Raw genomic sequence first — 144,179 nt, forward strand, 5'->3', positions numbered from 1 at the left:
ACTGAACAAGCAGTTTGGCATGAAGAAATATACATTTTGTGTGGGTACAATGATAAATTTGAGTATTCCTTTAAAAACTCACATTTCAGCATCATTCAGTACTGAGAGGAAATCTTTGTTGGGATATGAAACATGCAGTTCTTGCATGATCTTCTCAGTAAAGAATTTCCATACAGATGACTTAGCACATTGAGCTGTATGAGCGGAGAGATGTGTGGCGACCGGAGTCATCACAACGTGAGAAAAAAAGCCATTTGCCGGGTATGAGCAACAGGTGGACAAGTTCTGCAAGTCAGCACATGTAAAGGCAGTCAAAAGTATGTGATAACTGGAAATGCCACTTTCCTCTTATTGGCTCTCATTTGAAGTTAGCAAAGACTAATTGCTTCAGGAAGTTGTGGATGGCCGGTAAATCACATGCAGACAGAGAAAGTGCTTTTACTGAGTTATTACATATGGAGGGAACATAATTACATTCCTGATGCGCAGCCCTGTTGATTTATGGATGAGCCCATCGCACTGAGGGTCTTGGAAAGGTGATCCGCTGCAGAGGCAGCCACAGGTAATTTATTCTTATTCCCAAGTTTGCCATTTACTTTTCCCTGCCCGTCAAGCACTTGTGCTGACAAGATTTATTCAAACAGTTGTGGCACGGTGCTGTGCGCTTAACAGTGAGTTGTGATCTAGGCTCGATTCGGGGTCATGGACATAAAGTTACTGATCAGTATCTTTAATGGTTACGAAGCTCATTTTCATAAAGGATTTCATTAATTAAACTCAGAACCTGCTCCTTACTTCCGACAGACGTATTTTGCTGAAACTACTACTCGGGCTGCATTAAAGAGGCTCAATAATGTGAATTCAGCTGCGGAGGAGAGCCAGCTGGGCCATCATCATCATCATCATCATCATCATCATCTGCTGAAATAGGCAGCAAATTCTCAGACGTTTTATCCCCTCGCAATAATCCATCTTAGAATTAGAGAATAACGCTGGTTCTATTTCAATTTTCAGAGCTGTAGCATATCTCTAACAGCAAATCAGTTAACGGTGCACGAGGTGTGTAATTAGATTTTTTTTTTTTCTTATCTGCTTGTTTATCTTGAACGGTGTCAAATTTAGATTAACAGCTGTCCTTGCTAACAAGGATGCTCCTAATGGGGAGGCCTGGGTCTGACAGCAAAGTGTACAAGGTGACAGGATTTTGAAGGGTAGTTTATTTGGAAAGCGTTATATCCTCCTGTGCAGACGGATGATGGACAGTAAACGGTGTAATGCAGTGTGTGCATTGAGGCGCAGAGACCGGCTAACAGAATCTAATTGCTCTCGGATGTCCAACAGCATATAATGTAATGACGCGACTGAGATAAGATCCATTATAGGAGAGGGGATTTAATTAAATAGACTAAGTCAAGAGCAGGTATAATACTCCCGGTCTGTATAATGTGGTAGAACAGTAACATATTACTCATCAGCCACATACGGTTCCAGTAAAAACTCCGCAAACACTAATCATAATGATGAATTCATTATAGTCTCTGGCTTTTTAAAGATTTGTTTGAACTGTTTTTTTTTTCTTGGTGGAACATGCAAGATGAATGTTTTTTTTTTTTTTAAGTTTTTTTTAAAGTTTTTTTCTTAAGCGAGAGCTTGATGCACAAATCTGAATTTCTTGGAGGTTGTCTTCAATCCACAAGAGGTTTTAATCTCTTTAATGAAAAAAATAAAATAAAATAGACCCTGTAAAAGCCCATGTTTTTCTAAAATAATTGGACATATGGGTATTTGATGTAGAATAAGGATCTGGAATATTTAACAATGTTATTTCTGGTGAAAGATAAGTTAGGACACTCCCACATTTACTCCCTCTTCAAATGGGAGTAAACGCACACATGTATAACATCAGGTGTACATACTATGCACGTTGTTACTTAGCATTTTAAAGGATGTTTGCCCTGTTTACGCCTCAGACATTTTGACATCAGGAACACTGTGATAAGATGGAAAGAGCTGCCTGGGGCCTACCGAAAAATAAGATTGTAGCAGCTCATGATTCTGGTAAGAGATTTAATAATTATTTCTGCTGTCCTCACCAATCAACGGTGGTGAAGGTATGGTTCTCTGGTTTAGATGAGCCTAAAATTAAACATTACACCAAAATGGAGGACATGTTTGGCTTAAACCAAATACATAAGTTCAGAAAGAGAAATTCATAGCAACAGTGAAGCAGGGAGGGGGAAGAGTCATGGTCTGGCTACGATTTGCTGCAGCAGGGCCTGACCAGGTCAGAGGGGGCTTTCAAAAATGTGAGATGATCTTTATAAGAAATTAAGCTGAAGCAGAACTGGACCCGGTAACATTACAACGAACCAAACATTAGTTGGTGGTACCATGGACCAGTTAGTGGTAATTACCATTAGTGGTGGGAGTTCAAACAGGCTGTACCTTGCAAGAAACCCCTTAAACACCTCACAGCTACAGCAAACCCTCCTTAGGCTGTGTTTAGAGACTTGGTGGCTGCAATAAGAGCCTCACTGATGTCATTTCAGGTAAAGGGGGCTATTAAAGGTAGGTTGACCGTACATTTTCCTCAGCTAGAAATCATATTTTTGTTGACATATTTGCTTAATGAGTAAAACAAGCCACATTATTTGTTTGTAATCAAATTACTTTCTAAAAGTCTAAAAAAAAAAAAATTAACATGTATGTAGTTGTTATTAAATGGGATTCCTATATTTGTTTTTTTTTTTTTTACCACACATACATTTCACTTCAACTCTTGTATTTTATGGATATCTTTTGTAATTTTGTATACAATACCAGCAACCTGGTTCACACTAGCTAAGGAATAAACACTAATTGAGATATAAATTGCAGTTTTTCATCTTGCATTCCTAAACATCCCAAGCAAAGCATGGAAATTCACCTCAATGCCCAATGCATATTTTAGCTACTTGCAAACTGCTCAGAGCAGTCCGAGGGTCGCCTGTGCAAGATGACTTATGTTGCTAAGCAGACAAAATACATGTCAAAGCAGTTTCAGGACTTACAAAAACCAAAGCTAAATCAGGAGAGGATACTTTTAGTTCTCATACCCGCTTTGTTTGTTCCTTTAATCTCATCAAAAAGCTGTTCATGTAACGGAGCGAGCAGGATCAGTTTGATGCCTCTGGTATCTGTGCAATCTAACAGTCTCTTCCCTTGGAATCTCTTCTATAGAAACATATTGATTGTTCAGGCTGTTGGAGTATTAAATATTTCTTAGACATGGACCTGTTCATTGTGTTTGTCTGTTTTCAGTCCAGCTCGCTGTTATTTAAGATATGAAAATATAATGATGAGGTTATGCTGCATTACTAGTAATTTCATATTTTACATTTTGCACTTTCAGAACAGTCTGGGCTTGAATTCTGTTTTTAATATTGTTTTGGCATGATTATTTTAATACTAACCTCATCAGAATTATTTCTGCAATCCGTGACAACTTCAGTAAACGACAAAAAAAAACCCACATGGGGTCAGGCAATAAATTGGATAGTAGACAAATCCCAGGACAGCTGGACTTTTGAAAAAAGAAAAAACACAACACTCCTTTTGCCAGGAGAAGATGTTTGCACAGAGCAGTGCAATTATTTCTACCGGACAGTCGGTGCTACACCCGGCCCAGTTATTCAGCCAGGATTTTACAGCAAAGCACCAGGCGAACTTTGATCTTTATTGTGCTTACCTCCACGGCATGCTTCTAAAGCGATCCGGTGCTGACAGGAGGCCAAAGTGAGGCATATAATGGTAGAAAACATATTGCAGTGCATCTCGGAATATATTTAGCCAACTGTAACTTGTTGAAATGGCAGAGTCATGGGACATGTGATTAAACAGCTTTGTTTTTTCTTCTTCTTAATTTTCAGCACATTGTGCCTCTAGTAATTCATATCCCAGAGGTTTACATACACTCATTCAGAAATGCCCTAATTTTGGGCTTGGTATAGAACTCAAAACTGAAAAACTAGAGCTTGGTGCATACTTTTGGATTTATTTGTGGATTTTGTTGTTAAAAATAACACATAGAGGCCCAAATGTGTACAAACGTCAAAAAAAAAAAAACTAAACTAAAAGAAAGTAAAGTTTTCTTGAAATAAGTGTATTTGTCCTTGATTTGTGCAGCAAGTTTAATGATCTGCCAATGGTATAAGAGTTTTGCACTTAAAATAGGAACAAGTCATCTCTATCATCCCATCAAGTGCCGTATAACTAATAATCTTATTGTAGGGGTCAAAATACTCGTTCTATTGGCAGATCATCTTATGTACCTGCTCAAATCAAGGCAAAATACACAAATTTCTAGAAAATTGTACTTACTTTTTGTTGCTTTTTTGCAGTGCACACACACACATCCGTTAATATCTGGATTAATAGTTCTCAGCAGTCATCAAAAAATCACACCCATTTTGTTACTGTCAGCAACACTTATACAGAATTGTGGCTGGACATTCTTATTTTAAGAGAGAAACGTTGATCAAATGCTGATTAAGCATATTGGGGCTTGGAATGCACCCATGAGCCACTTGATGCTGCCACCAAACTGTGATTTTATGATTTTGTGTTCTAATCATGTTCTGTTTACATTCTTGCAATATGGATCATCTTATGATCTTGTGTAATTACTGCTGCCTTAAATTAAACAAGCAGCCAGTGTCAGCTTAAATCAAGAGTATTTTAAATGCAAAGATTTGCCATTCAAAACCCTGATTTAACTGCAAAAGATTTGCTATTGATGCTTTTACATTTTATGAGGTGCATCATAAGCATTGAAAAAGATACAGGCCCACAACAGCACCCAATTTAGAAAAAAATACCCATGAATTGGCCAGTTTTTCTTGCTGCAGAGTAGAGTGCAGGATGCATCTGTCAGGCTGTCAGATGAAAGCCCTGGGTTTTTCTTCTACCTGATGTTTAGGAGGATGAGACAACCGGCAGCTGAAAAGGGTGTGGGTTTAAAATATCTTCAGAGTTGGGGAGAGTTTAGGCTCACTCAGGAGTTGCAGCAACACGACGACAGCTTCCAAGTTTACTTCACACTGAAGTCGGAAGGAATTTAACAACCCGATGGCGTTTTGAAGGAAGCTGCAGTGAGACTCATGAAAAAATAAAAGCTAACTTCAGGCTGCAGAAGCTCATAGCGCTTGGAGGAGCGTGATTATATACGCACACACCTACTGAACACCTCAGAATGTTTCGATGCAACAAGATCTGATGACAAATCCCCGCCTGAATGCTGTATAAGCGCATCTACTGTGACTTGCAAAAGTTTTCACAACTCTTGAACTTTTTTTTTTTGCATTTTATGTGACAGACCGAAACAAAGTAATGCAGTTCTGTGCAGTGTAACCAATCGCCTACTGAAGCGTCCTAAAAACATTAATAAATATAGTCGGCAATAGTGTGATTCAATCTCAATGTAAACATGACTTTTCTGTGACAGAAACTAACGGGCAGTGGGGATGCTCATATTCAGTTGATAGGATCTAGAATAGCTCATTTTAAAGGTCATAGCTACAATTTCTTCAATAAAACAAGACATTTTTCAAAAATAACCACACAATGTCTAGAGTGGTGCAGAATATAAATATTAATGTTCCTTAAAAAGATGGAATAAGTCAAATATTTGTTAAAGCTAACCAAACGACTTCGCAACCGGCTGCCAAACAGAAGGTTGGAACGGGAGCCAGCAAGCATGAGAGCGCCACCTACTGCCTGGGAGGAGTTAAGCTTGTAGCTCCTTTAAGCTAATTTGAAAAACAAAAGCATGCCACAAAAGACTTTGGAGTGGGGTGGGGGCGTTCACCTTCCAGCGCGATAAACACAATAAACATAAAGCCAGATCTAAAAAAAAAAAAAAAAAATGGTTTAAATCAAAACATATATGTTGGCATAGCCCAGAAAAAAATCTATATCTAATCCAACTGAGAATTTGTGGCAAGATTTCGAGGTTGTATTTCCGGATACTTGGCATTCAGTTTGAATGTACTTGGGCTATTAGCCAAAGTAGAATAAGGACAATTTTCGATCTTTTAAATTAATCTAATTTAGTAGACATGAAGAAAATTACCATTTAAAGCATTTTAAATGATCCTTATATAATTATCAGGGGATTGGCGCTCATTCTCAAATGCATGTGTCTCTTCTGACAGGTACTGTTGAAAGGTTTGTTTCTTGTTTCTGATGGCTGTGGTTTCCTTGGTGTGACTGACCTCTCTGCCTCCTTTTAGGATGTTATTACACGTCTCTGTGAAAATCTGGAGCCAACTCATTTCTCGGGGGGTACAAAAAAAAAGTTTTACATTTGATACTGAGACAGAACAGAGAAGATTACCGTTAACAGAATAACAAAGCAACTGGGAAGGTGATAATGAGAACTGGGACAGAAGAGGGGACAGAGCGATGAAACGTTCATGCATTTCTATCTAATTTTAAACATGGATTTGTTGCCTGCGTCCTGCAAATAATAAGCCTCAGGCAGAGAGAAATAAACCTGCAGGACTTACCAGGAAAATGCTGATATGTCTAAATATTTATGCACAAAGGGGCCGCGTTTATACAATGCAGATGAGTGATAGATTATGGGTTGTATTTCTGTTAGTGAGGCTTGTTTCTTGGTAGAAAAAAACATCAATTATAATCAGACACTCGCATGTAGAGACAGAGACAATCCTCTTATTATTAATATTATTTTATTCATATTTTAATAAAACATTATTGGCCTCCAACAAGTAAAGAATGTACATACTATAATAATAATAATAATTAATAATAATAATAATAATAATTAGTTTCTTTTTCGACATTGTTAACGTTTTTTTTGTCTCTTCTTCCTCTGAGTTCTGCTCTGCCAGCCTTCAAGGCCTGAAACACTTTTTTGAAGGAATGTACAGTACAGAAAGCAAAACAAACAAACAAAAAAAGTCATCTTTAACGCTATCACTTTGTTCTCTTTTTGACATCAACATATCTCATTTCCTTTGCAGGCGATGACGCCCATGAACGTTTTCCTTAGCTCCCGAAAAAAAACATAAAGTTACATTGCATTTCCAGCAGATTTGCAGGCCTGCACGCACTCTAACAAGCCCCGAAACACTCGCTCCATTAAATGGATTTGGTGGTATGTTGCTGCGCGCTGCTGCTTTGATCAGACCAGTGATTGTAAAGCACCAGAGTGGCAGCCTTTACAAAGCTCTGTTTTTTTTTTTCCTGCAGAAGAAAACACAGAAAAGCCACCGACCTTGTTCCAGCACGCTGCAGAGAGGGCATCATAACTGCATTTTTATGTCACTTTCTGCTCCTACTCTCCATCTCTGCTTCATACTGAGTGCTTTGTCCTTTGCTGCTTGGATCTGAAGGAAATGCCACAGACGCACTGTCAAAAAAAGTGACATGAAAGAAAAAAAAAAAAACACAAGCTACTCACTGAAAGAGAACCGACCGTCCGTTTTACAGAACAAAATGCCACAGGGCTGCACAGCTTGGTGATGTCTTCTTAGTAAAGTTAGAACTTTTTAAAATATGTTAGACAATTAAAAACACAACAGCACGGTTTAAAAATGTTTCGATTTAGTCTGCACGCTGCACTCAGAGTCAAGTGTAGGTATACAGAATTTTCTGACAGGCAGCTGATGCTAAAAAAATCTCTTTTCTTGATTCACCGCAGCTGAGAAGAGCTTGACGAGGGGCAGGATTCCTCCCTGTCATGAAGCTGATGTCTCTATCTCCCTTCTCTCCCTTTCTGCTGAAGCTTTCAGTTTGTTCCTAAAGGGGGCCGAATCCAACGCTGCCGGTCATGTGTCTATGACGTCCTGCGCCGGCGAAGGTTCGTGCGGCAGACTCGTGGCGTTAGGCAGCGTCTGCGTGTGGGCGACGGAGTTCTGCTGCAGCTCCAGCGCCATGGCGTTCTGCGGGTGGGGGAACTCCTTCACCTGTTTGCGGTACTCCAAGAAGGTGGAGGCCTTGGTGGCGATGGCCACCACGTTCTTGCCGACGAAGATGGTGGAGACGCGGCTGTCCTGGAACAGCACCATGTTGACGCCCCGTATGAGGATGGTGACCACGTTGATGGTGACCAGGCTGAGGACCGGGTAGAGCATCATCTTCTGGGGCGACATGTGCTCGCCCTGCATGCTGATCTCGCTGAGCGACACGCAGGGCAGGATGAGCAGCAGGATGTAGCAGTAGAAGAACATCAGGCCTTCAGCCCAGATGGGCAGACCTGTCCGCTGGGGCTCCCATAGGTTGGCTTGGATGTCCAGCAGGTCCAGCAGGTCCAGAGCCACCCAGAACAGCCGGCTCCTCATGTCCTCCTTCTTCCGGAAAGTTCTCACATATTCCATGCTGTCCAGAGCCACGAGAACCAAATACAAACCTGGCACACACACAGATAGCAGCAACGTCAAAGCTTTCCGTGCCACTGTTTCCAGACTCTTCCTGTCGGCCTTGCAATTCTGGAAGACAAAGTAGAGTTTTATCTCGAGGACAAATATATAGAGAAACCACAGGATCATGGCGTAGCCTCGCCGGGCCGTGCGCACCTCGGCGCCGACCCACACCGCTACGTAGCGTAGCACGATGAGGAAGCAAACGTCCCCCACCAGCACTATAATGCACACACCGATCTTCCGGGGACCCTGGTTTTGCTCCACCAGGTAGGCATCCATGAAGGCCATGCTCGTCATGATGACAATGGTGGTCAGGCACACGTGGCGTTTATCTGGGGGCGGCAAGACCATGGTGAGGGCACTGATTGGCTCTCACTCTCAAGCTACAGCTTTTAAAAGTAAACAGGAAACGAGTGAGAAGTTGATACGCACTGTGGAGACTCTACGCCTTAAAGGCAGGAGGGGGGGAACAAAAGCATATAAGGGGCTCTGACTGAAGCAAATGTCCAAATAAAGCAGGGCTAAAGATAGACAACCACTTTCATTGAGTGCCACAGTAGTCCACAGAGGATGTATTTTTTTTTTTTTTTGCAGTTTGGAAGTAGAGCTTTTTGTGGAGAGATGCTGGCTGCTGAATCCTCCCAGGCCAAGTGAAAAGAGGAGCCTCCTCTCGTCAGTCAGCGCACTTCCATTGATCCAGCCCAGCCTCCCAGCAGCAGCCACACCACGGGGCTCTACGCCCGACTCACCATGACTGATTGTAATCCGCACACAGTCAAATGAGGGGAGCTCCCAGAGCAGGCTCACTCTAATTGACTTGCGACGGGGATGGCGGGACGCGGCGCTGCGGCGTCGGAATGTTTATGGAGGTGTTTATTTTTGGATGAGGCGGCGCGAGAGGAGGCGGACGCGCGGGTGCGGCAGCCCTGCGAGAAACCCCTCTTCGGATGCTCCTGCAGACGGTGGCGCAGTGTGTGTGGCTCCTCGTGGTCCCGCAGTGTGCGAGGAGGGCAACGGAGGAGAGAAGGGAGAGGAGTCTGCAGTGGCCAGGAGCCCCCAGCCGCCATAAATCAAGGAGACAGCAGGTCAACGGCCCATGAGGCCTTGCGTCTGGTGCTGGCTTCCCCGTGGGGAGGCTCTTGCTCTCGGGTGAAGATCCATCCTTCCTCCTTCCTCGTGCCACGTGCCTGCCTCTCCACAGCCTACAGGAGGGAGAAATAAGGAAGGGAGATAGGGGGGGGGAGGGAGAAAGAAACCTGTCAGCACTACTGGGCCATATAACACAGTTTCATTGCCAACGGCCCATATATGAGAAGCAAAGTAATGTGTCAGCCTGGCTCAAACGTGGCCTGCTTCACTATTGATGGGACAGAACATATTGCTCACGTAACACTGCTCCAGGATGTCATTACCACTCTATTGTCTGTGATGTGTCATGTGACATCTGGATGCATGGCTTAATAGGCTCGCATGGCAAGGGCAATATATTCGCTGGAACCGCACCGCCGTTTTATTCCGGCTCTTAAATTAATAGAGGACTTATTACAAGAACTTGTAGGAACCCAATTTTCAAGTCTCATACAGCAGCTAACTACTCAGAACTCGTATTTGCCTTTTTTTTTTCAATATTACTTGGCAGCGAGACGAGATAAATGTTGGCCATGTGCTCATTTCCTGGTAATATTTTTAGTTGGTCTTGGGCAGTTTCCAATCTGAATCTTGGAAACCATAATTGCAGTACTGTGGCAGCCGCATTTATATGCAGTCATGGCATAATAAAGGCAAGTTTTATTGCTGTAGCATAATTGCAGATGAAAAAGATTGAGATAAATCTGACATTTGTTTTTTCACACATATTTTCCTGGTGAAAAATATCATATTTACAAAAAAAAAAAAAAAATCAAAGGTAGCCCATTGGCACCACTTATAAATTAAATGTTGCTGAAGCATTTTAGTTTAATTTATACTTCATGTTTTTCAGAGTGTCTAGGAACTTTTAATTAGTAATCCATGACTTGCTGATTCTTTGGAATAAAAATATGACACGAAGAGATCAATTTCTGTCAGCCAAACACAAGTTGGCTGGATGTGAATACAAGTATATGTTGTCACCACGCAGTTTTAAGGATAGTACTGGAGATGACATGCTAAATGTTAGAGAGTATCACAGAGGAGAGACGTCTTGGAGTTACAGAGACTCCATAACCACTATTTGACGGTATCTGCATGCAAACCAGTTGTTGTAAAGTAAAAAGTACTTCTAAAGAAAATTCTGACATGCCATCATAAATATAACCATGAGGAGTTTGTTAAACTCTGCAGACACTTTGACTGAATCTGTGACAGTTGATTTTCTAGTAACAAACTTTGAAACTTTGAAACAAAACATGAATATGATATCAATGGCAAAGTATGGTGCACCATCTGTGATGTGGGTCTGTTTATTTTCCTAAGGAACCTCGTCAGAGTCCATGACATCATGAACTCTTTGAAATGTGGAGATTTAAAGTAGAAATATGCCGTCTTTTGCCAGAAAATTTAAAATCAACATTGGGATAATGATCCAAAATGCCAAATCAACACAGGAATGGCTCACCGGACCCAAAATCCACTTTTTTTCAGGACTACCAGAGTCTTCAATCCTAAATCCTACAAACAAGGTTCCTATAAATTTTCCCATTCAAATAAAATTTCAGATTTAAGCTTCTAATTTATTTCTATCAATATATAAAAAAACGTAATAAATTTGAGTACAAAACGTGTCCATGTTTGAGTTTTATTATCCGCATATTTCATAATTCATAGAATAAAATAATATTTAATTTGAATTCAAGTTCTGTAGTGTGCAAAGAGCTATTTCAATCACATTTTTCTCCTTATTTGACATGTTTGGCCAACTCAGATCAGCTCTATTTTCAAAATGTGTAGCACTTAGATTATTATTTTTTGAATCTGGAAAGTATTATCCTACAGTAAGTAAAGATTCTTTACAGCACAGCTTGTGACCTTCAAAGCCTTTATTCTGTTGGCAACAAAAAATAAGTAAGAAAATTGACATTTCAGCGCTAAACAACAAAAGGTTTCAATACCTAATCTACAAGGAGCTAGGCACCTCATAAGCATTGAGCTTTTTATTTTTAAATGAGCATTCAATCATAAGTGCAGTCTCTGCCACTAAATATTTACTTGGGAGGTTTTCGGCGATAAATGTATTACAACAAAAGGTTTGATTTTTCTTAATCATTTTAGTCTGAGCTAGAGTATGCAGCTGCTGCAACGTGCAATGAATTTATACGAAAATGTTTAAGCATCTCCATACCAGGTGTGTCATTAAATAGGGTTGTACATTTTTCATTGAGGAAATAACAAGCGGTTTGTGAGTTTGTGCGTCATTGGCACAGAAAACACATCCCGGCGACACGGTGTTTAAGCTCGTCAGCTGGATTTAGATGTAAATAAGATTTATTTTACCTCTCGTAAAAAACTTTGTTTTAGCGCCACAGTTTTATTCTGTATTTACTCAATGATGTTTCACTGCTTTTTGACCTGCTTTGTATCTTAGCTACTTAGTTTATTGGAGAATGTGACAGGATGGATTAGAGAAGGCTCAAAAGGCATCTTTTAAATAAAAAAAATAAAAAAGCCGACACATGCCAGGTGCTGAACGCCCAGCAGGGGCGTACCTTGGGCATTGGCCTCATCCATAAATAAAACGGCACGTGTAAACATTAGCATGAACACAGGATGGGGTCGGGTAACAGCGTTGTTAACGGAGCAGAAACATCTCCCTCTGTTCAAATTTGCTCAACTTTAGCAGAAACCAGAGTTTGTCATTCTGCTCTGTTCTGCCGACTCCTGCTGTCACTGGATCCTTCGGGCTAAACATTCATGAATCGCATTAGTGTTTATGTCGGCCAAGATACCGTTTAAAATCACAGAATGAATTTATCGCTGTGAAAAGCTCTGACAGTAATCCTACAAACTCTGGTTAAATAAAGTCACTTTGAAAAACTTCTGCAGTGCAGACATCCAAAAATATTCTCCCCACTCCGGAAAAAAGAGCAATTAGGATAATTTAGTTAATGTACTGACCCAGATAGAAACATCATTTAATATGTAATATTCTCTTTAGCAGTGCTTGGCAAACCAATTGGTTTCCTTCAGCCTGTTCTGGTGTTTCTCATTGTACTGTAAGAATAATGAAGTTCTGAAAAGTTAATAAGCCTGCACCAGTGCCAAAAACTTTGTGAAGCTGGACTAGAACAGATTGACTTCCTGTAGCGAATAGCTACAGTAATAGTCATGGTAACAGTCATCACTCATAGTCATTGTGATTATGAGAAAAAAAACAAAACAATCACAAACGCTCAGTATGTTTTATGTTTCAGCACATCTGTTGACAGAGATGGCTGCTGGGATGCAAACATAACCAAACCTGGGTACAAATTCAGACGGTGATGGGAGCAATTTCACCTCAAGACAATGGGATTGCATGGATCTGAGTAGATCACAGAGTTTCTATTTGTCTTTTAAGTTAGCAAATTTTATTCTAAAAGTGGGAAAGCTAGACGATTTGTCAGAAGAACCAAAAAAAAAAAAAAAAAAAAATAGGTCAAATCTTCTCTACAAACTTTGAAGGATAATTTGTTGCTAAAAGCACCTAGATGACATTGTAATATCATAGTTAAGAAGCCATCATGCAAAGATGGACATTTCCATCTGGGAATGACCAGAAATGCTTTTTGAAGTTGGGAATGTGACTCTTCCCCTACAGCGCCAGTGTGTCAGATGTGGCATGAGTCCCTGGGTAAAAAAGTTATTTATCAGTTGTGCTTATAGCTTATTTATGTCCAGTCATTTGGGAATATTAATATTGGTACCTTCTGCCAGAGTCCAGCTATTCAGAGCCAAACGAAAGGGTTATTTTGCTATTTTCAAAGGACTCTGCACTGCATTTCTCTATTTATCATCTCCAGTTTTAAATAGTTACTAAGTAATAAGTAGTTTTATGCACGTATGTTCACATAAATATGTATGCGTGTGTGTGAATGAAGGTTTTTCTTTCAGCGCGGTATGGGTTTGCATTGAATGAATACAGCATTATTTCAAACACATGCAGAATATTAATGCGTGCAACAAAGTCTGCAGAAACGCTGTGGCTGCAGTAGAGAAGTTTACCAACCCCCTCTGCTTCAGCCACAGCCACTTAAATAAAAACCCAGTGACAGCAGACTATCCTGGCCTCCCCTCTGACACTTTCAGCCTAAATCCGAAGCTACAGCTGTCAGTATAACATCAGCTCATGATGCTGTTGTGGCAGCAGCTGACTGTACTGATGATCTTCCTCCAGGCTTTGATTGCAAAATCCGGAAAACTTTTTGTTCCTCGATGGACATATATGTTTTTTTCTTATTATTTATTGTGAGGTTAATCTCATTATTCCTGAAAATAGCTTAGTTAACTCATCCTCTCTGCATGTTTAATACGATGGCGTCTGTGAATATGCAAATGAGTCCTTTGTCTCCTCTCTGCGGCTTGCTGACAAACGCATAAAAAACAGGCCATGGCAGCACGGCGAGGCATCCACTGAGATTCCACAGAAAGAAAAGAAAAAAAACACAAAGATAACACAGAAGGTTCACTTGACTACATTACCACACAACCAACAGCGTAAACAAAAAAATTCTAAAATCTGACTGACCCTGCCTCTGCAGGCTGGCTCTGAAAATCTAGCTGTTTTTTTTTGTTAGCCTGTTATAATGTTTGGAAGAGTAATTTTATCAGAGAAATGATCTGGTACATCATGTAAGTCTGCCTTATCAAGCCAGCGCACGTGCTGCTGCAGCCAATAATGATTGCTGAGGCTGCCGGTGCCCGTTATTTGAACTGAACAATCAATGCGGATGACACACAAAGTAATATCTGAAAAGGCAGACAGAGAAACAGAAAAGGCAGAAAAAAATACATTAGAGATATCTGAATTTGAAGTCTTTTCAGATCAGAATGTACTTCATTTAAAAACGGTAAATATAGCTCCATAATTATTCATTTGGGCAAGGTGTCAAAAATCACCAAATATATTGATGGGGGTGATATAATAACAGAATACATACAAATGCAATATTAGGCATCAATATTATTTCAATAATGATATCAGTTGTGATTAACTGACAATAGTCCCACTCCCCCCCCCCCCCCCCCCCCCCCCCCCACCCCATCATCATTATGTTCTAAAGTCCCATGGTTTTCCTCACTAACCATTCAGGGAAGTCCCCAGTAGTGAATTGCAACCCAGCTGGGGTTCATTCAGCTAACAAAATGAAACACATTATGAATTACACAGAAACTCATATTTTCTAGTATTTTCTTCTGTTACTTAGAATTGTCAGCTTACAGCTAGAAATTATGCAAAATAAGCATAAATTAATAAAAAAAATGATCTCTTTCCTATTTTACATTTGAATTAAATAAAAGGCATGCTGGAAAATATCCACACTCTTTTTAATATTTAGTGGACCTGACCTTTCTTAGAATAGAATAGAAATAACTTTTGTGGCCCCTTAGCAGGGAAATGCACATGTCCCTGCAGCAAAGCGAAACATCACTGGAAGCATACAGATAACCAAAAGGTAAAACAATAAAAATATAAACGGAGAATAGGGGACTGTGCAGTTAAAGGCAAATTTGCAACATGAAAAAATACTGTAGAGTTATTAGTTGCAACTGAGTGGGGTGATTTTAAGAAATATGTAAAATGTGAATGGATATTTATGCATGAAACACACCAACAGAACAATTATGAATATAAAAAAGAGTGAAAAAGCAGCAGTGATGTAAAGAACTTCTAGAGTTTGTTGGGAGCAGTGATGATAATAAAGTCTATTAGGTGCTGGGAGGAAGGATCTGTGATGACGCTACTTTGTGCGTCATGTTGGTAAAATTAAAACATCACTTATCTGCCACATATGTGCTTTTTAAAGCTGTCTTAATATATTCAATCTAAAAATGAAGTTTTTTTTTATTTATTTTGAAAAATTTAAATTTCACAAACGGCGTTTATTTAGCTGAAGGAAATGCAGGGAGACGTCCGGCTGACGTCTGCCATTTGTCACCTGCTGTGGAAATCCCTTCTCTCGGTACACGTGGTTGTCGCACCGTTCCAAGCGAAGCATCAGCCAGGGCATATCCCAGATGCCTGCCAGTTTAGACGGACACCCACTTCAAGCATGCGATTCACATGAACATAACAGAGTTGTTGCGTGCCAAGATAAAAAAAGGTGTCTTTGATAATAAATACATTTGTGATCCTGGCTGCAGAATATTACCAGGCTCTGGGTTAGCCAGGAAGCGATCTCTCTCCCATTAGTTTCCCTAGTTGGCTCCTGCTCCCTCACAGCTGCAAATCAGTAACCACACACCTGCTTTCCATCCAATAATCAATTCAATTCAATTGAATTTTATTTATACAGCGCCAAATCATGAAACATGTCATCTCAAGGCACTTTACAAAATCAAGTTCAATCATATTATACAGATTGGGTCAGATTATACACATTGGTCAAAAATGTCCTATATAAGGGAAACCAGTTGATCGCATCAAAGTCCCGACAAGCAGCATTCACTCCTGGGGAACCGTAGAGCCACAGGGAGAGTCGTCTGCATTGTACATGGCTTTGCTGCAATCCCTCATACTAAGCAAGCATGAAGCGACAGTGGGAAGAAAAATCAGCCTCCCCATTACATATACTTCCTGTTTACCTGCAGCTCACCCCTCTTGGGCTCCACAGCTGGCTGTATTGACATTTCCTGATTCTTTTTCCCCCCCTTGAAATAAAGGTCTCATTCAAACTTGCCCAACTACATTTGGATCCCTCTAGTCTACATATTGCACAGGAGATGATCCAACACCCTTATAAAGAACACCGCTTTAGAATAGTTTCTGGACAAAGACAACAATGAAATCAAATTACCACAAACCTGAATCTTGAAGTTAAACGTATTTAACACCTGATGGTGAAAGATCAATTCTCTACCCTCATGAGGTTCTGAACATTTTAGAGCAATTGCGAACCTTTTAGCAGCGTTGATTGACTTCACCGTGGCTTGGGTTGAAGCCAAAGGCAGTGGATGCAAACGTGTATTGTAAACTGTTCCACCGCTATGCTTAGGTCTGTTATTTGGACACTTCTATTTCTTTCCCATCATGGCTAACTGAGCTCACCGTGTGAGAGTTTTAAGTATGCGATGAATAAACATGAGTTTGTTTTCAGACCTGCAGCGAGAAATCACTGAAGGAAAATTGGCCTATTTGAATATGATTTTTGAGAGGTTATCTATCATCAGGCAACCCCGTCCTTTAAAAAGCCCACAGTGTACACTAATAGATCCAGAGAAGATGCATCTTTTATAGTGCCTTGTGACAGTTTTGATTGGTGCCCTTGACTGCAGAGCAGCAAAAAATAACCGGGTATCTGAAAAGCATCTTGATTCACGGCCAGACAGAGGAAGCCCAGCGTTTGAGTACAACACCAGAATTAGCCTAAATTGTAAAAGTGTGGATTTGATTGTTCAAAACCCATTATGTAGAACGGCGCCTAAGTATGAGATTAAACTCACAAGATAGTGATTAATTGACTGATTAGCAGAAGGCTGTGGATCATTATGATGCAATAAAGAGGACAACACCCACATATAAGAAGCGTCGTATTGCCACCAAAATGCCATTCATTAGCAGAAAAGACTTAAGGATTCCTGCCCGAATGAACAGATTAGAGCCTGAGTTTAATATGAGAGTGGTTCATTGAGTGTCTTGAAAGTCTGGGGAATCATAATTGGAGCAGCAAAACATCGATCCCACTATGCCAGTGGCATAATTCGGTTTTAGCAACGAAACAGGAAGCAGGGGATTAGATCAGAGATTAGATGATTATTAATATGTTCAGTCTTTGTCTTCATGAAATGACAGCAGACAGCAGGCATTAACAGCATCTTTTAGCGCCCTCTGTGCTGCATTTATAATACATAGCTCAAGGCCGAAGATCAGTCATGGATGTTAACAGAATTAGAAAGAAATTTGGGGAAAAATGTCCACAGATATGAGATTGGACAGATGTGACAACCCTCATTTCACATCCTTGCTTGAATTCTTTTTCCTTGTAGGAGCAAAGGGCCGCTGAGGGTAGCTCTCTGTGTAAGGCACTCCTCACAGAGTTCAATTACAGCTTATTAATTATGGTGAACTATAAATAGAGAAGATGGAGGGCTTTGAACTGGTGGGACAACATTCCCTCACAAGGGGATGCTATTATACTGTCTGTGGTCCAGGTTATTATCTCTAAACAGCCAGAGTCTCTTTGTCAGAGAGTTATCTGGCATTAGGTGTCCATAATAGGCCACAGGTCTTTGGATCATAGTGAGAATCAAGGTTTAGCAGCAAACGAAATGACTGAAACTTTGGTTTCAGTTTGTAATTCATAGTGCTTGTAAAAATATTTACACTTCCTCTGAGATTGTGTTTGGGTAAGACCACAACTTTCATTGTGTTTTGTTAGGATTTCATGTAATAGAGCATCACAATGTACTGTTTAATTGTGAGGTCGAAAGAACAAAAACTTTGAAAAGTCACCAATGCTTTGTGGAAACACCTTTCATTTCAATTACAGCTTGAGCTGTGGCTCTACTTTCTTGAAGACTTGACTTTTTCCCCCTTTCTTCTTTGAAAATAGTCCAAACTCATTTTGAGTGGGTAGCATTTTCCAGGATTGTCTGGGATTTCTAATGTAGCTCCAGCCTGCAGATTTAAGGTTGTCCAGCTCAAAGATTGACCTTCACTCCAGCCTTAAATCATTTACAGCTTCACACAGGTTTTCTTCTATTATTGCCCCTTTATATCAACCCATCCATCCATCCATCCATCCATCCATCCATCCATGTTTGAGGTTGAGGATGGTGAGGCCAGGGGGATGTGCAATGTTTGTTTTCCACTACACACTGAATTTTGCATTTAGATCAAAAAAGTGTGTTTTGTTTCATCTGACCAGAGCATATTTCTCCTACATGGCTTGCCCCAGTCTAAAAGCAGGACTTCTTGTAGTTTTCTTTCAATAATGGCTTCCCTTTCTGATGCTCTGCAGCAGAGCCCAGACGTGCGGAGAGAACAACTAATAGTTGTCCTGCTGACAGATTTCTTCCACCTAAGCTGTGGATCATTACAGTTCCTGCAGAGATACTGAGGGAATCTTGGCTCTCCTCTCATTAATGCTTTACTTGCCCAGACAATCAGTTTAGTTGGACGGCCAAGTCTTGGTAGGTTTTCAGTTGTGACTTGACTTTCATTTTACTTATTTATTTATTCTTTTGTTTTTTTAGATAATGGTTTAAACAGAGCTCAGCTGGAAGTTTGGGATACTTTTTTTTTCTAGAATCTATCCCTCATTTAAATGTGTGCCTTCCTTTTTTCTTGGCCTGCCTGGTGGATTTTATGGTCTTAATGATGCGGGTTCTTCACTTATGTTCACTAATAAATCTGAAAGGTTGTCACAGAATAGTTGGATTTACACCATTGATCGAACTAAAACACAGAAGTCAGCAGTCGCCTACTTAGTTAACTATGCGACTGTTACAGAACACATGTTTTGTAATGTGACAAAATGTGAAAAAGACCAAGGGGTATGAAGACATTTGTCCCCATAAACAGCTCTGGGAAACAAGTTGTTGCAAATGTTAGTTTTAATCAGAGAACGAGACAAGAACAATTTGTTGACAGCAAATCAAATCAAGTGTTAAATGTTATCTACATAGGGCTTTTTCCGTGTACGTGTTTTGAACAAAAATGAACATAAAAGGAACAGATTTCCTTTATGCGTCGGGTTTACTTAATTAGCTGTGTGCCGCTAGATCGATGTTTGTATTTTTTTTGACACAAAGAGTCTACAGATCGGTAAGTCTTTCATCCCAGCTGGGCTTTGCTTCAACTCAAATATGTTCTGACACTTTGTACACCTTGTGAGGCTGGTGAGAATGTGCTTGTTTACAGCAGTAGAAATCATTTTATTCCACAGCTGTGGACTATGTGCTCTTTTTACCTGCGGGCTTCAAAAGAGACGGAGATGCTTACGCTTTCAGGTGGCTGTGCTGTTGGCAATAAATGAGCTGCATTATCGCCACAAATCTGTTGTTTTGCCCCCCCCCCAACCCAGCATCCTTCCAAAATCGCAAGGCTGATCTAATGCTTACGTCAGTGCCAGATACACTGCAACAGGACGGCACATGTCCCCCGAGTAGGCCGTTTTGTACAATATTTATGTCAGGTTGTCTTCATTAGGCCCAGAATGGGGACCATATGTTGTCTTGGCCGACGGCCATCTTCGTCATCCCGGCAGGTGTTCTTCACCGTCCTTTGTGTTACTGTACAGTCAGTGCTTGGCTGATTTTGGCAGAGGAGGCAGAAGGCTCTAAGCTTCCCCAGTACACAGACTACAGCTCAGCTAAACAAGTGCTCTGAACTTAGAAACTTAACCCACGTGCCCTTGAATCTTATGATTGTGTGCACCAGACGCTGGAAAGTTAAAATTTTAGAGAGGAATGCAGTCGGCAAATAATGTTCTATTTTCCACAGACTGGTAATGTTCTGCTGCCAGATGGTAATAAACTCAGCACTGGTTTACAAAAACCTTGAAATAAATATAAAAAAATCCCGCAATACATGTTGAAATCTCCAGAGACTAATAACCAACCTGGCTGCTTATTGCTTAATTTTGTATGTTTAAATCCCATTTTTTCATATATGATCTCCCAGGTGCTGACTGAATGTCGACAACATATTACAACCGCTGGACCTGTCTGGAATACTGTATTTATGGATCACCCCAAACAACAGTTAGCACAATAGGTAAATTTGTGAAAAGAAGAATCTTAAATTCATCTTATATTAATGCACAAAATTTCACTTAAACTGAAAAGTTACTCCAGTTGTTTAGTAGCGAGCTTTGGGCATTTCTTCTACTGCTTTTGCTCTTAATGCATTGCATTTCAACGGTGCATATGATACTATAGAAGTGGCAGCTTGGTAATAGGGTGCTTACCCTATCAAAATTACAGGAAAACCATCCAAACACAGCAAACTAAATCACAGAGTAAAAAATTGTTATCATTCGGTCTGACTTTTGATTTTTCAGCCTTCATGTTCCATTTTGGCCTAAATACGTTTGAACAGCAAGGGGCACCGGGCAAATGAGTGTGAACATATATTCCTAAACTTTTGGCTTCCATGTGACATCACACTGGTCTCTAATTGGTTACTTCAATAGTCTCCTCTGAGCACAACTCACTGCGCCCATGGCCAATCAGTGCTTATTGTGTAATTCTTTATCCAGCCTGATTAATTCATGATACCTTTCAATCAAAGCCACACAACTGCCAGCTTAGATGCACAGGCACAAATGTTGTTTAATCATAGGAATACACGAGAGTCAGACAACTACTGCACCTCTAAATATATATTTTTTTGTCATCCAACGCCGTAATGTAGCATATGCAATTTGATCTCTTGCAAAGCCCGGCTGCCACAGCATAGTAAGTTATAGATAATGTTGTTACGATGGCCAACTCGCAACCAACGACTAAATGCACTACCAAGGGCTAAATACGCTGCAGACACCACAGTGATGCATATTCCAAAAAACACAAGCAGAAAACACATCCATTCATCCAGATGGATGCATGGTCTGCTGGTATGGACAAATGTAGGTGAGCAGCTATTTTCTTGTAGCTATTTCCTGACTCATTGCAATCAATGCATAACATGATATTCTTGAATCCCATGTTTTCTTTTATCCCCACATTTTAAAGAGCTACTAAGAGAAACTGACCTATTTGTCACGTCACATTTAAATTGAAAGTAAACATGAAATGATCAATTATTAATCCAAAGTTCCCAGAGAGTATATTCATAATAGAAAAGGAAAATAAACAGAAAAAAGGCTTTCTGTCATTGGAATTAACAGCAGTGGCAAGAGATTTTTTAAACATGGGATTTCCTTTGTGATAAAAGTATGCACTGTGTGCTAATACTACTGCATTTAGATATACATTTTAAGGCATTTTAAAGCAAATTACCAAATGGGTCTGTTAACGTTCTCTTCCTTTCATGCTATCTGTGCATGTGTCTGTCAAAGACAAGTATTCGAAACCCAAAGCCTCTTTTACCTTCTATTATGGTTGAGTGTTGCTGATTATTTCTCTAGTTTCCCTGTCACATTGTTTGCATGTAATAGGCAGTGAAGGCCCATTTCAGACCAACCAAATCAGTATCTGGGCTCTCTGTGCTTTTAAAGAGCAGTGGGTGTTGCTCACATTCTTTTAGAATCAAACCAAGTGCAGCTGACAAAGGATGGATAGAAAGCTGCAACCCAATTTAGTCTCCCATAATAGTCATTGTACAGGTTGATGCTGAAAGCAGCACAAAAGTGCTTTCCTGCAACTTGGCCCCCAGGAGCAGAGACAAGGGGCTTTTCAGTGTGACAGGCATGTCTTTTTTCCCCCCTGCCAACTCCCTAACGGCCATAATGTGTGCTGCATCAATCAAAGTGTATTCTTTATTCACAAAGCTTGGGAGAGGATCAAAGGCATTGTGCCATGGCAAGTCATCATCAAAGTGAGGAGCAGCCTCACGGCATCCCACCCCGTATTTAGTAATCCGAACGGGGGCAAGGATGACCAGTTAACCATGTACATACTGGACCCATGGCGCTGTATAATTTCAGCCAGAAATCTTTACCTAGAGAAACTTTAACCTGATCTTTTGGTGAGGTGTCAGCATAGGTCCTAAGTTATCCACATCAGAGATGGACCCTCTCCAGGATTCACCCACTTAAGGCAGCTAGATTAGATAACATACCTGGTTGTGTTTTAAAGGACTGTACTTAGGAGCTCAAGGATGTCCTCACAGACATCTTCAGCATCTCTCTCAGCGAAAAACACCTGTTCCAACATGTTTCAAAACTGCAATAATAAGACATTCTCCAAAGATGATTACCGCCCCAAATTACTGACTTCAGTCATAATGAAGCACTTTCATTGGCTGGTTGTGCAGGACATTAAATCTGTCCTGCCTTCCATGACTTGCTCCAGTTTGCATACAGGTCAAATAGTAGCCTCGTGAGACCATCCTGATCTCGCGAGCTTTCAAGGTTTCACTCGCAGATCAGTCTGGCTACTTTCTATTAAAGAAAATTTGGAGCAGTTCACCAAACGAACGTCCAATCAGGGTTGGCTTTGAGGCGGGTTGAGGTGTGATGCAACGAGAAGCGCGACAGTTCAGTCTAAAGAACATGGCGGCTTCAGCCGATGAAACTAGCGTTAGCGTGGCTATCGAGCAAGTTTTTTCGGAATTACAGAGTATTTCTTCACTGAAAGAAGAGCAAAACACTGCTCTGGAGGCTTTTCTCAGAGGAAAAGATGTTTTTGCTCTCTCCCGACTGGTTTCAGCAAGAGCTTGTGGTTGTGTTTTCGTCATCGCTGTTAGTACGTCATATGCTTCGTTGATCTGATTGGTTTATTTGGCCCGTCTATCACCAACATAGGCCAATCAGCTAACCAGTATTTTCGCCCCTTCCCAAAATTACTTCAACGGAAGGTTTCCAGATGGATATGCGGAGCAAATCCACCTGGCGGAGTCAGGTTAGTCAAATAGTTCCACAAAGGAAACCATCCAGCCCTCGCCCACCTTTCCTCCACGAACTCACGTGTGCGGATGCTGTTCCCGGACTTTGGTTCAGCTTTCATCACAGTCGTTCTGCATCAGCTCATACAAAAACTTGATCATTTTAACCTTAAAAAACCTATCTCTGCAACTGGGAGCTGGACTTGTGCGGAGTTGGCAGAAACACCACCAGGATCATCACGTTGAGAACAGAAGCTCTGCAGGGGTGTGTGTTAAGCCCGCTGCTCTCTACATTGAACCACGACTGCGTGCCCGTCTACAGAACCAACCACATCATCAAGTTGGCAGACGACAGACTGCGGTGGACCTCATCACTGACAATGGGGTCAGCTAAAGGTGCGAGCTGAGCCGACTGGCCCATTGGTTTAAGGACAATGTGACAAAGTGGGTGAGAACACCATTTGTCTCAGTTTATATATATTTTTTAGGTAACATTCTTGTTTGCTTGATTAAGCCATATTTTATTCAGTCTATAGTCTGCAAACATATATTGTCCCGGGTTTGTTTATGTCTTGCATTCTACAGATTATTTACTATAACATGGTTTAAATCAATTCAGTTCCAGTTTGTATCTTTCTGTTTTATCATTTAACTTGTGCATTTTATTTTGGTGAATTTACCTTATCTGTGTTTCAGGAGACAGGGTTACTTCACTTCCTGTAATTATGGCTTCCTGTTGGAGCTAATGGCACAGGAAGGTACCAGGTGAAGAGGGGGAAGGGATAGCTACTTGAGTTTTATGTGGTCAAATTTGGGCATAGTGTAGTGTCATTCTGTCTGTATTTAATTTTGCATTGTTGTGGCCATACTCAGAGATGTTGCTGAGACGCATTGAAGGAAACACTAATGAGATAAAAATATAAACTGTTTTGGGGGTGCCTGTTGATGAAAGAGTCCATTGGAGGCCATTTTGTCTACCTGGTAATAAAGGTATTTAAGCAAAGAAATTGGAAAGGTTCAGGAGGGAGCAGAGAACCAGGTCAGTGTAGCTTAGTTTTAGTTGTTTTACATTCTTTTATGGTCTCTTGTGCCATGTTAACCTCTGAGTTACTTTTTGGATTTTTGTAAATATTTTTTTCACCATTTATTTTGTAAATAAACTGCCTGCTACACTGGACATCTATTGCCTACGTCTTTCATTAGCCACTTGGGCCAGACTATCTTACAGACATGTCCTCCCCAGCATCCCTCACAAACCAGCAGTGGTGATGCTATGTGAAGGGAGAACGGCGCAAAGTTTAACGGAGTGCACATTTCTGAGGACATCTTGGACCAGTAACATCAATTCACTGCTCAAAAAGGAACAAACACAGCTCTACTTCCTCCACAAACTGATGAGAGCAGGACCCCCCCCCCCTACCCCCCTCCATCATGTGATCCTACATCAAGGGTGTCATCACAGGCTGCATCCCTGTGCATTACTGATGCTGCAGTGCGACCTGTCGAAAGACAGCCAGCAGGATCATCGGCTTCACTCTGCCCTCCCCTATGGACATTTCTGTCAGCAGCCAGTGAAGTGGATGTCCTCACCTTCCTCACACCCCCACTTAAGCCTCCTGCCCTCAGGGAGAAGGTACCGAAGCTTCTGAGCCTCCCCCTCGGGACTCCTAAACAGCTTTATCCTCCGGGCTGTCAGGAAGCTGAACTCCGTCCGCTGCCTTCCCCCTCCAATCCCTAACTCTGGAATTCACCCTTTCTCTTTTTTTCATTTTCTGCATTTACTTTATCTTGTTTTTGTTTTATTCATTTAATTTTTTTTTTATGGAGAGAAACTGTATTTAGTTTTGTCTGGATGTCATGCATATATGGTAAGTTGACAAATAATAATTGGTTTCATATTTCATATTGAAAAGACAGCAAATCACTTAATAGCTTTGAAAATAAAATAGTTACTTATTTGACTGAGGCAAAATATCGGCCACATTTCAACGATTGCGGACAATGTTCAGAGGGGAAAAAAAATCCTTATATTTAGACAATTAAAACTAAGTGAAACGATAAACAAAAAAGAACCCACAGGTATCAACTATAATGCTTTTCATCCAAGTGGTTTTACACCCATTTACACTTTGAATCCTGTGACCACATCTTGTGTTGTCCAGGTATAAAGAGTAGATAAAAACCTAAACCATTTACAGAATCACTATATGCATAAACACATTTTTTTTAAAGCTGGAATATCTAAACAATCCCTTAGGACTCAATTTTTGGCCATCCCATCAGATTGCAACACTTACTGAACAGCTAGGACTCTTTTTGTTAATAAAGAACACAATTGCTAAGTGGATGTGCAAATAGCTGAGCATGCACATAAAGTTGCTGAAGAAGTGTACTGTAGCGAGATGAACCAATGCCCATAGGTAAACACAACACAAAATGGCTTGACTCATTCAACATAATGAGGAGGAGTATTATAGTAGCTGTAATAAAGAAAACAACTATGGGGATATATATGCAGATTTGACATTAGATTAGGAGAAGGTATGGACCAGAAACAACGGGATAACAACCTGCTTGCCTGAGCAGCCAATACATGTAGAGGGAGCGCGCTTAGTTGACTGATATTGGTATGTTGTGCATCATTTGTTGCAGTTTTGGTTAATACAGTACGTGAGTCGGGATAACCATTTTGTAGATGTTGAGCAATGGACCAAAGCTTCTGTACAGGCTTCATTTCAGGACAACCAACTAACCTGATATGAATATTGGGCTTTGAAAGGAAGCTGGAGTACGCTAGGAGTTTCCATGCATGCAGGGGGAAAACATGCAAACTCCATGCAGAACGGTCCAGGCCAGGATTTGAATCCAGGAGTTCCTCACTGCCAGCCCAGAAATGTATTTGCATGTTTCTTTTTTTTAAATACATATCTTCATAAAAAGCCATCAAAAGATTAACAATGTGCTGTTTTATTTGTTCTTGTCTGTAATTGTGTTGTGTTGATTAGATGGGGGAAACTAAAAGGTGAATTCAAGCAGTCCCATGGTATTAATGTTTGTGATTCTATTTGCAAAGCTACAGTATCTTTAACAACACTGAGAACAGTGTACTCTTCAGTTACTGACAGGAACAAAGCCAATCCATGTCATACATTGTTGTGCCAAATCTGAATAAAATGTATCACACAGCAGGCTGACTCATTCCATTCCAGATATTTGGTCTGTTGTTAACAATTCAGTTATTTTCTACATTTGTTTTGACTTCTCAACTTTATATGACCTTTATAGTGGGGGAGTGGTGGTGGAGGGATTAGACGATTGTGCTTGTGTCCCAGAGGTTCTGGGTTCAACTCCCACAGACTGCCCCTCTGGGTCCCTGAGCAAGACCCTCAGCTCCAGAATGCGTCGCACCGTGGCAGCCCACTGCCACTGGTGCTGGTGGTTGTGTTGTCTTTCATATCTTTATTTTTTATCTTTATTTTGTCTTTGCTTCTGTGCTATTTACAGTCTACCTTTTACTCTCTAATGAAACTGCTTTATTTTTTATGATTGCTCCAGATTTTGGATATATCTACCAAGAGGTAATCAAAAGTTCACACTACAAACTAAATTACCTTACAAAATAACTGTTTTAACTCACAAAAGAGGTGTGTTTTATCTTGGTCCCCTAGTTACAGGGCAGCAGCCTGTCAAAACAGCACACACACCTTTAAAGTTGCAAACTAAATTAATTGCCTTTTGTTTAAAGACTTGTTCAGGTATTTGTAGCGGAAAGCCAAATTTCAACCATAATATTTTTCTGCTCCTTTTTATTACAACCCCAAAGCTCACGTGTTAGCTTTGCTCAAATAAATTTGTGCAAAAGCAAACATTAAAACCCCTGATTGGTTGAAAATACTTGCTAATAGATATTTTACTGGGGTCACCCAACTACATTTAATTAGTATAAACAATGAGCGCATAACATAAATGTTTTTTTCCGAAATCATCGTTGTCAAAAAGTGTATGAAACATTCCCGAGGGGTTATGAATTGATGCACTGTTGAAACAAAAACCCCTAGGCTAGTTTCTGATCCTGAAGTTGGGTACGAATCAACTAAAATTACTAAATATGATATAGCGAAGGGGTGAAATGACCATAACCCACCTTTTGTTCTCAGAGATTGCATTGTTTGGGGTACTTCAGCTTTTGAAGTACAACAGACTTCCCTCCCCGCCGGTACATAATTTACTATTGAAGATTTCCGGTTTTGGGCTGAATATCCTTACCCTAATGTGGCTCACATGCTGTCGCTTCGTCAATAAGCCTTTGTTTCACCTTTGAAAAAACATACACAGAAGTCGTACAGAGGAAAGTGAGTAACAGTTCTTTTTGTCGATTTAAAATATTGATCATACCAGCTTTTAAGATAAAAGGTGGCACTGTTCCGCTTGCTCCCTATGGCATGTCTCAGCTGCTTTATACTTGTTCAAAGGTGATGAGAAAAAAAAAAAAAAAAAAAAACAGAATAAATCCACCGAGAGCCAAAGTTACTCCAGTCTGTGCATGCCTAGATTAGAAAGGGGGAAATGCAAAGTTAAAGAATCATTGCTCACTACACCTGCGTTCAAGGACATAACCGCTGACCTGTAAAATATACGTTAATTCCAAAATGCACTTTAGCATCTAATGCACCTGTCAGTTTTAATAATAGACACCCAGCCTTGTCCGCTGAGATATTACCCCTCATTTTCTTTAATGTTTCCAGAAATGAAAGTCGTTGAAGCAAGGCTGTTTAGAAATCCCAGTTGCTTTGTTCCTCTTTTGTAAAGTCCAAAAGTTATCAATACATGAACAATCATTTTTTTCTTTCTTTTAGTGCTTCGTGTGGCAGAAACCTTCACATGCATGCACGCGTCTCCCCCTCTCTGATAATTGGATTGTCCCTTCAGCTGATTGTTGGACGCCCCCCCCTTAATTTTTGAAAGGGAGCAGCACAGAAGAGAGTCAAGTGCCGCAGTGATTACCATTGCCCCTCATCTTTAAAAAACATGCATACAGACAGCCATCTCTGGCGTGCCACTGAAGCGGCAGCGCGCTGAAACGCTATTACACACCCTGCAGCTTTTAATTCTCCCCCCATGTACCGACACAGGAGTTTAATATTGATTTGTTTTTCACGTGACGCTGGCTCATGTGTTTGTTGCTCTAATGACAATCTGGGTGTGATAAAAGCCACAAAGACAGAGTTATTTTTCATCCACTGGTTTTCACAGGGAGATCCATTTAATCTTTGTATCAGTGACCTACCCTCTGCTCCCCTTCTTCTTCTCCACTCCCAAGCTTACTGTTTATCCATGCCTTGGAATCCCCCCCCCCCCCCCCCCCCCCCCATTGCGTTCACTGTCACCGTTTCTAATCTGACAACCCTAAGGGAGGTGGTATCCGTACCTTATTCCAGTCATGCTCGCACGCCTTCCTCCCTGCTCTCATCCCACTTGGGGGTAAAATCATTTTCTGAAGACATCAAAACCTCACTCCACTGTTTAGTTTTTCTATTGCTTCATTGCAGCAAAGCACCAAAAAAAAACTGGAAGGTAAGAATCCAGAGAGTCCCACTCACAGCTAATTTGGTTTTACTATCTCAATTAAACACACCCTTGTCCTGTTCTTGCAGCTACTTTGCATGAAACAGATGTACACTTGTAGATAAAAGGGCAAGGACTAGTCACCTTCATGCAGCTTTGGCAAAGGGTGAAAAAAACAATGGGAGAAAAAAAAACTGAGCAAGGGGGGTGTGAGAGAGTGAGGGAGGAAGGGAGAGGAGACAGCAAGCGCCGCTTTTCCGCCTGACTGAATTAAAAGTAAAAGAAAAGTGATTCATGAAGGATTTGAAGAACTGCTAATGAGCTTGGGGTTAAATCCGATACTGTAGCTGTGATGAGGAACCTGATTCTACTATTAGCTGAGGATTTTTCAAAAGCGTAGGGAAAAATATGAAGAAAAACAAGCAAAAAAAAAAATGTCTCCTCCAACAAGTCGTTTGATCTCCCTTTGAGTCTTAAACTTATTTTCTGGAATGCACATTAGGGATTTCATAGATGCTGAGAGACATTTTCCTCTTTTTAAGGATGGTGAAGTGTTTGGCAGTGAACGTTTTTGTTACCTTCAGTTCCTGTAAGGCTTCATATTTAACCTGAATGGAAACGGCTTAACGAAATGTTGCCTTGAAAGTTTCTCAGGGGTTAGCTATTTGGTAAAGGTGACAGAGGCTTTGTCTTTTTTTAAAAAAAGGTCATATTCTCAATGAACTTTTTGTGTTTGTGACGCACTTTGATAAAAAAAAAAATGTCTTGACAACCTTTTCTTTAAAGGTAGAGCTTGATGTTTAAATTGTCCCATGCTTCACATGATGGAGTATTTCTCCAGCTTATCTCCACACATGGGGATAGAAATAAATCAAAATATTTAACCAACTGTGATTTTTCTTTTGGTTTTAGTGTTGCTGCTGCTGTCAAATGGATGCTGGCTCACATTCTATTATTTTCTTGGGCTTATTAGCAATTATCCACAGTGTCATCGGTAACAGTTTTGAAGCTTGTGGCTTGTTGTGATGAACGTGCTCAGCAGTGAGCAGTTTGTGTTTAGATAATTATGCAGTGTAATTCAACTGTGAGACTCGATTTAGCTGTCACCTGCAAGTATTAACCAGAGAAATCTGATTTATTTCAAATTTTTTTCTACTTTGGCTCTCTTTAGGCACGTGAGCTTACCGTAAAGTCCATGTATAAATCTCAGAAATACGATTCACAGACATGAATTTAACCTAAACAAGAATTTCAGCTTAAACTAAAGTTGGTGCATTTCAGAGGTATAAAGAGATTTTGTACAGAAGTTACATACTGTATTTTTCAGACTATAAGACACACTCCAAGTCCTTAAATTTTCTAAAAAAAATTGATGGTGCACCTTATAATCCAGTGCGACTTATATATGATTACCGTGCTTGTTATGTTTACTGACTGGTTTTATGTGGTACAATGCGCTCAAAAATCTGTCAAAAGGTGTAAGTACGACTTTGGTAAGCAATGAAGCCGCTCCGCTCAATGCATATTCAGAGCATTATGGTACACTGTGTAACTAGCTGATCGGTCCCATAACAGGACCCCTGAGCAGTCTACAAGACTGCCTGACTATAATGTCTAAACTAGAAGTGCATTCATGTAAGGCAGCCCATGCCCGGAGTATGCGCTAGCAACAATAAACCAAGTAAGTTAATTCAATATAAAAACAAAGTTTATTTTGGCCTTATGTTAGAAACAGGGCATTGTAGTCCAACTACTCTGTCCTTCTGACAGAGATGGATAGCTCTCCCTCTCAGGTGAAAGCTGTGTACGCGGAGGGGCGGAGTGATATTACACACTTGGGAAGAATATTTAGTGCGCTTAATAATCCGGTGCGCTTTATGGTCCAAAAAATATGGTACTTGAGAAGCACTTATGGTCAGTGGCAGCAGCTGTGCAAACAACTTCACCAACGATTGAAGTCTGCAGGATACGGTATTTGAACACACGGCACGTTGAACCTTGATACAGAAGGGCTACAGGAGCAGGATTTGGTGAAATCTTCCTGAGTATTGCTCACCATATCCATTTATGGTGACAGTGCATCCGTCTTTTGATCGCTACATCCAGCAGGTTAACACGTCCTGTCACAAACCTTAAATGATCTCGCACTGGTTTGCTGCACATGACAGCAAGTTAACTGTACTTCAATAAAACCTCCACAGTCACCAGCTCCTCATTCAATACAGCACTTTGGGGTTGGAATGGGAGATTCATTATTCATCATAGATGTTTAGCTGACAAATCTGCAGCAAGTGTGTGGAACTATCACGTCAATATGGACCAGAATCTCTGAGGAATATTTACAACAGCTTGTTGAATCGATGGCGTGAAGGTTAAAGGAAGTTTGAAGGGCAAAAGGGGGTCCACCAACACAGTACGAGCTAGATACATCCATGCCACCCCTATGCTCTGCTACTCTGAGCAGAAAACTATTTCACCCAAAAAATAAAAAAAGACCGTTGTTGATAATGATTTTTAGACTTACAGTCACTTTCAATAGATTAGAGAAGTATTGAAAAGCTCATTATTTGAGTAACTCCATTCACAAAGTGAAGCACATTATAAACTAGTTGTAGAAATTTTTTTTCCCGAGCCTTCTGTTGATTGTGTTGTATTATATTGGACAAAAAAAATAAATAAATAAATGAATAAAAAATGTGATAAAGAAATATGGGCTTAATAAAAACCATGTTTAATAACTCCTAAAATGTTCTTCTCAAAAAATACTTTAAATCTGACAAACGAGCCTAATCAGAAGGCATATTGTAATGTATTTTTTATGAATGTATATATTTGTATTCTTTCTTTCCTCTAAAGCCTCTCACTGTCCTAAACTAATGCAAGTACAGCTCCCGTAGTTCCCCAGTCAGTAAACGAGGATCCACAAATAAGCTCACTTGACTAAATAATATGCAACTTCACCAATCAGCACATGACGCTGGTCGGATTTTATCCCAAATTATGGAGCCCAAGACAAGATTCCAGCATCGCAAGCACTTGCTACCTTGAGCTAAAAATATGCCAAAGCACTCTTGCCAGTTCTTACCAGTTGATTTAGTTTCTTTGTATCCCTTGTTGTGATGCAGCTGTACAAAATTATGTCTGGAAAGATAAATTCACTCTTTGCCACAATCTTATAGATGATGTTCAATGTGTCGACTCAAACTTTGAAGGGAAAACAGGAGTCAAGCATGTGCTCTGGCTTTTTGTAATCAGTCTCTTTGAAGAATTCTAGGTCCAATTTATCATCCAAGTGAATAGTTTTCGTCGTACACCTGGTCCTCAGATATTCTATCATCTCCTCCTTGCGTGCAGTATCTCATTGGTCTTGTTTCTTTCAAAAAGAGGTGACCGTTCACAGATCATGGCCCAAAGTGGTCACCAAATCGTCTGTAGTCACCAACTTGTCCATTGCTGACAAGCCCCACAGCTGCATATTCTTATTATCACTACGGATGAAAGCACAAGGTGTACTAAGAGTCTGAAGTGTAAAGAGTGTTAAACGAAAACACTAGATCACACTAGAAAGTGCTGTCTGCTTTACTCCAGTGAAGCAATAGAAGAAAAATGATAAATTACGATATCTACTGTTCTATCTCAACAAGAAAGCCACAATCTGTCCTGAAACAGGGTTACTTGTTTACCTAGAAGTGCACAGGCGAACCCCACGACCTTCACAATATGAGATCATCAGCAGGTCTGCAGTCAGAGGTTCTAATTTATTTTAGGTAACAGAACAAGATAGGACCTTTTCCACTACCTCAGACTGTTGTCTCAGGGTATAGTCAAAGAGACTGTGGAATCACACATAGTTAGTCTCCGCTCACTAGCTATACTCTGCAGACCTCCTTCATCTTCAACTCCCTGCACACTCCTCAAAATCTCAGTGTCTCCACCTCGGAAAGCTCTTCTGGTGCTTAACAGCTCCTTCAGGGCTTGTTACTGGGAAAACACCTCACTGTCCACACAGAAGCCAATGTTGTCCACAACACACCTGTGGTGTTATTACTGTGTACCTCACAGAGTGGATCCCAGTCTTCCACATTTCAATTTGTCTGTACAGCGTGAGCTTCCCGTGACCACCTCCTTACATTTTGTTTCTTTTTTTTTCTCAAAGGTTACAGATAAACAATGTGTAGATAGTGGATGTAAAAAAAGTAAAAAAATCCACTTAATCTGTTTTTTTTTTCCATCAACGAAAGGGCATAGGAACTGCAAGCATCATTAACATTTACATGTGACAAAGTTCAAAGTCTTGTTTTCTCTGTTAAAGCAGTTGAAAAAGTGGCAATGCAACAAGAGAGTTAGATACATTTCTGAAATCCATTGCCATGAATGCATTTGTGTGTTGTCTGCTACTACTGTAACTTATCTGATGGTCGCTCATGCAGTGTCTGCAGAAGCGGAAGGCCGAGAAGTCAGTGCTACCAAATAGTAGATATGAATGTTCCAACTCACTGTTCATGTTCAGATGTGTTCTTCTGGAGGAAAACATTGATTCCTCCGGGATAACAAGTCCAGGACTCCATCTGTTGTTGAAAAAGCACTGCTCTACTCTTGCCACCCTGTCTGCAGTCTGCAGCTTTCCACATGTGTCTCCAGTGGCTTTGTCAGGACAATAAGATCATAAAATCAAATTTCTCGCATTTCCCATGGCAATAAAGAGAGGCAAGGTTCATTAAGAGCCCCTGACACTGGCCTTTTAACCCTGTACACCAATGCTTTTTCTTAAAACCAGAAATCAGGATTTTCTTGCTGGCATAAAATGGCTATTTAGCACACTAGACACTACATGCACACAATTCATATTTTACCATAGATAATCAGAATGTTGAAAACTACCTGAAAAGGCTGTTACCCAGCTGATCCCTATTAAATCTATGTGTCAATGTTAACTAATGTCTTCAAACAGACATCTGAGAATAATCCATCCAAATTTTAGTCTACATGTCTCTAAGTCTTAGAAATGTATGTCTATGTATAATGTTAGTAAACTGTCAGCTACTTCTATGTGCAACAGTTTGAATACAAACAGTGCCTTGCAAAAGTGTTCACCTACTTTAGCTATTTTCATGTTGGCTCACAACCTGGAATTTAAGTGGATTGTTTCAGAGTTTGCACCATTTCCTTTACAAAATATGCTTAGAACTTTAAAATACATTTTTCTTTAGTTGTCATGCATGCTGTCGATTCTGTATATTTGAATCATTCACTAAGAGGGTTTGTTAGAGAGTTATATACAGTATTATCAGGGTGAAGTTCGGTCAGTTGTCATTGTTCAAAGGAGCAGCAAACTGTGATCAAACTGTGGATTTGAGAGGGGAAGGACACAGTTGATAAGATGATAGACGGATGTAAATACCTGGAAATGAAAGCTAAATTGTAAGAAAGAATAACAGACAATGATAGGCTGATTAGCTAAATTGTTCCCAATTGCTTTAAAATATAAATCAAAACCACAAGGATGAAACTAGAACGATCTGGAAGAAATCAGAAAACTACCACTGGGATTGGATTAGAGTTTCAAAAAACAAAGGCTGAATGATTAGAGGAGGTTTACAGTTACCTGAATGCTGTAACAACTAGAAGACAAAAATTTTACCTGAATAAATTTTAGCAGATAACATTTGGTCCCTCCCTAAGGGAGGTACCAAATGTCTCTAAATATCCCTCTTTCAGTTCGAAGTTGTGCAAAAACAACTCTTTTTTAGGAAAATAATTTTAGCTCTTGAAAAAGTACTCAGCCACTTGTCTCCGGAGTAGAACCCTGCACAAAGTCCAGTTGTTGGAAAAAAAATATAAGTGAAGAGTTTACAATTTACAAAAGATCAAAAGGGGAAATGTTGGAGGTAAATTAACAAGAGATTCAGACCATTGCAGTTTAACTGAATTTTCAATGTGAAAATCTAAAAAAATATGAAAAGCATGATATGTCCCCTTTGATACGACAGAACATGTATGGGGTCACATCAAACATGCTGTTTCTGATGATCAATAAATATAGAGGAATTAGGAAATGTAGTCCAATTATTGTGGGATTAAACACCTGTCCAAGGGTGCCAGAACCTTTTCCATGCAACACAAAAGTAAAGACTTTCTCATAAATAGTGATTATATAAATAAATGTTAGTTTAGTTATTCACAGGAAAGCTAAATCTTACATTTTTCAGTGTATAAAGCAAATGTTTCAGTTTGTAAACAATAACTTAGATGCTGTTTTTTTTGACAGCCTAATATTTATGTTTTCTCCCTTACCGTGAATAATGTTGTTTCATATTTAGAATTGGCATAAAATGTGCAGTGTTTCTAATGCATTTGCAGGTATGGGAAGAAAACCTATTATAAGGATGTTGAGCTTTAATTACTTTCTTCAAACACTACTATTATTTAGAGCACGGCAGAAGGTCAGAGTAATAAAAACAACATTCATGAAGCACCTTTGCATAAAATTAGGATTTTCAGGCGTGTAAAATCTCATTTGTTACTCTTAAAAAAACTGACTGACAACCAAAAATACATTAAAGAAGAAAGAAATGTAAAGTCGACATTAAGTCTAACCATCTAGAGAGACTGAAAAGATCCCTTGGATAAAAACAAGAGTATTCAGATTCAGTATAATGCAATGAGAAAGGACAGAGTGTTCTGCTTAAGAATATTTTTTTCAATAGCTGTCACCATACCCTGATCTAATTTGTGGAGACTTTTTTTTCCACCAGAGGTTTTCTTTCTGCTTAACAACCATGGTGCATTTTAAACAATGAACAGAAATTTCATGTAACTGGAAACTGAGGTTTTCATGATGTGGTCACAGAGATGTTGCGTAAATGGCTCTGTTAATATTAAAGCTGCTGTCACGTCTTTTCTCACCTTACCACATACGTTGGCACATCTAAAATGCAGTTTTAAGCAAGTCAAAATACAACAACTAATTACATTTGCATTGATGCAAGCGTCTTGTTGTTATATTCCCCGTATCAAACGATTGGTGCCCATCCTGGGCTGAATTTTCAATGCTCTATAACACAACTAAAATAACAAATTTTACGCCAAGAGGTCAAACATTCTTAGCTGAATTAATCAGGAAAGGGGTCAGACTGTCCTACTGTAGGAGCCACTTCGAGCATTCGGCATGCTAAGGTGAGTGAATCTGAATAGTGTAATGGGCTATAACATCACCAAATTAAATTAGGTCAAATGAGTTGCTGCATTTAAAAAATTATTAATTACTTGACAAACAGTGAAAAAAGTTTTTTTTTTGTTGTCTTCACGTAACCATGATGTATCCGTTTTTCCCTTCAAACATCAGAGCTAGAAACATATTAGGTAGCTTTGACAATGACTACACAGCAGATAGGTAACTTTTACATGGTTGGGATACTTTAATTGATATTACTAATGCTCAATAACAACCAAAGCAAAAGTCAGTCAAGGTAGTGCTGTCAATATTAATAAAAATCATTGATCAGTTTTAATAGTTTCACGTCACATAAGTTTGATTTATGGCTAATATATCTTTATAGAATCATTAAAATTTATAATATTTAGCAATTCGTAATAGCTAATAGCAAAAATCCTCCATCTAATAATTTGCACCATTGTGCAATAAAATGCCAGATGCATCTTTTTGCAGAACAAGCTCGCTAAACACAATAAGCATCATGGACATTTGCTTAAACATAATACCATATTTAGATGTGGTTAATGCCAGCATCATTTAGTGAGATCTAAAGATGGGCTTCAAAGAGTGACAAGAACATCAGGTTGCATGATGTAAACAGCTCTACTGAGCCACCCAAACAGATGGGGAACACTAATAAACTTCTGGTATGTCATGCTTTCCGAACATTGCTTCATAGTCATTCATAAATAATAAACATCCAGACAAGTCATCGAGACAAGTAATTAAAATCTGAGATATTAATTATGTGACAACAGACAATTAAAATGTGGAGCACAGAGGGGGAATGGCAAAATAATGTTGATGAAAGCATTAAAAATATAGTTGAGATTTTAGGAAATGACACATTGACGTGTACTATGTTAATACATTTTATTTGCTGTTTAGATTCTAGTTTAGTATTTCAAAACGGGATATATAATAAAAATGAAATGTGTTTATATAAATTTTTTATAAACAATCATTAAAATCAACAAAAAAATTATTAAGCAAAAGTCTTTTATATCTACATCTGGATATGACATGAAATGTTAACATGAAATGTTAAATCCTGTTCGTTTTGTAATCAATCTCGTCATGGAGAGGGATTGCCAGCGGTCTGTTTTATTTAGGCTTCAGTACAGAAACAAAAAAATTATCTCAAAAATGATATTATTTTTGGGAAAGCAGCTTTTAAAGAAGCATGCAAAGGAGGGCTTTGTGTATAGTAAACCTGTGTCCTGTTAAGGTCCATTTTTTGGTGAATATTTTGACGCTAGTAACTTCTTTTTTTCCTCAAGAGCATGTGGATGAATCACATGGGTGTACGTTGTAAGGGTGTAGCAATCTGTGGGTGAGACTTGGTAATTTTTCAAAATAATAATATTTAGGGGAAAAAAAGGCTATAAAATAAGGCAAGGCAATATTTGCTTGCATGAGATGTTAGATTAAGGGGTAAAAAGATTGTACAAATAACAAGCTAGAAAGGGAAAGGAGATCACAAAAACAATTCTATTTTCAGAGGAATTTAGTAGTACTTTCTGATTGTTACTTTTAGAAGTATAAATTTACTTCTACAAAGCCAAGTAGAAAGGGTATTCATCTCACTTTTTTGTAAGTGCAGCTAGAGCACTCTTTCATTCTCTCGGCTCTGGCCTCACTTCGGTCTTTATGTGTAGTGGCTTCACATCACCTGTCATATGGAGCTGCAGAAACCTCCCTCCATTTTTCAAAACTCCGTGAGCGAATACTCATGCTTCTTAGACCGTGGTAAATTCAAAAGGACAAAATGCTTCTCATACTTTTCAGTCGCAATTCGCTACTGATTTTTGTCTATATGCAGGCTCTGATAGAGAAAGGTCACTGCAAAATATTTTGAAAGAGCAATGTCACTCAACCGCAACCTCTCCAAGTCACATGCTTAGCCACATTTTTGGCAGGTGAAAAACAAAAACTAATAATTTTATCTCAGCCCATCTTTAAATTTTTCCAGTTTATCGGATCTTTTAGAAGCACAAACCTGCACCGGTTTTGGCCCCATAAATGTCAAATTTTATATTTTTATTGCTAGATTTGGCCAAAACTCTTCACAACTTAACCAAACTCGCACAAGATAAAACAAGGAATTAAAGAAAATGTAAAATAACAAGTATATTACCAAAATAACACTCATCAAACTATTTTGGTTTGTGTACTCTGGCCAAATGAAAAACACGAGTCTTAAACAGACATTTAAAATATTCCATTCATTGCATAATTTAGGTACAACCACTGTGAAGGGTTGTTCAACCATACATTTTAGTTCAGATGTCATAGCATCCAGGTGATACTGGCTGGTAAACTGGACCGCCTTGAAAGGGTCCAACAAGACAGGGTTAAACAAGACAGAGACAGACAATTTAGAACTTTAAAGTAAGCAATGCAAATTTTTTAAACAAGCGTAGACAAAGAGAATGGTGATATTTCTGAACTGAAACTACGTGTTCATGGTTTTAAGTACCTGTTAAAAGATGACATAGTATTGTTTCTGCAGTAGGTGCTGATCAGCCTTATCGAACCAAATCCCCTCTGTCTTATTTTCATTATTGTCCTAAAAGAACAGCTTAATTGAAATTATCTTTCAGACAGTTTAGCAATGGTATCAGTGATTTCTTGCTGTGTATCAAAACTGGCAGATACTGCCTGAATGTCATCAGCATAACATTGTACCAAAATCCCTGTTTTATAAATTCTGAATGTGAACAGCTAAAGGTGAAGGCAATGTTAAAAATTACTAACATTAAATCCAAAGTACAATCAAATTTATCTGTATACGATGCCATGCAAAAGTATTTCCACCCCTTTAAAACGCAGACTTTAGTTAATATTATTGTGCTTTTATGGGTCCTGCAGCCTGCTGCTCCAAAGCCAAATTTGGCTCTTTGGACCTCCCACAGGGTTCGTAATTACTTGCTAAAAATGAAATATAATAAAGCATGAAATAAGTAAATAACCTACTGGTGTTTAGATATTATAACAAACGCAGGTTTTAGATGTCTTCTATTGAATAATTGCATTGCATTTACTCAACAGAAGGACACTGTACCAGTAATGTTTATTTAGATCTATTTTTCTTGCATTGGGTGGGAGACTATGTGCTTTTACTACATAATGTTCGATGAATAACAGAAGGAAATGTATCATTCCTCTTATTTCAAAAGATCTGTTTTCCTTTATGTTGCAACTTAAAATTGGAATAAAACGGTGGATCTTTATAAATAACAGCACATTTCCAACAGTAGATATTTATCAAAAATCATAAGTCATCTTTTTTCACAAAGTCATGTAACTTTAGAGGCTCTGAGTTTGATTTAGTTGGACTGAGTTGGGCCGAGGGCAAAAACGGCTCTTTGGATTGTAAAGGTTGCGGACCCCTGGGCTAGAATGACAAAATGTAGTGTATGCTAATCAAATGTTCAATTGGATTTGGGTCAGGACTTTGACTTGGTCATTCCAACACATGAATATTCTTGAATATAAACTACTACTTCCATAACCCCTAACCAAAGCCTAATTGGCACCTTAGGCCTACACCTCTAACCCCCAAAAAGTGAAGACCAGAAAAAGGTCCTTATTTTACAAGTAAAATGTTAAAAAAAAAAAGTTCTCGCTCAGCTAGAAGTACACGTATGCACACACACGCAGAGTGCTATGCATGTAGGGCAAAATCGGATATTCATGACTTATTTTAGCAGCGCCCCTTCAGGCGCATGTTCGTTGTCGCCTGCATGGTTTGTGGAAAACTTTACACAAGTTCTTTTCTTGCCACTTTTCCATAAAGACCATTTGTGGCATGCCTTAATATTACTGTGGGTGTCCTGTTGACATATTCTCCCTCCCGAGATATCAGAGAATAAGCCTAAAGGACCCTGTAATTTTAGAAAAGTTCCCATGGTCATCTTGGCTGCTTCTCTGATACGTGTTCTCCTTACTTGGTGTGTCAGTTCAGGTAGATGGTTGTGTCTTAGCAGGTTTGTAAAATAGAAGGTTTGCTTTGTGAAGTCATTGAAGTGTATTACAAAAAAATAAAAAAAATTTTGTAATGCAATTTTTTTTTTTATTGTTTTCCTTTAATTTCATAGTCACGCTAAACATTATGTTGCAGTACCAAATAAAATCCCAATAAAATATGGTTTAGTTTGTGCTTGCAACTTGATCAAATGGGAAAACCTTCGAGGGGTATAAATACTTTATTAAAGGCCTTGCACTTAACCTATTTTGACCCTGTTCCAATGGTTTTGACACCACGCATTCATCGAAACGTTGGTCCTCAATATCAACACTTTCGAAAACCTTGCCTGGATCTTTGGCTAACTTATGCTTTTCTCTCATTTGCAATGTAAATACTGTTCATGAACTTTTTTTTTTTTCAGAATTAGATAAAAACACATTGTCTCTTGCAAACTCAAGGTCTCATAAAGCTTGAGGGTTGTTTTGAGCAAAAAAAAGTTAGTTTCATCAATCAGCCAACTGCTGGCAGCCTTTTCAATTGAAAGCAACCTCCATCTGGCGAAGGGCTATGCTGATGTATTCAGCACACATGCTCACGCACTCCAGGCTAGCCTGCACCTTCATAGGCAACAGAGTGGGTGAAGAAAGAATGGGAAAAAAAAACAACAGTTTGTCATCTTTTCTTCAGAATGTTCTCTGTGTTTCTGAATTGATTTGCCTTTGGGATTTCCTGTGAAATTTTGAAACAGAGTAAAAGCCAAAAAGTAACAGCAATTAGCAATTCATCAAAAAGTTGCTGCCAGTTTTGTCTCACCAAAGTGAGTCCCAAAATTATTCATGCCAAAGGCCTCTTATTTAGCTTTTTTTTTTTTTTTTGGTGTCTTATGTCCTCTCAGAGAAACGGAGCCTTATTTAACTGCCGTCCACATTGACATGCAATATCATTTATGCTAATTATAGGGTGCCGCAGTCATAATTTTTTTCGGTGTTTCCTAGCTCACCCTCTTTGACCCGCTCGCCTTCTTCACACAGAGGCAGAAACACGCATATCCACCCTAACCATACAAACAAAATTACCCATCTGCTGATTTTCACACTGAGGCTGAATGTCACGTACGATTGGGAGGCAGCACGCTGACTCGGAGTGGGGGAAAGAAAGAGGGAGAGAGAGCAGACGAAGAAACAAGAGACGGGGAAAATCCAGCAGTTCATCTCTTCCCTGCTGTTAAAGGCCATTCATAAATACTCAGCCTCTTATCTGCCTCAGTGTCACAGATTCTATGAGACTCTGATTCTTTGGTGTGTCGCAAGCGGTGCTTTAAATCATTACAACACAAAAGGGAGGGGGGGGGGGGTAATGAAATGCATCTTGACAAGAGAGGAAGAGTGAGATCCGAAAGAAGGCGACACCAGAGTAGCCCGCTAGCAGTCAAACATTCAGCAGCTACACGGCTGTAATAATGAGCCATTCACGGAGCTGCTACGTTCAGTTTGAAAGCAAAAGGAAGACATTATTTAAGCAGTTAAACTGCCAGTGCTGAGGCCTCGATTTGAAGGCACTTTTTACAAGACAAATAAAAAATACGTGTCTTTACACCATATAGTAGAATAGATTAGGACAGAGGTAGATTCCAACAGTGTCACACTTTCAGACCCATTTTGTTTATATCCAGTTGATATTTTCTGAATTTATCATACCAGTACATTAAACGTGCCAGTTCAATTTGACAATCTTAATTTCGAATATTTAAATAATGCAAAGCATGCTATTAGGTGAAATGTTAAGGAAAAAATTAAATAAAATCTCTTATTCAAGGTAATTACTTTATTAAAAAAGGGTCAATGTATCCCTCAAACATCAACATCTCCTTTTGATGCATTGTACCAAACCATCGTGTTAAGAGGATTCCATCAGCAGATGGACTTGTAGGAAAAATATACTTAGAACAAAGATAAGAATATTCAATAAAATATATAAAATAATCACAGTCCATCAACATCATTACATATGCATTTATGATCTAAGATAAATATAAAACTCACAACACCTGACATTTTTAACATCCTGATCACATCATGGAGAGGGATTTGACATGCAGTACTTTCTCTGGATAAAGCTGCAAGCAAATTGCATTAAAGGTAATATGTCAAATGTTCCCGCTGGGTTGCCCCTTAGCACAAATGAGATAGAGCATCCTGAAACTATCCACAGGCATCAGGAACCCACGCAGTTTTCATAACTGAAAAGTACATATCCAATTATACTGTAGCATAAATTGCTTATTTTGTACCTGTTTTACCTCATCTTGGTGATACATGGCTGGTCATCATTTTTCTGATAACTAATTCTGAGATATTCCAAAGAGTTTCCCTAAATTAACAAAGAAAAACATTGTTTACAGCCTAACAGTTGTTTGATTTTATTGACGTCATTTTCATGTACACTCACCGACTGTCATGATTTAGGTTTTCGTTTGTTTATTTTGGACTTTTCTGGATTTTTCTTGGATCAGCCTTCACCTCTCAGCCACTATCCAATCAGCTCAGTCAGTCTCCTTCCAGCCAACGCCTTTCTCTGAATCAGATCCACCTGCTGCACTAATTACTCAACTCTGTTCACCTGTCTACATATACCTGCCTCAGCCAACTCATCCCTGCCAGAATGTCTCTTCTCATTTCGCCTGCTCTCGTTTCGTGTGATCTGATCTGCGTCTACCAGATCCTGTGTGCTCAGACAGCTGGACTCCTCTGATAAAAGTTGCCTGTGTCTGCATGCTGCAGTTCTGCCTGTTTCCTCGTGAGTTCCAGCTGCTTGCTCTGCCCGTTCTGGTGGTTCCCTGTTCCATGTTGCCTATTCTGCTCTGTCACTACCTGAATCTTCTGGTCCCCTGCTCATCCCTGCCTGCCTGCACCTTCAGCCATAACACCTCTGTCTAGTCTGGTTCTGCCTGCCTGCCTCACTACAAAAAGAGAACTAAAAAAAGTGATATTTTCTTGAAATGTATGTATTTGTCCTTGATTTGAGCAGGTAAATAAGATAATCTGCCAATGGAATGAGTATTTTGACCCCTAAAATAAGATAATTAGATAAATTACAGTTGAAATAAGATCACTGAGCTGAGTTGTTCCTATTTTAGGTGCAAAAATATTATTCCATTGGCAGATAATGTTATTTACCTGCTCAAATCAAGGAAAAAACACACTGATTTTAAGAAAATCTTGCTTATTTTTAGTTCAGTTTTTGCAGTGCTCATCTGTCATTATTCATCCTTTTCAATAAACCTTTTACTACGTAACTCTGTGTTTGGCTGAATATCGGGTTCACCAGCTTCATCCATTGCAGCAACCACAACATTAGGTACACATGTACCCTTTTTTTCTCTCAGAGCTACTTTACTTCTTCATATTACAGACACAACAAGGTGTTAAAAGCCTTCCTTGCAGATTTTGGTAATTCTTGTTGTCTGCACATCAATGATTCTAACCTCCTGTTCCAAAACATACCAAAAAGGTGCGTGACTGGATTCAGATCTGGTAACTAGAGAGACCATTGTGAACCCATTAACATTGTCAAGAAAACAATTTCACATGCTTCGATGTTGACATTATTTATTGTCCTGTTGGAAGTAGTCATCGGAACATGACTACACTGTGGCCATGAAGGGCTTGATATGGTTGACAACAATGCCCGATACACATTTGTGTATGAATAATGCTCAGTCATTACTAAGAGAACCACTGAGTGAACAAAATATCCTCCACACCATTATACCACCACCAAAAGCTTTAACCGTTGATGCCAGTAAGGATGAGTGGATTGCCAGGGGCATAGATGAGAGCGGATCTCGTAGTCACTGATGGCAGAGCTCAACGAGCATACCTGCACGTTTTCCCCCATCTCTGTCTCTGGTAAATCCCACAGAGCTCCCACGACTCCAGCCAGGATCTCAGAAACCTTACGGGATCGGTGAAAACCAAGGGGACTTCTTGGTGCTATAGAGCTGCTCTTTGGGGGAAGTAACTATAGAACAGCAGTAAAGCACAATACAAATACAGAGCACCAGCAAGCGTACAATACAGTTTTGTCCAAACAACTGCTGCTCACTGGGTATTTTCTCTATTCAGATCTTTCTCTGTAAACCCCAGGAGACGGCTGTGTGTAAAACTCGCCCGAAGACCTGATGCTGGTGTTTAATTTGAACTCTATCAAGTCACCTTCACCACATCCAGATGTGTAAAAGCACTGAGATGCTACCATGCTTTGGTTGATTGAACCTTTTTTTTTTTCTAAATAAGCAATTTACCACGTGTGAATAATAAAGGTTTTCCACAAACCCAGTTTTAGAGATAATCTAGGCAAATGTAAAATATTTTCCACAATCTTCCCTGATTTTTTCTATATTAAAGTAAAGCTCAAAATTTACATTTTGTGCAGAATAAATTATCATATCACTCTATTATTACAGTTCTGTGAACTTTTGAGAGAAAGTTAATATATTTTTGAGTTAGTGCCAACAACAGTCACAGCGATTCCAAACTTTAATCAGCAATATTTAAAAGTCACATTGCACTCAGGAGAATGTCACATACACATATATTGAGCTAATAATACCTCACACAATTTTTGTCACCAGTGTAGGCATTCAAGCATCTTTAAAAGTCATATATTATTGCAGCAAATATAATGTAGGAGGAACTAAAACAAACATTTCATATAAAACAAAAATCATAGTCCCAGAGACTGTGTGCTTTAGAGAAAAATAAAATTTCTGCATGGTTTCATGCAAGAGGGCTCACTTTTGACATGAAAGTATTGTTTGCTTTTTCAGATAACATGCATAACTAAAACATACCCATCAGGCAGCGTTTAAATGTTAATAAATAAGAGTTAGAGATAAGAGTCAGAAAGTGATTATATTCATATTATACTCTATGTACTGTGGAACAGTAAGGTTATTTAATGCTATTTTCACACCTCATTTGCAGCTAATCTCATTACACAGTCATGTGAAACAATTAAGACTTCACATTAAATAGTCAGTTTTTCAAATAGCTGTTACTGTTTTTTTTTTTTATATCTTAAAAATAAAGTAATCTAAATACAGGTAAACATCAGAGCTAGTCTTAGTTTATTAATTAAATAAAAGTTCTCAATAAAAATGTGGATTCTAATTTAGGACAATGTTATTACACCCTACCATGTAAAAGCTCTGTTACTCCCTTTGGTTGAAATAACTTCAGTGAGACTCTTCTGGTAACGGTTTGCCAGGCTCTGACGTCAGTCTGTGGAAAGTTTGCTCCTCTCCTCACCTTCAGCTCTAAGATGTTTGACGCATGTTTTAACCAATTTCTAGTCCTCCCATAGCATCTATGTGAGACTAGATGTTTACTCAAGCATTCTGTGATGCATGGTGAAATTCATGGCGGATTAAATGATAGTGAGCTACCAGGTCCAGCTGCAGCAACGCATCCCCACACCATGACACTTCCAGTCTGCTTCAGTGTGAACTTGCTTGGATGGCCAGAGCTGGGCATGATGGCAGTGCTTTTGACTGTCTACCACTTGACTATTTTCTAAGTAATAGCATGGGGATTATTAATTATTTTGAGACCTCAAAATAATTGAGCTTCCTATGAGTCTGATAGAGGTAGATAACCTCTACCAGACTCATAAGAAGCTCGAATCATTTTGATGAAGACCCCCAGACAGCTCTTTTGATCCTGGCATGATGCCCGCACTCTTTTGAACAGTCAGTAAACCAAACTAATTGTATTTTGTGAATTTTTAAAAAAGGACAAGCCTCCTTCCAAACCCTGGAAATTGAGATCTCATCATGTGCATCCAATGTGATACATCTGTGTAATTTTAACAAATTTACGTGGAAATAAATATGAGAGAGTCCTAGTTTTTCCCCTCACCTGACATTGCATTTGTTATCAAATTTTGCTAATTTTATAAAGTAGATTTCGCTTTCAGTGTTTGCTTCTACAGATTGAATTTTTCAGCATAGTTCAAATTGATACAATATTTATTCCCTCATTTATTGAAGATAATACACATGCTGTCACATGACTGCATAAACTGTATTTTAACATATAAGTTATCCAAACATATTAACTGTTTGATTCCCGCTCTAATTTATACAATGCTGCATGCACCCCAGAGCCAATGGAATTGGGCAAAATATAAGTTTAAACATACTGACAAATTGTATAAGTCGGCACAGAAACAGGTTTTATCATGATTTCAAAGAAAGTCTGAGCAATAAACCTAATCTCAAAAGTAAACTCAATAAAAACAACTAGTATCCATTAAGCTTTGTTTAATATAAACGTAAATAAATTTATGTTAGAGGTTTTGTTGACTTCAAGCTTGGATAATCTTTGATCACTTGACCAATAAACTATCTTTTGGGTGTTTAAGTTCAGTAGCGACAAAGATGTTTAAAAGAGTGGGCTTAAAGTGTTACTGTTACTCACACTGACTGCTACGGTTTTCGTTTTCTGGGGCAAAACACGTTATCCGTGCGAACAAATACCCTATTTGATCCCCCAGTAGCGCCACTGTTTCCCCATGTTTCTGGGTTGCCGTTTTGTTTACATTTGTCAAGCTTGTCAAGTATTTCTGATTGTGAAGCTAGCGTAAGTTGATGTGATGATTTTATTCTGAAATTCACCGGAACTTTGTCCTGTCTAGCGCACAATGTTTCCTTTCTGACCAAACTTCCTTCTTGTGCAATTTTTGCAATTTGTTTGGTTGCAGCCTCGGTGATTGAACCCGCGACCACACGTGGAGGTTAGGGTTGAACGCCGGCCAATGCAGTTGAATTCTTCTACTTCCTATATGCTTTCGTCACCACATCCCCACATGGCATCTCAGTCAGACACAAGCACCATCCCCCCGTGGCGAGTCAGTCTCAGGAGTTGGAATCGCATCGATTGAGCGTTTGTTACTGCTTTGACCGTTAGGCCAAGTCAGCAATGATGCTACGAACATTACTTTACCAAACTGAAACTGCCCCCCCCCCCCCCACACACACACACACACGAACAATGCCCCCCCCCCCCCCCACCATTGACAAGCCGCAGCTGCTTTCATTTGTTCCAGCAAATAGCTGGTGCTGTCATAGCTCCAGTTTATCAGTGCGGGAGTTGAAGCTTGTAATGGTGGAAAACCCAGACTTGCAGCAGCACCAGTTTAGAAAAGGAAATGGTTTGGTAGAAAAACAAAACAACCAAGATAACAAAAAACAAACAAGAAAAGCAATTAAATCAAATATTCAAATTGGTGGCATATGAAGCACAACTTCAATCTCTGTCTTAATTTACTAGAGTATTGACCAGTGTACTGTAAAGTGAAAACACACATTTGTTGCACAAATGAATAAATTACTCAGTATATTAAAAAATGTGGCACCTTTAAAACCTTGATAAAATCACACAATTGACCACAGTTGCATATAACAGTTTGCATGGCATCATTTTCACCTTCTTCCATTTTGTAGTTCCAATTATTTGGTATTTAGACCTTTCTAGTACAAAGTACATTTATTTTTTATTGGGAAAACATTGGCAGCGGGGTGCTATGGACTTCATCGTTCTGTGGTGTAAAATGAAAGACCTAAATTCAGCCTAGTCTCCAGACAAAAAATGGGAAAAATACTAAATAATGTATTTCAAAACAAAAACAGAGGCTATGCAGTTGTATAACATGAATGGCTACCACCTATGAGAACAGTGAGTTAGTGTAAATAGGTGTGATGGTTGGCAAATTAGGATCAGGTACAATGAAAAAACATGAATCCAAATCAGCAAACAAGACCAAAACATAAAATAAGAATTTGATATACGTGAAGCATGAAGCAGAGCAAGATAAAACACAATCCTACAAAATCTCCACATCCTGACAGAAGCCTAACTGAAATCAATGTCAGTGGCAATCGTATGGATTAAGAACACATGTACTCTGGTGTCTCTTCTCTGTTTTCTGTTTCTCGGTCTGGTTATAAATGTTGAGTATTCACCAGAGGGAAAGGCTCCAGTTCTCTCATTTCTCTCCTTGAGTGAGCTCAGATTCCTCTTCTTTTTTTGCGGTCTGCTGTCTCCGCTCCACACCGCTGCTGCCCTGATTTCTGTCTTATTGCACAGAGCTCGGTTGACCCATGCTGGGGGGCTCTGACTGACCCCTCTACCATTAAAAGATGTACAACCTTATCATTCTCCTTGAGCACTTGTGCCAAAACAATCTCAAAGTCATGTTATGAAGACGAAACGTACAGAATGTTTTGCTAATCGAGACTTCTATTAGATATTCCCTGCAGCTAATTAATAAATTAGATATCTAGGTCCTACACATTTCCCAAACTTATTTCCATGCAAGTGCCTTGTTGATGGCAGAAGTTGGAGGATAATGGGAAGACTGTTCTAAGATGATAGAAACGGTAGCTCAAATAAAACACTTTTAACAACCAAGGTGTGCGGGATGCAAGCAAATAGGTTACAGCAACAGAAAACCACACTGATATCAATCCTGTCAGCTAAGAACAGGGAACAAAGGTACAATTCACACAGGCTAGCCAAATCGGACAATAACGGCTTGGAGAACAATGCCCCGCATAAGTCTTTACTTAAGCTCACAGATGCTAGGGTTTGAATTTTATGTAAGCAGCATAAAAGCATGGATTCATCTGGCCTTGTTTCCTAGATCTTCCCATGTTATGCTAGCTACTTCCAGCAGGCCATGTCACCAAGACCAAATCAACCAAACATCTTGGAAATAAAAAAGAGCTTGAATGTACTTCAATGGCTTTCAGCCACCCGATCTCAGTCCAAGAGCACCTTTGGTATGTGGTGGAACGGGAAATTTGCCTCACTGATGTGATACCATCGTCTCAAACGTTGTATAAATTCATCTGGGAGCAAAAAACTCCCAGATGAATGTATACAACACCTTGAAGGCAAAAAGGAGTCCAACCTGCTACTGGCAAGGTTTGGCTGGGTAGTGTGTGTTCTTCCTTTGGTAAAAAGCAAAACATCTTGTTGATTATATACCATTAAGAAAAAGGCAGCAGTGAAGGCAAAAGAAGGTTCATCCTGGTAGTCCAAATAAAGTCTGTGGCGTGTAAAGAGAATAGCCTAAAGCATTGTCTGTCTGGCATAAGTGCAACAGCCCACCCCTTGATAAAAGCAGAGAACAAATTTCGTGGTAATGTATGTTTCAATGACAATAAAGATGATATTACTATATTACTATGTGCTTTAGTTCCTCTAACATATAGTTAAAAATGTGTGCACAATTAAGTTGAAAGCCACATGTGGGAATGTTCATTCATCTGATGACTTTAGAACTCAGGTCTCTACTCCAGTTTATCCTTGATAATCTAGGCTATACCGTTTCATCAATCTTCATTGCATTAGTCTGCAATGGTATTGTATACATTGTCCAATTCTTCTGTGTTAAATCAACTGTGTTTACCATACAATATGTCTGCATGCCTCAGTGCCAAGCTTGTAGCATTCTGGTCTTTTTTCAGTACGTTCATTATCTCGCACGTTTCTTTTAACGTGTTTAAAATCGATAAACCATTGAGTCAATGGTATCATCGAGTTTATTTGAGGAATTGTGTCTGCCCTGTAACCAATAAGAATCCAAAGAGAGCTTAGAGTAATGGTTGAAAAAGACTTAGAAGTGGAATGCTTTGAAAACTAAAACAAACCAAAAAAGATGATCATTGCCTTCCAGAGGACACAACCAGAGCAGGCACTCTTCAGCATGAGGACTCATGTAGTAGAGAGTTGATACCCTCCATTTCCTTAGAGTTCACATGTCTGTTAACTTCACCCGGTAGAAGAATACAACAGGGTTTGGGAAACGGGTCCAGTAGAGAGTGCACTTTATGAGGAACCCGAAACAACATCACTCCTTACCAGCATTCTCATAACCATCTACACTCCTGCTGTGAAGTGCGCTGAAATACTGCATCTTGGCATGATGCTCCAATTGCAATACAGTGGACCATAGCACTGGACAGAGGATAGTGAAGGGAGCTGAGGATCACTGAAGTGTCAGAACCCTTTGGCTAGGAACTGTTTCAGAGCATTTGGAGCACGAGGTCTGTTTCTCCGACTCCTCATTTTTGTGTTACAAAATAATCTGTGGATTGATCCCGAGAAACAAAATCTTGTTTGGTTGTAGTCTATTTGCATCGTAAGGAAATAAGGCAACTGTTTGATTTCATTTACTGCCATGTTTCACACACCTTGTTAAAGCCAAACTCCTTTGTTTCTGAAGTGATCGTCTCTTTGCTCAGACTTGGGTGCGGTACTTAAGATCAGAGCTATAATGAAAACCAGGTTCCCTGCTGGGAAAAAAAAAAAAAAAAAAAAAAAACTCTTGTTGCTACTTTCACGGACATGGATAATGCCTGGTCCTAAACTAATTTGCCTTTTGAGTAGATGACTCTGTTGAGAAATCTCTTTAGTGAAGGAGCGTGTGTAACTGCCCCCTCCTCTCCTTTTCCTGGAGTATCTATTATTTGTATTTCTCTTCCAAAAGTAGGAACCTGTTCTATCCACAGTCCCTCTCTCAGTTGCAAAGCCATTTTAATTTAAGACTAGTTGCATGGCTTGTGCTTGTTCATCATGTTAAATATCCCTTAGCCTTCCTCTCTCTTGGTGTAGATTATTCAAATGACGGCTCCCCCATATTTGGAATTAGGCTGTAGACATATCGGCCCATAAATTGTCTCGATCTGCCATCGCACTCCAGATGCAAAGAACTCCGGTGATGTATGCTCTTGTGTGTCATAATGCACTATTACTCCATTTTGGACATGCTTGTGAGTGTGGGGTGTGTATTAGCAAGCCAGATTAGAGTCGTAAAACTTGGTGCAGAGATGATGACATTTACCCCCTGACTGTAAAACCTCCACAGGCTGATTGTGCTCTCACACTGTAAATTCAAAGCCTGCCGCAGGGGAACCGAGAAAGGATTGTGCATGCTAATGATATGTCAGGTTTGTGTGTGTAAGGCAATTCAAGTGGGGCTTTTTGTTCCTCTTTGTTTGCATGCACATTAATCCCATTTATATCCTGCAATATGTTCGACTTTGTATATCCATACTTTAAAGCAGCTAACACGAGATACATCTTAGTTCTGCATGAGTGTGCAGGGCGCCGTCTAAGCTGTACTTTAGTAGTCCTCTTGCATCTGCCATGAAACTGCACAAGAATCCTCCTTTATCACGGAGTGTTTGTGACTGCATAGCCTGACCGGTATCTCGTCGATCAATCTTGGGGGGGGGGGGGGGGGGGGGGGGGGGGGATGGGGGGTTGCAAACAGGTTGTACAAGTGAAGGGAAAAGGGACAAAGAATGACATTGACAGGTAACTTGCTGAAGAAAGTTCCCCTATTCCAGGGACAGTAAGCTGATTGCTGATAGCAGATGTGTGTCTAATTGCTGTGGGGTTGGGCGCCCTCAACGCTTCTCTGTTTCTTCTGTCTCTGCCTGCCAGAAAGCTAACCCCCCACCAGAGCCCCCCAATCACTGCCTTAATTAGAGGCCTTATCTCCGTCAATCACCGTGCCTTTTTGCTCTCCTCTGCAGCCCACTGTAGGCATAATAGCGTAACAGGCCTGGCCAGGATGGCAATGTGTCACAGAGGACAAGGAAAAAAATGGAAAAAGTGGAGGAGATGGTTTATAGAAAAGGAGAAGGACAAATGGAGAGATGTTTGTGCTTTTACAGTTCCCGGGTATTCGTAGCACTGGAACATTGACACATTTTATTATATGGCAGCCGTGTCACTTATTTGGGGATTTTATGTGACAGACGAACACAATGTAATGCACAGCTATCAAGTAAAAGGAAAATGGTACACGCTTTTCAACATTTTTTTAAGCAAATATCTGAAAAGTTCGGTCTGTGTGTGTTGTCCAGCCTCCCTGAGGGAATATTTTCTAAAGCCATAATTTGCCACAGTTTCCTCTATCAAGGTTATCAAGGGGTGGGCTGTTGCACTTATGCCTGACAGACAAAGCTTTAGGTTATTCTCTTTATACACCACAGACTTTATTTGGACAACCAGGATGAACCCCCTTTTGCCTTCACTGCTGCCTTATTTCTTAATAATCAACAAGAGGTTTTGCCTTTTGCCAAATGAAGAACACACTCCCCAGCCAAACCTTGCCAGTACCAGGTTGGACTCCTTTTTTGCCTTCAAGGTGTTGTATACATTCATCTGGGAGTTTATTGCTCACATACTGAGACGATGGCATCACACAGTTGGTGCAGATTTGGTAGAACAGGGTATTTATGTCATTGATGTGCAGCCAAGTCTTTTAGGGTTTGTCTGTTCCAGTTTTGCACATGCAGAGGCTCACATTTTTGTCCATTTTCCTTTGCAGAATAGATGAAGCTCAGTCATATGGGATGAGAAAAAACAACAACTGTAAACATACATTTTCAAGCATTGTCACAGATCTCCAATGGGAGTTTGCTCCTGGCTTTGATTGTGCCATTCTGGCTTATGAATATGTTTTGATCTAAAAACCATTCTATTGTTACTCTAACCAGCTCCCCTATCCATGCTGAAGGAAAGCATCCACATTACGTGATACTGCAGCCACCATGCTCACCCAGTGGCACAGTGGGAATTATGTTCTAGGAGATTTGCAATGTTAGTTTTCTGCCAGGCATAGTGTTTTACATATGGGCCAAAAGTTCAGTTTTGCTGCACTTTCTTATGCCTTTCTTTCAAAAAGGATTCAGTTCCTGCACCTCTTCCATAAAGACCAGATCTATGGAGCACTCTGCTCACAGTTGTACCGTCACGGTCTCTTTGCCTGGCCTGTTGGTTTAGGTCGGGGGCCACATCTTGGTATATTCTACTTAGGGGCAACAGATTACAAGGAGCTGAAGACAAATGCACACTACACTTTTCACAATTTAAATTATTAATTTAACTTAAAAAAGATCATGCATTTTCTGTGTCTCTACTTTTGTGTGAAGGTGTGAATGCGATATAGTTGCACTGCTAATAAAACCCAGTGCCCAAAAACAACTATAAGAGTGACAATGATGTACTGCATGTAGTGATTGCTTTTTAACTCACCATCTAATAATTCATCTCTACCATCTAATGTGCTGTGCAGTTAAACATTTAGAGCTTTGCTCAGTGTGAACTCAGTCATCTTACTTGCATTTTTGAATCAGTTTTTCTAGGGATTTAAGCATTCATTGAGACTACTGTTTTGCCTTAAAACAAAAGGATTAATTAAGCACAAAGTGCACTGAATATAAGCGACTAAGCGCAACTACAGAGGCTGTTTATGCATGAATGCACATGAGGATTTGAGCCATGGCTTTGGGTCAGCGAACGTGTTATTAGTGTTGCTATCTTCGGCTATCACATCTTACATAATTCACTGATAAATGTTGATGCCCATTCAGAATTAACTAACTGAATTACTTCAAATATGGCTAAGTGCTGTCAGAGTTTTGAATCCGGCTGCATGGATATTGGAAGAAAACCATCTTATTAGCTGCAATGAAATTCAATAAGGCTACTCAGGTTTCAGGGGGCAAACTTTAATTGTATTCAGAGTGTGAATGAGTGAAATGTCATCGACTGACCAGGCAGCTCAGGCACAGATTTACTGAAGTTTTAAACCAAGTCACGATTCATTTACCATTAATAATGCTTGAGTGTATTCAACCTCATAAATGGGCTGGCAGTGGGATTTTATCACAGTGCACCCAGGGCTCGACTCTTAACAACAGGCACAATTTTATTTGTGGACTCTCCTCATTTTGCCCGGAGCTTAGGATTATCATATAAAACCATAAAACCATGAGGCCCAAGAAACTATTGCCTGTATATAAATGGGAATTGCACTGCACCTTGTAGAACTGCAAGGATGCACAAACAGAAGAATCCAGCTTTTGTATAAATGGGCTCTCAGTTACCCAATGCCATTTCTTGTAAACATCCACTGCAATATGTGAAAGATATAAGGCCACATGTGAATAAAAACTAATTCCAGCGCTATACAATATTCTCTAGGACAATGTTGGTTTAGAATGAGGGAGGAAAAAAAAGGAGGGACAATACTTCTCAGGGCAAACTGCCCATTACCTGTTGGCTAGTTCACATTAATTATGAGCATGTGGTATGGATTCACACTGTTGGCACACCTGACTAAGCAAACTAAATGGACAAACACTGGTGTCATAAATCATGGCGTGCGTGCCATAAAGAGATTATATAAGAGTCACTTCTCTTCTGTTTAATTCATGCAGTACAGATAACAGAGAAGAATCCCTTTTTTGTGTGTGTGACATTTTTGATGTTATGTTTTCAGAGAATAACTGTAGAAATTGATTGGGCATCAACATAAACCACATAGAATGCTTTCTTTGTTTGCACACTCGTGACCAGACATCCCCAATTTCCAGAGGTATGAAATTAACTAGTTACATTTACTCAAGTTACTGTAATTAAGAACAGTTTGTATGTACTTAGCTTTATAATTGAATGTAAACGTTGTTTGCCTAAAGAGACCAAGTTCTCTGCATTTAAAATCTCAACATCAAACCTACGAGTATCTGAAAGTGTGTAAAAAAGGTTTTAGAGTTTAGTGTTGCTTGGACAGTAGTACATGACGCGCTAATGTTTTTTTTTTTTTTTTTTACTTTTTAAGCAAGTTACCGGTGTTCTATTGTGCTCACCATGCCCATCAGAATGGTATACCTCAGTTGATGCACATACACTGCAGTTAAATCTGCAAAATTGTGTATACATTAAATTTCAACCATTATTTCAGCATACCTCTGACTGCAAGCGTATATGTGTATTATATTGCACATTGCAAGAAATGTGCACTGAAGTTTTCTATAATTCTTTTTAGTGGAGTTGTAAAATTGTTTAATCCTGTGTTAGATCATGTACTCCGGTGTTGGATCAAGTTATTACCGTTTAGCACATTCCCCCAAAGTGATTGAGTTTAAACATCTCAATATCTGTCAAAACACTATACCCCTTTATAAACTTTATGTTTTAAAGAAACAAGCACCTATGAAAACATCATACTGCTACACAAACATTGGTATGCTGTTTCGCCCAAACTGATGAACGGGGCTATAAAAATCAACTACTGGTAGGCTATTCTGACAGGATATACCACAAATAGCATCATTAGCACTAACCAGCTGGTATTTAATTACTGCATGTAGGAGTCAATAAGTGAACAGTATTTGGTTTATGTTCAAGGCTATGACCATGTAAACATGCTAAATAATATAACTTTTTTTTTTAAATATTATGAGTTTATCTGGTATTCATGACTATAACTTGTATTGGGTAAAGCTGAAAATAGAGGATCAGATGCTTAGTTTGGGGAAGGTTATTTATAGCTATTAAATCTGAGGGATAGTGGGTATACTGGACAAAGGATGGGATGAAGATCAGAACTGCCAGGTTGCGAAGATGAGGAAAACCACAGAGAAGCTTCATAAATGTAGTTAAGAATTCAGATGGTTTGGTGTGACAGGGACATATGCTGATATGGCTCCTTTAATTAAAAAATAGTTTGAAACCAATATCTCCTTTGTGAAATGCACGGAAAGGACGTTTCTCTGCTCATAAAAAGTAACTAGTAAGTAAATTTTACATTCACTTACTAGGTATAATTTGTAAAATTTTACATTAAGTAAAAGGTAGTAATTTTTTACTTAATGTAAAATTTTAAGGAGGCACTTTTTAATTTTACTTTGGTAACATTTTACACTTGTACTTGGTTTTTAAGTAAAACTTTGTCAAAGTAGCTGCACTTTTACTTGAGTAAATTATGTTGGTAATCTTTCCACCTCTGCTGATTTCTGCGGACTGTACCCGTTTTGGCTGACCTGTTCCAGGCTAAAGCTGTCCACGGAAATGTTGATGTGTTCAGTGTTTTATGAAAGAGGTCCAAATGTTTCACTCAACTATTGCGGTAGCCGGTCACACTGCTGTTAGTGTTACAGACAGAGTAGGGCAAGGCAAGACAAGGCTAATTTATTTATATAGCGCAATTCAGTACAGAGACATTGCTAAGTGCTTTACATGATTAAAATATAGGAAAATAAAACAGAATAAAAGCAAGTAGGAATAAAATGTAAAAAACAAAATAGAACATTAAAAACAGTTGGACTAAAAAAAAAAAAAAAAAGTTTAACTAATGTAGAGTAGTGGAAGAAGTGGTGAGCGCACTGTCGTCACCCCCGTATACAATCTAATTCAGTCCAAGTTACATCTAATTGACTCTAATCCAATCAAGTTGGATTAGATCCAAATATCTATGGATCTATCTGTCTCGCCAGTGTTTATCTGTTTGTTTTGTTGATTTTGGTTAAAATGAGACAATAATCTTTTTAACGGCCTTTATGTTATTATATTTTAATCACTTTTGTTTTTTGTTCTATTTCATTGATTGGTTGATGGAATTGTACAGCGTTTGATCCTTTTTAAATGTGCTATATGAATAGATTTGACATGCAGTCCAAAATCAAGTACTTTCAGAAATGTTGAATATTACATAAGTTTTTGCTTTTGGGATGTTGATAGAGAAACTACAGAGAAGGTTAGAAGGAACTGCGTTGCATTTTTGCAGATCCTGAGAAAACATATGAAAGGATGTCAAGAGGGGAGTTGTGTTGTTTGAGGAAATCTGGAGAAGCAGATAAGTATTTTAGAGAGGTGCAGGACATATATGAGAGCTGTAGGACAGTGGCGAAGTGTCCTGTAGGTGTGACAGAGGAGTTTAATGTGGAAGTGACTTCATCAAGATTAGCTCTGAGTGTCTTCTTGTTTGTTGTGGTGATAGAAACTTTGACAGACAGATGCAAGTTAGACAGGAAGACAGAGGGACTCAAGTGGAGCCGTGAGGTTACATGGAGCAAATATAAAGATGGTGGAAGATTTTAAGTAAGCAGAGTCAACAGTCCAGCGCAACAGCGAGTGTGGAGAAAGAGGTGAAAAAACGTGTCCAAGCAGCTTGTTATGGGTGAAGAAAGGTGTCAGGTGTTGTGTGTGATTAAAGATTTTCAGTTTTCCAGCAGGAAGTCTTTGACACCTTTATCAACGAGGTTAAGTCTTAAAAGATCATTCCTGAAGACGTTTGCTGTTCACAAGAAGCTCTTTATAAGCATCAATAGAATGGTGATAACTGATAACTGAGGCCCTGTGCAGACAGTGAAGCAAAACACTAATATTTTAAAAATGTATTTATGTTTGTCATTCCAACATACATTCCAATAAACTTCCTCCTCTGCATTGAACTCTTCCCTTAGGTAGCAGTGGGCTGCAACCATCCAGCACCTGGAGAGTTTTCTGAGGCTAAGCGTCTTGCTCGGGGACCAAGAGGCTGCAAGGTTCTGGGATTCAAACCTTGCAGCCTCTCCAGGAATAAGGTAACCTGTTCTCTAACCACTAAGTCACCACTCCCATAACCGGGGATGCTGCGAAGGGGTTTGGGAAAGATTCAGAATGAGGGGCAGAGCTTGAGTTATTGTTCCCTGAGCCACCACACATAGAAGTATCCAGGACATGGAAAACAACTGTTGTACTTCATGGATTAAGTTGCTCAAGAACCAGAGGAAAGATAAAAAGTGTATTACGTGGCAATGCGAAAAATTGACTGATGGTCCAAAGTACTCTTTTCAGGGAAAGTTGGTATTGCATTTCATTTGAAATGAAGGTCCTAGAGTCTTAAAAGAAGAGTAGAGAAGGACATAATCCAAAGTCTGTGATATTTGGGTTGCTATATCATTTATTGGTTCTGATCCACTGTTTAATTTACATTAAGGTCAACATCACCCTCTACAAGTACATTTTAGAGCCCAACTTGCTTCCCTCTGCCGACAAGCTTTTTCGATATGCGTTCATTTTTCAATGGTATTCAAGTTTATTTAGCAATTTATATGACAGGTGAGTGATAGATCTATTTAAGCAATAGACCTATGACTCATCTGTCACCCTATATCACCTTATAGGAAATATTTAAATCATTATCATTATAGAAGGTTTGTTCCGTTAATCATCAAATATCAAATATAAGTCGAAAAGATGATCTGTCAGATGGATAATTAGATCCAGCAGGCAGATCACACCGGAGAAGACTCAGATTGGTGGAACATGATGTTGATATGTAATTAGGAAATAAAACGGTGTTGGAGTTAATAAGGTAATCACATTTATTTCTAGACATGTGGGAAGAAGAAAAATTAATAGAGAGGGTTGTTGAGGTTAAGTATAGGAGATAGGCACGAGAGCGCAGACATGTAGAGGTGTAGCTTGAGCACGGGTTAAAAAGGGGAGGTTAGGCCATAGGTTAAGAGGGCTGGAACAGGTCCAGCAGAAGAGACAAATAATAAAACAGAGGGAGTGAAGAGGGGAAACCTCCCGCTCCGCCTATCTCATGCTGGTTCTTTCTGGGCACCTCTTCAAAATCAATTTAAGAAATTACCATTCAGCCAGAGTTCCGTCATTAGGATTTTATAATTTCATCTTCCTCCTCCACTGCCTTTATCCCAGAGCCCCTCGGTTCATCTCCACAGCACAACCCGGTTGAATAATTAACCGCAGCCGTGAGCAGAAAGACAATAAGTGACACAAGCGCTCTATCATTCGCATGCAGCCATCCACCTTCATCAGCAGCAGCAGTTTGCTTTTAAATCTCTTCTTCTTTTTTTTTTTTTTTTTTTGTTGTTGCTCAACTTAAACCCGACAACTCTCCAGCTCATGTGTAAATATGTCAACACTCTGGGACACAACAAAACTTATCACACGCAGAACTTATCATTTGAATGCACGTTTGCTATCTGTCAGTCGGGAGAGACTTTTCGCCCTTTGTGATCCCTCTTTGTTCTTCAAAACAAGCTGTGGGGCCATGCTGAGACAAGACGGGGCCCTCTCCTGCCCTCTGTTTCATGTAGCATTGAGCTCTATAAACCAGGGTGGGGTAAAAGAGAAAAAGATGGAGGAGCAACTGCTTGCTAGGGGATCAAGAGGTGAGAGTCTTAGCCAAGGCTTAGCCTCAAGACCTGATGTAGGCGGACATATTTTATGAGAATCAATAGGAAGGCTCAATCGGATTCTGAGCAGTTCCTGTCATTTCCATACCTCCAGTGTTAGCTCTTTCTTTATACAGAACAGACGTTTGAGAGTTACTTTTAGTGAATTTTCTTGAGTAAATACAGAATATTGTTTTTCTCATGTATTAGAAATGTCTCCTTTTGATTTGCTATGTCTAAACTGGTGGTTTAAGAAATGGCCCACTGTCAATACCAGATAAATGTTATTAGTGTAACTGATATAGCTATCCATTGGTCTTAGTTCCAGTACTTTTTTCTCCTATCTGATTAGAATTTATAATTCTATTTGTGTTTTTTATCTGGATTACCTTGATGACAACTCTAATATGCACTGTTAGTGACTGTAATTATTGCAGTGTTCATTCTTTGGCTGACCATCCACTTGCAATGCATGTGATTTCGGTGTCGCCCGAGCAAGCAGCATGTTTTCTGATTTTTTTTTTTTTTTTCAGATCAAGATGGCATGAGCCAGAAGCTGATTAAAGTACCGCATAGGTAGAAGACCTCTTGTGTGGTGCTAATGCCGAAGACTCCACATCTATGGGAGGTCAGCAGTTACAGCCTAGCAGTATTGACGTTGAAAACTCTCCAGATGTTGGTCCTTAACCATCTTTTACCCCTGGTGAGGTCTTCGTTGGATCCACTCCAGTTTGCATACCAGTCCAGCACTGGAGTGGATGAAGTCGTTATCTACCTCCTGCACTGAGCTCTGACCCACCTGTAGAAGACTGGGAGCACTGCTTTTTCTAGTGTGATACACACCGTCCAGACAGGACCTCTGAGGGACAACCTGGAGCTGTCAGGGGTGGACCACTGTCCCAGTGGATGCTGGACTACCTTACCGACTGCCCACAGTATGTGACAACACGGCCATAGTCGACCTCCTCACAGGTTAGCTGATCAACGTTGAGGAAACCATAGTGGTGGTAGATTTCTTGAGGTGCAGACCCACCATGCTCACACCAGTGAACATTCATAGAACACATTAGACTCTTATAAATATCTGGGTGTTCACCTGAACAATAAATTAGGCTGGAGTCACAGCACTGATGCTCTTTACAGGAAGGGTCAGAACAGACTCTACCTGCTAAGGAGACTCCGATTGTTTGGAGTGTGGGTGGTGCTCCTGTACTGAGATGCAAATGTTTTTAATCTGAGTCTGGTATTTTTGATAAGCGTACAGTCTTTTTTCTTAAGCTTTAATTTTGTCATTACCTTGCTTATTCTCTTTCTTTTTTCTTTTTCTTTTTTTTTTTTTTTTACCTTAGTGCGTATTTCACTTTGCTGCTGGTACACTTGAATTTCCCAACTGTGGGACAAAAAAGGATATTTCTATTCTGTTCTCTAAAGTTACAAGAGGGTAACACAAATAAAGAAACATGCACAAAGATAGCTGATTTATTTCACTAGAGACAGATGTGGAGTATTTCAGGTTATGTTTCTTTAACGTAATATATTTATAAAAGTATGGTCAAAAACACCCATTGGTAATTTTCGGTCCTCCAACTAGTCCCATATATCGATATTATCATATTGCTCTGTGTACAACAGCCCTTTCTGCTGCAGTGCATTGTGGGCCTTTTAGGGCCATCACTGCATAATCTCACAGCTCTACAACACATGGAACGACTGAATGCAACAAATAAATAAATAAATGAATGGGGCAATAAATGAGCAAAATTATTTAAGACTCAATTAAATGTAATTTAAGACCTGATGCTTTTAAGACTTTATAGGGTCTTAAATTTAAAGTATTACATTTAAAACTTTTAATGACTTTTTTAAGATCCAGTGGAATCCCCATAACGTGTCTTTTTCTAGATTTGTGGTCCATTGTCTCTTCGCATTAAAATGAAACTACTTTAATAATTAAAGTAATTCTTTTTCTTTGTGGGTGAGCAAGCTCACAAACCAGCAGGGAATCAAGCACTGTCAGTGTTTGATATGGCTAATATTTCTCGCTGCCCAGGGCATCAAATTTTAGGGCGATATAACAAGCACTCAAACTAATTTCACTCACTTGCATGTCCCTCCAACAGGGAGTGGGTCCCATAGTGTAAACAATGATACTGAAAATGTTATCTTATTTGCTGTTTTAGATTCAGTGCTGAATTAAGCTAATTTTTTATAGCTTTTGCTGAATCTTGATCACATCTGATTATCTTAAGCTGGAAATGTAAATACTAGATAAAACTAAACTTGATAATTCCATACTAAACATGTTTTTTTTTTTTAAAACCATGTTGCCAACATTTAGGTTTTTCTAATTGGGGGAAGTTAATTTTAGGTTTATTTTGTCAATTTGAGTACGTGTGCTTTGGTTATGTGTGGGATGGCTGTGAATGAGGGTCCCAGGGTCCCCAGAGTTGCCACTGCAATCAGATAATTATGTAAATATCTATATATGTTACTAAATTCATACAGAACCATATATAAAAGGTTTGTTGGACTGCATATTTACTATTTAACGTTGTACTATGAGCTTATCTTAACATATGTATTTAACAATCCTATAGCATTGCAACCAGCAAAATATTAGACTTTTGAGTTGACTTTCTTTTTTAAAGACCTAACCACATCTGTGTTGTTTTAGGTCGCATGCCCACAGAGAGAAGATAAGGTGTATCCGCAATGTTATATTGTTATTCAGGCTGTATGTCCACATGGATGTGGTGTTTTGGGAGACCATAAATTATCATTTTTGAAACCTGGTCCCAGAGTTGATAAATTTCAGAACGGCGGTTTAATTTTTTCTATGTGTATACACAAGGTACATCATTTTTTTTAAATGACTTTGAAGCATCACCTCTCTCTGTAAATGCGTTACTAAATGCGTACTCGGCGACAAAGTTGACTCATTTGCATGCTAAGAATAGGTCGCTAAGCAACAGCATAAAATGGCCAGGGCTGCACTTAAGATATATGTTTTGAATTTGTTGATAATTATCGATATCGATCAATACCATTTCTATTTTATCGATATGCTTTTTTTCTATATCGTCCAGCCCTGGTCAAAAGTCAACAACTCAGGCAGACCGCCACTATCAGCTTGTCTTCCATGTTGAATGGAAACGGCTTCGTCCACTGCAGTCCTTCACCCCACGTCACAGCCACATCAAATTCCTGGTTGGTTGTCACGGTGCGACAAGACACAAAAGTTCAGATTTTTAAACTCCAGCGACTCTCGCTCTGCATCCATTGAATGTGTTGCGTCACTGTGGCTTCGCTGTAATCGCCAACAGCGTGGCTGTCGCATTGCTAGAAACTCATCTGTTGCATCGCTCTGCATTGCATCGCTGTTGTTGCACCTGTACATAGGGAGAACATGTAATTATTATTATTTTATGGCTTTAAGGGTCCTCTGACTCTTTAAAGCATGTTCCCTGTGTCTGATCCACTACCCCACTGCTTCAATGGACCCAACATACCTACTACAGCCAAATTAACATTGCTGTGTCCGTATGGACGCAAATTTTTTCCTTAATCGTTTAGGCCTGAATTTGTAGCTCCCAACACCTGACATTTATCAATCAGTATACCTGCCCTGCATTCAGTAGTCATCGTTTTCAGTATTTAAACCCGTGATGTTTGAGGTCCTCTTTTTTTTCTGTTTTTATGTGCTGTGTAGACCTGAAGTTTTTAGTTACAAATTTTATTCTGATTAAAGCACTTTTGCTTCCTTTCTGCATTTAAATACTTCCTCAGCATCATAATGTGACAGGCGCAAAGAGCAAGAGGCTATTTGCAAGCAGCACAGCTTTTATTATAATTTGTAAATAATTTAAAAAAACATTAGTAAGAAGGCATACCAGAAATAAGAATAACATCGCCCAGCTGAAAGCCAATTCCCCTAGTTCACATAAATGGCGGCCTCTGGAGCAAATGTGTCATTTAGTTTTAATACTGTGGAAGTGCTCATTACAATCTGTGAATCTATTACAGAGGAAGTTAGTAAGCGGGTTTTTAATCTGTTTGATAAAATAGTTGGTATAAAAAAAGCAGATACAGATGGTAAACTAACCCAAAGCTGCGGTGCTGGTGTCTCCTTTAAATCTGAGCAGCCATCAGGGTCTGCAGAGGCCTCCTATTCACCCATTTCTTCAGGTCAGGTGTGTGGAGGCAGGGAAACACCTAAACCAGCTTTGGAAAAGCTTTGGAACCGGCGCCATGAAGTAAACTGTAGCGCAGCATTGAAAAGCAGGACCAGCCTACTGCTAGACTGCTTTCTGCCTCAAGCTGTTAAAGTATTGCTGTTAAGATGATGCCCTTTACATGATTGTCTTCATTTGAAGTTTTATGTTTTATCTCTCTATGTTTATTTATCATTTATTAAATGTTTTTCAGTCAACAAGCTAATTATCTGAAAGAAAATCTGTCTCATTGTCTTGTATGCTCCTCAGCCTGCAATGAAATTACAGCAGCTTGAACGATTTACACAAAAATGTATTTATAAATGTATCTAGGTATACCCGAATATTGTTCTCATAAAGCTGAAAAATCTATTTAGCTCTGGCTGGTAATGCATTTATGCTGTAATATTACTTGTTCTCAACAACCACCGTTGTCAGCAAATTGTCATGTTAAGGTGTTTTTATTAGAACTTGAACTGTGCAGCTAATTCTTACCTCAAATATCATGGCACGTCTACTGTGGTAGACTTGAAACTAAGCTCGCATGGGGGGAAAAAAAACTTACCGTCTGAAGTAAAACTAATGAAAGTATTTGAAAATAAATAGTATAGTTTTTTTTCTGACAGGCTTACCACCTTCTTGAATTTGTAACTTGGGATAACTGCCAAACGAAAAAAAAAAACCAAGTGCATAAATTTTGAGCGAATGACAGATTTGCATTCAAATCCCAACGATCGTTTCTCACAGAAACTTTCCCGACAGCAGAAACAATAAAAGGTTTAAGGACGTGATATGTGGCTCCCACTTGGTTGGCTTTTTGCAGGATGGTTAAGTCATTGCTGCAAATAAGAGAAACTATATATTGGCCATGTTTTTCAGTGAGAGAACAGAGTTTTTGCAGGGTCTACCTGCTTGAACACACAGCTCTCAGCCTGAGCTCACTTCACTTAATCAAGCCCAGCTACAGAAATGTTAGGCCTGTAAGACATGTGTAGAAACTGTTATACATGTTAGTTTTATTTGCCACAAACTGGGTGGAATCTGCTGATTGGAAGTGGCACGCAATCATTCTCAATAAGTCGCTTTCCCCAAAGAGTTGACTAATTAGAACCATTAAAATCTTGACACTGGTGGTTAATTTGTTCCGCAGTGTTTCATAGCGACCATTTATCCCATTTATCGAAAAGCTCAGATGAAGCACGAGGTGATTGCTATGGTAGTCTGTCGGAAGGGGTCGAATGAGGCGCTCACAGGCCAACATCTGACAGTTCCCAAAACCCCTTATGTCATCAGTCACTGGCATGTTTTTGTCACATGTAAATACCGGGCCTAGATTAATCCCGACAGTGAAGCGGTCTTTACGAATGCACCGAGACCTCTTTGGGAGAACTGTCAACTTGACCTTTCTGTCAAGGCCTTCAGGAAAACACAGGGAAATATTCTAATTTGAAAGAGATGGAGTTGCTAAGAGGACACATTGATCCAATGGAAACCACGGAGGTCTGAACAGCTTGAAGGCGAGAGTTAAAACACAAAACACAAAGCAGCGCTGTTGTTGTGCAATGATCATGAAGAATGTATGTTTTCATAACACATCCGGCTATTGCTTAACCGGGATGGTCAACGGGCCGAGTTAAATCTAAAATCAGTTCATTGTCTACAGTTTAGAGTCTGCTGGGCATGAGTGTCATGTCACTTGCTATTTTTTTCTTTTTTTCTGTACACCTTTGAGATAATTTCCCCATGGTAACACATGGTGACAAAGTCTACTTGGTTCTTCAGAACTGTATGCAAACATTTCCTTCCATCCATCCATCCATCCATCCATCCATCCATCCATCCATCCATAGTGGTATCTATTTTGCACACCGTTAACCACAGAGTCAATCTTGTTGACTTTTTAACCTTTCCGGACAAACTTGTTGCATCCATGTTTCTAGATATTCTGCTACGCTCGGCGTAACAAAAACAGTTTCATTGCACACATATCGTACAGAAACGTTAACTACCACAGCAGATTCTGAACCGCTGAACTGCCTCCAGAAACCTGGTGATGAGCCACTCCTGAGATTCAGTTGTGAAGAACCAGGGAAAACTCTTAAAATTTCAAAGCAACAGGCCTTGAGGACTGACTTTGGACACTCCTGGCTAGATTCAAATCCACTGATATTTAGAAGAAAAAAAAGGAATTGAAGATTAAAAGAAAATAACAGGTACTGCGTAAACAAGTAACTCAATACTTTATTCTCCAAAAGTATATATGTTCGCCCAAAGCAAATCCCTGTGCAATAAGAAGACTTTTTACAGAACAGACCCGCACACTACATACAAATGGTGCAATGGAATTACTTCTTTTTTTTTTTTTTTTTTTTTTGCAATGGAATTACTAAAATCATAGTCAGGATTTCTTGAAAGATCCACATTTTTAATATTTGTTGTACTACACTGTAGAATGAGTCTCATTAACCAAAATGTTACATTTATCCATCTCAAATCTCTACATTTCTTTGATTGGTAAATCTTTTTTTCATCAGTGAACTTCAATTGTGCACTTAATAAAAAAAGAGAGACTTATCTAATGAAAATATATTTATCCTCAGAATCAAAACATTAAACATTCAGTTGTAAATTGAATAATTGCATTGGTTCTAGTGAGCTTCTAAAGCTACAAAACTGCCTGAGATAATTTGATCAGCCACATTACTCTTAGCCTTGGGTGTCTCTCCATCACTCTGACCTGGTTAAACCTATGGTTTTAAAGGTTCTGTTCCTCAACTCGGTGGACGGAGAGTATCTGCATAACATTTGTTCAACTCAGCCTTAAGATTGACTGCCCAGGGAGGCTAGATTAAATGAAAACATTGTGAACGAAAACAACACAACCAAAATTAAACCAAGTTGATCCAGGCATAGGCACAGTTTTTGCTATATGTGGGCTGGCTGGTCAGAGATTCATTGCGGTGTCAATCTTTTTGGTTATCTCCACCATCTGTTCTTCGTCACACTGACTCCCTACATTCTCCTCCTCATCACTCTGATCCAACTCTCCCAGCGCACAGAAATCATCCCTTAATGAAGTCATCAGGCACGGAGGGGGATAGCAAACATGTGCTTGGCACAAACTGTCATACGAAAACTGAAAAAAAAAAAAACTGTCAGTCTTTCCAGCCTGTTTGTTTTTGCTCCCGGAGACGGAGAATTCAGAGACAAAGCTCCTTTTATCTTTCTGGTCTGTTCAGCTTTCCCCTCAAGGTGTCGCATGGACTGAAACACTCTTGGCACAGGAAATCACACGGTACAATTCAGTTTACTAGGGTTTAACTATAAATCGTAAAGTTTATTTAGGAACTAATCCCTCTAATTTCAAATATGGGAGTCTCATAGTTGCTGCACTGTGGAATATAAAGGATCCCCTTTATATTAAATTACATAATAAAGAATCTGACAGAATGAGAGGGGTTTAATTCACTCGGTCCTACATTAGGAGAGTACAAATTGTGTTTCATACAGTATGATCTTATTTTAGAGTGGCTTAAGGTCAAAAGCTGTTTTATTACAGAGAAATTGTTTTTTATTTTCCAGCGCATAAAAGCAGACTCCTGAAATTTCCCAAACACAATGGCTATCGGCATGCTAAGAACACAGAGCAGAGCGACACGCTTCCTGGTGCAGAAGTGTCAGCTTGTAGCTCTTCACGGCTTTTGACAGAGAAATTGTAAAACTCGGAGCTCAGTGATGCAAAGCGCCGGCCAGCCTCCGATTCACCCTCTTAACTCTTCTTGACCAGCTCTGATGTAAACACTGTGGCAGCTGAGCCCTCGCTTGACCAACACAATATGTGTTCTGCCTGCCTCTTTGCAGTGATGCAATTCGGGTCTTCCTCGCCGATTTTCAGCCCCTTCTGCGGATTTCCAACCAGTTACATCACTCTGAGTGACTGGTGTGATTGGGAATTTGAGCATTTCATTACCGTCACACTTCAATTATTGGTGAGAGATTAAAAGATATATGGCGGCGGAGAGAAAAGCCTGCTGGACGACTTAGGCATTTGCACATCTCCGAGGAGGTTTTGAGGCGGAAGAAAAGAAAAAAAAATTCATTACCACAAAGTTTTAATGATTGCGAACAGACGGACAGGGAACATAGTTGATATTGATCTGCTGAGGCTAAGAATAATGCTCCGAGGCACCAGGCTTCAGGGAGCAGGCTGGCTGAGTTTCATTAAGTGTAAACATTTTTCGAGGCAGAAGTAGCCTGAAATGAGAAAATTCTGAGCCGTGAGAGATGAAGGTGAGATAGAAAGTCAAAGGCGAAAAAAGCAAACAATTCATGATCTTTTCTCCTATTCCTCGAGCCATCTCTTTGGACTTTGCAACCAGCTCTGAATAGATAATGGAGCCTTTCAGCTACAGTCCCTGGCTCTGGCCCTGACATCAAACCATGGGCAGCAGCCTCCAGTGGACGAAAATGAAGCACCCACAACTACCTTAGCTTCGGTTCCAGCAACAACACCTACATAACCGGCCTATGTGGGCTTTTAACATTTTTTTTCCCCCCGCGTTTGTTTGTTGTGTTTCTATCTGTTTAGCAGATTGGCGGGCCTCTACCTGCTGACACGTATTCCTGTGATGATAATAGCATTTGACTTTGTTGGTGGGCTTTGTGACGGGCAAAGCGCGAACTGTTTCATCTTTGTTTATCTTTTCGTGCCTAATTGTAGAGCACAGTGGCTTGCAGAATGCCTATTAGTCCCGTGCTGAGTTGAGAGACATGCCAGCCCAGAAAACAAGAAAAACAACGCATTTTTTATGTAGACAAATACTAATCCATTCCTATTGAGAGTTTGCGTGCATAAACATCCTCGTGATTATCCACATGCACGCTTGGGCAATATAGAAAGAGAAGGCAAAGATAAAAACAGACCAGCCTTTTGTGTTTTAAAGCCCACACGCTGAAAACAAAGAGGTACACGTGAGAGTACATCGCTCATGAGTGTCTGTGTGTGTCCTTGGATTACTGCCTGTTGGTGTTTAAGCGCTGTTGGGGAAGACGAATAGGATGAGGAGAACGAAGAAGGCGAGGTGAGCAGAGATAGGGTGAAAGGAGTCACAACAACGGCGGTGGGGGAGGAGGTCGGGTGAGAAAAGGAAGCCCATATCTCCAAAATTCCCCATCCACTGCTCAGAGGCAGCGACACGGCAGCAGCTTCCCCCAGCCTTACACGGCTCAGTCTCAGTGATTTGGAGCTGAATTTATCCCCTAGCAACAAATACTAGCAGTCACTTTAGACTTATCAGTCCAGCAGTCGTGACTTCAACCTGGCAGCGGCTGTTTGCCCTTTCCCCTTGTCGGGATTGATCTGTATCAGCGATGATGAACACAATAGTTCCGCCTTCTGGGCAGAAGCTTACAAGCCAGAGGCAATAATGTCCAACAGAAGGGGTCAGGTGGCCCCCATACATGGAGGTCAGCACCTTACCACGGTCGCTGCTTTCCTGTACCCTCGCCAAGGCCGGGGAATTTTTTTGGAGGGCTGGCAAAGGCCGGCGAGTGACAAGAAAGGGGAATCCGCAGGAGAAAATGAGACATGGGCCGTTGGCTGATGTTCCCCGAGTGCATGTGTGTGTTTGTGCAGTAATTAAATCATGGGAGTTTCTGTGGAGCCCATGGCGCTTAGAGGAAGCATGGGCGCTGACTTAATTACAAGAAAACACAGGAAACTGTAATTACACACAATCGCACCTGCACAGCACCACCAGCTCTGACATAGAGTTGTCCAAACATTATTTACTACAGGAGCAGCTTTAACTTACTTTAATAATCAAACTCAGTGAGAGAGATTTCTCTATACCGACAGTGCCTTACCCTTAACTCTGTAGCCTAATTGTTTTGGGTGTTGAGTCATAGCCTGACTGTATCAGTTTTTCTGTGTTCGGATAAAAATAATTATGTTTATGAATGAACTCCCGTAAAAGTCGTCTTCTGCCGCCATTAACATGGAGCAATGGTATTATATGTCAGAGGTGGTCGGAAAAGGAACTGCAGGGAGTGTGCCAGAATGATAACTGAAATAGTGTTTGGAGCCACGTCAATTCGGCTCAGTTTAATATACTCCAATTATGTGGATTAGCTATTGTTTCCTGAAGAAAAAAGCCACTGAATGACATTTCTGTTGAATCCAGAGCTAACCACGGCGCAATTTTGTTCCGTTCTGGTTTGATGCAGTGTTCTGCCAAAACTTCTGTATATTAATTGTCGCTTTATAAAAAAAACAAAATCCTATTCGTTCTTTCAGTGTTTAAGTTTTTACTTTAACAATTAGACCTGGCGTGCACCCTATGAGGGTCACCCACATTTCACTGTTTACAGTTTCTTAAAAAACTATTTGTCCTTTTACATATTTCTTCAGTTCTTACTAGTTTGTCAGATTAAAAAAACAATTTTTAACATCAGATAAAAAACAATAACACTTGTCATAACTTATTCTATGTTCTCTACATTTATTAGTTTATGTAATCATTATTTTTTTCGTTTATTAAATGGAAAGGAATGCCAAAACCAAGGTTATCATAAAGAGAACAAAGTCGTTGCCCTCCTGGGATTAACTGGGATTAGTCACCTTTTCTTTGGTCTAATTTCTCTACCCGCAACCACATCTTAAAAGAGCCTGACCTGCAGAAGAAGAAATAAAAATGGACTTAAATACATCCTGCCTGAGAACAGAATGTAGACTGAAACATCCCAAAAAGCAACACCATTTGCTCATCTGAAGAAGTCCAAGAAACCTGAATGAAACACCAACCTTGACCTCCATTAGTCTGGAAAGATACAGAAATGGCAAATCAAGTATATGACTTTGACTCCAGTTGTACTTGAGCCACAAAAAAATAATACTTCAGACTTAACTTTTGCCCTGAAGAAGACTTGACTTGGTCTGTTATTGACTCACAATTAATTCATGTCAGTTGTAGCTTCAAAATAATGACCAAGTGAAGTAAACTTTACTTACCTGCAGCCTTTCCTCACTGCTTGAAGTATTTTAATGAAAACATAACTGCTATTACATTTAAAAGACTTAAAAATGGTTATCTAATGTTCATATGATAATTTACGCCTGAGGACAGTACAGATTTAGATTCTTAACCAACAGCGGTGCAAAATTAGAGCAGCACCAGATGTCATGGATTTGATGAGAAAATGTTCATTCTTGCCTTCGGAGACATGAGACTTGCCTCTGACTTGGGGGTTGAAATGGTTCTTTCAATTTGAATAATAATACAAGGCGCCTTAATGAAATACCTTTTCAAAAACAATGTATTCATTATTCTAATTTATTTATTTCCCACTCTCTTGCTTCGGCCTAATTAATTATATTGCATTGCATCAGATTAAACCGAATTGTATTTAAGTGAATCACAACATGCTGAATGGGAGTGGTGGAGAAGTGAATCAGCTTGTATTGAACCGTTTGTTCCTCATGTGTCTTTAATGTATTGGATCATCGACAACGTTTGAAGATGTGTATTGCCTTATGAAGCAAAGACACCCAAGCATATTTTGTGCCAAGAAGGAAAAGACAAAAAGGACAGCAGGGTATTGTCAGCGCAAAAAAGATATCATGTCATCCAGCTGGGTGAAATTGTCACATATAAATGCACAAAAAGCCTTTCAACCTCATAATGAATAAGTAATATATCGTAGTACAGACAGACACATAATTGTTTGCATACACTCACAGCCAAAGAGTTCCAGTTTAAGGCGACGACACAACCCGCAGCACTCTCCGGGTCGCCGTCACATAGACACGCTCAGGTTGCCTGCTGCGAGCTGCGCCTGGCCGCTTGTCAGATCAGCTGGTTTTCTAAATGATCTCATATTCTCTTGCTGCTTAACCGGAATGGCAGCGTACAGATGAAGCCGCCAGAGGGCCAAGTCTAGTTTGCCAGCCTGGGACCCAGAAATAAATAGAGCTGTCACTCATATGCCAGCAGCACACCAGAACAACATCCCGGCACAGTTATTCACGTCTTTGGATTTGTGCAAACCTTTAAAGGAGACATTTGTAAAGCTGTGATTACAAGCATGTGGGATGTAGGACAAGGGGGAGAAAAATGAAATCTCCTGATCTGAAATATTTTGTAATAGCTCTGGCTGTTTGTTCGGGAACATTGTTTTTTTCTGGAAGTTGAACCTCCATCGCAGTAGCAAGGCATTTGTAGCCTTCTGTTAGATTTCTTTCTCACAATGTCCTGCATTTAGCTATATCCATCTTCCTATCAACTAAGGCCACCTTCCCTCTTCATGGTACAGAAAACCATGTCCACACAATAATCCTCCAAAAACAATGTTTCCCAATACTATGTTTCCAGTGGGGATGATAAGATAAGATAAGATAAGATAAGATAAGATAAGATAAGATAGGCTTTATTGATCTCACATTGGAGAAATTCACATGTCACATCGGCTCAGTAATCAGTAATCACAGGAATCAGTAATCATGGTGTCTTTAGATAAATGTGCAGGTTTAGTTATATGCTAATCTCATCATTTTGCATTAAGGCCAAAAGCTAAAATCTGGTCTCAGCTGAAACCAACATCTTATGCCACATGTTTCCTATGTACCTAATATGGCTTCTGGATAAACTATAACTGTGACTTCTTAGGGTTTGCTTTCAACATCTTTCCACGTGCCACTCTTCTATAAAGACCAGCCTTGGGAAGTAAATGAGTAATAGTTGTCCTGTTGAAAGATTCACCCGCAAGAGCTGGCAATCTATGCAGCTCCTCCAGAGAAACCATTGGCCTCTTGGTAGCTTCTCTGATCAATGATCTCCTTGCCCGGTTTGTCAGTTTAAGTGGACGGTCACGTGTTGGTAGGTTTCCAGCTGTGTCATACTCATTCCCTTTTCAGACAATGACTTGTATGGAGGACTGACTCTGACATATTCAAAAATAAATATTCAAATAAATACAGAAATAAATACACGTTCATAGGCAAATGGTGTCCAAACAATCACGCAGGCTGCGATACCACTGGAGAACAATAGTGTCATTTTCTGCTGTAACCCATTAACTGAACGATGAGGTAGCAACATTTTTTATTATTTCTTTTTTTTTTTTTTTGCTTTTTAACAAAAGTTCAACATATCTCTCCGCACGACTAGCTGTAAATGAAACAGAGCCTACTGGATCCGCTGCTCCAGCTCAAATGGGTGCACTGAGCACAGGGGCTGTAGGTTCTGTCTGGCAAGACATCTGCCGACATCTGGGTCCATGTGAGCCGCTGACTAAAACACGTTCAATCAGAACATCCACACGACAGATAACAAAGTCTGGAATTACAGCGATGTTTTCAAATCAAGTTTTTAAATGCCTCAGTTCACTGATCCAACGTGACAGCGGCCGGTAGCGATGGCTATCAAGTTTCCACTACGGGACGCTGATGCTAACTAACCAGTAGGGAGCAGTTTTCACCTTAAGAATGCTCCCTCCTCATTTGCATAATGAGACTGAAATGAAAAAGAAAAAGAAAAAGGACAGGCATAAATAAATAGGGTGGAAGAAATAAATGAGGTAAAAATATAGAAAGGAAGAAAAAAAAAACTACAAAAATATTAAAACATAGACAGAAATAAATACATTTAAAAACTAATAAATTAATTAATTATGTTTAAAATAAGCTAAATAAAAGAAATATTTACATTTATGCCTCATTGTATAATTTAATTACTGCTTGCACTTATTTATTTGCTGTAATATTGTGTATTTATCTTATGCTTATGTATTAACTGAGCATGTATTTAATAATATTTTTTTATTTTTGAATATGTCAGAGTCAGTCCTCCATAGCCTTGAACCTTGTGTTGAGAGGTGTTTGAGACATGGGATATTATTTTTAAACCATGGCCCTGCTTTAAACTTCTCCCCAACTTCATTCTTGACCAGTCTTGTTTGTTTGGTAGTCTTCATAATGCTGTTTGTTCCTGAATGTTCTCCAACAAACCTTTTGAGGCCTGTACTCTTATTGAAATCGAATGAAACAAGGGTGGTCTAATTAGCTAACATGTGAAAGTAATTGGTTTGATTGGATTTTTTAAATACTCTTTTTTTTAGCACATCAGAGTAGCAACAGCAATTTCCCTCTGGGATTATTAAAGTATGTCTGATTCTGATTCTGAGAGTAAGGGGGCTAAATATATATGTATGATCAACTTTATTTGTAAAAAATAATGAATATCTATTTCTTTCCACTTTACAAGTTAAAACTGCTGTCCAACTTTCTATCCTATCCAGTTTATTAATTGATTTTAAAAGGTAGCAAATTTCATCTTCATCTTTTTCTTCGCGATCTCTGGAGAAACCAAACTGAAGAAGCTTTGGACCTTCTGAGGCAAATGAAAGTAAAAATTAACAACAAACTCAACAAACTATTAAATCATGATGGCATACGACTTCATTAGTAAATGTAAATGGACTATTTTTTTAAATGTTAATTTTATCTCTAGAATTTTGTTTTCTGGTTTTCCTCATTTTTCATAGACTGGGTTTGTATTGATGGACCAATTCTAAAAATATAATTTAGCTTTCCAATGGAAGCCAATTAAATTAACCAGCACATATGGAATCCCTTATCAGCTAACACAGGACACATTAGAGCAGCCCACATGTGGATGCTTGATGATGAAGGTGCTCTATAACTACTACGTGAAAAGGAGTAATGAGAGCATGTGAAGCCACAGGATTCAGTTGAGTGGTGAAGCAGCTAGGCTTGCTGCAATGATCGAGTAGATCACTGACAGTTTAAGTACAGTGCCATGATTGAAAGCGTATGTAAGGCATATTCTGCAGTTAGGGTAAAATGCCATGTGAGCAAAGTGGCGGAATTAAATTGACCGTGTGAACAAACTTGGAAAAAGTTACCGGCTCTTCATCAAGCAGCTTAAGATCTGCTTCAACTTGAAAGTGTCACAAAAAGTGAATGATGTAGAGTTAATGTGAAACCGCAAAAAAGAGTTTTGCATGTTTTACCAATGGATTTATGGGTATCCTCTGGGGACTCCAGCTTCTTCCCTCAGTCCAAAAACAAAAACTGTGGTGTTAATTGGTCTCAGGTGCCTGTGTTTCTCTGTGATGAACTGGTGACCGGTTCAGTGTGTACCCTGCCTCTTACCTAGAGACTACTGGAGAAAAACACCAGCCCAAACAACAAGCTGCTCAGCAAGAACAGGCAGGTATTGACAACTGATGGTATATTTTGGTATTTAAAAAAAAAAAACAACAACATTATTTTTCACCATTGGGATTTGAGTCTGAGACCTGGAATATTGTTGAAATGAATCTTACAAAGACTTGAGACTTGACTTGGACTCTAGATTTGGGACTTTATCTTAAGACATCAGCAGTTTGTAAGATTGATCAGAATGTCTGTGGACAATGACCTATTAATGATTCATGATGATCTGTCATGTTATCTGTCATTTAGATTTAATGACCACATGGATTTCTCTCAAACTGATCTATATGTCCATAACAGTAAGGCAATGTATATATATATATATATATATATATATATATATATATATATATATATATGTATGTATATGTATGTATATGTATCTATATGTATATATGTATATATATGTGTGTGTGTGTGCGTGTGTGTGTGTGAGAGAGAGAGAGAGAGAGAGAGAGAGAGAGAGAGAGAGAGAGAGAAAAAAAGAGAGAGACAGAGATAGATGACAAAACCATCTGATTCTTCAAAAGGAAGCCAATTAATTTAGCCAGCGCATGTGGAATACATGCATTTTATTTTTCCGAAAATCTAATTCCTACTCATTCAGTCATTCACTAGGTTACACCTCACTCTTTATTTTGCTATTTATAATCTACCTTGGAACATGTTTAGTGTTTAAAGTTAAAAAAAGGTTTTAGATGCATGGTTTAGTACATGGTTTCCTAAAAATCTGCCAAATTGTTAACCCCAAGCCCTGTAAATCACACTGCACATCCAGTAAACAAGTGTAAATTTTGAATGCAGATGTCAAAAGAGGAAGTCATTACTGCTTAATAATAATCAAATGAATTTACAATTGGTTTGTAACAGCCTCTTTGCGATGAGTGAAATGGTTGGAAAAGAGGGAGTATTTAGTGCTCTTGTGTTAAATAATAAATGGTTTTTACTTAAATTAAGTACAAACAGTACATAATTTTAATTCCTGACCTCCATGAAATAGCATAGGTCATGTTTTCCTTAAAGGAGCAAAAAGCATTTTTTTTTTTTTAGATAGAACTAAAAAATGGTTTTGTGAAGAACTAAAAGTGTCTTTTCAGATGGAGTATGGCATGACGTCACACGCTCCGTGTTGTTCTCCAGTCTCTTGTTTACAAAGCAAGACTGCATGTGCATGTTCCAATCAGAACCCATTATTACTACAAAAAACAACGGTCTTTGGCCAAGAAGTTGTCAGAAACTTCTTGTTTGACTTGGAGCTAGCTTTTCTCTTCTGGACAGGTGAGTAACAGTATGAAGTCAAATGTTTTTGTTGTAGTTGGTGTTACAGTCTGTTGTGTTGCCATGTTGATTTGATTCAATGTAATGCAACAATTGCGGCATGTGGGATAAATGTTGGAGTTTGACCAGCAATGGGCCAGGCATTACTGTCATGTGAGGCGAGTAGCCTGTAGCCTGGGTAGCACAGTTAGCATTGTTTAACGCCGCCCGGCGGGCTTGTGAGCTGCCTGCCGGGCTGCTCACAAGCCCGCCTAAATAAATAGCCTGAATGTTCACATTCAAGCTATTCTTTTTTTTTTTTTTAACCAAAAATGTAAAATTGAAACAGTTAACAGGTCTGGTGCTCACACTTTTATAGTAGAGAGAGGTGTGGCTTGGCACTCATCTTGTTTTGATCCACAGCGCAACTAGTGGTGACATTTTGCTTATTGCTCTTTTAAATGTTTTGAGACAGAACGGACCAGTGCAGTTCATTGTCCTTGTTCCATGTCTGCTGCAATCAACAGGTAGAGACCGCATGGTCTTACCTGTAACATGTAGTCCATCATGTTGTAACTTATTCCTCTGTTCCAATCATAGCAGCTGTCATGTCCCAGGATCAGACGACAAGCCCCTAGTGGCAAACATCCACTAAACCAATCTATCATGCAACTGTTTTCTGTACCCACCTTTGTTAAACTGGACATAATAAATGTTACTATTGTTTTTAAAGAAAGACTGGTTTGTCAGGATTTGCACGATGTGTGCTGGTTAAAAGGCCAGAATTCAAATTATAATATTTGCTAAAAAGGTAGACTAGCTCCTCCGGTGCGCAACAATGTTATGACTCAACTACAAATGGTTGTTAGTGTGTTTCTTTTGACACATCACAAGTAGCTGATGTGTTGCCCTGTGGAGAAAATTCTCATAATATTTATCGGTACTATGAGCAGTTAATGGAATACGAATGGTTTCTATGTAGAAATTACACAGACAGCTGTCAGAGCTAAATCTGTAGTACAATATCAATATCCCGCCCCAAAAAGGACCGCTACTGAAAGTGTTGGGCTCCGTAACACGGAATTGTGGAACTGCTAACTCCTTGAAGTCATTCATGGTTTTCTGAACCAGAAGCTGTACAGTCCTCGGTTGACACCTAATCGACACAGACAGCCCTCCCAGCTTGCTCCCAAAACGCACAAACATGTACTGTCACACTACAAAACTCTGATATACACACGTTATGCTTGCATGCACGCATCAAAGCTCGAAACACCATGAGCTATTGCACCCTCTGTCAAACAGATGCTTTATTCCTTTCCCTCTCACACTTTCAGGTATATCATAAGGAAATGCTCCCATGCACAAGACACACAAATGCACAAAGATGCACACTCTGACCATCTGGTTAGGTGTACATACTTTGCAATAATGATAGAATTGAGCATAAAATAATAAAAACCCCGACATGAGACTGGCATGCTGCTACTTTTGTGTCTGGATACCAGAGGCAGAAACTCCTCAGTGACTTGCACTAGGTGCATGGGAATAAGTGCACGAATGCATTTGTAGCAGGTGCACACACTCGCTGACAGATTAATGTGGATCTGTGTTATGCTGACAGTCCAGGCATTTAAGCAGGCTGGGGTTGCGCATGGTGTAAGCTTTTTCCTGTGAGTACTTTGAAAAATGTGAAAGGAGACCAACACTCTCTGTCCCTACGTCTCCTCCAAGGAGAAGAACCCATTGAGAACACTGCATGAAAATATAAAAACAGGTTGTACAATCTGACTTATAAAATCATTACAAAGGAAAACGTCCCTGTGGGATAATGTGGGATATTAATGTTTATGGACACTTAAATCCTCCAGAGCCTCCAGCTACAGTACATTACTTCGCTCTGTTCATTTTTGTATGAGGCCCAGCTTTTGCCAGCATGCCTTGGAGAGCATATACACGGCTGCAAAGCCACTTTAAAGCGCATGAATTAGATACGAGGTTGATATAGAGATGTGACAGATCCGTTGGCCTTTGCGGCGCATTGCAGCCCGAAAACTGTGCAACAATATAGGTACCAAAAGAAAGATTGGAGAAGAAAGCCAGCTTGGGAGTTAAGTCATGGGGAGGAAAAAAAAGGCGGGAGAGATAAGTGGATATAGCAGCAGACTTCACATAAACACATGATCAGGCAGGAAATGCATGTTTGAGTCGACGGGTCGAACAGTGAGCTGCACGCATCGAGGCATACACGTGAAAAGGACAAGACTCTCCACAACTGACCAAGCCACTCCACTTGAGCTGATTGATTTCACATCACTTCTGTATCCCCCATCACTGCATGCTTGAAGGGCTGCAATGGCTCCACTATTTCACTGCTACATGCCTGCCCAACCACACTATGTTTACAGCACGGCCTTTCAGTGTGGGCATCAACCACCGTGTGTGCGTGCATGTGTGTGTGTGTGTGTGCATGTTGGGGACAGCACCAGCAGCTGGTAACTGTACACATGGTGACATTTTTGATGATGACATGCCACACATGTCTGCTTGTATCCAAGACAAGACGGAGCCTCTGCTGCCACCGTGCCTATTGTTTTCTTTTCCTTGTCAACAGCCTGAAATAGATTTTCTTAGCTAGTAAGGAGAAAATAAGGCGCTTTTCTAAGGTAATGATACCACTTGAACATTTTTGCCACATTGCAAGCACATTGCTATGTACTTTAGCAGTTTTTTTTTTTTTTTGTTGTTGCTGTGATCAGAACAAAGCAATGCATAACTTTGAACCGGAAGGAAAATGATAAATGGTTTTCACTTTTTTTTCATGAATAAAAATCTCAAAAGATGGATGATGCTGGTTGCAAAACAATCCTGGAATAACCAGCCAGAGACTGCAAAAGACTTATCCATGACTAGGTTCACCTTCTAGCTGGACAAAGACCGTAAAATACAGCTAGCACCTCAACTGAAAGATTTAGAACAACAGATATCCACATGTAATAGTGGCCTAGGCAAAGACCTAAATCCAATTGAGAATCCTCGACAAGACATGAAAACTTGTGTTCACAGATGCTCTTTGGCCAATCCGACTAAGCCTGAGCTATTTTGCAAAGAAGAATGGGATTAATCTCAGTCTCTAGATGCATAAAGCTGGTAGAGACATACCACAGCAGCGAAAAGTGGCACACAAGAAAGCTGAACACATATGCAAACCACACTTTCAGATTTTTTTTTCCAAAGCAACTTGAAACCCTTGTATAATTTTCCTTTAATACAGTCTATTTCTTTTGGTCCTTTACATAAAGTCCCTATTCAATACATTGAGGTTTGTGGTTGCAAAACCACACGATCTAGAAAGCCTCAAGGCATATGAATGCTTTTGCAAGGCACTGTAAATTCACTGATTAAGAAAAATTGCATTTTATATAAAATTTTCTTATTCGTGTTTCTTCAGCAAAACTCTGAAATCTGATTTAGAAATGTCAGGCAAAGGTTTTTTTGGTGCATTTTTCTTTTTCACAGTTTGCTCTCAAAAGAAGACTCAAATCACATTTTGATGTTAAGTTGTTGTATAAAAAGAAAGATAAGAGTCTCATCTGTAATTTTGAGTGGAATTGTCTGCTCTACAGATATTAAGCTCTATAGTTGTTATACCCCTCTGCAGCTACTTTTGCGATCTCTATTCTTTCCATTTGTATTCTTTCTTTGTGTACTGAAGGATCCCTACAAAAGATTTCCATCAGACGGATAATTTAAAAGGCTTTATTCTGAAATGTCAAACGTGATAAAATGGTTGTTTCATCTTAGATGCTGCTTGCCTTGTTGGCCACAAAATGTCCTGTCTTATCTGAGAGTTCTCCATGCAAGGCACGGATGAAAAGCTTGATTAACACTTGAAAACCCAGCGAATGTTCTTACTCTTCAAGGAGAGCAAACAAACCCTTAATTGATTGTGCGAACACTGCTTCAACGGCTGATTTCGCAAACCACCAGTTAGTGTAGAAATGTGTCAAGGAGAGTTTTTTTTCTTCCGGAGAGCCAAACTAATTATACATATTTGCTTATAGGTTTTACTCTGTTTAATATTCAAGCTTTCAGTTTTGACTTTACTTTTTGGTACTCTGTGTGTTTGAGATCAGGATGGGTGATATTAGGGCAAACGGGAAGAGCGCTACTGCAAACTGGTGCTAGTCCTGTTATTTTTTTAATCACACTGCTGTGCTGACATTAGCATAGATCGTGCAGCAATCCATAAAACATTGCTCATTAACAAGGTTGGTATTTTTGATCCATAATTAAGGAGTATATTTTTACACTGTGCCTTGCAAATGTAGTCATACCCCTTAAACTGCTTCACATGTTGTTTTCCCAAACTTCAATCTATTTTGTTGTGCCTGTGCAGGAAATACCACAAACTGGAAATATAATTTCTTGCAGCAACAGCAGATATTGCATCTTAACATATATCAACCTGCCATATTGAAACTTCAGATTGTATATCAATAAATGTCCCTTGAACATTAAAATTATTTTAAGTAAAACTTTTTTAAAAAATATTTCAGTGTAATAATTAGAAAACATACATCAATGGTAAAGAACATGTTGAAAGGAGCCAGATTGGCTAAAGATTCTAATTTAATAAATAATGAAAAGTTAAATTTTCCACCAAAATAAACAAACTGGCCAAATTCCATGTCATTTGCTTCTGCAAAATTATACAAAAATAATAAAAAAACACAAAAATAGGACCTGATGTATTTAAAAAAAAACATTGGTCAAAAATTATAATTCTTGCATTTCACTGTATATTTAAACTGAAGATTCAAGCTGCAAATCCTAAGAACAAGCCTGACTGTGTTTCACATGCTGTGCACTTTAGCGTTTGCAAATAAATATGTATGTCCATGTATAATTTAAAAAGCTCTACATTCTGTATCAATCTTGTTTTTTAACTGAAAGTATTTACTGCAGCATCGCTCTCTGTTTCCATCAGTGGAGAACCTGTCTACAATAGCACACCGTTGTAAGGAGTACAAGAGGATGCTTACAAGGGGAAAAAAGTGTTACCTTCAAAACAAAAGATGATTTAAAAATAAAAGAAACATGGCATAAACATCACCTTATCCATGTTTAATTTTCCCTTTTTTTCGTGTGTGCTGATTCAAGGATACCTAAAGCGATGGAAGTGGCTCTCAGGCTGTAAAATACACTGTTCTGATTTAGACCATTACTTTGTAGCTCTGGTAGCTTGTAGAGTATCTCTTCCTGCTGTAGTGTGAACCTCAACTCCAGCCTCCAGTCTTTCGCAGTTCCTAACAGGTTTTTTTCCAGGATTGCCCTGCATTTTGCTCCACCTTCCCGTTAACTCTGAGCAGCTCCCCTGCCTCTAGTAGAAAACATCTCCTCCGCAGCATGATCCTGTCACCAAGGATTTGCATGGGGGTCAGGGTGATTATGCAGTGCTAGTTTCCCCCCCACAATGTTTTTTTAATATTTAGACCAAAATGTACCATATTGCTCTCATTTGCCCAAAGCGCATGTTCGTGGTGTCCCCCACGAGGCTTGTGGTAAACTGGACTTCAACAAGTCTTGCACTCTTCCATGCAGACCAAATCTGAAGAATGCACAACCACTTTTCACTCACGGTGGGCTAATGTAAATGATATCCAAAGGCAGTTGGTTGTACTGGATTTAAGGGTGTCAGCGTATAGGGGGATGAATACATTTGTGCCCCACATTTCTCATATTTCTAAGTCCATGTCAATTTTATTTATAGAGCACTTTTAAAACTGTTACAACTGCACCAAAGGGCTGTACAACAATTAGCAGATCCAAATCATATGACAGCTTTGAACAATTACAATAAGTCACAAGGACTTAAAAGCCAAGGAATAAAAATGGGTTTTTAAAAGCCCCTTAAAATGATCTAAGCCTTAATCTTGCCTTATATGAGTAGGCGAATTGTTTCTTAGGCTAGGAGCCACATCAGAAAAGGCATGATTGCCTTTACTCTTGAGTCTGGATCGAGGAACATCTAGTAAAAGTAAGTGTAAGTGTAAACATGAAATCATGTAATTTGAGAAACTTGTTTCATTTTCTTCCACATTAGAATTATTCACTGTGTTGTGCTGGTCTATCACATAAAATCCCAAATAGCTACATGAATGTTTGTGCTTGTAATGTGACAATACGTTCGCAAGGCTTTGTGATTTGCATGCGACGGCTGCAGTTCGCCCCTACCTAGGCCATGTTATCGTTCAGCATGGTGGCTATTGATTCGCCGTGCCATTTGGCTATTGATCGGAGTAGATCCCATTATGTCAGTGATATTGTAGCCCTCCGGAGCACAGTAAGTTTAAAGAGGAGAACCAGCCACTGAGAACTGATGGGATGAGCTGAATCAGATGCAAACAGCGGCGCAGTAACATGTAGCTTAGGATAGCACGCCTTAGCCCAAGAACGAGGGCTCTCATTCCTTTAGTGTATAACTGTGCCAAAGGGAGCTATAGAACCACAGAGAATAATGACACTGACTGTTAGAGAAATGCAGATTTTTGTATTAGTGAAGCTCACTGCAGCCTAATATCCCCTGTGACAGCCATTGCCTACCAGAATGCCTTCTGTTGATCACTCAAATTGACCACAACGCACTACGCGGCGGGGTGTAGAGGAGAAGGGAGGATTTTCATTGGTCTGGGATGATTGGGGAAAGAAAAGGGAAAAGGGGAGGGGGGGTGAGTAGGCGTTCATTGCCACTGCCTACTCTCTTTCTGTTCAAACCGACCTGTCATGTATTTATAGCAATATTGAATTTAATTGCATTTCTAGAATAGGGCGCTACATTTTAAGAGACCCATAAACGGTATTCCAGGCATGCAAGAACACGATCCACCGTGCAAAGAGCATGTAAAGTGCATACTCATGGAAATCAACCTGGCCTGCAATTTGTGTAATGCAAAAAAAAAAAAAAGAAAAATCTGAAGCGAAAGCCCCTCAGCCCGCTGTGTCCTGGATACCAGTGCCGGCTGGTAAGTGCTGACCCTAAGGCTGTGCGCTGTGCCATGTTTCTCAATGAGGCACGGTTTGCCACACGGAAGAGGTACCCCACTGGGTGGCAAATGACTGTTAAACGGGCTAAGAGATGACGTGAGATACTGTAAAAAGCCGTGAGCTGAGCCTGTCATGAGCTCTCCATCCAACCCCGACCGCTTCATTTTCTAACCAGACGAAGACGGTTTACACAAAGGTAACAAGCAGTTGTAGGTCCTGGCCTTTACAGGCGCGCTGCTCAGACTCAAATTCACGGTCTGTTTATTAGATAATAAATTGAGTGTGAAGGATTAATTTGCATTTACTTCATCATTCCAGTGATACAGAGCAGCAATTTCTATACAGCGGTGCCTTGAGCTTAATATCCCAGAGTATAAAAAAAAAAAAAACACAACAACTTACACACCGATTTCTGATTCCTTTCTTTCAAGGACACCAGAGTATGAGGGCCATGGCAACATCCATGCTTTTTGCTACCTTCCACTTAATTCTCGTCGCTCAGAGTCTGTGCTCAAATATCAGACACGCTTAGCGCAGTGCCGAGAGTTATCCAATATTAAGTGTAATCAAAATCATAATGAACATCATTAAAATCAAACTGGGGCGCACATCACAGTGGCTTAACATGGCCAGGATGAATGTGTGCCTGTGTGTGTGTGTGCTTAAAGCTATCAGAGCCTGTTAGAGTGCCTCAGGGAAAGCCCCATGGGGGTCACTTCTTATTCAAAGCTAGGCTGACATGGCTTTACATTTTGAGAATTATTATTTTTAAATTCTTTTAAAGAGCTGGAGCCTGACAGCTGAGTAAGCCATATTAAAGTTGCCAAAGAGAAGGGATGCTGGGTGGCCACATCAATGCCAAGCACCACCCTGGGTACGCAAAGGCCACATGGTTAATCCAAGACACAGCTAATGCTCTGCTTGGATTACAGAAAGTAAAAAAAAATGAATAAATCCCTTGAATTTGACAAGATTTGCTAACATTTGAGATACTGCTCTACTGCTCTACTTAATAACTGGTTGTTTTGTTGTGTCCCCAGTAAATAGTCTTTGATTGGAGGTAATGGCAAACCCAGCCGACTCCTAAAGGATCATGGATTCGTGGGTCGATTACCGTTGTCATTATATACATTTTTTAAATCAATGTTTCAAAAGTGGGCAGATTTTCTGCCATGCTATTTTCTTTGCTTTGAAGTCATTTATATGAGTTCATGTGAATGAGTGACCAAACATCCTGTTGTACAAAAGAAGCAAATTAGGCTCTTTGGAAATATTTTCAATCATGGAAAAGCATAACAAAGTCGCTGTAAAATAAATGTTATAGGCAACCTATTAAAGCTATAACAATTTGGGAATGCACTGATCCAACATATTCAGGGTGAAACTTATTTCCAGTTTTCTTTGAAGTCTGACTGGCTCATTCCAATTTTGACTGATTCCTGTTTTTCTTTTCCTAAGGACTATGACACGTAAAGGAAAAAGTGCCGCAGCTTGCTTGACGTTTTTTCTTCCAAAGCACCAATTCACCACAAAATCGCTCACGTACACCCCAATTCAAATTCAGTTTATGAAGCTGGTTGGTGTCAGCAGAAGTCCAGTGGTTGTATCTTGACTTTGCATTAATCCCTCCTCGTGTGCAAGCATGGTGATATGCTTAACAAGCATGTGATTTTCAGTTGTATGATGCATTTGTAGACTTAAAATGGTGGCAAATCTTACTTGCTGTGCTTTTAATGAACAGATATAATATAGTTTTAAGCATTTGGCTGGCTGATCATTAATCGGAGGCTATCCAGAGAAAAATTAAGAGATCGACTTTGCAGTATTCACCAATTTGCCATAAAAAAAATTAACAGTATGATTATTCAACTCTGCTGTTGAAAAAAAGAAGAAGCAATAATGTTCTCCATTTTGCTTTTAATTTTTGTGCAAATATTGTGACACGAGTATTTTCGTTTAAGGCTACTATACCTATAGGCTCTCACCAGTGGCCCATGCGTAAAACCGAGGGTCAAAAAAACAAAAGTAGAATGTGTACAAATATACATCCTTATTTGGGGGAATAAATCACATTGCTCTAAATTATTAACATGCTTCACTCTGGGTCTGACCATACAGCCTCATCCCTGTCCAATACGTGGTCCAGCACCATCACCTGTTCATTAATCTAGTTTATCGTGGTTTAGAACATGGCAGGGGGTACAGAATCTCACATTTGTGGGCAAGAAATTGAACTTCTGTAACTCAATAGTACAATGAAATGTGCGGGGTGAAAGGGGTGAGTGTCATTATCAGTCAATCTGTAATATGGGGAAGTGAGATCCACGGGGGTCGTATGGATTATAAACGCGCGCGTTCGCGCACGCGAGCTGAGAGCGGCTGGGCTGGTTCTCGCGCGCGGACCTGAGGCACGAGCCGCTGCTGCTTAGGCACGCGCTGCCTCTCGAGCCAGCTGCCTTAAATAAAGCTGACGAGACCAAACGGAAGCTCGCCGTTTATCAAAGCAAAGGAGGGATAAAACGCTCCCGTTGCCAGTTTCCAAAGATGTTCTGTGACCATTTGGCACCTCACGTTTATCTCATAAATCGCCCTCAATAAAAAAAAAAAAAAAAAAAAAAAAAAAAAAAAAAAAAAAAAAAAAAATCAGATGAAATAAAAAAAAAAAATGCACCTGAAAAGCGACAAGAGGAGTCAGGATAAGAATGGCTGAAAGTGAAAGAGCAGCTAAAAAATTCAAATGCTGAAGCGTTAAACTTCACCTAAACTGGACTTTACTGTGATTTTGTTTCAACCGCAGTGAATGCCACGCTAATTTCGATTTGTGTCATCTCTTTTCAGAATGTGAAAGAGTGATTCGGTGTCGTTTTCTATCCCGCCCTTTCCCGTTACCCTGAATATACACGGAGGCGAAAAGCTGCTGCTGAACTCCGCTCTTACCTACAGAGGACGGCGAGTCACTGTCCAGGGTCCCCGGGATGCTCACTCTCTGTCCGGGGTGCTGAATCTCATCTCGGGCTCTGCGTAAGGTGGCTTTGTAAATCCGCTGCGTGGAGTCGCTGAAAACGGCGGTACAATAGGGAAGGGGAGAAAAAAAAAAAAAAAAAAAAAAAAAAAAAGGAAAACTGCTGCCTGCGGCTGTGAAGTTAAAGAAAATCCCAATCCCAACACGTTGCTCGGAACCCTTTAGCAAAATACGTGAATTCACATTCAGGACCGTGAATCTAGACAGCGAAGCCTGTTGGCCAAATGGAACCGCTTTGGCAAGTGTAATTGCTGAGGCTTCTTGGCCAGCTGCTTCTTCCTCCGGATAGGCTTAAACACCTACCCCTCCTCCCTCTCCCCCTCTCTCTCTTCCCTATCCCTATCTCTCCTGTTCTCAGTCTCTATCAATCACAGCTCCCATTCAAATATGTTGGAGCGACATGAAGCGAGAGGCTAATTCTGTAGACTTGCAACAGACATGAGCGAATTACTGCCGATTCTGGCACAGGGCTCACTGTGATAAAGGCATCGTTGATTGGACTATAAAGTCAGAACTGAAGAGACGGTTAATTCTTATTTTGGACAAACAGCTCTGATGTAAAGACGTTTGCATTTAGTTTTAAACCAAGAAAGGTTTTTTTTTCTGCTAAATATTTTAATTGCACATAACAGCGACGCTGCAGAGATTAGTTACAAAACAAGAAGAAACACTATAATAATTAGTTTGGCAAAATGCCGTTCTTGTATCAAGCAATAACATTATTTTGTAACAGATTCAATTCTGGTAACTAAATGCAGAATCGCAAATTATTTAAAACATATAAATGATAGAAAAGGGGAAACAGAATCAGTGAGAAAATATACACCTATATTCAGAATTAGAGCCAGGTGTTTAAAGCAGCGAGTAAAACTGAAAATCCTTATAACAGCTTTTATTTCCACACATGCAAACATATTGGGAACACTGCGCACTGTGTTACCAATCAAAACACGAAGAAAAATGTAACACAGTTTTTTTTTCTTTGTCACTCCAAACAAAGTAAAATTGAAAAAAAAGAAAAGTCTGCATTTTTCATTCCAAATTGAAAAACTACAAAAATGATGGAGGCTTTAGAAAAGCCTGAACAATCAATTTTCACTAAATGTTGTATGAATTGGTGATGGGGGGGTGGAGTCGTCTAACAAAACCTCAAAGACCCAAAAATAACACTTTTTCTTTCATCAGTCCATAAAATGTCAGTCATTGTTTCTTTCTGCGAATTAAAACCTCATCAGCTCATGTAATTCTTTCCAACAACAGAATTTTGCTGATACTGTAGCTTGGCTTCATACAGACATCTGCTAACTGTTACCGTACTCACAAGCAACTGCAGATCTCTTTTGATAACCTTAAGGCTAATCACTAGCTGAGTTGTTGCCATGTTTATTATTCTTTGACCCTTTCAACTGGATGGTTACTGTTTTTGTTCATATTTATCTGTTTTCTCATTTTAAATCATTTTAAACCATTGCAGCTGAACAGCCTTTTAATAGTGGAATGCACTATAACCAGCGAGCACAACATTTGCTGCATTCATCCTTAAATAAGAGCTAACAGTTTGAAATCAATCCTTCACAGAATGAATGACTGAACTTATCAAACCCACCACTGCTATTTTTTTAGAGCAGTCCTTTCAAATTATGATTTAGTTAAACACAATCAGCATGTATTTGTCGTGACTGTTGGATCTGTTTGTTGGTTAGACTCTATCATACATACTAGTAAGTTATTTGCCATGTCTTTATTTCCCGTGAGTGATTGAGTCGGTTAATAATGTTCGACTGTTGTTATTTTGAACTGAAGCATGGGAATGGACATTTTACTAAAATCTGTCGGTGAAATTTGTCTTATAGGACCATAGAGAGGTGGGCATGATGATGGCTGTAACTTGAGATCAAACATAAGCTGGGACCATGCTATGAGAAGTTTTAATATTTTCTATGCAGTTTAATTAGTTTTTGGTTGTGGATCTTTTTTTTGTCCTCCATCACATGGAACTTTTTAAGTGCTAAGTCTGACCTTGCATGGTTGTCTTTTTAAGTGTTTGTTAGCAATGTGACTGTCTGGCGACATCTCTGGGGTTTTAGCCCAGCATGCAGTAGCAGTGCTGGACTCCAGCAGTCTGGGACTAAATTGGGAAAGGATAAATAAACATTGCAATGTATTTTTCTTTTTCAGAGACACCACTGCCCGGTAGTGCATGGTGTGGTGGTTTGTACTGTTGCTTTACAGGTTGTACATGGCTAATTTAAATCTCTCTCGGGGCCTTTGTGTGTGATGTTTTCTGTTCCCAATAGCATTGTGGAGACTTTCCTGGATTTCCAGCTTGTTCTCAAAAATTACTTGTGCGTTAGGATCACCCGTCATTGTGACCCAAAAGAAAGTAAAGCAAGCTGAGTAATTGGATGATGGATTTGAGCAACCTCAATGGAAAATAAAATTAGGTGCTCAATAAACAGTGGTTTAAAATGTTTCACCCTTTTTTACACTTGCAGTTATACCTTTCATTTAAGAATAAAATCTACAAATCATAGACAAAATAATGGAAAGCATAAATGTTTTCCTTTCATGGAGCAATTTTATTTATTTTATACCCAAAAAATGACAAAAAAGAGGAAAATAAAATAAGATGTAATGGTAATGATGATAGTGATTGATAAAAACAACTATCCACAATGTCTAAATGGAGATAAAAAAAAAAAACACATAGTGGTAGAGGCCACACAATCAGTGTCCTCACCTGGATGTCCATACACTGTGCAGGACAAAAATCTGCACTTTCACATTTTTGTAGAATATAAAAAAAATACTTTTATCACTACAAGTCTACATTGAAATGCTTTATACTCTTCTTAGTTTGTCCAGACATAATCTCAAATATCATTTGTCCTCAATGATAAATGCTCCCCAAACATTGTTGCAATCTGGAGTATTTTTGATTATCCTGAAAATATTCATTGATTCTGTGAAGTCTGCAATATCTAAAGCTTGTTTTCTGTTGAAACATATTAACATAGGTTAATTGACTGAAATGGTGATCTTTTGAATCAGAAGTTTACTTAACATTATTTTCTTACGTCTGTTTTATCATCTTCTTGCTCTTCCTGATACGCCTTTACAAGATGCAATTGTGTGTTTTTTCCAGGAAAACTGTGATGCAATAAAAAATCATGATCCGATGTAAACAGGATTTTTATAGGGATTGTGTTACTGTTTACAGAGAGTAAAACATCCAAAGACAAAAATTCAGATCAATAGTTTACATATCATCTTGTGCTGTTTCTCAGGTCTCATTAATAGCACACTTTGAGTATTTTGGAACAGATAAAACTAAGGAGGCACTGCCTCTAGTTTGATTTCAGTAGTCCAGGCACTTCTTTATAATATCTTTAACTTACATAATTTCAACCCCAGTTCAGCACCTAAGTACAACGCTGTGGGTCCAGTTAAGCATGTGGACGGTATTATTTCAGTGAAAGAAAATTGTATTTTCTGAGAGAGATACCCTGGTGGTAGAGGAGGTTATTTGTGGAACTCTATATATTGTTATAATTTCAACATCATGCTGATGTTACCTTTCATGCCACAAAGCACTAATTCGTATTTATGCAGTTCAGACCTCTGGTTTTCAAACTGTAGAAAATTTAATGATTTTTGATTCAGATTTTAGTGCTGTGCCAGCCAAAGGAGAAAAGATGACATACATTTTCAGCTTTTTTGTTATACTTTCAAGTTTTATGTTGACAAGTGTCTATTTCAAGTCAATTTATTCATCCTATTAATCTTTCCTCTCATAGACAAACACCTCATATTAGTTTGTCAATAGTAGGCACTACGGCGCCATCCCCATCAAAACTGCAGGGGGAAAAAAAGCATAGATAGAAAGTAAACATACATTTTCAAATAAAAAGTATTTGTCACATTTGTTCTCCCATAAAATGTCTGACCTTTGATTTTTCAGTTCTCTGCTCCCATGGCCAATCAGTGCTTTTTGTGTCATTTTTTAGCCAATAAGATTAATTCATTATACGTGCCAATCAACGTCAAACCCTGGCAGCTCACATGTGCCATTGAGGATGCCATTTAAACACATTATTGGTAACAGAAGAGTCCGTCAACAATGACAAGAAACGAGAGATTGCTGTAGGGGGAGAAGATTTGGTCATTTATTTACAAAAAATATATATATCACAAAACTTTTGCTGGAGAAAAAAAAAGCAGATAAAGGTATTTTGATCCATCCGACCAAACTTAAAAATCCACCAGTGGCCAAGTCACTGTGGAAGGATTTATTTTCAAGTGGAGCTTATTGTTGTGTTAAAATCCCCGGCTCCTAGAGCATCCTCCAAAACGTTCTAACACCAGCCACCATCACACTAAAACTTAAAGCTTTTAAAAAATTTTATAGACAATTTTACTTGTTTTTAATTTATTAATTTTCAATATTGCTTAATATTGCATTATTAATTTCTATGTTTTTTTTTTTCTATGAACTGTATTTTTTTATTTCACACTCGGATCTTTTTGAAGTTAGAGCATATTTGTCCTCAACTCACTGCTCCTCACCAGACCTGTTATATCGTTGAATTGCACAGCATCTCGTCTAAAAGAATCAGCCATCCTCTTAAACCACAGCTCTAGCTCCAAGCTGCATTATCTTTGTACGGTTGTATGATTAGCCTGTTGTAAAGTTTTCTTAAGTTTCAGTCTGCTTAAAGACCACTAGAGCACAGAGTTGGCTTTTTAAAGAATTTCCTAATGTGTTAAAAAAATTCTTCAAGTAGTTGGACGTTTGTATATTAATGCTTTTACTTTGAAGTGATCATTTTATTTTGAAGGCGTTTTTTAAAAAAAAAACATGTTCTGCTTCCAGTTTTTACGTTCACCAACTTGATGCAGCAGTCACTGAGATGTAACTTGAGATCATAGTGTTGTGAAATGAATATCTAAATGAAACCTGCCACTCCTGGATATTATTTAGTTGTTTGTATGTATCTACAGCCTCTCATACAGTCCGGTTTTACTGGCTAGCTTGGTTGTCATTTAACAGCATTTAAGCTAACTAAGTTGTGTGTATGTAGCTGTTAGCTTGGCTGTTAGCCAGATTATTCCCAGTTTACATGCTACATTGCTTACATTAAGACATCATTTATGAATATCTAGTGATCTGGGCTGTAGTATATATTTCTTCATTTACTGGAAGGTGTTTCTAATTTTCCACAATAGATGATGGCAAATCAGTTTTTTATTTTGTTTATTTCTAGATTTTTGCTTTGCTATCTTGGGCCTTTTATAATTAATTTTGGCTTTTGGCACTACATTGTTTTAGTATGAAGGGATTGCTGTATAGGGGTTCAAGTGACATTTGGAGTTCCACCAGAATATGTTGTATGTCTTATTTTCAATTTATATATTACATTTACATGTTTCGTTTCACTGCTTTGTTGATGATATCCAAAGTATTCATTTATTCATACATAAAACATACATAAAACAATTAATAGTGCATTTCATCGTCTTTGCCGTGTTTTAGATGGATTTTCTTGCTTTCCCCATAGCCGCCTTAAGCTTTTTTTTTCTACAATAGGCTACAATAGTTTTGTTGTAATTTTTGACATATACTTTAAGTTCAATAAGCACATAAGTCCAACCAAGTTTTTTAGGTTGCCATTTTTTTCTAACGTCTATTGTTTTTTAAAAGACCCAACTCTACTCTCTTTAGTAATGTTTCATTATTCTGATTAGTTTATTTTCACTGTTGAGAATTTTGTATCGTTTTTGCTGCTCAGTCCTACGATGCAACTTTATTTTGAAGAGCTATACAAATTAAAAGAGACAATGACATTGTCCCTGAAGACACAAAAGTGTTAGTCGTTGTCACATCCATGTAACAGATCAGAATCAAAGCTTTTGCTAAATGTTTTAGATATATAACGCAGAGTCGCAAGGCAATGTGTGCAAACCTAAAGTAAAATAAATGATCATTTATTGAAGCATTTTTGGTTTGTTGCAGTCTCTTTTGTTGCATTGACTTCAAAGCCTTTGTGAATTTAAACAAACATCTGCTTTTGCTCCTAAAAGTGCCTGCCTCACCTGTGACTGCACTTTGGTCCTTTATTCGGCCAATAACAACCTCCCCACAAACCACATATGTCATTGTCAGAATGCAGCTATATTAAATGCCATGTGGATTCATGCTCTGAATGTTTCCATAAAATAGCAATCCATCTAAAACTTGCTCTTTCAGCCTGGATCACGGGCAGTGGTGGACAAAACAACCGCTGATTGCGTTCCACATAAAACGGACATAAATTCCTTTGACAGTAAAAACATTACAGTGCCTTGAACTTTTTCACAACTTGATGCCTTACATCTATAAACTGTATGTTTTTCATTGGGATTTTATGTGGTAGATGAACACAAAATAGTGCACAGTTATGTAGTGAAAGGGAAATGACTCGTTCTTTATATAAAATATGTGTGACGTGCATTGTTTTTAACTTTGATTAAAAAAATCACCCAGTCAGTAAATAGAGTCTCCCTTTGTTTAATTTACTCTTAACTGTGGATCTCTGCAGCTCCTCCATTATTGCTATGGGCCCACTGACTGCTTCTCAAATGATTGCTCTCCTTGTATGGAATGTCAGTTTAAGTGGTTAGTCATGTCTCAGTATCGGGCCATTATCATACTCTTCTTACATTTGGATGATGGGTTGAACATGGGGTCTGTGAGATGGTCAAAGCTTGGAGTATTGTTTTGTAACCTAATTCTTGTTTAAACCTCTTGAGAACCTTGTCCACAACCAGTAGTGTTTATTCACTACTTAACAGAGGTGGGACCAAGTCACTCTTTTGCAAGTCCCAAGTAAGTCTCAAGTCTTTATCCTCAAATCCCGAGTCAAGTCTCAAGTAGGGCTAGACCAGGGGTGTCCAACTCCAGTCCTCGAGAGCCGGTGTCCTGCAACCTTTAGATGTGTCCTTGGTCTGACAAGCCTGAGTCAAATAATCAGTTAATTAGCAGGACTCTGAAGAACCTGACTGCATACTGAGGAGCTAATTGTGCTATTTGATTCCGGTGTGTGGGGCCAGGGAAACCTCTAAAAGTTTCAGGACACCGTCTCTAGAGGACTGGAGTTGGACACCCCTGGGCTAGACGATAATTCAATAACGATCAATCAAATATATTGAATGATAGACGTATATCGATGATAGAAAAAAAGGTCAATAAAAGGTTCAATAGAAAAAGTTTTTCTTCCTTTTGCATTCTAGCCTATCATGTAGGTTAATATTACAGTCATTACATCCTTCCAACCAATCACAACGCAGACCCAGGAACCAAGCCCCGCCCCTTCAAAGAGTCCAGAAAGCATAAGTTATTTTTTTCTTTATTAAAAACTTATGATTTTAGTAAAAAGTTGGTTGAATAAAGGGTTGAATTTGAATTCAGTGTTTGTGTGTTCTGCATCTGAAAATAGGTCACTAAGCAACAGCATAAAAAGGCCAGAGCTGCACTTAATATATATGTTTTGAATATATGTTTTTGTTGATAATTATCGATATCGATCAATATAATTTCTATTTTATCAATATGCTTTTTTTCTATATCCTTCCAGCCCTAGTCTCAAGTACGGACAGCCAAGTCCGAGTTAGGTCTCAAGTCAAAACAGTTATTTTTCAAGTTAAGTCTCAAGTCTTGAACTTCTAATTTTAAGTCGTTTCAGATCTTCAACAATGTTGAAATACATGTTAAATGTAAATAATAGAGCATGTGTTATTAAATCAGTATTTGTCTCAAAACGTAATGATACCAGTACAACTGACCTTACAAAACAACAAAATTAAACTTTGCTTCAAGAATAGTCCTCCTTTAAACTATCTTTGCCAGAATATTCAGTAAAAATGCAACACCAGATCTTCATATTCAGACCCAAATGAAATTACTCTTGGGAGCATTTTTGTCCTTTAAAAAAAAATCTGTTTAATTTGATTGGCTGTGCTGCTGCTCACCCACACATACATAAAGAGTGGGGAAAGAGAGAGACTGTCTGCATTTATTGTTACTGATTGAGTGTAATTAAGTAATGATGCACGCTTTTTAATTGATAGCTGTGTTAAACTTTAGATTTTGCATAAAATATCAAGTTTTTTTCAAGCAAACAGGTTCAAGTCCAATTCAAGTCTCGAGTCATTGGTGTTAAAGTCAAGTCCCAAGTCTCTGAACACTTTTTCAAGTCAAGTCTAAAGTCATAAAATCAGTGACTCGAGCCTGACTCGACATGTGTCATGTGACTTAGTCATACAACCAATAAATCTCCGTTATTAAAAGTAACCAGAATAAAGCTATTCTTGAAGGAAGGACCATAATAAGCTTAAAACGTGTATCACAAATTTTGCGAAAGACACAGCAAACAAATGGAAGAAGGTGCTTTTGTCGTATTAGACTAAACTGGCCGATAATAAAATCAAACTTTTTGTGCAGTGATATAAGAGATCCAAATGGGAAGGAAAATAAACACAGCACAACACCTAAACACATCGTTCCAATTGTGACACATGGTGTTGGTACTGTTCATGCTGTGAGGATAACTTTCACAAGCGAAATGGAAGATGATCAGAGGTTATGTCAAGATGAATGGACTTAATAATGGACAGAAGAAAACCTGTCAGAGGCTGTAAAGACTTGAGACTGGGCCATAGATTTGCGTTCCTGCAGGACAGAAATGTAAACATACCGCTGGCGCAACAAGAGAAAGATTTAGATCAAAGCACATTAATGTGTGGTCCTGGCTTAAACTGCGGTTAGACTTTATACGGAATTTGTTTACAGATACTCTGAATAAGATACCAGTCTGAATAAGCTTTAGCTATTTTATAAAGAAGAATGTGCAAAAAGAAAATTGCCTGAATGTACAGAGCTGGTAGAGACAAGAAATAACTGCAACAACAGTAGTTTTACAAAGTTTTAACTCAGGGGAAATTAATACAGATGTATGCCACACCTTTCCAATTCCTACAAAATGCTGAAAAGAGTTTTATTTTTCATTCCATTTCACAAATTCTTTTTGTTGGTCTAACACATAAAATCAGACTGTAGCTTGCTGTTGTACAGAGACAGAATGTGTTCCGGGGTTTGAATACTTTTGCAAGACTCTCTGAACAAACAGCATGACACTGATACATATTAAAAAGGCATTACGATGGATGAGGTCATAAGGGTACAGATGGGTGCCCTGGTTACATTATACATGGTTGTAGGGATATCATGCAGAAATGTTCGAGCAGAAATAGAACATGAAAAGGATCGGGTCAATAAGTCCATATCAGCTAACACACTGTAAAGTCATGGTTGAGCGCCATACACCAAATATTGCCCCTCCCTCTCACCCCCCCGGTTTATAACAGGAATATTGTCCTGTTTTTTTTTCTTTCTTTTCGCCATGCATTCTGCATAGAAGAAAAAAAAAGTTTGCTCTGTCTCATTAGTTTTCAGAATTGCATCTATATGAATGACTGCACACAGCTTTTTGAAATCAAGGAGCCACAGAAAAGCCATCACGCACTCAACTCATCATTTCAAAGTTATTCAAAAGCCCCACACACACACTGTCGCCGCGTTAAAAGTAATTTACCGTGATTAGCCAATCAGTGCCGATTAGAATCGGCTTATGGAGTGAGATGCGAGGTGACTCTCAGAGTGATCTTTGATGGAGGAGATCAGAAGGTTATTCCTCAGTCCAATTCAAAGTGAATGTGCGATGAGGGGTGTTAAATATTTAGGAACAAACCCCCACCCCTCCCTCTCTGTTAGATCTCTAGCTGCAGCTTCAATGTTATGTAACAAGTGTTTTCATGCTTTTGGGGTGCGTGAAAGCGTGCAGCGTCTGACAGCCATAGAGTGGAAGCTGACTGTTGTTTTGCAGCCTTTCATCCTAGCAGTTCACCATTCTTACCTGTAGAACGGCGGTAGAATTCATAGTGCCTCAGTAGGGCATAAAATAATAGATTACTGCAGTTGTATGACATTTTACATAGGTGGAGATGAATTCCTGTCATGATTCACAAGCTCGCATACTCGATTAAAGAACAGGATTCCTTATTTCTGGAGTCAGATGGTGTCTCTCATTCTCGAACATTCATCCTTGTACTTGTGAAAACAAGGAATCCTGCTCCTAAATTGGAATCATCAAGGGGTAAAAAAACTATTCATTGTTTAGAAATGATCAAATTCAGCAAATTATTGAAAGGTTTCTGCTTTGCAATGTTTTGTTATCATGGCCTCAAAAAACTAAAACCTTCAACTTCCTCACTACCTCCAACAGTAATATTCACTGTTCTGTGGATAAGAATTGGGGCCCTTTCGATACTGGACTGACACCACAACATCAGAAAATATATTAGCATGCTGAGGGTCTCTGCAGAAACTTAGGAGGAAACAGAAACTCTGGAGTTCACGAACAATGTAGATTGCTTCATAGGAACCTGAAAGTTCACCATTATTTTTGAGCATTTTAACAGCTTCTGTGGTGAAAACCTTGGGATTTATTGTAGCGGGAGCAACATATCTGGATCCTAAGGTCAAGAAGGTCGCAGTGGCAGCTTATCTACATGCTTGCTTACTCTTAATTTGACTTAGTGTAACAAATAGGATTTGGATTGAAATGTATTCAATTGAAATTGAACCTTTCTATTTGAGCTTGGTTAGATTACATATATATCTGAATCTAAAATTGATCTGTTTGTCCAAAGTCATTGCAATGTATCCCATCTAGCAGCTGAAACCAACAGTCCACCGACATCACCCCACAGATCAATCAGGCCCCTGGCATATAAAGTACTAACTATAGTCTCCATTTTGAAGCACCGACACCTCCAAATTGTGCATGGATTGGCCGCTGAAAAAAAGGAAGTTGTAGGTTTTTGCCTCTGCATTTCAAATTACAAATGTGTTTGTGACGCCGTGAGACAGACGCCACGGTATTGTATTCAGTGGCGAGGAGGGTAGAGGATGAAGAGGAAGTGGTGCGCCGCTTTGTGTACTGAAGAAATCCTTTTCATCTTCATCCTCTTTCTAAGTCGATGAAATTCTTCATTGTGTGGCTGCCTCCACGGAGAGACCGAAACAGATGGCGTACTGTATATACTATATTAATAATTCAGCTAATTGTTTGGAAATATTGCAGTCCAGAAGAGATACTCGTGGCGGCAGCATTAGGAAAGCAGTGGAGAAAACCAGTTTGATTACTAAGATTAATCAGTAACACAATGGCTGCTGTCATTATAACAGGGTTTTTCAGATCTACCAGGATTTAGTGTGGTTTAAATTATTACAAAAGTCCTGGAAACCATAGGGCAGCTGCAATCAGGTGTGAGGGGGGCTTAAGTGGAACACTTGTTTCTGCTGTTAAATTGAATGCACCCTAACCCTTTAAAGTCCCTCATTTCATTTTTTATTTTGCCTGCAATGTTTCTGTGAATGCTCCTTATCTGCTCTCTCTTGGAAAATACATTTTATTCTAATTTATATTGATTTGGTGACTAAAAGCTACCTTTTTAAAAGTTATACTGCAAAATATGTGCAACGATTTTACAAATCGCTGAGCAGTAACGTTTTATTTTTGACAGTTTCAGTGTAAAAAGTAGCTGCATGCCAATGCAATATGGAGCACAAAGGTCACACCTAGAACCAGAGGTGTGTTGAGACTTGGAGAGTTATGCTGCAGAGATTTAATTCTGGAAATGACAACAAGTTTCTACCTCAGACTAATCGGTGTTTGTTGGCAGGTAATTAACAGTTAAGTGCAAATGTTACAAATGAAGTGGAGTTGATCATTCTTCTAATTAATCTAGCTGAATGCAGCACAATGGTAGAGATAACCTTTGAACTGAGCAGAGGAGGGGAAAACCAATTAAAATCACTCAGAAACAAGTGGAAGTATTACTTGAAATTATAGCAGCCACATTTTATTTATTTTGTACAATGTATAAACAACGAGTGGGTGTAGGAAGATGATTTTTAGCCTAATTGAGCTACAGTACCTCACATTATGGTACGATAACATTGTGTACCATATTGCAGTTTAAACTAGGCAAACTTAAAGTTTTATTGAGTATAATTTTTTTAATTGCTATAGTGCTTTACTCAAATCCTGATAAATCTATGGTGTCAGTTTAATAATTGTTTAATGGGTTGTTTTCTGTCCATTTTGTAGTCTTCACCATACAGTACTTGTTGCTTTATACAGGGCACTTGATAATTGTTAGTATGTACATGCTTTTTGTTCAAGTAACGAATGCGGTATGCTTTTATGTAACTATGAGTATACTTATCTATTGGCAAAAAAATTGTGGTTACAAGTATTGAAGAAAATAGCCTGGTCCTCCTGACAGATAACACACTTCTCTGATATTAGACATAAAATATGATTTGGTCAGAATAGCCTCCTTACTCCCAGCGGTGCACATTTATCCACTGAGGAGGACATTTGAAAACCTGAATATCTCCCACCCACTGCATATTACTGAATTAACTCCTTTTGCTATCTTCAGGGGACATTTAGGGCTTTTAAATGATACCAAATGTGAAGGGGCGGGGCTTTGTACATTTCTCTTCCTCCTCTAGGAAAATGGCATCCGTCAGTGCAAGCACATTTCATGGGAAAAGGAATAGCAACTGCACAGTACTTTTTTGTGTGCAAATCCTTACTCGAAATGTTGTTTGCACAGTCTCTTAACAACATGTTAAAACATCTTTTGAATTATTTGACCTGTCTTATAGCCTAAAAGTATGCTTATGAGACCAGGATTGTTAAACCCCTGACAGCATTTATGTTATGTGATTATGTGGTTAAGTTTGGTATGACACCTAGCTGTCTGGTCAAGCGGCAGTGACAATACTATCCTAAAGATTTAGTTCTGTTCAAGTTTATAGATTCCAAAACTACAGTAACACTGTTATCTCGTTATAGACTGAGTGGTTCTGTAGGTAAACTGCTTATTTTGTGCCTCCAAATGTAAAGATATGACACACCTTTTATCCTGCTGTGTCGCTGATGCCTATGTGTCACTTATCATGTGACCCTACAGTATATTGAGTATATTACATGTGTAATTGAACATAGGGTCTAAAATTAACAGCGAGCAAACACATCAGACCACAGCAGGTTGGTTCTGTTGTAATGTCCCTGTCTATTGTTTTATTTGTTTATACCTGGTGATTGCCTTGCCATTTTGGGCTGAATGTTCAACACTCTATACACTTTCTATATATAAGCTTCCCCAAGTGGTCAAATGATTATTGGCTGAATTAATCAGTTAAACAACCTCAAGCATCCATCATGCCGAGGTGAGTGAAACCTCATCATAGAAGACAGGATCTGCATGGTGTAGAATGACAACTAATATTAGAATTGGGCCATGCTTCATATGTGTTTGTTTCTCATACGTTTCTGAGTTGCTACATTCATGCCACAGAGTTCTTTTCAACATGGTCAAAACACCAGCATCAGCCTGGTTCGGTTGAGGATCTGTCACGGGTGTGTTTGCGCTTGAGTGGGGTTTTTGAGCTGTCCGCCCTCCAATGCCATCTGCTAACCACAAAGCGGACCACAGCCTGCCAAACAAGCTTTACCCCTGGATTCAGTTCACTCTCCTCTGCTCATCCATCTACAAGTTAGATCCATTCCTCACACGGTATATCAACATCCTCTCCCTCCGGCTAACTCCAGATCTCATCCACGGTGAGCCGTAGCCGAACCCCTAATTGAGAACCATCCATCATCTCTCAAGTTTTTTTAATAAACTCTTTATAACCTCTTCTGGCTCTTGAGTGTCCTCTTCTATGTGGCTAAAAAACACTCCCAGCAGCCATGACAGGATCAAATTGTGACAGTATCTTATGCTTAGAAAGGCAACAAGAGAAGTGTTAATTACATCATGGTTTGTATCGTGGTTGGTTGAAGCACAGTGTGGATGCAAAAAACATCCAGTGGAGGTTTAATGCCAAGAAATGTTGCTTCAGTGGTCAAATTCCATTTTAACACATGTTTGCTCACGGTTTAAATACATTGGGAATTTGTGTTGTATAAATTCCGAATGAAGAAAAATGAATACAAATCAACGGCAAGTAGAACAGCATTATCGGCTTATTTCTCTCTCAACAGAGATGAATTAAATAAATCCTGATGAGAATCTGCTGTCAACAAAAACGTGTTGACCTACTTTTTCTGAGGTACAGTGAATGCAGCATGATTGGATGGAGGCAAAAGTCCAAAGTTCTGTTTCGGGGAAAGAAGTGTATATATAGCGGTATATAGCAGACCAAAGTTGTGTTACTATTAATTCGTCAGCGGGGAAGCAGCCTTATTGTATTGATGTAGCTGCTGAAGTGATGACTTTATGTGATTTCATATTCTGAGAACTTTTTTGCCAAGTAAAGAAAACAAAAAATCTGTTTTAAAATTGTCTGCATAGCTATATATTTTGATTCATGTATTCTTTCTCTTAGGCCGAACACTTACTCTGAATTGACTCAGCATCATTCTGCTCTGGAGAGTTTACTGTCCTTAAAAAATTTAATTTCATTGGCTCCTCCATAGTCTCATATTCATTTCTTGATTGAAAACAAAAATACTTGTAGCTACTGATATTGTTTGTTTGCTTTAGTACAGATCAGCTATTTCTTTGAAACCATAGATCAACTCTTTCTAGATGATACATTCTAGCGAGACCTGAGCTAAAAGGTGGTTTCTTGTAACTTTGCTGAAAATCAGAATTTTTTGTAGCAATCAGTTGTCATTGTCATTTCAGTTTTCATCTACATATAAAGGGAGAAACTGCAGCAAAGTGCCTTGGCAAAGCAAAGACATGGAGATGACAACTTCACAATTCAGCCCAAAGGATAGCCCACACCTTAGTCACCTGTCCTCTCTGTAGTGTTTTGCTGCATTTCTGTCTCTCTGTCAAAAAGCAGAAAGAAAAAATAAACTGGGAAGGTTTTGCATCCTGGTCAAGTCTTAAAAAAATATGTTCCTGCATTAAATGGGCATTTTAAACAGTTTGTATGTGAACAGTTGCAACTGATTCTCCAGTGACCAGATGTTCAGTGTACATTCTCCTGGCTTGGCCTAAACGTGCTTGATCTTAAGAGACAGGTTGACCCGGAGCAGAATAGACAGACACTGTTGTAAATGAGCATTACAGTGAGTGTGTCTGTGTGGCCGGCAGCTGGTTCCACGCTCCCAGTGTCCGCCTAGATTGTAGCGACCCTTGTTTTTGCTAAAAGACCTATTGCAGTTTGCGGCTGCCAGAATAGACTGCGGCAACATAATGATTTTGTCCCGCATCAGGGTGATTTGACATGCTCTGCTTGACTGTCTGTAGCTAGCAGGCACCCCTCCTCAAATCTGGCACTCTGCTTCTGCCTTATTACTGTCAAGCACATCAGGAAATGCTCTGTCTATGTGCCGCACATTAATGAGAGTGTGTACACAAGTAAGCCACTACAGCTACAAAACTCTTCTTGAGATGTATGTGTATTATTGGCTGTTTTAGTGCCGTCCTTATTGGGAATTCACAATTTGTTCTCATCTCGATGGCTTCCACTTCCTATCCATTATTCATGTCCTTTCCTTGTTACGTACTTTTACTCACTTTCATGCTTTTTCTCTTGTTAAGTTACTGTCCCCCCCCTCCCCCAATTTACCCTTTTGTGTTCGCTGCGAGCTATGCTTTGATGTGGCTTAACTAGCCAGGCCCAGATGTTTGCTGCAGTTTTCTTATCAGTTTTATAGACTTTAAATTCAGTTTAAATTAAATCTCTTCTTAAACAAACCCTCTGTGTAGTTCAAGCTATAAAAAAATAAAAATAAAAGCAATGCCGGCAAACGGTAGAACCTCTGTTTATGTGTGTAGTGAAAATCTAACTTTAGCTTATTGTAACAAGTTTGTGAATCAAAACAATCATTAAAGGTATCTACATTGAAATCCAAAATCTTTCTTAAATTTAGTGGGACAGACAAAAGAGAATGATGTATCATTTTCCAAATCTGTGTGTTGGATTTTTATTGCCTTTAAATTTCAGCTTCAAACATCTCAATATTTTTTTTGCTCATTCCTCATTTTAAGGTAGACCTACCTTAAATAGACACCATGGAGAGTCTCTGCGGATATCAATTTCCCACGTTTAGCCACAGACTCTTGATATATTTAGAACAGGACTTTGAATTGATCTCTTTAACACACACAAGATGCTTAGATGTACTCATTCGTGTGTAGTTTTGGTTTGTTAAATTAAATTCTGAAAGAAGCTTCTCTTTTTTACTTTGTATGACCTGACAAACATATTCACTCCCCTGTTGCAGCTGCAGAGTTTTGTTTTTTTATGATTCTGGGACCTGCAGAGTGTTTCAGAAGTTTCCTCGGAGGTGTCTGATCCAGATAAGCACAGCGCTCCCTCCTAGATTGAAGCTTTAGTGTTTAGTTTTGGAATTAACATTCTTTTCCTAAGGGATACAGCGGTGCTCATTATAGCCAACCTGAAGTTTCCTAGTTTCTCATGGGAAGAAGATCTTCCCATGAGAAACTGTGGTGTGACTTCTCACATACGTAGATAACACTAGTATAGAAGGGAGGGACTTGTTATGTCTAGAATGGAGCATGATAGACCAGACCAGAACTTCTCTGGGACATGCTGCTCTACTTTTTATAAGAAGATAATGAATTATGAATTTGATAAAATTGCTAATCTCTGTTTTGGTATTAAGGGAAGCAATGAAAGAGTCCCCCCCCCCCCCCCCCCTCAAAGTTACAGGTTTTACATTTAGGATTATTGTCCTGTTGCAAGATGAACCTCCAAACCAGTTCTGAAACCTTTTCATCCTAGCAGCATCCAACCTTCCCTAATTGGACTAAATTCTCCGTCCCTTCTGAAGAAAAGTATCCCCACTGCGTGATGCTGCCACTCCCACCACTGTTAGTAGTGGGGAAGGTTTGCTCACGGTGATGATCAGTATTAGGTCTGATTGTAGGCTATAAATTTCTGTTTTTGGTTTCAACTGACTCGAGCACATATTTTCACACGAGGGCCTGAATACAAATGCATATCCCATTTTTTCAGATCTGTCATGATTTGGGTTTTTATTATTTGCTTATGTTGTGTTTGGTCTTTATGGTGATTTTGGTTCTGGATTAGTTTAAGTTCTGTTTTGGTTTTGTGATTCTTTTATGTAATCGATTCTGTCTTACGTTTAGGTTCTGTGCTAGTTTTGGTTAATGGAATAGTTTGGGTTTTAATGTGGTTTGATTTTGTACTTTTCTTCTGGCCTGCTTTGATCACTTCTGTCACCAGCCTTTATTCAGTTCACCTGCCAGCATTCTTTTGTCCAGCATTCCCTTTTGGTTTGTCCTGTCGACTTTACCCAATTGCCTCCAGCATTTCTGAGCCAGCCTGAACCCTGTACCTGTTTTTTCCTGCCCTGTTCTGACTGCTTACTCGTTTTACTGACCTGATTCTTCCCTTGGATTATCTGAGCTTGCCTTATCCCTGTTGTATTCCTGCCTGTTTTGGACTGCCTATCGTGTACCGAAATTTTGACTGTAATTCTGACCACTGAGTTTTGCCTGCCCCTGTATTGTTTAAGATCGCCTCCATTAAAACCTGGTTATTCCACATACCTCACTTGTTGTTGGCTGAATACTGGGTCCTCCTGTCTTCGATTCGTGACAAGATCTTAATATTTTGAAAAAATTAAAATAAAAAAGGTGAAAACCATGTTTTCAAAAACCATATGCTTTTCAATTCAGCAATACTTTGAGATTATCAATTACATGCTATTTCTTTAAAACTAACGAAGGTTTTAGGTTTTAATGTTACTACTTATGAAAAGGTTTGAAGTACATATGAACACTTTGCAAGGAAAAGTCTTACTCTCTTACAAAAATTCAATGATTTCAACTGGATACTGAGTAGTGTGAGTAATCATTTACTTCTCTCAAATGCTTCTAACACAGATTCCAATCATTAGATAGCTTTGTAATCGCTAGTGTATTGTAGCTGCTTGTTTATTGAGATGTAGGAGTGAACCTAAAAAGTTTTCACCTCTACCTGAACCTGTATCGTATTTTCATACTCTTCTAAACATGAGGTGATAAAAAATGAGCGATAAGAAGGGGGTGACAAAAAGAGGGAAGGGATTAAATCCTTCCAGGTAGTAGTGGCAGTCGGATAGGGGAAGGTATGTATTCCTGCAACAAAAAAAAAAAAAAACTCCTCTTATCCCCCTTCTTTATATATTTCATCCTGACACCCCCTTCTCCCCCCGCGGCATCTTGTCGTGGCTTACTTTCATCTCCAATGCACTATAAACAGACCTTCTTACCATTTCAAAGCTCATGGCATCGATGTCTTCTCTCCGTTACCATCTATATGCACCGCACTCCACGTGCCACAGTTGAACCAGACCTTGGAGCACAGGTGGTGCATTGCAGCCTGAGGTAAAGAGTATCAGAGCAATGAAGTCCCACAGTGAATACCATCGTGGTTTGTACTCTACAGAGTACCTTCAGGCTTCATGCCTCTTCTGATGTGGGACATATAGGCAGTTGCCCAGGGCAGCATTATAAACGATGGTGTACAAGCATAAATATAACCAGTGAAATTAGCGGCTCTATTTAATAAGTGGATGCCCTCTTCTTGCTGCCTTGAACAGGGAGACAAGATTACGGGACTTCACTGCATTTTATCCTGCACCAAAATCTCTAATTAATTGGCAGAAACCACAAACCTGAGTGTATTTCATTCCAAACGTATGTGATAGACCAACAGAAAGTAGCACTTAAGTTTAAAATGAAAGAAAGATGGCATCAAGCCTGCGTTTGGAGAAAGGGGCGATTCCAAGAGGGACTCATCTGCCATGCACTCGGTAAGTGCTGTTCCTTGTGTTGAGGAGGAATAAGAAAGACGACAAAAGCTAGGTTTGATCACCTCGTTTAAGTGACTCCAACTCACTTGAGTAACGGTACACATTGTCATAATAAACACCAACAAAACACACATTTTTGAATCAAAAACATCCCATCATCTGGGTGTGGAGCCTCCTAGTGGTCCATTAATACCGTGGAGGGAGGTCTTCCTAGGTGAGGTGTCTGCGCCGCTACCACCGGATCATCCACCAGGACATGAGCGGGTTTTAGTCTTTCAATACAGACAGTCTCTTAACGCCCCCCCCCCCCCCCCCCGCCCCCCCCTTCCAATCTCCAAAAGAAAACATTTATGACCTGATTCAAGAACTCTGAAATGGCCAATATGCAAAGGCCTGAGTGGTATTCTGTGTGTATCGTGTCGAACGAAAACAAATTTAGAGGTCTCTAAGCCCATTGGGAGAAATCACCTCATTTACTTGACTCCAACTCTTTTGAGTAACGGTACACATTGTCATAATAAACACCAACAAATCACAATTTTTTTTTATCAAAACGTCCCATCATCTTTGTGAGTGGAGCCCTCTAGTGGTCCGCCATAGAGTGACTTTCTATTGGGGTTCTCTCTACTCTGTTTGCTTTGCTGTGACTGCAAGCGCAGTTTTTATTATGGCCGGCTGAAGTGTCTCTGTGTATGTGTGAGAGAGAGGCACAGACACTCATGGCAGCACAGACACTGGCAAACGATGGTAAACAAACCGCGACACGTGAACTTGCGCACACGCAAGTCACATTCTCGCGTGAACCCTCGCAACAAATAAAAATGGGCATGAATAAGGGTCAGAATGAGCTCTATTTAAAATGTTTTTCTCCTAAAATGACGAAACGTGAATCTAAAGACATTTTCAGAAGGACAGTATATGTAAAATACCAGGTTATAACTTTGAAAAAGTCTGACATGCATATACAGCCTCCTTTACAATTGCATCCCATAACAAAATCCTGTGCCAACATCTGGCTGGAGTTAACTCTTGTATTATTTAATCTCAGCATGAATACAGCTGTTCTTTGAAGGCCTTAGCGGCTCATTGGAGAACGTTAATAAATAAACTGCACCCTGAAGAATAAGAAGCACACCAGACTAGTCACAGATAATGAGGTTATGGAGAAGTTTAAAGCAGAGTGAGGTGATGTACCAGATAATGTAGGCAATTTTACTAATACAATGATAATAAACTAAACTGGCAAGTCTGGAAATGAGAACAGCAAAGTGGGCCATGGCAACTCTGGAAGAGTCGCTGAGAGCCACAGTTCAACTATTTGCTATGCCCTCAAAGTAGCAAGAAGAAAGGCATCGTTGAAATAAAGCCATGAGAAGTTCTGTTTATTGTGTTTGGCACAATCCTTGTACAGAGAAAGACAAACCAGAAAAAAAGGAAAAGGAAATGAGAGCTCCGGTCGAAATAGAAGAATATGGAACCACCTTGCATTAACCTACATACCAAACACAATGTGAAGCAGACACTAACACTGCTCATAACCTAACATACCGTCTCTACTGTGGCACGGGTACGGCGAAGTCATGCTTTTCTTCTGCATGTACAAGGAATCTGGTTTTATGGGGAGACGAAGGAAGCAAAATACCTTCTAATATGTCGCAAAAGATTTGAGACTGGGTTCAGGTTCACCTCAAGAATTTTTGTTTACAGATGTTATGCATCCAATTTGACTGAGCTTGAGTGATTTTGCAAAGAAAGATGTAAGAGGCTGGTGATGACACAATAACCCAAATCAGCTTGCAGCCGTTACCACATAAAAAGGTGGTTCTACAAAGTATTGAGTCAGTGCCGCTAAATACAAAGACAACGCAATTTCCTGATATTGTCATATTCATACATTGTACTTATTTTTGTGATAAAACCACTGTACAATTATGCAGTCTCTTGTGTTTATCTATCACATAAAATCTTGATAAAATATGGTAGATTTTCCGGCTGTAACATTGGGAAAAAATGCAAGAGACTGAAAGAGGTATGAATACTGTTGCAAGGCACTGTAAAAGGGACAAACGCAAATTCTGTAACGTGACTGTTTGGCTTGCCAACAGTCGGCTAAGTGAGAATTTCAGTAAAATACACATGGGACTGGTTGCAAATATGTGTGATTGTGCATCTGCATCTGAACTTATTAGACAGCCGTCTGGCATTTGGGCTTTGAGACAGAGCGCCTGAGACAAAATTAGACTTAGATCAGCAGGTTGTGTCTCTGGCGCAATCCGCTCCATTAAAATAATTTGAATATTGATTTTTGTATCCGATCGTTGCCGAGTAAAAGAAGCAACATTTATTAATACAGTTCAATACATAGCTCTTTTATGCGCATGGATCCTTGTTCGGCGGGCTGTAAACTTGACGGTTTCCCAAACTTTAATCCTCATTCATATTTATGAGCTGTTACAGTGGTTTTTTTTCTATTTATTTTCTATATGCATGTTGCAGAAAGATACACATTTATAGCCCTGTGTTAAAGCAGCAAATATAATTGAATTTCAGGGATGAATTGGATGGCTATGTGGGATTAGAGGGAAAAACGTTGGCTATGATGGCGTGAGATTAGAACAAGCGAATGCAGGAGGAATGAAAGTTGGATAGGCAGAGAAGAGACTGAAACAGAAAGAACATTTCTCTCTCAGGTGAGCCTTATGTCTTGTGACACATTCGCCAGAATCATGGGGACATGTCATAGAAAGCTGGAGTCTTTTCACCTCCCACAACTTGATCACCATGGTGATGCATTGTTCATTTGTGCCTCATTACCAGCTCTTAGGTCTGCATGCTCTGCAGCATCTTGCTGTGAAGAAGGGGGCAGCACCTTACTGACAGGGTGGTGATGGATGTTGATGGAGGGGGCAAGGAGCAAGATCGGGTGGTCTGATTAGGAGAAAGGTACATTAAAGAAAAAGAGCTCAGTTTGATTCTTTGTAGCCGTGCTACAAGATTTTATGGGCACAGCATAGCTAACATGTGGAGCAGCAAGACATTTTCAAGTTAGATCATATCTTCTACAAAATCAAGTTGTATGTTTTCAAATACATTTTCAAATAAATTTAAGCTCAACTTTAATTCGGAAAACATTTAAAAGTTTTCATAAAAAAACAGAATTGAAGGAGGAAAGCAGATCAGCTCATCACTCACCTCCTTCACACTTTCTTGGCCTTTAAATCTTTAATAATGGCCTCTAGGCATGTTTTCAGACACCTGATGCTTACATTCAATTCATGTGGCCAAACAGCCAACTTCTACACATGAATCCTATTTCCACTGCACTGATATTTAAGGTTGATAAACCGAAATATTCTCCCTTCCAGCATTTTCTCTCTGCACACATATTCTAAGAAGGTTGTCCTAATTTTTCAAAAGTTTCATAGTCAGAGATTTAAAACGGATTTCATATTCTCACCAGTGATTTTTTTTTTTACAGATTTTAATCAAAATCTGTCACTAAAACATTCTGACATGCAATGCTTTGAACAAAAAGTATCTGTCTCCTTGCAGATTTGCCACTGTTTGTGAGTTTAAACTGTGCATGTTTTCTCTGTATGCCAATTATGGTTCTTTTGAAAGCCCTCAGTGTGGCTTTGTGACACTTTCCAGACTGATAAATATCAATTACTTCTCAACTGTACTTCAATTTCTTTAGAATGGGGCATGATGCAGAGCTTTTTGAGATCTGCCTACCTCATGTCTTCATCAAGGTTATATATTTAAGTACTTTATTAATTTTATATGTCAGGCAGTAATCCAATCAGAAAGTACTAAATGGAACTGAACCAGAAAATGTGGTTAATCATAGTTTATTTATGATTTAACTCAGAAGCTAATAGCACTTTCACAAAAGCACCAGGTTGGTTTGCATAGATTTGCCCCTTAATAAATAACACCATTATTCAAAAACTGCAGTTTTTTATTTACTCAGCGTAACCTAATCTAAAAGTATAATTAGTTGAATCATCTGAAATATTTCAGTGTAAAAAATGCAAAAAAACAAATCTGTGAGGGGGCATACATCTTCTCAGTACGGCATGTATTTTCCTGTAGGATTCTTTTAGTACCGCATGTATCAGCATTATTTTTTAAGTTTCAACAAGTCAAATATAAGGTGAATAAAAAACAATTTTATAAGCCCTTCTTTGTTTCCAGTAGGTCTCAGTAAAATGTTTTCTTTGTGACTGGCTGTCGCATTAAGTTGGGATTGATTTACCTGCAGTGTTTGATTAGTTTCAAAATCAGAGCTCATGGGAAATGATCTGGTACACAAAAAAAGGATCAGACTTAAAAAAATCAAAAACACAGAGAAACAGTTACAGCTACATGACAACAATCTTCTAGAGGGAAGATGCACAAGGTGCACAGAGCTGTGTTTTTACAAACAGGGTAAAATAATCACAAATGGATTTTTCTCTAACTCAGACGCTTCCCGGACATCTTGACTTTGCAGATCCTAAAGGCACAGATTGTATCATGATTTCATTTTTGAGGGAAAAAACAAACACAAAATAATGTTTTTCTTACCGGCAAAGTTAGAAACTACCAAGAGAGCTGCGCTAACTATACAGGCGGTTCAGAAATTGACAGCTCAGATCGAAGAATCAGCTATTATCCGTGTGTTCCACACATTTTTCTAAGTATTGCAAACCCCATCAGCAAGCAATGTAAGAGGGACACACTTAACATGTGGAAGAAGAAGCTCTGCTCAGATGAGAAGTTTTAAATTTTCTGGCCTACATGCATAATCCAATGAATGGTGGAAAACAAACTGCACATCAGCCTGAACACATGGTACGTACTTGTATGACTTGGACTTGTTTGGGTTAGAAAGATGTGTTGTTTAGTTCGTTTACACCAAATCACTCCTAAGAGGGCGAACAAACATTCCTTTTTGCCATTTGGCCAATTGACTGGTTTAAGTTGCATCTGGTACAAAAAGCTGCTTCCATGTCACACGTTAGCGACGGCATCATGCTGTGGAGATGCTTTTCTTCAGTAGAGACAAGGAAGGTGGTTGAAGTTGACTGTGGATTAGCTAGATGGAGCTAATTACAGGGCAATCCAGGACGAAAGCCTGTGAGACAAATCGAAAGACGTTTGAGGTTTAGGTGAAGGTTCCCCTTCTAGTAACATAAAGCCAGAGCTTATGGGATGATTTAGATGAAATCATATTATGGTTTTAGATTGTCCTAGTCTAAGTACAGACCTAAATATATTTAAAAAATGTGAACTACTGCATTCTGTACTAACAGCAGCATGGCTCGCAATGTATGTCGACCAAAAGACCAATTAAAGAGGAAAAAGAAAGAAGGCAAATGATGGAGATCATGCTTATTCATGCTTGCTACTAGCACAAAGTCTAATGCAACCACGCACTCCTACAGCTTTCCCTCTTTCTAAAACAGTTACTGACAGCTCCTGCTGTAGCTTCGGATTCCTCTCCTGCCACTGCTGCAGACACCAGCTGAACCTGTTGGACTGCGAAGTGGAAAAACAGATTATCCAAACAGAGGAGAGGAGATGAGACATCAGCCACAGTCTCCTCCTCCAGAGCTCAACAGTCAAGATGTCGAGCAGGCTTGTGCTGAGCAGCCCAGAGCGCTAAGACACCGAGGGCATGCATGCTCCTCACAGCACACTACGGCAAGCTACATATAAGGGCTTCTTACATTCTCATGAAACTTTGGGGAATGTATAAAATATTGTAATTTGTGGATTGCTGTTGCAATCAAGACCGATAAAGAGATGACCTCGCTGGATTGGTCCGATTAGCATGCATAATGTCGACACATGCAGTGCAGGGATGGGTATGCAAATGATTCAGTTTGCAGAGAGCACCAGGCTGCACAAGTGGTTGAATCACAAGTGGGGGTCACTGTGTTATCATTCAATTTCACATTTTTAATTTACAGGACCGTGTTTATCGAGACGCTATTTTTGCTTCGACTCGTGCTCGAATGAGAACACGTGGCTCCCTGACTGAGTCAAGCATCGCAGCAGCAGCCTTCTGATTCCTCACTTTATCCCCATACGTTATTATTTGATGTATGAGAGCATATATGGCAGCAATATGCCTTCACTGTTACTATTAAAGTAGAATTATTCATGGTCGGGTGAATATGTCTTGTTAAGAAATGGTTTCCGGCAACATCACCCTGTCAATGCTCATACAAAGTAAGGGAGGAGCATACAGTTAAATCTGTTGCTCATGGGCAGTTTTTACTAGAAAATATTCTTCACTAATTATAAAGACCTTTAATGTAAGAATCACATAGTTATCAGCAATTTAGAAGGCTAAATATAAACATCTGACAATGATCTTCCTCCTCAAATCAAGTTATTTGAAAATTGTAAAGCACTACAAAGGACTTTTATGGTTAAAAATATAAATGAAGAAAATAATCTAAACTCAGAACAGTATTGTGTCGGGCAGTAAAAACAAATGTGTCATCAATTTCTGCGCAGCCTGAAAGACATAACAGTTCCCAGCTGGTCACCGTTTTATTGTTTCCGAATTGAATATTGTTTGCTCATTCATATTATTTCAGACTATGGATACCCTCATGTATAAAAAGTCATTTTGAAACCGGTTAAATACTTTGTTTACCACGCTGATTATTAAAGCTATAAACTGCTTACAGTCAGTGGTAACAAGGTTCTATTTAATTTTGTCTCACAAGAAAAAAAAAAACAAAAAAAAAAAAAACATTTAATTCCTTTATTATTGATTTTTATTTTAGATTGACAAACATGTGGTTTTACTCCAGTTCTTCTATGAAGGTGACATTCAGTTTGTGTTTGCAGAATCACAGACTAACAAGTTGAGGGTCTCCTATTTCTGCCTAAAGATGTTTTGTATTTTAAACACACGTTTGGCCTTGTCGCTCGGGCAGTCTTACATTGTTCTTGCGGTTTTCTCTCAGCCTGGCAGACCTCGGCTTTAAGTGCTGTCTCAAATTACGAGCAATGAATTAGAAGCCAAACTCAAACAATTCTAATTGTGTCACAGACATTTGGTTAACATTAAAATTCAGAGGAATAGCGTTGTGCAGAGACGGGCCATGGCTACTGATTACTGAGGCAAGAGTCAGAAGATTCATCCTGCTTTGAAATTTGCATCTCCTGACCTTTTCTAATGATCCAGGATTAACCCCAACAAGATAATTAAAGCCTGAGGTCTCATGTTCCTTGGGATTTCCATGTGTTTTTATGGCATTCCCTTTAAAAAAATACAGTGTGAATCTTTCTATAAATGATGATTAGAAAATATATATTTACCAAATGCTACTGAATGTCAACTCTCCTCATCCTCTATCCTTACAATTCAGTCTAACATGCAGAAACCTTGATGCTTATGGTCAATCCTAGTTAACCACTGAAAAAGATATTTTAAATACATTTCATATTTTACTGCAACAGTATAACCTCAAATAATAATAATAATAATAATAAAAAATTAATTTGAGTATATTGGTAAATCTTGTTGGCTAAAACATATCAAATTACAAAGTTTTTTTAACAAGTTCATTGGTGCTTCATTTATCGGCAGCTGTGACTGTTCATCTGAAACAGATACATATAAACCTTTTGTAAATGTATACATCACCTATTAACACTTGAGTGTGTAGTAATCCTCTACTAAGTGTTTCATTGGGTATATTTACAGCATGATCCACAAGCCACTCTTCAAAACTCAAAAAACAAAAGAATGTTCCAATCAAGTAAGGAGGACAAATTTTGTTCCATATAAATCAGAAAAATGAGAAGAAAATTGATACCCCACAAAAATTGCCAGCATCAGCAGTGGGAGCAACAATTTAAAAGTTGTAAACACTGTGATAAACAAGGCCAACCTTTTTATTGCTCTGTGCACAGTGAAGAGGATCATACAGGCGGCAAGACAATCTCAAGTGTTCACTGTTAAAGAACTGCAGCAAATAGTGGCATCTTGGCATCCCTCAGTCTCCATAGCAACTTTTTTTTTTAAATCCATAGGTGTTTTTGGTTTTGATTTTATGTTTGTACTTTGATCATTTGAGATTTTTCATTATTGTCATTAAAGGCAATAATGAAAACCAGAGTAAGTAACGGGGCAGTTTTCAAGAAATAGCGGGAGCTCCATTCTGTCGTAGAAATGAAAAGGGACCAACGTGTGGCCCTTTTTTTGTTAAACAGATAAGATGCTGGGATAGCAAATCCAGTCAACTCTGCCTCATTTCCAACCAATTAGATGTGGAAATAGGGATGTTGTATGTGGGTCAGGGCGAACCCCTGGGGCGAACCCAGGAGTTTTCTTCCCGGTGCTCCCAATGGCCAGTCCGCCCCTTCCTTTACTGACCAACTAAAAGGGTAGCTATATTGTTCCCTTAAAAATGACTATTGACTCAATATGAAAACATTATGAAACAATTCTGTTCAAAATAAAATATTTCTATCTAATATTATATAACAAAATAATATTTCTAACTTTCTTACCTGAGAAGACATTGCGCCTCTAAAACAAACTGTGAAGTCCTGACGGCTAGCTTTTTTTCTCTTCTCCCATGCGTGTGCGCGATACAGGTGTCATTTAAACTTTTCGCGAGAGGGGGCAGACGTCAACATAAATCCTGGAACTTGTGCAATGCACCTTTAGGTATTAAGTATTGTCACATGGGTTATTTCCTTTGTGTTGAGTTTCTTGATTATTTCTTATATATCTCGCTTTGCATTGTAGTTTAAACTCTGTTACTGTTTTTACCTTTTGTTTGTAGATACTTTTGTGTCTCAGTTTTTCTTTTTTTATTCATTCTGTGTTTATTAGTAACCTTCCTAGCCTCCCTCAGCTTTTGTGTGTTGCACTGATTGTATTCCCCTGATTTCCATGTCACTAATCACACCTCCTTTGTATTTAAGTCCCATATTTCTGCTTTTCACTGCAGGATTCCTTCCTTGTGCTCACCAGTTCTATACATGTTTTCCTAATTAAAACCTGCTACTCTTTCTTTGTTTGATTATTAGATTTTGCACTCCAACGTGCACCACCAAGTCCATACAACATTTACATGCCAGGAAAATTCAACTTCTGTTCCACTATCTTAACCATGGAAATGTGCAGTTTACTAAATTGCACTTGAAACCATCTGCTCTGGTCAAATTATTCATGCTGAGCTGTCTGGCAACACACGCTCTAGGTGGGTCTGATGGGAAAAGCCCTTGATTTCCACTCTAAGTATCAAGTTATGTGTTGCTTTGGTCCAGGGAAACTTCTTAGAAAGCATGACAATATCAACACATTAAAATACCAAGAAGTTTTATATAAAAATCTGGTGGCTAATGCCCCTAGACTGACAGAAACGGGACATAGATTAAAAAAAATTACTTAGTAAAGATCCAAAAACACGGGCAATACACCAGAGAATCACCCTTGTTCAATGGCCACCTCAGTCTTCATACCAAAATGTTTTAGAAAATCAACTGCACTGGGTGAGCTGAACAGAAGAGTGAGAGATGACCAAGAGATGATGCTAGATGATCTAAAGCAGTGGTTCACATACTTTTTTTTATAGTAAGTACCACTTCAGTGGATAGTTTTCCAAGCACCTCTATACTGACAGACATTTTAAAACAGTTGCAGCACAACAGGAATTTGATTGCTGTCAGCCTTCAGTGAACATCCTTGCCTGTAGCTAAACCACTAAATGGAACAAAAAATAACACCTGTGGTACAACAGTTTGGGAACCACAGATGAAGAGAATGTTAAAAGATGGATGTTTTTTTATGTATGTATGTATGTATGTATGTATGTATGTATGTATGTATGTATGTATGTATGTATGTATGTATGTATGTATGTATGGATGGATGGATGGATGGATGGATGGATGGATGGATGGATGTATGTATGTATGTATGTATGTATGTATGTGAGAGAGAGCGAGATAGAGAGAGAGAGAGAGCGAGATAGATAGATAGAGAGAGAGAGAGAGAGAGAGAGAGAGAGAGAGAGAGAGAGAGAGAGAGAGATAAATGCTGTACTATTGGGAAAGGGGGGCTTGGACATACGGAGCACACACAGCAGGGGTGCCATCTGGGAATTTTGGTTTAAAAAAGAAGAAGAAAATAAATTCTATTCATTTTGTGCGATTCTTCTCTGAATAAGCGCGCTTTTATACATTTGTACATCAGTGCCAATAAAGTCAGAAGGTATTCTATTCTAGACAGAGGTATCTGTAAAAACTGTAACATGTCATTTTCCAAACCCACATTTATGTGTGTCTCTTAGGATTAGAGAACAGCCATTACCACACAGTACATGGCAGGCAATGACTCACACAAATAACAAGATCAAAGAAAATAACTGACTACACGACTTGTATTATAGCTATGGCATTTCATGAAACCAGGAGGGCAATCAAAGAAAAAAAACAACAACATAACTTCTACTTGCTCACTTTCTAAAATACATTTTGCTCTTATATACAGACCTTACTGCCATTTAGAAGCCTTAGTACCATCTAATGTGTATATTATTGGGAAAGACAAGAACAATACGCCACATTTTGTGTCATTTCAAGCTGTTTTTTTCATTGTTTTCTTTTTGTTTAACCAGAAACAAGTGGCATTTTTGTTTCCTATTGCTATGTTGGTGAAGGAAAAAAAAAAAAGAAGATTTTGATGTGAGCTTTACTCTGCACTGCTCAGAAGCTTCAGATTCTCACACATTGTCTCCAAGCCATTGATTGATGATGAGCTTTTATTGGTGTGAAGGTGCATTGAGCCAAAGTCGAGCTGAGCAGAGTGCAGGGAGTAGAGTGACTTGTCTGGCCCTGTCTGAGCAGACTGTGATATGCATAAAGTGATGAAATTGTGTGTAGGGGGATTCAAAGACACTGCTCCCTGACTGTTACCAACTCTAATTATCTTCCCCACCAGGACTTCATTTCATTTGCCATTTTTTTGTTAGACTGACAATCTGTAGTAGAAGGTCTGGAGGCTTAATACTACCTGGATGTAATTAGTGTGGCCCCTGCTGTAAAACCTGGAGGGTTCTTGAGGACACTAACCCTCAGTTTGTTACAAGTGCTCAACTTGTGTCCCTCCTGATTAAAGACACCCGTCACTGAAAGGTTTTTGGCTTCATTATCTACACATCTTGTTAGTGGGCATCGCTCCTGCCCAGGTATTGTATGTAGGAATCAGAGATGCTTATACAGTTCTAGTGGGAAGTTTGCACACACTTAAAGATACACATAAAGCCCAAAATATTTGTAGCCGTCAACTGAAAATAGTCCATATATTTTCAAAAGGGCTGAGGTCCGGTGTTTTAAGAATATAATGCTAAAAACTTAACATTAGCTTGCATTATCCACTGCAAATCATTTATGGTTGTTTCAAGTCATTGTGTACTTGACGCATTCCAATTTTAAACCATCTGACACAAACGTTTCCCCTTAGATGAATGTAAATTGTTTAGGTTATTGAATAATAATGCAGGAACCACCCAGACAAAAGCCTTTCGTGAACTGGAAGATGCTGAAACGCCAATGTCACCACAGCCAGTTCTACCATGCAATGGGCTAAAATTGGAGCACAACAAAAAAGAAGTCCATCCTCCAAACTAAGTACTTCAATCTCAGCTGAAATTTATAGCTGCCCACAAGCCTTCTTGAGACTTGAGGTTTTCTGGTCAGATCAGGCAAGACTGAGCTACTTGACCATAGTGACAAAACGGTATGTTTGAAGAAACCAGGCTGAGACTTTCAAACCATTGTGCCAAATGGTAAGCATTGTAGTGGCAGCATTATGCTGCGGGTCTCTTTTGCTGCAAGTGAATTATAAAAAAAGACCAACAGCAACCAAAGTAGGCAAACATTAAACTTCCAGGATCACTGCCTGACGTCAAATTGTCAGGATTTTTGTTTGACACTTGTGCTGTCAGCAATTATAATGCAACCACAGGTGTTCAGACCGTTATTAACTGTTAAGATTTTAAACAAATTATCTTTAGCTGGTTCTAGGACCAGGTTCCAGGATGGGACTTAGAAGAGAGATAAGTGGAAAGCCTTCATTGCAGGAGATGATGAGAGTTGAGCTGATATTACTGAATAGCCCAAACTTTAGTATTAGGGATACTAACACTGGGTTGCAGTCCTGATCCAGTTCCGGTTTTCCCGCAAACCCCAACTCACACTGCTCCTAGGCCAGCTTTGACTCCAGTAGCGTTAATACCACTGGCGATAACAGAAGTTCATGTGGTCCTTTCTGTTGCTAACCATCATAAAGGATTAAAAAACAGCCATGGTTTTCATTGTTTAAGGCAAAACTCATTATCCGTGCACTTTAATATCCTATTTCATCCTCCAAAAGCCCCTCTGTTTCCTTGTGTTTCTGTGTCACCATTTTGTTTATATTAGCCAAAGTAGTTAAGTTGGTGCAGTGTTTTTATTCATTGGAACTTTATCCTGTATAGCACCCAACAGTTCCTGTTTAGCTAGTGAAAGTCAGGAGCTTGATCCGGTAACCGCTGTGGCATCCGGTCAAACTTCCTTCTTGCGGAATTTTTTGCAGCGCTGCATGGACTCGGTAACCGTATACGCAACCGTGTACAACTGATTTGAGTGGACAGATTGATTTATTATTTGGGTTCCTTGTGGAGCCTCAACCGTATCTGCACCGCATTCAGTGTGAGCCCAGGGTAACACTTTTAGCAGCTACAGCTGACAGTTTTTGTTGCAAGAGAAGGGAGGATGGAAGCATAACTTCGAGGAACCGAGACCTCAAAGAGACATGGACCTAATTATCAATTATGTGAGCAAAACGATCTGGCATCTGCCTCCCGGTGCTGACTCCTTTTTAAACTCCTACTGATGAGCCTTCAAGAGCTGCAGCTGCGGAGCCTACATCTGGCTGTCACACCCTGAGAAGAAGAAGTAAAAAAGACCAAAACAACTTGCACACAAAAGCTTTGTGGATATGACACAGATTTTCCACCAGATAAATTCCAATAAGTTGTTGTTGGCTACAAAAAGCATGCTGCTGAGGCCCAACTCTTTGAAGGACATCTCACAGAATATTAGTAGCTGTGCACACTTTTTAAATATGTGAATTTGAAACTCAGTGCCTGTTTTTAAAATTCATGAAAGTTGTTTGTTGTATTACCACTTAATGTTAGAAATGATTTGTTGAAATACATAATTAAAATCCCCAAATTAGGATTACATTCAATCTAGTGATGAGTGTATCTGAACTTCTCACCAAAACGGTCCCTTAAGAGCCTTCTCATTTCAGTCAGGGTTAGGGTTAGGGTTAGGATTACAAAATATCCAAACATATCCTTTGGAGGCTTTTACAAAGAAGAAAAAAAAAATACTTGCTCAACCCTCAACTTCTGTGTGGATGATTTAGTCGAACTCCGGTCCCCCTTATGCACATAACTTTTGGTAGCAAAAATCTTAATGGTGTCAAACTTATAAGGCTTTATAAGCCTGAAGCAGTGCAAGCTCACTGAAAATCCAGAAGCCTCATTAGGAGCCAGACGTTACCATGACAACTTTATTTTACTTTCACCTGATTTGATAAAAAGTCAGGATCCACTTGGAGAACGTCACAAAAAATGACAAAAGCAGGAAAGGTTAGAGTTAGGTGACAGTTACCTAAGAACGGGACACAAATAACAAATTAAAGCAATAAAGCTAAATTCACATATTTACATACACTGAACAACAGTTTCTGATATTAAACCAGACTAAATATTTCCAGTTTTGAGTCAGGATTACCAGAATTCTTTCATATTTAAGAAATGCCAGAATGATCCGCAAGATAAATTCTAAAATAAAATAAATTAGTATGTGGTTGAGTGATATCTTTCACTGTATGACTCCAATCAAATATTTTGGTAAACTTTCCACAAGCTTCTCACAATCATTTTGCTGTAATTTTGGTCCACTCCTCCTCAGTTACTGTAATAATTGAGTCAGGTTTGTGGGCTGCCTTTCTCTCAGAAAAGTTTTTTAGTTAAGAACATAAATCGTTTATGGGACTGAGATCACTGCCTTGCGGTGGTCGTTTCAAAACATAAGCTGCGTTGTCCTTTGAAACTCATTTGGCTGTGTGCTTAGGATCATCGTCCATTTAGAGGACACATTTGCATGGAACCTGCCGACGTCTTGATGTGTTGTTTTGATATTTCCACATATCCATATTTAACTTGTGATGCCATTTTGTGAAGTGGACCAGTCCCTTCAGTAGCAAACCACTCCTGCAAAGAGCTTCTGCCGCCCCAGTATTTACAGTTGATCTCTCGCTTGCAAGCTTCTGCCTTTTTCTTTCCAAGGTGGTAATAATATAGCCACAACACAAAAGATGTTAACAGAGGACTTGTTTTGGTATGAATAAGGCCAGCATTTTAATTTTTGTTCTAGGGTGGGTGAATACGTTTCACACCAAAACACATCCAGCTCTATGAAATCATAACTCATGTCTTTTCTGAAAGATATGATGACTGGACATGCACGTGATGTTTGTACATGCTTATACTTGTTCAAACATGGCAACTTCGGCCATCTGGAAATTGTACCCAAGGATGAGCCAGACTTGTGGAGGTCCACAATTTTCTCTTCTTTGCTTTTTGTATTTTTTTTTATGATGTCACATATATCAGCAGAGGTTGAAGAAAGTATTCAAGAATTATTTAAAAAAATTTACTCTGGCACTTAGCAAATATATAAATAATTTTGGTAACACTAAGTGACCTAAAACAGCTGGATTAATTTCAAAACATAACATTTTCTTTTAATCCAGTGTATGTAAACGTCTGGTTTCAGCTGTATATCTTTAAAATATGATTGCTAATTAAGAAAAAATACCTCTAAGACCATAATATTGATTAAAAGTAGGGCTGTCAATGGATTAAAAATATTTATCTAATTAATTACATACTCTCTAATTAATTAATCTAAATTAATCGCATATAATCTTTGCTGTGAAAGTATTTTAAATATTTAAATTCAAATGATTCAATGAATAATCAGCATTATATACATTAAAGTGCTGTTTTCAACAGCAGACAAACTGAACTAAACATATGCCAATGTCAAACTGAACTCACGTCAACAGGAGATGTCAACTGAAATAATAATAAAAAAGATAACCTGAATTTAACAGACGTCAACATATTCCGTATTCCAATCTACTTTTTAGGCTAATTATACACAATTTAGACCTAGTGCTATTTTAACAAACAAGCATTTTATTAGTTGTTATCTCTTATCTGATGTATTTCTGATGTTTGGCACTTTGTTTTACCTCGTGTTGAAGTGCTCTTTAAATAATGATGACATTCATGATGATTATGATCAGAATAAACTTTTGCATCACCTCCCAGAAGACAAAAACATTTTTCACACCTCACTTAGTAACTCTAATATTTTAGTCTAAATACTTTAGCCTAAATATTTTAGGCAAAAATATTACACTTTTTATTTCTTTTTCTTCAATCCCACGGTGATGTTTAGTAATTTCTGACAAAGGCTGCAGCATTTTAATTTAATTCATCTGAATGCAGTATTTGCAAGCCATACTCTGATTGGATGGGAAAAAAAACTGTCTATGATTGGCTTTAACTGCCGAGCGAGCGCACAGCTGGTGTTGAGCGTGGAATGAGCAGGTGTGCACGAGCAAAGTAGCGTGCGAGCAGAGATGGAACTCACCGCGAGGACAGTGGGTTGAGAAGAGTTTTTCAGACCGTGCCAGACCGGTTTTGAGCGTTGAGAGTTGTTTCACTGCGCGCTTGGATTGGTTCCTGCGCGCTCAAACAGAAGGCACGAATATCGCTACATAGTTGAGCGGCAGCGCTGTCTTCTTCTCTGGTGCCCCCCAGGGGAGGCGCGCCTCACCTATTGAAAACCCCTACTATACAACATTGATTAATCTGCGTTATTTTTTTAATCCGTAATTTTTTTTTTTAATTAATTAATCAAAATAACGCGTTATTTTGACAGCCCTAATTAAAAGTAATGTGATTTCCATATAAATCGTATTCTTCCACTCATTACTAATTTCAGAGTGGAAGCTCAGGATGATCAAATTGTACCAAAAGAAGTGCGAGTTTCATATTCTTTCTAAAATGCCTTTCAAGATAGATGGGGTAAGTGTGGGAAATGTGTCTCGGTGTCATCTCACGACTTTGTTAAACTGCAGAAACGAAGATGAACATCGATTATAAGATGCCACCTCTTAAATAGGCTTCAGTTTTTCCTCAAACCACCTGAGCATTTTGAAGAAAGGCTGCTACTTGACGCTGAAATGTGTGATTGACTTCGCTATTATCAGCAGGCACACTGCACTACAATGAGTGCAAGACATTACAGGCTGAGAAGGAATGAGAGCAGATGATGGCAGAAAATTATTTAAAAGCAGATTCAAACTATTGACTCGTATGAACACTCCAACTTGTATCACTGCACTGCTGCTTTAGGCTTAGGCTTCTTTTTTTTTTTTTAACAGACTCAACTAAAAGCTGTAAATTAGTAAGAAGACATTGAACTCGATGACATTGCTAAATAATAGATGATTCTACGGTAATTATGTTTCAATGGAGATGCCCTTATAATGCTTCCGAGTTGATTTTTGATCTATCTGACTCATAAATTAGCAAAGCAAATTAGCACAGACAGAATGTCCTTTTCTGCAAATCATACCACCCTATAAATCTCTTTTTTATTGATTTACTCCATCATCTTGTGAGTTTTCTGAACTCAAGGCCTCTTAAATTTGACATTCAGTTTTGAGTGGAGACACAAAGTCAATTCATGTCCAGAAGTCATGTTTTAATGATTTTCATTTCACTCTGTAACTCGCGCTTTCTTGGATATTTAGTCATGCATTTATGGGTACAACATTAAAATAAATATCTCTTCGATAGTTTATCTATGACTTGAAGTCACAATTTCCCCATGACTTGAGAACACAATGGCATTATTGCAATAAGGCCTGCATGAACTAATTAAATGCTTCAAATCTTTTTCAGCCCAATTAAAGTTTAATTTGGGGTTTGGGAATCAATTTACTTGCAAGCATAAGCCACAACATCCAATCAGAGCAATATGGGTTTGCTTTTCATCCTGTTTCACTCATCCTGCAAATCAAATAAGTGGATCAGATGCAGAAAACTGTTGAGCTAAATGGATGTCTGCTTGCAAGCTTAACGAATCGCTGATTCCGTCAAAGGTAAACACAGTCTTAGTAGTAGAGAGGATGCTAAATAATCAAGTTAGAGAAAGAGCCTTCACTGCAACCAAATGAAAGATTAAATTTGAAGGACAGAGGAGGTGGACTAAAGCTAACATTGAAGACAAACATTGAGTAACTCTCCTTTGATTCTGAAGTAGGGAGGAAGACACAAGTAAATTCTGACACGGTTTCCATTTTTTCTGCAAAGCCAGTATCCATCCATCCTATGTAGCCACTTATTATTGCTTGGTTAAGGGAGGGCTGGTGCCTACTTCCAGCGGTCACTAAGCGAGAGGCGGGACAAACCCTGGACACAGAAGACAAAACCTAATGAAGGTGCACAATCATATTCAAGGTCAATTTTTAACCAGTTAGCAAAAGATTAACGTTATTGGACTGTGGAAAGACGCTGGAGTACCGTGAGAGAACCCATGCATGCACAGGGAGCAAAGCCAGGATGAGCTTTAAAATCGCTCACTGATTCAACTCTATGCCTCCTCTCTTCTCAAGGTGAGCAGAATTTATGTGTTTAATTTGAGAAGGTGATAGATGTGCAAAAATAGTTTTATTCTACTACAATTTCATTTGCTACTAAAGGTGAAGACAAGCTATGTTGAAATGAAGATGGAAAAGTTCTACAATATGTATTTGGTTTCCATCAGTAGCTGTCGCTGATTAGAATCAGCACTATTGGCCAAGTTTGTATGGAAGGAATTCACACTCACAGTGCTCAGACATCAATAGGATTGAATACGCAGAACTTTAGAGGAAATAAAACAGATGAAAAGAACAACATGCCAGATATGTCTTTCTACTAACCCAATACATGTATTTTTTTTTAAAGTAAGGTAATAATAGTACAGATATGGTTATTATGTTTCACAGCGGAGTATCTGACTACTCTGTCCCTCTGACTGTGTTCATCAGAGAGATAGCCTGGGGAAAGAAACTGTCTCTTTGAGGGCTGGATTTTTGCAATTAGTGCTCTGTGGTGCTGACCTAGAGGTAAAAGTCTAAACAGCATATGTGCATGATGTGCGGGACCTGCAGAGACATTTATGGCCCGTTTCCAGACCCCACACCTGCACAAGTCACGGATGAAGGTAAGGTTACCTTTGATGATCCTCTCTGCATACCGGATTGTTCTTTAGCTTGGGAAGGAAGGAAGGAAGGAAGGAAGGAAGGAAGGAAGGAAGGAAGGAAGGAAGGAAGGAAGGAAGGAATGCTTATATGTCTTTGGTGGAAATTGTGTCTTCTTAATTATTTAGGCCTATTGTTGAAAGTCTGATTCAGGAGGAACAGAATGTTTTTTTTTTTGCCTGGCTCTAGATCAGCTCTTTACCCTAGTGGAGATGTTTAGAGCATCGGAGTTATTTTTTATACGGTCAGCATGTTTTGAGGTTCTAGAAATGGCTTCTGGCAGAGCTTCCACGGGCAATTTGACAAACTGCTATTTGAGTGTAAGGTGCCAGGGATGCATTTAAGGGCTATAGTCAGAACAAGACAGGTGACCATGTTCTCGGCACATAATCAAGCTTGTTCTAAATTAACGTTGGACTCCCCCAGTGCTCTCCATTGTCACCAATCCTGTCCAGAGATGGATCTTATACAGCATATACATGCAGAGTACTGCTTCTGTTTTGGGAAACTCAGGAGCTCACCTCGGCTTTTTTGCAAATGTCATAGTTCTGATGATATCTTTAAACCATGACCTTCGTCATACCATGAGGCAGTTTATAGCCCAGTATGAGGCAGCTTTAAGTGTGTTGTTTTGTTTGGTTGGTTTTGCTGCTGAAAGTCAAGCGCCACAGTTCTCCGCTATAGAAAGATGAAATGCCTCCTCTGGTTCAAGGATCAGTGTTTGCATCAAGGAAGGTATTACAAATAACTGTCTGCTACCTGGTTCTGGTCACCATCTTGTCATATCCCTGGATCCTGTGTCACCTTGCCTGTCTGTAAGCTTCTTTATTTATTCTATAAATCACTTGAACCGGCAATATGCGGCTCCTTAGTTCCCTCCTGCATTTTGGTCCACAATCCAAAAGAAAAAAACAACTCCTGACACTGAATGTGGTCACAAAATGAAGGATTTTTAGCATATTTTGACCAGACACAAGTAAAAAATGTTCTGTCCAAACAGAAATTGTCATAAAATGCAATCCATGTTAGCAATGAGCTTAATGTGCATGCCAGCTAGTGCATTCGTTTTTTGGACCGTTGTACAAGTGTCTCTTTGGTACAATGTGATCTTTGAGAGATCTATTTCAGAAGGATTTTCTACAGTGGAGGATTTTCGTACTTCACCATTTGTTTTGCAGTTCGTCTGCACTTGGTTTTCCTCGTCTCTGTTGTTAGCACAAAATGCAACAAACAAAAAAAAAAACACTAAAACTATAGGCAAGTTGAGTGCTGAGTTTACTAATGACGTTCTTTTTTTTATAAATGTGTCACAAAATAAGACAAAGCTGTCAGTTTAGAATAGGAAACGATATCAGAAACAGCAGGTAGGCTGTCAGATCTGGTGTTTTAGCCCTCTGGCGTTGTAGTGATAGATTTACACTCTCCTCACTTTCTGACCTTTTTCATTCTTACCATAGAAGCTGCAGACGCCCACATTTGTCTCTCCTTTCATTTCAGGCTCCCTCTCTTCTCTCATCCCGCTGACTCTCTCTTCCAGAACCCATGAGCAGCTCAGAGATTCCCAAGTGGGTCTTTTGCACATCTTTTTGTTCATTAGAGAACAGCTTGATCTGATTTGACCGCTGAGCTCCACTGGAGGAAGAACTTAAGACAAGGAAGCACAGAAGAGTTAATTCATCCTTACTTTTTTGTCGTTTTTCTGCATAGTTCTTTATAATGGGGGGGACATAAATTAAAATTGTTCTGAAACACCATTCTATGCTTGCAAACTGACAAAAAAAATAGCTCTATGCTTTTTTGTAATCATGCTTGCTTTTTAAGGAAGCATCAAAAGCTAAATAGCTGTTTTTTTCTGTCTCGGTTTGCGTTGTTTTCCTGTTTTGTGTCTTTTTTTTTTGTCTTTGCTCGTCTCTTTTCTATGGTTCACAATGCAATCATGTACCACTCATCCTTCCAATCTTGCTGCCTTTTCTTTTCTCCATACCTTCTACGCTCCTCTCTCCCTTCAAGCATGGCTTAGTCGGAACTCTCCTCCCAGTACCAGTGACCCAATTACTCTAAGTTGTCCCTCCATGGTAGGATGTAGCAGGGTCCCTCCCCGGAGACCTATCCTGCAGCACACAGACGATCCATCACTCTCCTCCACCACCTCCCTCGCACTGCGTTTATTAGTGTCTCTCTCACATAGTCTTTCCCAACCCAGCCGCAGACCTCCTTAAATGGGCTCTAAAGCAGACATCGACATTAATAAAAACGCAGATGCATGCATAAGCAAACATATTCCGGGTTTTATTTTGTATGCGTTTAAATGGTGACATACAGGGGCAGTGAGATGATTGCTGGTGGGCATTTGACACTTGTTCACAAATATTTCTTTTTTGCTCTGACACCTCGTCACACCTCCACTTCTTGTTTGTATAATCCTGTTTGGGCTTCTCACAATCCTGTCATTGGGATTTAATGAAGGGGGAGGCGTCGCAAAGTCGGCGCGACACCATTAATTTGCAAAAGTCACCTTCCTCCGCTGCTGGTGATGGGGAAAAAAATACCTGTTGTAAATAAAGGCTGGCAGGTGAGAGAGCACATAAAGCATCTTCATTAATCTGCTTAGAAGAAAGTCGGTGACAGAAATCAGTCACAGCTTAAGTACTGAAGGATCAATTTCAGAGTTTCTTCTTTGAAAACTTTTATTAGTCATCCCTAAACGTTTTTATTCTGTATTTTGAATGACCCCCCCCCCCCCCCACCCACAACTGTCGAAGCATCGTCATACTGAGATCTGTTGTGCATACAACATAAAGGAAAAACCAAATGATCCATTTGAATGAACAAATTAATTATTTATTTCAGACTATCCAGCCAAATTATAAATTTAACACATACAAACATTATGTATAAATAATGACATAGAGAATTATATTATATTCATAATTTAGTGATTGTGTTTTAAAAGGGGCATGAAGAAGTGAAAGTTACTTAATCATACCCCTTCTCCTTCCTATAGTCCTTAACACACACACAATCTTCCTGATTACTACGTTACGTATGGGTCCATACTACTTCAGTCAATTAGGTGAAAAAAAATCAATATATTTTATTTTATAAACATAAAAATACATATTCACATGTGCATATGCATATCTACATCCAAACACGTATTACCTACAGCCCAAAGCCCATATGACCACAACCATTGTACAAGTATGTATAATTCAATAATATTCTATTTATATAGCGCCAATTAATGAAACATTTCTTCTCAAGGCACTTTACAAAGTCAAATTCAATCAGATTATACAGATTGGTCAAAAATGTCCTATATAAGGGAACCAGTTGATAGCATCAAATTCCCGACAAGCAGCATTCACTCTTGGAGAAGTGTAGAGCCACAAGGAGAGTCGTCTGCATTGTCCATGGCTTTGCAGCAATCCCTCATACTGAGCATGCATGAAGCGACAGTGGAAAGAAAAACTCCCCTTTAACAGGAAGGAAAACCTCCAGCAGAACCAGGCTCTGTATGAACGGTCATCTGCCTCGACCGACTGGGGGTTAGAGAAGACAGAGCAGAGACACAACAAGAGAGACAAACAAGCACAGAAGCACACATTGATCCAGTAATCTTTTCTACATTAGATGGTAATAGCAGGTGATCTGTCTTCCCTGGATGATGTCACAGCCAAAAGAATGCCAGACCAGGTGTACCTACTATGAAGAAAAAAAGAGAAAGAACAAAACGTTAAAAGCTGAAATGACGACAAGCAATGCAAATTGGAGAACAGTAGAACTCAGCAGAGTGAGAGAAATAGACCCTGATGTCCTCCAGTAGACTAAGCCTATAGGTAAGAGTACCCAATGCCAGTTTGAACCTTTTCATAAACAGTCTCACGCTTGGACATTGCTTTATTTCAATACTGAGTTTGCTCCACTTGCTACACACCACTTGCTGAAATGCATATTCTCTTCATGTTTGTTCGAGCACAAAATACATTGAAATGTAGGTTCTCCCTGTAATTATACCCACCCTCTCTCTCAATAAAAAGTTTTTGTATGCTGTCTGGTAGCTGTTTATTTCTATCTTTTTACATTAACCGTGAGGTTTGAAATTCTACCAGATCTGAGATTTTTTTGCCAGCAAGAATTAATGAATAATGGATTAGTGCGGCTGCGATAGCCAGCGTTATGAACCATCCTATGGCTCCTTTCTGCAATGTGCATAGCGGCCTGAGTGATGTCCTGCAGCTTTTACCCCAAACTTCTACACAAAAGCCCAGGTATGCTAAAATCATTCTACAGTAGAGTGTGAAATTGAGAAAATATTTTGCTTTACAAATAACTGAGATGCTACTAGTTAGTTTAGTCTGAACATATTTAATGTGAGGTTTTAAGTAGATATTGTAGTCAGTAATCACACTGAAGAACTTCATTTCATTTGCTCTTTCTACCTTCACACCATCTATTAAGATTTGCGCATGTTCATTTCCTTTATAATTTTCAAATAACATGAATTTAGTTTTTTTCCATGTTTAAGGACAATTTGTTCTCATCAAACATTTATTTTGATCACCATCATTATTAATGGAAGAGGATTGACAAGGTGCAAAACAATGGGACAGGTTTTCTGCAAAGCTTTATGCCTTATAACTAAACCACTTACCTGATACATACATACCTTTGAAGAAAAGAATTAGATGAGAGCCTGCCTACTGAATTACATACAAGGTCCCATGGCTGAATGTACCCCATATACAGTGCCTCGCTAAAGTATTCACACCTCTTGATAGTTTTGAAATGTGGTCACTTTAAAGCCATAAACTTCAACATATTTTATTAGGATTCTTTGTAATAGAGCAACAGAACGTGATGTTTAATTTATAAAGGTGTGGGTTGTTATGCATGTTTCTTTAAGTTTTTTTACAATAAGTATTATGAAAAGTGTGGAGTACATATATATATATATTCCCCATTTCATTTGAAGACACCTCATTTATAGCCATTGTAAAAAGTGTTTTTTTTTTTTTTTGTCATGATTTGGGTTTTTGTTTGCTTTGTTTTGGACTTTTCCGGGTTAATTAGTTTTCACTCCCCTCAGCCAACAGCCATCTGTCCCCATCCAATCAGCTCAGTCCACTCCTCAGTCACCAGTCCAATCAGCTCAGATCAGCTCCACCGGCTGCCACTAATTAGAGCCAATTCTGCCCACCTGTCGCTCTCCTTACTTATACCTGCCTCAGTCATTCACTTACTGCCAGAATGTCTCGTTTTGTATCCATGCACTGCTGCTTTGACGCGCCCAGCTCCTGTTTGCTCAGTTTTCTCTGCCTATGATCAGCCCTCGCTGAATGTTTTCCAATGTCTGCATGCTGCTCATATCTGTCCTGTTGAGTTTCTGCTGCTTGCTTTACCTGCTCTGGTGAGCCATCGGCCTGCATACCTGTTCAAGTTTATCACTGCCTGCTACTTCAATTCAGCGTTGGTTCACCCACCTGCATCCGCTGGTCTCCTGCCTATTACTACCTGCCTGATCTTCCATTATTCACTTCTTGCAATAGACTTTTTAAAAAAAAAAAACAAAGCTCTGTATCCAGCTGAATATCAGGTTCTCCAGCAGTACGTGTTACAATTTTAGAGTTGGTTAATTAGCAAATGGAGTTTGAGTACAGTAAATCTTATTATAAATAGTTATTCTGTGAAGGCTTTAGAGATTCTTTTTTTTTTTTTTTTGGAGAACACTCATGAACAACAGCTTTATGAAGACCAAGGAACACAGCGGGCAAGTCAGGGAGAAAGTTGTTGAGAACTTTAAAGCAATAGGAGCCACAGAGAACCACACCTTTGGTCGTATGAAGGGGCAACTGTTAATTGTTCACTCTACAAAAATTGTACTCATAAAAGAGTGGTAAGAAAAAAGTTTTTCAAGGAAGTTCCTAATATTTACAATTTGTAATTTTCTATAATCCAGTTAGGGGACACAGAAGACATGGGGAATGATCAGATTATATCAAAATGCATGGTCTACATGCAAAACTCTACGATGGGGAGGGGAGAACTGACCAAGCACATCACTCTGATCATGATATCCCAAGAGCGAAATATGCTGGCAGCATGATGCTGTAGGGAGGCTTTTCTTCATCAGGGAAGGTGGTCAGAGTGGAAGGGGAGATGTATGGCACTAAATACAGGACCATTATATCCATAACACAATAGGTATAAAAACTGGTAGAGACTACAAAAGACATGATATTTGGGGAGAGGTTCACCTTCCAGAAGGATAAGAACACTATAAAATTACAGTCAGCGCTATTGTGAAATGCAATATCCATCCCTTTTGACTTGTTACCTATTTTTGCTCCACTCCTACCTGCAATTTAAATGTTTTTATTTTCATTTTATGTAATCAGTTAGCACAATGTAATCTAAGTCAAGTGAAATGAGAAAAGTATATATGAAAAAAGGAAATTAAAAGAAAAAAAATAAAACTGGCTTGTGTATATGTGTCCAGCCCCTTTGCTATGAAGTTCCTGAGAAGTTCAGGCGCAACCACTTACCTTCAAGAGGTACACAATTACTAAAATTAAGTCCACATACATGCAATCTGTCACATGTTCTGACTGTATAAATAGACCCCAGGAGCTGCAGCACCACTAAGCAAGATGCCTCACACCATGAAGACCAACGAGATCTCCAAACAAGTCAGGGACAAAGTTGTAGAGAAGTACAAGTCAGGGTGGGATTAGAAAAAAAAATCCTAATCTTTTATGTTCCCCGGAACACTGAGATCCATCATTTTCAAATGGAAAACACTTGATAGCACAACAATCTGCCAAGAGAGGGCTGCCCAGCAAAACCGACAGTTTATACAAGAAAGACATTACTCCAAGAGGCAACACAGAGACCAAAGATATCCCTGCAGGAGTTGTAGTGCTCCACAGCAGGGACTGAAGGATCTTTCCATACAACCACAATAAGCTGTACACTCCATAGCGCTGGTCTTTATGGCAGAGTGTCCAGAAAAAAAGTATTTACTTGGTGTTAAAAATAAGAAGACACATTTTGAGTTTGCCAAAAGGCATAGCTAATGAAACATGGTGGTGGCAGCATCATGCTAAGGGGATGTTTTCAGCAGCAGGGAACTGGGAATCGGGTCCATGATGAGGGAAATATGGATGGGGCTAAATACAGGGATATTTCTTGCCTGTGACTTGAGACCGGGACAGAGGTTCACCTTCCAGCGAGAAAATGACCCGAAGCACATTGATAAAGCAACGCTCGAGTGGTTAATGAGAAAATATTTAAATGTGTTGGAATAGCGTAGTCAAAGTCCAGGCATCAATTCAAAAGAGAATCTGTGGTTAGACTTGAAGATCGCTTTTTAATCGGAAAACCATTTAACATGAAGGAGCCAGAGCAGTTCTGCCGTTAAGAATGGGTAAAAATCCCAAGGGCAAGAGGTGGCGAGCTCATATAGACTTACCCAAAGCCTCTTGCAGCTGTAATTGCCACATAAAAGTGGCTCTACAAAGTGCTAATTCAGGGGGTGAACAGTTATCCACGCTGTAATTTTGTGCTATTTATTGTTAACATATTCAAAGTTGTGAGTGTGTGCTGTTAAAGAAATGATGCAAACTCTCAAACAAAATATTTTAATTCCAGTTTGTGAGGTGACGAAACAAACTGGAAAACAAACTCCCATGTCCTGTGAATACTTTTGGAGACTATTGTAGTTTACGTCAAAGTTTACTAATATTGTTGAAGAACTTAACAATTATTTTGCTGAAATGATATGTTAAACCCATAGAAATGTAAAGAAAATAAAAACTGGCAGTCTCTTTATACAGGAAGGATGGACAGTCTCTCTGCCTCTTGGCAGTGTCTTCCAAAAAAGCTGAAAACAACTACAATAAAGAACTGAAATAAACAACCAATGGTTTTGGTCTGTAACTCAATCAAACATCACACAATATCAGTAATCCTATTTAATGAAGTAGTGGAACTCCTGGTCTCCATTAGGTAACCCAATAACTTTTTGTGCCATGGATAAATTTTATCTATGGCACGATTTTATCCATTTATCACATTCCTGTGATAGGATTGGGTAGATTGAGACTATAATATAAAAACAAAAAAAAAACACAAAGGAGTTTTGTTATATACCACGACCATGCATTTTCAATTTAAAAGCAAGATTCCTTGCGCACTGACCCAAACAATGGAAGGCTCATCCTCAAAGCACAGCTTATTTTTCAATCTCACTGTCAGATCTGTCGCCGCAGCAGCACCTGGAGTCATGTTTCCAGCCACTTGCATGAGAATCCATGTAAATCGGCATTTCAGATGTCCTTTAGAACATGTTTCCTGTGTCTGATAGTATGTGCTCTGAACTGATGGAGCTCATCAGTCTGCTGGAAAACGCTGGAGCCTGAAATACCTGGACAAGTATGTAATATTGCAAAGCTGCAGCTTCAAAATTAAAAGGAAACAGTTTGTTGAATATTCATCTGACTTTCATGGGGAGGCTTTTGCAATATTAGCTGATTAGGTTAGGGCTGCACAGTGGGGCAGTTGGTTGCGCTGTTGCCTTGGAGCAGGAGGGTCCTGGGTTCTTTCTGCATGGGGGTTGCATGCTCTCTGTGTGCATGCATGGACTCTCCCTGGGTACTCCAGCTTCCACCCACAGTCCAAAATCATGTCTGTTAGTTTAATTGGTCTCTCCAGTTTGTTTTTCCTGTGTATCTTTGTTGCCCTTTAATGGACTTTGAGACTGGAAGCCCTCCTTCCCATTACCATAGTCTTTAGCGCCATCCTCGGATTCTCTATCAGATTCAAGTCAAGGTTCTGGCTTGCCCTCTCCAAAACATCTATATTACTTACATTAAAAAAACAAAACACAATGTTGAAATCAAAAGCTTACTTTAAACCTAAATATTAAAGGGCTTAACTGTATTACTATTGATTGTTGTTGTGGTCTCCTTTTGAGGCAATCGACTAATTGAATTATGAGAGGAAAAGTGCGAATCAGGACTTCTTATGCAGCCAAAATAACTCTAAATGTGCTGTTGTTCGTATTCGTATTCATATCACATACCCACCTTTCTTTATAGTAGACTATGGAAAATAGATTTAAATTGTAAGATGTCAAGTGAGGTAAGAAAATGGTTAACAAGACAGGATAGGAATTGGCTCCAGTCGGCATAAAGGCTCCCATATCAGGTAGCTTTGTTCATTCCTTTCCTGACAAAGTAAAGTAAGAAGCTGCTGATGCCACTAAATACACCAGTCACCACGGGCAAAGCAAAAAATATTTACTGTTAAACCAAACTGGTGGAGCATGGCTAAACTTTTTTCTAAAATTGACACTCAAACAAATCACTGAAAACTTGTATTATAAACATTACATTAAAATGATCACAGTGTGAAAAAGTCAGAGGGTCTGTATTTGATGGAGTAACCTTAGAGGGTTTAAAGCTCTATGACAAAAGGAAAGGACTGTAATAAAGTTAGAGGCTTCTCAAATGTCTTTAACAGCATTTTTCAAGTTTAAAAAGTACACAAATTTAACATTAATAAAACCTCTAGGATTCTAAAGGAAATTAGCCGGCAAAATTAACAATCATGACTGAATAAATGAGAGATTTCCTTTTTTAATCAAACTTTAACAATACTGAGGCTTGCCCATTCTTTGCCAAGCAGCTCAGGCAGGATTCGGTACTTGCAGAAGAAACAGTTTGGGGCTCTAGCTGAGCACGAACGTGTGACAGTTTGTGGATGTTTGCCTTTCTCAGCATCCAACAACTCTGTCAAATCAGCAAAGGAACTAAAGCAAATGGGCTATGTTGTGGAAACATGATTATCTCCCAGCTAGAAACTAGACCAGTCAATAAACACTGGTGGATCAATGGAGACCACCAGGGACGAAGTTCCATCCCTAATTCTGGGTATTAGTTTAATGATCAGGGCTGCTGACACAGGTTTTCGATTGAGTTTAGCCAGTGCATCCTGCTGGACCTCTAATGTTTGCAGAACAGGTTCCCACCTCCCTCTCCCACTAAATGTGTGGGTGTCTTATTATTTTCCTGTCCAAAATTCTTTGTGTCACTGTTTTTTCCTCTTCTGGGTGCAGCACTTCTTGTGTTTCTGGTGGCTTTCAGGCTCCACAGTGATTGACAGACGCTGAGAAGGGAGGCAGAAAGGTTATCAGCCCATCTGACAATCAAAGCCTGCTTGAAGCAGCAGCAGCACAAGCCCTGCACGGGGAATGGGCCTGTAATAAGGAGAAAAACATGAAGTGCAATTTGATGGAGGTTGTCTCTTTTATCCTTTTTCTTTTTTTTTTTTTGCAACTCATGCTATCATGAGTTTAAAAAAAGATGTGAATAACACAGGAGAAAAACAAATGTTGGGTATTTCACGGGCAAAATTGTGCATTGTTGGTGGTAAAGTGGAGGCAAAGTTAGTTAAATATTGCTTTTTGGCTCCTGGAGAGGTTTTAAAGATGGAAAAACTGCTCCAAGTTAAATCAAAATGGCCTTTTTCCAAGCTGGTGTGTTGGCTGAATCCCAAAAAGCACCCTGTTGAGCACGAAGGAGCCATGTAGGGATTTTTTACTAAACGATTTGGTCACTTTCTTGGAAATCAAATACATAAATTCTTTACAAAAATTAACCTTTATGTTGGATCTGCTGCAGCTCAACCCTTTCCCCCTCCTTGTCTTACGTTGCCGTGCTCACTTACTTGAACTGCCCATGACTAAGCAGATAATTTGGCTGCATTCCCTTGTTGTGGGGGTTCTGTGGATAAACATGATGGAATGATGCTTTCCCAGGTGGTGGGGGGAAAAGGAAGTTGGAAAACTCCCGTTTGTGTTGCTCGTGACTTTCGAGCAAAATGGAAACAGCGGAAATGTCTTTACATTGCATTTCATTTGAAACTCTAAGGAAACCTGATGTTCAAGATAACGTAGGATCTTTGGAACATAAAAACAATTCTGTTTAAGAAGGTGCACATTTTGGGAGTTTTGAATAGTGCCACAGAGTGCAATGTGTGCATGTGATTTTTTTTTCCAGTGGTAAATTAGTTATGTTTGTTGAGAGAGAGAGAAAAAAAAAAAACCTTTGCTATGGTAACATACAGTGTTGAGCTTTTGTACTGCGCTCAGTCTGAGCCAACCACAGTGAGCCAACTGTGTGGCTGGCAATTTACTGAGCAATATAAGAACTCAGTGATTTACTCTTCTTGCATCAAACTTTAAGCCTTGAAGCCTGACAGGATTTTCTTTTTTTTTTCTATGAGTGGGCATGTAGCTAGCTCTGCCAGAAGAACATGTTACTTTCCATGTAGGATTAAACCAAAAATCCCCAAGTGCAAAAACAATTACGACACACATAACAGTATCTTTTCTTTTTTTTTTAGTAAACATGGAATGTTTGGCTAGTAAAAGAAATATAAACAGCAAGTTGCAGCGCGCTTTTGTACCATATAAATGAATCAATGATTTACGTTGATTCAATGATTTAAGATTACTGTACTACTACTCTGGTCGCACACAGACTTTTAAACATTTCCCATTTCACTGAGAAATACTCACACTTACATGCACTGATGTGTATCAGAGTCCCTTAACCTTCCTTTTGATTGATGAAACCGTTATATTTGGGAACTAAAATGTCAGTTATCACTTTGAAAAGTCAATATCAAACACAGGCACTGCTGATTGAAGAAGGAATTCCTTTTGCTGCTTTTGATGTTATTGTGTGAGAGCATAATGAAGTCATTCCTTACCCTTGACACCTACCATATGGAGTTCACGTTTCAGCAGAGATAGCTCAGCATTCACTTCATGCACATGAAAAGGCTGCATTATTTTTTTTAAACGAGTTGCTCTAAAGCCATCTTTTCGGTACAGCGGTCTTCTGCCTGCCCATTCAAGGCAAAGACAACACCATTTGGAATACTGCAGTACAAATGTGTTTTGGCTTTTAAACCATGTCTGTAAAAGCTTTGAAGTTGGTTTCCAGGACTTACTTTTTGCTAATTGTTTACTTTTAGCCAAAAAATAATAATTACAAGCAACAATTTTTCTTTAATCTCACGATTTTGTCATTTGACTTGTAGACTTATAACTGGCTGTTAATGCAACTGACCTTCAAACCTGCTTTTGATACGTGATATTCAGAATGGACAGTAGCTTACAGTTGACTCTTTTGTTAGCTGCATTGTCATATCTTCATTTGGAAGTTGCTTTTGATCTAAAGTCTCTGCAAAATGCATAAACACCATTTTTTGAAACTGGAGTTGTTGGACTGGGTTAAGGTGTGTGTGTGTGTGTGTGTGTGTGTGTGTGTGTGTGTGTGTGTGTGTGTGTGTGTGTGTGTGTGTGTGTGTGTGTGTGTGTGTGTGTGTGTAAGATGAAATAGATGAAAAGAGGATAAACATATCTAGAGTGACAGGATGACAGACAATGAGTCAGTCTGACGTAAGAGGAACAGCGTGGGCAAAATATCTTTATTTGATACTAATGGAACAAAAAAAAAACGTTTTGTAATGTGAGACACTGTTACCTTGAAACAAGTTTTATGAATTACTTGAAAAATGATGTGTATTTCTGTTGTTCAGAGGGAAATTATGGAACGATGCAAGTATGGATTTACCAACATGTTGCCAGGTATGTGCTTCTGTGCAGTGGGAGAGGGAAATGTGTTTTCAACTCTCTCCAGCAGGGTGCAACAGGTGTTTCCCATCTACGTCAATTATTTGAAGTATTTACGGCGGTTAGAGCCCGAAGGAAGGCGTCGGAGCATTAGCTCGCCCAGAGTGGTACCTGACCATATCTAAGCTCCAAGTCATTCCTGGTTCTCCTCGGCTAGCATTGTCCTCTCTCTCAGGCACATCCACGCTGAAACCTAGCTACAAATTACTCTTCCAGAAGATCGTCCAATCAAGTATCAGTTCAGAGTCCCAAGAGCCTTCCTAGCTCTCCAGTTGACCACTGCTCCTCCGGCCTGGCTGGAGTCCTTGGCTACCATCACCACCCACCCTGTCCACCCTCTGTCAAGCCTCCATCCACACTTCCACCCCTGACCACCATCACAGACCACAACCTGCCCCATCAAATCGGGCAGGTTGGGGTGACAGTGGCGCAGGAGTTAGGGAGTTCGTCCTGCAATTGCCGTTTGCTGGTTCGATCTCCCACTCTGACCGACACTGTTGTTGTTCAGAATGGACAGTAGTTTACAGTTGACTCTTTTGTTAGCTGCATTGTCATATCCTCATTTGGAAGTTGCTTTTGATCTAAAGTCTCTGCAAAATGCATAAACACCATTTTTTGAAACTGGAGTTGTTGGACTGGGACACTCTTGATTTTCAAGAAAGACACTTCCCCCCTATTGCCTGCTGGTAGTGGTCAGAGGGCTCGGTGACGCCAATGTATGGCAGCCTCGCCTCTGTCGGTCTACCCCAGGGCGGCTGTGGCTACTAACATAGCTCACCACCATCAGGGTGTGAATGTGTAAATGACTGATTTTAGTGTAAAGTGCTTTGGGGTCGTCGGACTAATCAGAGCGCTATACAAGTACAAGCCATTTACCATTTACCTCTAGCTCTCCACAAACAATCTTCTCCATAAGCCTCTGCCGCACCATCTTGCCTTCCTGCTTGATGCCGGTGCTCAATCCTGTCCTCTCTATTCCCCACGGTCTGAGAGCAGAGCCTACCCAGTCAGCCAGTCTGCAGTCCCACTTCCTCCTTCAACCGTTTTACCCAAAATCCTCAAACCAATTTATCATTATATTGTTGTCTCTGAGTTTGCTGCCTCAGGGTCAATCATGGAAAATGTAAAAATGGTACATGTAGTTAGTACATTACTGGCTTTAAAAAAAATAACTTTGTTCTGTTATATGCTATTCAGTGTTGTCCTTTTTGTTTTGTTTTTTATTTCTGCATATCTTTTTTATTTTCTATATTGTAAGAATGATGATGGGTAGTTTAATTTGATGTGTAGGACAGACAAAACGATAAGGATTGTGCTTATACTTGGACCTTTTCAGTCATTATCCTGTTGATATTGTTCGTAGTGTTGGCTGTAGTGATAACAACTAATTGTTTGACTGAATAAATTTCAAAAAACTCAATCAGAACCTGATAGACAAATACAGAAAAAATAACAGTAGAGTCATGAGGATGTATCTTGCTATTAAAGATACATGGAAGGATAAGACATAAACCAACTTATTGTTTTTATTGTTTTAACTTGAAAAATAAAACATCACCCTTCACATAAGTCACTTATAAAAAACTGATGGCCACCTAAGTCAGGAAATTCAAATGATAGTAAAACCTATACTGTGAAGAACAGAACACTGGACCACCAAACTAAAATAAAAAAGACACCGGTCACTCACTAATAAGGAAAATTGTATTTCTGCCAGAGAACTGCACTTCATAATCAGAGATTGGATATTTTTTTCTCCTTTGGAGCAAAGCCATGGATGAAGATTTAGCAAACCACTGCTTTTCATCATTTTTGGAGCATGAGAATTTCCAAGCATGCCAGGAATTGAAATATATTCACAATAAAAAAAACAATTCCCGATATCACCTTACCCTCATGTAGTCTGAATACAAACTTATTCAAACTCTTTCAGATTATGCACATTACTGACGTTTGTGAATGAAACGTGTTTTGGAGTAGGTTTTTTTTATCTTCACTGATAAGTCTAAAAAAAAAAAAACAGGGATACAATGAATACTGTTGGGATGGATAGCTTGAGCTTTGAGGGGGCCAAAAAGGCTAAAAGCTTTCTTCAATCGTCACCGACCGTGAGGCCCGTCCCTGATGTTAATCCTATCGTCTTTTCAAAGCAGTATTTTTTTTTTTCATTGCGATGAAACGTATCACATTTCCAGACACACTATGTAGTGCATCCTCAAGGCACAAATTATGTCTCTGAGGCACAGACTGTTTCGGTCACACACCGTGCTGTCTGTAAACACTAGCAGATGGTAGCAACAGCAAATGATGGCTGTCTGCACCCCCAGATCCTGTTCTGGAAGCGTCTCTGTGGCATTTCCCTCCACCTCTCTGTTCCACCCCACTGTCCTCCGTAAGCCACAGCCTCATTTGTAAAAGGAAAAAAAAAAAAAGATCTCTCTTTCTCTCTCTGCATGCTGTGTTCTTCTGTGAGGATAATTAAATAAATGGGAGAGATCATGTGAGCTCCCTCAATTTAATGTTGCAAGGAAGTCATGCATTTATGGTTCAACATATTATTCCCATAGTGGGTCTCGTATTCTTCGATGTATGTGCGCCGTGTCACAGTGGGCTTAGAGCACACTGCTCATTATAAAAATGAGAATTAAACCTTTGTATGTGACCTTGTCTGGGTGTGTCTGTTTAAATCATAATATTGCATTGTGCGCACATTCATGTCTCTGCTCCTTTATGTGAGCTCAGAAAGACAAGGGGGTCTATTGAGAGACCGCATTAGAATCCCATCGCAGGCAGTCGCTCCTGTTTCCAGAACTCCCTCTTTGCCTCATTACGGGCTCACATAAGATTATCTATGACATTTAACCGTTACGCTCTGCCAGTGTCCCGCCCCGTCCGAGCTTCCCAAGCATTATGGGCTATGTAAATCAGCAGGTTAAATACCTTGCTAAACTCCGGTATTGACCTGCCAGTATAGATGCAATGAAGTACAGGAAGACTCTTGCATAAGTAGGGAATGTTGAGGGCAGTTCAGGGTGAAAGACTGAGTCAGGCCAGGAAGCCTTTGTAATTCTGAGATTATTGCTGCACTGGTGGTGACCATGGAAGGCTTTTCAGGGGGTGCCAAACCCCTTGAAATTTACAAAGTTCATGGCAAAGCGTTTAACACGGAGCCAGATGATGACCTCAGCATTTAAGGCAGGGGAGCATAAAGCAGCGTGACATTTGTGTCTGAGACACACAACTGCCTTGCTCTGCAACTGAACATGATAATTTCTCTTGTCAGGATGTGATTATCTGCTCCAGGCTCACTCAGTGTCCCCCTACCCCCCCTCCCTCCACCTCCCCAATTATGCTGCTCTGAGGGGGGAAAAAAAAGCTATCAGGATGTGAAGGCATGATGCCAGTGCCAGTGTTTAGCCTCCTGGAAACATGTCCTCTCTCTGGAAATAGGACAGAATTGTTCTGTCATTGCACGTTAATGATGAGGATTGGTATATTATTTAAAGGTTTGATGTTTTTGTTGTTTTTGTTTTTGTCAGATCACAGAAACCCATTGCAGTAATTGAAAGATGTCCGACGGGATGAGACAAAGTAGGATGAAAAAAAAGTGAATGAAACAGAAAATAGAGAGGGAGGAGTGGCAATGCAGACTTTTCTCAGTCACCATGGCAATCCCTTTGACACCCATCTGCCGTACCTGCTGCCAACGTCAGAGCTTCACTGGACCATTTACTGTTTCTGTCTTAGCAACAATGATACTGATACCCTCACAAATAACTACAGAACACAAGTTTATCTATATGCTGTTTGTGAGCTTATCTTTCCGGTCATTTTAATATATCTTGAATGCTTATAGAAATTATGTTCTAGAGCTAAAATCTAGCATGAAAAACAGCTCAAAGGAGAGTCTCCAGATACCTATATGCAGTAATTACCTTGAATTACTCCAGCACTTTGAATTGAAAGGCCCTACTGTTTGCGTCTGTGTTTGTGTTTTAACATATTGGAATCGGTTGAAATGGTTTCAGGTCCCATCACAGAACCTAATGCTGCTCTTATTTTACAAAATTTTACCCTGATGTGTAGCATAGGTGCTTTTATGCTCAGGATTCTGATAAAAAAAAGAAGACTTGTCAGTTCAGAGTTGTGCAGAATGACCGGTGGCTACTGCCTGAGGCTGGGGAACATCTGTGCAGCCTGACACACTGAAACAAAACACCTGAGGCTGTTTAGCCCGACTCTCCAGATGTGAAATAAGTCTGAAGATCGGCCACCTGGTTTATACAGTGTTTGCCACTCTTGCTGTGGCATTCCCTTTTAAAATAGCCTCCGCTATGAATAATGCACAAGAATTACCCATTTTGGTAAATAAAACACAATACGTTTTCAACCTTTGCCAACCGATCTGCCAAAAAAGCTCTTAATAAAATTTTTCTCGCTGGCTTCAATTGGCCAAACCATGCAACGTGGTCATAAATTGCCTAAAATAGATTGACTGGTTAAGAAAAATAACCAAGCAACACCATACAGCCTATCTTGTGACATGGCTGAGTGTCTCATCAATTTGTTGGTTCAGTAAGGACAAAAGGACTTTTACACATTGGTAGGGGTAAGTGGCAGGTGGTAACCGTGCCAAATTAAAGGGCATATATCAAAAAGGTTTAGAGCTTTTCCTTTTCACTTGTGTTTGGCTCAAAATTCTCAACATAAATGAAATAGATTTTTTTTAAAAATGTGAAAAAAGATTGAAAGAAAAACTGTGTGCAGAATACAATCAAGAACTGTCCAAACCGCCTCAAAGCATGACATAATGGCCACCCAAGTGGAACGTAGAGATGGCAAAGTCTCCAGCTCCACTTTGAGTTTATAAAGTGCACATTTATATTTGGATTCATACAGTGAGGAGGCTAAAGTTTGGAGAATTGTTGAGAATAGTTGTTCGGAGACCTAACAAGCTGGTCCCCTACCCAAGGATTTAACAGTATTCTGTGGGAAGCTCAATCTGCCAGCAATTCACAACAGTTATTGACAAAATACGGTATTTTGAAAAGCTGAGGTTCTGGAAGGATTCAGTTAGATGTTGTAATTACTGGGTTTTAACTAGCATTGTTACCTTTCACCCAACAACTACATCAGCAGAATAGCCTCACTGTATTAGCAAGTTATGAAGTGATCAAACCTGGCCTGAATTTTTCATAAGTGTTTAAAAGGCTATTTCTGGAAACAAAGAAATTTAGGACTCTTACTTTTCTGAAAATCTCCTCTTGTCTTCGTCTTTTGAAACCAACAAAGGAAATGAAGGGACTCGCACGGGGCATGCAACCACCTTGGCATTTGTGTGCATTTCTCCTTAAATGTCATAGTATAATATCAAAGCTATTATTTGTTCATATGCTGGTAATGAGAATGGACAAGTCAGTTTTGATTACTTGGCCAGTTCTTCAAGCTGTTGGGTTAATGTGATTCGCTAAATGTTTACTGTTGGTATCAGACCGCTCATTTCAAATGGCTCCTACGCTTCTCTTAGCTTTCTGACTGTTTGTTGATGCTGGTAGTTCTCGTCTCATTTTGTATGCAAGACATCTGGTAATATTCGTCTGCCTGCACTCCAATCTCCTCAAGCTGGGATTCTTTCTCCGCTGATAGTGTTTTTTTTTTCTTACATCCGTAGCCACTAGTTGTTTTTTCCACCTGTTAGAAAGCACATTATGTTGAACTGTGTTTAGTTTTGAAAAACCTGCTCTAACTTCTGCTCTTGCTTCGTTTTCTCCTTCCTGCAGCGAAATGCCAGCCTGTCCACTTGCTAGACCTGTCACCCCGGTACAATTACCACTGTTTAATTACCTGAATATGCAAATAAACATCGATTGAAGGTTTCCACTTTTCCCCAGTTGCTGCTTTTAAAACCTCTTGTTCAAACCTGAAAACTGCTTTTTGATGCATAGATGTTTGCAGATGTGTGGTTTATTTGGTGAATTGTTTTAAAGTCACGATCAGATACAAGATATGTGAGCCAAGAATGTTTTTGAGTCAATCAAAACAAACACACACGCATGTTTTTATCTCTCTGCATCTGAAATTATAGCCTATTTGTTGGAGATACATGATTTTTCATTGCTGGCTTTCTCAATCTGAACAGTGTCAACGACATACCCTGTGTGTGCTGGTATATCCAGCAAATTGAGTAAGTATACTTTTGCATGCAAAACAAAGCATCTACGTGAAAGAGTAAACCTGGATGCTTGCTGACTGACAGGAGTACTCTCAACAGGCTCTCAACACCTTGAACAACACCTGCAGCAATGTAATTCTCCTCTGGGCTCTGCAGCTCTGTTGTTTGTACTTTAGTGAAAGTGTTGTTTTGGCCTCAAGGGATACCAAAAGGCTAAATACACACACAAAAAAAAAAACAACAGAAGCACCCCCCACAGTAGCACACACACATACAAGCATATGTAGTGTAACATAGTCCAGCGTCCGCCAAGTCGTACAAATCATTATTAACCTTTACTTCACCAAGACAATCCTATTGAGATTAAACATCTCTTTTACAAGACAGTACTGGCCAAGACAGGCAGCAAAATGTCAGCCAAGAAGGGACAACATGAAAAGGCTGTAATAAAACTAATAAATACGGTATTGCATTAATAATGATGCTGTCGGAAGCAACTCACCACTCAAACCACTGTATCCCGGTAAATCTCTCTCCACATGACAGCTTCTGGTCATTTCTGTTTCTCACAGAGGGAATTAGACACAAAAAGTCGAGAAAAGAAAAAAAGGAGAAGGACATTTTCCTTTTTCTTTTCAAGCACGCAAAGCAGAAGTGGGTTATTTGAACTGTGGTATCAGTATTTCCACTTCTTTCTTGTTTTTGGCAACATCTACATATTTTTCTATACATCAAGAGTGTATCAGGAAGAGACTGACAAATTAAAGGGCGTGGAGTAATTATATATACATATATATGTGTGTAGTTCTTGGCATGTAAACGATTCTCTTATTAAGTCAGTGGAACAGGGATGAAATGCAAAGAATCAGAGGGTAATGCTGTCCTTATAAAAGTGCCATACACTACTGATCAAAATCTCAATACCTAGGAAGAAATTTCAAGTGTTCATGCTGTTGGACAGTAATCCGGTTTAAAGTAGAGCTATAAAAGCAGAAAAAATAGAAACAGAAGACAGAGACAAACTATATAGTGGAGACAAGTGAATTCAAAACTGTATTTAAGCTCAACCAGGCTGTTTATCAGATGTAAAACTTTAGGACCATTAGAGTTAAAAAGTCAAAAGCAGGTCAGATCATCTTCTACCAGGCATTCACGCCGTCATGGCCTCCTGGTGGCAAAGGCAAAAAGTCTGTCTGGACAATCCTAACGGTTCCCAAAAATCACTCGCATGGAAAGGAGATCCCTTTGGAAATATGGGCACTGTCTAGTAAGCTCCATGGCTGTGGGACAATTAAGGACTATTCTGTTCTATCTGTGATCTGGGGGCTTTTTTCTTCAATGAAGCATTGGAGCTTCAAGTCACACGGGGGTATTGAACTTCAGCTGGCTAATTGGAGATGTTGCAGTGATCATCCCTCCTGACCAGGGCTTCTTGTTTATGCAGCGATAACTTGGTCTTTCAACAAAACAGCGCTGCACATTTAACAAATGACAACTTCCCAGAGAATAACAACCCTCTTTCAAACCGTCCTACATCTTCCCCTAATCTAAGTTCAGTTGAAGCAATGGTGAAGGATTGCAACGGACATTTACAAAACAAATGTCAGCTCCATACTACAGATGCCCTTCATGAAGCTATTTTATTACTTGAAGTAAACTTTCAACAGGCCTTCTGGAAACACCTTAAAACATTTTATATAGATATCAACAAGAGCATCAGTCATTTCTAATGCAGTGTCAAGATGTTGATCAGTAGAATACTATTTTAACGTTGTCATGCAGTCAGCAGAGAAAAACATAATTCTGCCGCCACCATGTTTCACAGCGAGAAGGGTGTGTTCAAGGTGCAGTGCAACGTTAGTTTTCTTGCCTACACAGCATTTAAAGAAAACAAAACAAAAACAATCAGCTTAAAACTCATCTCACCAAACCACAAGCTCTGCCCCCACATGGGTTGTGTCAAACCGTAAAATGGACTTCTTAGTGCTTAACCCTTCAACAACCGCTTTATTCTTGTCCCTTGCATGGTATTTCCATGTATTTCCATGGGATTTCTTCTCAAGGGAACAAACATGCTCCAAGTATGCAAACTAGATGTGACATGTTTGTACATAATAATCCTTACTTTACATTATGTCTTCAAATATTCAACACAGTATCTTCTAATCCTCAGCAGCTCTCGGTGAATTTTCAGAAACAAGCCACCCAAGCATTCAGATAAACACATCAAACTATCCCACAGCACCTGCCCCCATACTTTTCACATCACACAAGGATTTAAAAAGCTATATTTGGTGACTTGTACCTCGAAAGGCTCCAGTAAGTGTGTAACT

At 39.2% G+C, this 144,179-nt stretch overlaps 1 protein-coding gene across 2 annotated transcripts; it reads right to left on the reverse strand.

Annotated features, from left to right (window-relative positions):
- Positions 1-6,732: 6,732 nt before the first annotated feature.
- On the reverse strand, positions 6,733-85,966 carry tmem121ab (transmembrane protein 121Ab). Of its 2 annotated transcripts, none has more exons than XM_021324926.2 (2): positions 85,577-85,966; positions 6,733-9,628 (listed from the first exon to the last, which is right to left on the reverse strand). In XM_021324926.2, the coding sequence occupies exon 2, from the start codon at positions 8,775-8,777 to the stop codon at positions 7,833-7,835; it is 945 nt and encodes a 314-aa protein (XP_021180601.1). In that variant the 5' UTR covers positions 8,778-9,628; positions 85,577-85,966; the 3' UTR covers positions 6,733-7,832. The 2 variants fall into 2 exon arrangements, with proteins under 2 accessions (XP_021180601.1, XP_012734779.1); XM_012879325.3 differs by having other exon boundaries at positions 85,573-85,966.
- Between the last annotated feature and the right edge of the window lie 58,213 nt (positions 85,967-144,179).

This window comes from Fundulus heteroclitus, chromosome 15 (assembly GCF_011125445.2).
Source record: "Fundulus heteroclitus isolate FHET01 chromosome 15, MU-UCD_Fhet_4.1, whole genome shotgun sequence".
Taxonomy (NCBI): domain Eukaryota; kingdom Metazoa; phylum Chordata; class Actinopteri; order Cyprinodontiformes; family Fundulidae; genus Fundulus; species Fundulus heteroclitus.

What these genes read in the sequence shown, in the direction of transcription:
- tmem121ab (XM_021324926.2), bottom strand. Translation starts at nt 8,777, where the DNA reads ATGGTCTTGCCGCCCCCAGATAAACGCCACGTGTGCCTGACCACCATT.